Raw genomic sequence first — 140,104 nt, 5'->3', positions numbered from 1 at the left:
GCATTCAATTACCACTGAACTGATTAAGCAGTTGTTGGTTAAATGCAGTTTGTTCTCCTTGGCTGAAAACTTAAGCCAACTTCGCTTGCCAATTATACGTACTTTTAGAGTTGGGTTTTGAGCAGGCGAGAATTAACTTTACTCGGAGCCATTAAATATATATTTCCATATACAACTTAAATAAACATTTTCCAATATATTTTTATTATTATATATATATATTTTTTTTCACCATAAATGCAAACTCAAATAAAATTTGTTGCACACACACACAGATATGAAATCACATCACACTATTTATATTCAATAATTAGATTTCTCTCCTGATATCCCGTAATATATATGTGTAATTCTTTTTTCCGCTTTTCGCATTCATTCGATATTCACACACGGCATGCGAGAGGCTCTATGAGCAGGAGGCAGCATTTAATAATAAACGCTAATCAACAAAAATGACAGCTACACCTGGGTAGCCCGCATCCTGCTGCCGCTTTGGCGGTACGGGGCGGCACGGGACGCGAGCGGTCGTCTGTGGTGCTGCGGTGGTTTCGGTGGTGACGTCTGTCAACTGAATTTAACATGACATTTGCTTAATTTGAATTTAAATACATTCTTGTGCGCAACAGAAATGCAAGGCGACAAAAAAAAAAAAAAAAAAAAAAAAAAAAAAAAAAAAACAGCCGAAACACTGAGGCACAAAGTAGATAAATCTGACACACGAAAATGAGCCAAATAGTGGGCGGGCGGTGGGTGTGGCTGGAGGGAGACTGGCCAGGGCGGGGTCAGCTTATGTAGCTAAGCAAAGTTTATATAAAATAAAAACAGAACTACAACAACAAGGAAAGTCAAGTTGAAAACAAGCTGGACATCGTAGCTCCACATACATACATACGGAAAATACCAATATACATCTGTGTGTGTGTGTGTGTGTGTGCAGGTAGATGTGTCTGATGTCACCTGCTTGCTCTCTCACTAAATAAAAAACTTATTATGAGCTGGCTGAAGCGACGTTGATGCGCCGCAAACAGCAACAGCGCCATGTTGAGCTTCCGCTGCCACACACACACAGACACACACATATACTCACAATGCCAACAGGAACTTCCACACACAGACACACACATTAACACGGCAGGCTGCAGCAGCACACAACCAACAAAAAAAGTTGGCCTGGCCCAAACAAGCGCATAGACACAAAAAGGGAAGTTGACCGCTCGCTGCCTACATTTCTGTCTGTCTCGCTCCTCCTCCCCTTCTCTCTGCCTGCCTCTGCCCCTGCCTCTCTGTGTTTGTGTGTTATTTAATGTATCCGGGATTTATTGTTCTGTTTGCTTGCTGTTGCTGTTGCTGTTTCTGTTGCTGTTGTCATTGTAGCTGCTGTAGCTGCTGCCGCGCATTAAATGTACATAAACTTTGCTTTTGCCAGCCTGTTTCGCTGCCCCTGCCGCACGGCGTGTGGCATGCCGCTTGTCAGAGCTGTGCACGGTTCCGTTTGGTCTTGAAACCTGCAAAAAGGCGCACATGTGTTTATGCAACTCACTCCATATTCTATATGTATATATATGTGTGCGTGTGTGTGTGTGTGCGCCGCTGGCTGAATTTTTGCAATTTACAGCATGAAAAAGACGTCGCCTGTCTGACATTATTATGCTGCAACGGCGCCTTTTGCCCCACGGTCGTCGCATGCATTTCCGGCCACGCCTACCACGCCCCATCACAGTCACCAACTAGCAGCTGCAGCAACGCCACCACTACCTAGTTAGCATGGCAAACCGGTTTGGCCTCCAGCACTCGAAATACCCTGTCCTTTGCACTCGGCTTTACACCTGAATTAATCGAATTACGCCGCTTAAATTATTTCTTTCATTTTTATGCAATTATTTTTAATGAGCATTTAAATGCAAAAAGCATTAAAAACCCAGTAAATTATATTAAATGTTGTTCCACAATTTATTATTACAATATTATAAGAGAATAATAAAACAATGAACAAAAGAAAAAAACACAACTTTTTTATTTATATTTTATTTTTTCCAGCACTTTAAATAGTCCAGCAAGTAATATCAGCATAAACCGATTAAAAATTTAAATAATTTTGTTTTTAATTCTTTTGTTATCCTTATAAGTTATCTCTGTAAATATTCAGCTCACATTTGATTTATTTGATTGCTTTCAAATATGCATTTTGTAGTATATTCATTATTTATTTTGCACTTTGCAGCAACTCTCTCAGTTTACACATTCACCTAGCAAAATATCATAAAACAATCTTCGAGTAATAATATTTGACTTGATGTTTTCGCTGCTGACACGACTTTTTGTTTACCTTTTTGCGGTCTGCCCAAAAATACAAAATACACCACAGAGTCTCTGGAAGACTTTCTGGGCTACTTGATACCCTGTTTATGTTATTTGTATTTTGCTCTCTGTAAGAGTGTGTGTATGTGTGTGTGTGTGTGTTTTATTATTGCTGTCACACTGCCAGCCAAAGTGACACAAAGAGTCTTAAACTTTGTGCCCTGCTTGTGCCGGCCTGGCCCCAAAGTGCATCTGTGTCTGATTGTGTTTTGCAATACGAAACTTTTTTGCCAGCCAAACAATACCAAAGGCAAAATTGTAACATCGAGTGAGTGAGGCAGCTAGCGAAAGAGAGAGAGAGAGAGAGAGAGAGAGAGTTAGAGTGAGAGCGGGAGCGGGAGCGGGAGAGAGAGAGTTACAGTAGCCACACACAGTTAAACATAAACAAATGACAATGGCCATGTCACACGGGGCGTATGATTTCTCTTGTTAGCGCGCACTTGTCTCGTATTTAGGAAGCCATAAACAAAACAACCTGAACTACTGGGGCGGCGGGCGACGGGCGACGGGCGACGGGTGCAAGGGCCAAGGGCGGTTGGGAATGGAAAAAGTGCAAGTCACGAAATCTAATCTCAGTCAAACGATTTTGAGGTTCGAGTTCTTGTTGTCTGTCACAGTCCGTTATGCAGCTCAGGTAACTAGCCCACCTGCAAGCACATGGACAGAGTCGTTAGCAAATGTGGTCGAATCGGGCTTAGTTCCTCGCTCGCTCAGTGTGCCAGCCAACGACGAGATGGAAAATGTTGAGAGTTTTCCTTTCATTAGCTTATGCACAGGTGAAAGCGGCAGGTGATGAAAAGTCACGTCAATTACTAGGAAAACTTCTGAATTTTCCATTGATGTCAGTTGGCTTCAAGTAATGCCAAATATCGTTTTTATTCCATTTTATTCATTTTATTTAAATTTCACTTTACGCCACATTAGTTTTGATATAATGATAACCAAAATCTCAGAGCATTTAACTTTGTGAACTCAATTATCTAAGTTGTAAATTAAATTACATTCCATTTATATATAGTCAGGTATGCACATAATGTAGTTCAAAGAGTTGACAAAAAAAAAAGAGTATATACATATATATTAAACGTATATATGAAACCACAAATACGCCGCATTAGAGCCCACAAAAAAGCAAACCACAAAAGCGTGCTAAGGCCTAAAAATAAAAAAAATAATAAAAAAGTTAAAAAAAAATCAAGAACAACAACAACTATAAAATTAAATAATAATTATGTATAGTAATTATAGATGAAAAAGAAAATGCGAACACGTTGGCAGGGAAAACCAAAAGAGCCGCAGCAAAGGGATCAAAGCCACGGTAAGGACACAGGTGCCATTGACGGCTCTGGTTGAAGGTGAAAGCCGACTTGAAGTGGATGGTGAAAGTCATTTGAAGCTATTACGGCTCAAAGGGGTGCGGGCCGAGTGCAACAAATTGCTGCACGCTGGCCCATGTCGTCAGTGGCAGGCAAGACAAATTCCATTTGGCTCATTGCAAGTATTGACAGTTGGTGAACAGCCGCAGAGAGGGGGGCGGGGGGCGGTGCGGACTTTGCGGACGTGCTATTTGCCAATGGGCAGCTGCTGATCGAGCTACTCGCTGTGGCTCTTTCAGCAAAGAAAACAGAAACTCTGGCAGCAGGCAATGAGAATGGAGAATGAGAATGGTGAGGGGGAGAGGGGCGAGAAGGTGAGGGCAAACAGGAAACTGGATGAGGTGCCGGATGGAGGAGGCTGTGCATCATAATGCAAACAGTTCGAGTGCCGAGCAAGCTATTTCCGGGCAAGCGAAGGCTGCTCTGCACTTGCACTTGGATGCCAGCATGTGTGCGTGAAGGACTGTGGTCTCTGTGTGCCTGCGTGTGTGTGTGTGTGTGTGTGTGTTTGTGAATGCCTTTGTGCACATGCCAGAGCTAGCTGATGCCGCTGCTGCTGCTGCTGCTGCAGCTGACATGCCACGCCCACAGTCCGCCCGATGACTGACTACTTAAAGCGAAAGTAAACTTTGCTCGGCCAAAGCAGCTAAAGCAGCCGAGTATGCCCCAGCTGCCATGGAGCTACCAGCGGGGGCGGTGCAAGGAGGTGCTGGCCTGAGCTGCGACTAAGAGTGGTTGAGGTGGGCGACTGTTTGTGGTCGTAGCCAGGTGTGTTTCTTGTGGTCATTTAGCTTTTCCTCAATGCAGCGTGTAATGTGGTCGCTTACGGGATAAGCTGAGCGGGAGTACATAACTAAGAGAGAGAGAGAGAGAGAGAGAGAGAGAGAGAGAGAGAGAGAGAGAGAGGGAGAGGGAGAGAAAGAGAGAAGAGGGAGACAGACCATTAAGTCGCATTTCAAATTAAATGAGAGAACTGAGTGCCTCTGATTTGTGCATTTGGTGCCTGAGGAACTATTGAAAGCTGCAGATGTATAAATTAAGGCACACTGAAGTGAAAATTAAGTAAGTTGTTTACAAGTTTAGTGCTTTAAAATCATAAGTGAAAGTAGCTTATCCCTTATCAGCTTATCATTTCCCTTTTTGAACAGCACACTCAGCTCAGGCGAGCTTTGGGTTTGCTTGCTTGCACCACTGAAGTAGCTTAACCGACGCTTTTCGTATTATCTAAGCTAAAGGTCACATGGACTATAGTATAGAACAATAAAATGGAAAACTGAAATCAGTTTAGTGCATGCTTAAACTCAAAATATGTTCAAATTAAATTGTAAATTTGCTTAAATTGTTCAAGCTGAATTTGATGGCTTTGCCCCCAATTGAATTCATGACCTCGCTAATTATTTTCGCTTCGTTAACACAGTTTTCCGCTGGCATGCCGCTTTGTCGCATTGTTTTTGCAAATTTCAATGCAAACAGTTTAGTTTATTGTATTAGCATATTGTTTATTTAGCGCATTTACTCAACAAAACATATTCAGAAGTGCGAAAAAATATGGCGATTGTCTAATTAAATATGCAAACATTATTGGATTTGGCTCTCAGCCTGGCTTTAAGGCAAATCGTTCAGTTTGAATCGGCTTAAAATCTCTCCGAATAATATCTTGATTGAAATTTAGTATTCTTTATATAAATGTGTGTTCCACTTGAAAACTCTGTTGATGTTGCATATTGGATGAAACGAATTGAAATACGCTTAGCTCCAGGCGAATGCTTTTTGCTGTCGATTTTTCTTTCTCTTCCAATAGAAAATGCAAAATATTTGCATCGATTTCATCTGTTGATTTTTTGCATGCCGTTTGATGAACAGAAAATATGGATTATATGAAATACATACGTACATATATGCAATCTGCTCTGGAGAGCACACGCCTCGGCCCTCGGAGCCCTTGACATTGATGCGCATATCAAATCCGTGGAAATGTAAACAAAGAGCGCAATACGCGACTTTTCGTCAAATCATTTGCATTTATTACAGCTGGCCGAAACATTGCCAGAAATTGCGGCCAAGACCCACATCGTATGCTGAATTATTCATAAATTTCCGACTTTTTTATGGCTTTTTTTTTTTTGTATTTGCTTTACTTTTTTTTTTTTTTTTTTTTGACAATCGGCAGCAAAGTTTCGCAAAGAGAGAAAAATGTTGCAAATCAGCTTAGCAAATGAAAAATCGAAAGAGAGGCACATAAATAAAATTTCGAATGTCTGTGCGGCAATGCGCAGAGGGGGAAGGCAGAGGGGGCCGAGAAGGGCACCACAGTCAAAAGTTGCACTCATTTGTAACAATTTATTTGATTTCTGGGCAAATTCCGGGCTTTGCCTTTGCAGTTTTTCCTTCTGCCTCAGTTGAATCTTTTGCTTTTTTTTTATTATATTTTTTTTTTTTGCTCTCAATGCAAAAACGCTTTTTATTCAATTTTCAGCTCACGTAATATTGACAAATTATTAGCGGGGATTTCTGATAGCATTCAGGGCGCACCAACACACACACACACACACACACACAGTTCCTGTTGTTGCTGCTGGCTTAATGGCTGCAGCTGACTTTCAATTGGGCTTCGCTTGAGCTTATTTTTTTTTTGAGTTTTCTATAGGCCATATTTAAATTGATTATTGCCTGAGCCAGGCAAACAGATTGCTATGCAAATATTTGCTATTCATTTCTATTGGACAACAACTTTCTGCTGCGGCAGATATTAATAAGCGTGCAGCCTTTGCCGTTGGGCAATCAAATTTTAATACATTAATTGGCATAAATTAGCCGCGTCTTATGCCGCATCGCCGTTTTGCCATTTGCCAAGCAATTTGACAATTTGCCACCTTTTTTACTGCATTATTCAAATGTCTTGGCAGCTCGTAAATTCGACACTCACACACACACACACACACACAGACAATTACAGAGCGAGCGCTCGCTGTTGAGTTAACAGCCGGAGAGAGAGAGAACGTGAGAGCGTCAACTGTTACGCATGCGTTTGCTGCTCTGTTAGGCTGCTGTTAGCAGCTCTCATGGCACGAGCTCGGCGTTCGGCAATTGACGAACGGAAACTGTTATTGGCCAGTTGACACATATTTCCAATTGGAATTGCCGTTTGCATTGCCAGCCAACTGCAGTCAAGCTGATAGGAATAGGAATGTTAATTAGCTCGACTTTAAGCTGGAATTAACAAAAAAAAAAAAAAAAAAAAAAAAAAAAAAAAAAAAAAAAAAAAATGAAATGAAAAGGGATGAATAATTATTTTAAAAGTAAATTCTGCCTGTATTATAATAATGAAATATTGCAGATATATCTCATTATACGTCTATAATATAATTTGCATAGATAATTTAATCTATAGAGCATTGTTATCATTAATTTTATTTTTTTAAATTTGGTTACGCTTCCTGTATTTCCCGCTTGGCCCACCGGATATTTGATCAAAAAGGACGTTTTCAAAAAATGTTGTATCCCAAATATTCAAATCTTACCTAAATGACCTCAAAGTATTTGCCTTATGATGCAATTTCCTATTACTGGTAACCCTTGAGTGCTACGAATCATTTATATTTCCGAATCATTTCGCTTACCCTTTGAGTCAAGTCAAGCATAAATGTTCATAGTCTTAGAATGTGGCCACAAAAATGCGTAATTGAATTTCAAATCTTTTGAATGTGCGCAGGCCGGCAAGGAAATGAGTAAAATTAGCAGGCAAAAATTATTGCCATGAGGTAAAAGTTTTCATGTTCGACTAAAAGGCACAACACATGAAATACCAACGCACATACATACATACATATATGCAAAGTATTCGAGCTATGTTTCAATGCACACAGACAGTAACCAGCATATGTCCACATAAGCACACACACACACACACACACACATACATATATGGTGAGAGAAAGGTTAACTGTGGGGTTTATATCGGGTTAGAGTTCACTCATAAATCTTGAAGCATTACAACAAAAGGGACAGGCCGGCTGGAAAGGTTAACGCCAATATTCTAATTAACTCATGCATAAACGAATAATAACAAACAAAAGTGCTATAAATTTCCACTTGACTTGATTGATGGGCCGCATTATTTACAATATATGTATATATATACATTACATAAATGTATTTATATATAATGTACATTTATATATAAATCGAGTTGCTATATTGTATGGCCAGACACCCAAGCTTGAGTTGCCTTGATTTCCAGCGTTTCACATTTGATCAATTTTCAAGTTTTGAATGTTGTTGTTGGTGTTGGTGGACGTCAGCCAAGTGTGCGACGGAGACGTAGAAATTATGCAAACAAGATTTACTTATCTTGTTTACGCTCTGCGCTCAACAATAGTGTTTTCATTGATGCTCCTGCACTGATTCCATTTCATAATAAATACGTTACTCATTTGCAATTTCTGGGAAAGTAGCTTCACAAGACTAAGCACTGCAAAGGACTCACTAATGGATGCCTTTTTATTATAATGAAATTCATAAAAGTTCTCCCATGCTACTCCTGGCTGCATCAATTTCATTGCTAAAGTGTGTAAAAGGATATTTTGTATGCAGTATCAATTGCACGTAGTTAGAGAATACCTGGGAAACTGTTTGTAGCACATGGTAAAAAGGGAATAATTTTTGTTTAAATTGTATACAGAAAAAGTTTATTTATGTATGTGAAGAACAAGTCTATTAAGTACCGAAAGACGTGTCCATTGCTATAATTAAAGCAATATAGATTTATATTTTATTTATTTTTTTTATTTTTTGCACAGTTCAGTTTTTAGCTCAAGCCATGGACTCGAAATCAAATGAAATTTTACGGCCCAAACTGAATTTGAGGCAGCTGTCAAAGTATTTATTATTATTACTAAAAACAAACGAAAAACGAGATTAGGGGCGAAACAGTTAAGGGAAGCATTCAAGCTAAATGCCAGCTGGTTTTACAGGTGTCCCCAGACTTGGGGCCAGCCCCTAAATCACAATACGTGTCTTGTTCTCACGTAAAGCTCATTAGAGAGACATAAAAAAATTATTACCAAGGTGTATTATTTACGATTATTTGATCAAATGCGCAAACGGCCGAAACAAAGACGGAGAGGCCGAGCGGAAGTCAGATAGAGATAGCAAGCGAGACGACCTTCATAATGGGCGTAAGACAACAAACCAAAGGATCTACACACGCAGCCCCGCCGCGCCCGGCCCCTAATACGGCGTAAAATGCGCTGCGTTAGGTTCATAAAGTTAATGCAGGACAAACACACGGCCAAAAGCAACAAGCCAAACGCCAGAAACTACCTTGGGCGAGAGATGTGAAGCCCAAGGAAAATGTGTGAAAATACATAGAAATATTAATGTATAAATAGCGCACGTTCTCACTTGACCTCAGCACGTAGCCAAGCCTCAAATACGATGACCCACATAGGAAATGGAATTAACGCAAATTAATACAAGTGTGTGACAAAGCTTGAAAGATGTTCAGAACGACAATGAAAGGGAAATATACATATATAGAAAGAAAAGTTAGTTAGAGAATCTATAATCATATAAGGGCAATATTGAATTGTATACAAGTCTGAAGAGTCTTGGAATATAAATAGATTAGTTTAAAACTGTTTTTCATATAAGGCTCGTTTGGCATTTGATTTGGATATTTTCAGAAATCAATTCGTGGACACAATTGTCCTTCAAACACATATACAGACACATATACATTTGGATTAGCACTAGCAGAAGGTCCGATCTATAAAATGTTAAGTAATAATTAGTGTTTAGTCTGAACCTATGATAATTCCGCTCTATATAGAAATATATGAACTAATATTATACAAGGAAAATATTCAATTTCAATTCTTGCTTCTAAAGTTTCCTGCTCAAGAAGTTAAATTGTAGGATCTTTGGCAAAGTCAAATTTTCGGTGCAGTCGGATAAGATCGTAGGCTGCTGGCAGGCAAGATGCACCAGCGAAAAGCCCAGTAGATGCGAACACACGTACGTATAGAAAAGCCGAACTGTGCTTGACTTAGTGTGAGAATGCAATGAACAATGCCAAAATCCATTCCTCGGTAAAATAAATATAGCCGACTCTCTAAAGTAGACACCAATACTAGAGCAAATGTGCAAGGGTAAAGATGCTTGAAGAGGGGAAAGGCTTTGCGGTGGTAAAAGTATGACCAGGATGATCGTTTAAGATCTGAGGCAGTCCACTTTAAGGGAAGGCTTCTTACAGTCGGTAAGCAACAATTCAGTGCGAGACAGTGCTAAAAAAATACAAAGTAAATAAATTAAAATAAATAATGTTGAGGATTGATCTCGAAAAACTCATCATCAAGTGGGCATTTGAGCTAACGGTAAACACAGTCGTCGGCTGATCGCACATTTGTCTCTAGAATAAGAAACCGAATGTTCTGGATTATGAAATAGACGCAAACATAGAAGCATAAGGAGACATCCAGAACATTCGATATGCAGTAGAAGTAGGTATATAAGCGTGCTGTAAGTCGAGCCAAAGTTCATTCAGTAAGTTCATTGTGTAAGATCAATGTCAGTGTGTCGGCTCGGTTAGTTAAGTTCAAATCGTCGCGGTACGTGAAGAAGTGTACTTGTTACTGAATATTGTGTTAAATAAACTTTTTGCGTTGCGCCTACATATACCGTGTTTCATTTAAGAAAAACCTTCAACAAATAAATAAATGGTTCCCAACACGATTTCAACTATGCATAGCACATGCTTTGACGAAAGTTATAGCCTTCTCTATTGGAGAAGCTCAACAGGAGAAAACAGACATAGCATTCAACAAGTGATTTCTCAAGCTCGCCAGAGCTGAGAGTGCAAGCTGAGCTGCTTAAGGGAGTAAATTATATTATCATCAACTTACTCATATGTAAAGTACATTTGGCATACCTGATTTAGTTACGGATGAACTAATAAAATTATTGAATAGGAAAACATAAAATTAGCTTGATTCATAATTTAAAAATCTGCTCACCAAATGTTTTCTAGGCAATTTCAAGATAAGGCCAATTGTCTTGCCAATTGCCAGCGGAATTGCGAGTAAATTGAGTGTAGTATGAATTCAAAATTGATGTGAAAACCACATGAAACATCATTTGCAAGCTGTAGACTGTGTGTGTGTGTGTGTGTGTGTGTGTGTATTTCTGTTTCTATAGTTGTTTGCTTGAACAATAGAAAAGCGACCGTAATTTGTGTCCTCTTTCAATTTGAATCGATGTGGTCGACACTTGTGGTTGAGCCGACATAATTTGCTCGTATCTGAGGCCCGTTCAGACGCTGTGCAGTTACTTGGGGCAAATACATTTTAATTAAAATACTAACACAACAATAATTGCAGTGCGTGGCCCAGGCATCGGGGCAAAGGCTAAAGAGGAGGCGCTGCTGTTCGGCGTCTAAATGAATTTGATTTGGGGGTGTGACCGAGAGGCCTGGACAAATGTTGAGAGCAGGACAGATGCCTGTAAGCTACATGGCTTTGGCTTGCACTCGAGCACAATGCAAACAGGTCAACTCAAGCAGATAGACACACACATATACACAGCAATAACAAGGTATGTGTTGTGCTGGATATGAGCTAGAGATGTGTAAACGAACTGGCTGAAAACCAAATCCTGCGTAGACAACCTCCCAACGGCTGCGGCTAATGAATGATGACAGCCATTTAATGTGCACTTTGCTTCCCTCTCTAGAGCTCACTCTATTGCTGGACATGTTGCCTGCCATCATTAATAACACAGCAGCAGCAGCAGCAGCAGCAGCAGCAGCAGCAGGAGCAGCAGCAGCAGCAGGAGCCGCAGCAGCAGCAGCAGCAACAGCAGCAGCAGTTACAACACCTACTTCAACAAAATCAAATTAAAGTCGAGCAACGCTTTGAGGGGCGCAGCAGAGGGGAATGGGTTTTGGAATTTTGGGGGACTGGGGCTTCGGGTTCGATTAGTTGGCGTCGTTTATAATTGGATGGCCGCCAAAAATAGTTAACCACCCATTGGCCACATTGAAAATTGTCCATAAGCCCCCATCGCCCCCACCGCCCCTATCGCCCCATTGTGCAAGCAATTGTTATGCATGGCCCTGCGATAGGAGCTCATGCATTTTAGAGTATTCAGTGTGTGAGCTCTGGCCGGGCTATCTATGCCCATATAATTACTCTCGACTGGTCTGGATGAGGCGCACCAAGCATGGCCCACAGCAAATTAATGATGCTTAAAAGCAACAGTGTGTTTGTGTGCGTGCGTGTGTGTGTGTGCGTGCGTGTGTGGGTGGATGTATTCGGGTGACTGCATTACTCATACGCAGTGTAGCGCATTTAATGCACTTATATCGAAAAATCGCCCACTTTGATGCGTGAAATATTGAAATCTATTCACGAATGTAATGCGTTCGATTGCCGGCCACAAATATTTAAATATCATTATGCGGCATTGCAATGGAAGGTTACTGGGGAATGCGGGCTATGTTGCTGCCATTTATATATGTACGAGTATATACTATACTCTATATGGCCAATTCCAATTAAATGGCATGCAAATGTGGTTTCAGCTCAAAGATAATACAGCTGCTCATTTGTAAACCAATTCTAAAATATAATTCAATCAAAATATATACATATATAAATATAACAATGTATAGCTCGAGTGCATAGGCAAAACAGTGAAATGAGATTTCTGTCTGTTTTTGAAGCCCTTCCAAAATGCTTTACATAATTTGCTCATTTAAGTTCGCAGCTCAGCATTCGCTTCAGTTTGTGGGCTTCAAATCAAATAAATGCTTGATTTGCCTTGCGTTTGTTGCTCTTAACTTTTTAATTAAATTCATGTTTGCAGTTTTCGTTGGCAAACTGTTTGCCCTCATTACAATGCCCGACAGCACATTTAATTATGCATTGCGAGGCTGCACCGCAAAGGTGCACGAGAGGCGGCTGACTGTACTGAAATTTGCATGTCAATTCAGTTGCCAATGTAAACAACAAGCAAATTGATATAAATGTGCATAAAAAAACGTAGTTTAATTTTAATTTTAATATTTTATAATTTGCCATTTAAATGAATTTTGAAATCGGTTTGCTGACATTGCTGCCGTTTGCGTTATTGCAAATGCGCGCACACCGTCATGACCCAAAAAGAGTATTGAAATCGATGAGTAGTCGCAGTTCGAATACCCTTAGAATATAATAATATATGAATAAATTCATTTAAATGCAAATTAATAAAGAAATATTACTGAGATAATTCATAGTTTAACATATAGGTGTCAAAACTATATTTAATTTCATATCTAAGTGTATTCCCATTGGTATAAATTGAGAAAATCACGATTACGGTAACTCTTAAGTATTAAATGCCCTCGTCTTCTTCTTGCCTAGTGCATAACAGTAGCTTAAGCTCTGCAGCCGCAGCTAAGGTATTTATGTAGAGAATATAGCTGAAGTGCACTCGATGCGTCGCACTAGCAGCGACGTCGACTGCAGCTGTGGTCGAAGCCTGGCTAATTGCGATGCCCTTTAAGCCAAGTGCAAACATGGCCAAAGCTCGCAAACGGCCAATGCCAGGCCAAACAGAATGTGCTCTGTTCTGCCTTTGCAAGCAGTGTCATTGTGTTGCGTGGCGGCAAGGGGCCGGCGAGGGGGCCTCGGCTCGTGGAGGGTACTAAATATAATTGGTAAATGTTTGCGGCAAATTGTTGGCCATTTTCATATTACGGCCATTGTGTTTTTGCTACCAAATTGGTTTTATTGTTGGCATTTTGCAGTTTGCCAACTATCGCACTTGGCTCAATTGTTTGGTGCGCAACATTTTTGAGTATGCACTGGGATACGTTGCGTATACGCAACGTGGATCATGCATCATGCCAGAGAGCTGAGCTGCACGTGATATTTAGCAATTATACGCATTGCAATCACTTCAATTCAATTGCATTCAATTGCGCACTCTTTGCTTAAGCATATTACAAATTCTTGAATTCCTCATTTACAGCTCATCGCAGCGAAACTCGCTTACGCCACATTTAATAGGATTGTGGGCATGCGAAATATTCCATCGCACTCTGCATTTTCCCCTATTCATTTCATGCGAAGCGATGTATACAAATATATGTATACACATACATATGCGGATATGGGCGTATTTGTAGGTATTCGTGCTTTAAGATGCAGCCCGCTGGAAATGCATAAATAAGCGCCATGAAAATGCGCGAGAATGAAAATCCACAGCTCGACTTCGATTTTTTGCTTTTACGACACACTTCATTGGCTTTGACAGCGCATTCGATTTGCGCGCCTTATTGACTTTATTGTAGCAAAATCAGCGCCCAGAGTCTGCAGCATAAAAAACAGCAAAACACGCATTAAATAAACGCGCTGAGAAAATGCCTTTAAATATGTCTCCATTAAAGTGAAAGCGTATATGTATGTGAGTGTGTGTGTGTGTCTGTGGGTACACTTTGATAAAAGACTATTGAATTACAGCAGAGAGAAAAATGTAGACATTTCTCTTCACTTTATGGAAATATGCTTTGTGCGCCGAGATTAAATAACGGAATATACATATTTGTTTACTTATAGTAAGGCTAGACTGGAACTAGAAACAATACTTTTTGGATATGTACCCTAGCCTAACTAACCCTAACTGTGAGCCGTTGCCAATCTATTCTATTTGGGCACTTCTCTATGCACACACTCCGCTCTTTCAATAACTCTGAAGGGCGGCGCACTCAAATCATATTTTTCCTTTGAATAAAGGTCTCGGGTTGGGGTGCGGGTGGAGGGGGAAACTATTGCAGCGCGTAAATCAATCAGATCAATATATTTTCATTTTGATTGATAAAATCATAAAATCATGTCATGCATAAAGTGCACATACACACAGACACACATACGCACATATACAGGGACACACGTGTGTGTGTATTTTGGCAATTTGTTTGGCTGCGCTCGCTCAGACGTGTTCGACCTATGTGAATTTTCTTGTTTGTGCAATGGAAAAACTAAATACGGCCAAACATCTCTGCAGAGTCGCACACTGAGAGTGAGAGAGGCAGAGAGATACAGAGGGAGACAGTTGGAGCAGCAGCCAAAAGTTGCACATAACACTTGGATATGAGATATGCTCCACTGCAGCGATTTTAGGCATTTTCCATACAAAAATCATAAATAACAAATATTTTGACACTAAAGACTTTTCCTTTTGCTATTTTATGCTCTCTGTGCGCTTTACATGAAACATCCAGCTGCCAAATGATATTCGGCAAGCCAAATACGCATTAAGTCGATTCGACTCTTACTCTGAGCTAAATTTGAATATTAAATAAAATAAATAAAAGAATATTAAAAACAAAAGACTTTTCGAATATATTTAAATATGATTTTATTTTTACTTTTATTTATTTTTTTTTAATTTACAGCGTCTGTTCAGCGTTGATAGAAATAAAATGTTTTATAAATTTCGTGTTATTTAGATTCTATTTTGTGTATGTTCTGAGTCCATTTTAAATCACACTATATTGAACAAAGTTATTGTTAAGCCCGATAGAATAAAAATCCAATATATATTATATCTTTCTTATATCTATCCCTCCAATTGAAATATATGATATTAAGCTCCTTGAGTTCATTTCGCCTTAAGAGCTAGTCACAGAGTCATATAAGGTTTTTCTGAGAGTGAAAAGAAAGTATAGCTGTGGCTCATTCTTCTCGTTGCATAGCTCTGCGTAGCTCTGAGCAGGGCTTAGCCTTATCGACATTTGCTCTTCTCAATTTATTGAAGCATGCACAAGATGCACTGCCACCTCCTGTTGCTCTCAAGTAAGCTGTGTGTGTGTGAAAGAGGGAAAGAGAGAGCTGGAGTACTGCTGAATGCATGAGCATTAAGTCTATGACTGTGTGGAAAACACTCCGGCTCCATCTCAAACTAATCTCCGAGGAGGACCATTGCAAGGGATACAGCTTATCACAGTTGATTATCAGCTAATCAGTTGATTATCTCTCAACTAAGCGCAAAACTTGCTCACATGAGTCATACTCATTCACGAAAATGAAATGAGTATATTGGATTTGTGAAAAATTGAAATAAACAGTTCGCTGTATCAAAGACTCTATATTGGTGCAATTTGTATTACATCTCACTTATTGTAATTTATATTTTAGTTTGTTAACGATGAATTTCGTAATTAATATGAGTTTAAATATTTAGACTGAGCAAGTGATATGACACCCAAATTTGCATACATATTCAAATTATGAATCAGCATAGTTCAGTTTTTGTTATTGGACGAGAAGTGTCAGAAAATAAATGTCGTCGCGAAATGGGTATAAATACGAATACAAAGCAGCTCGTGTGGCACGCCTCACCACGCCCCATTCTCCACACGCCACTCCGCGCTTTGACAAAAATGCATTTGTTGTCAGCGATCGTCGTGGCCAGCTGGGCAATGATGGGCGGGCACGGAATATGCAAAGCCACTCGGGCTGCCGTGGGCTGGCGGAGTGATGGGCCGTTGACAGCTAACGGCAATAGTTAGCCATGAGCATTCGTGGCGCGACCTGTGCGCTGCGGGCTGCGGGCTGTGAGGTGTGAGGTGTGGCGTGGGGACATGGGGGCGTGAGGGCGCAAAGCCACAGGGTGGCATAATCAGCGCAGCCAATGCACAAAATTGCTCACAAAATGAAAACTAATCGATGGCAACGTGCGTTGGGGTACGGCCCAGGTCGGAAACCGCTGCGAAAATAACGCAAATGGCGGCACAGCGGGGCCTGGCGAGGCCTGGCGAGGCCTGGCGAGGCCTGGCGAGGCCTGGCGAGGCGCTGGGGCCAACTGCGGGTCGGCGCGATGGCGTTTTAGGTGTTTTACACGCTGGACGTGCATAAAATTGCGCACGGCGCTGCGTACGTGGCGGGGCGACAATCCAAAGGGCATCGGGGCGGCTAAGGGTGGCCTAGCCAAATGGGTTAGCCCACTGCGAGGGGCCTGGAGAGGGTTGAGCTCTGGCAAACGGCGCAACCTTTGGCCCCATGTTGGCTCTGGCTCTGGCTCTGGCTCTGCTGGCAGCATTTTGCATGCGCAGCACGTATCGAAATTTAAATTAACACTTTTTTGTTAACGTGCTGCGGTTTCAATAGAATAGGGGCTTGGCTGTCTGCCCACTCGGCTCGAGCCCTTATTAGTCGCCATTATTGTTATATATATAGAGTATATAAGAGTGTATTTATGCTCATGCAGAAATAAATTTTTAATCGAGCATTTGGTTTTAATTAGCTGCCGGTCGTCGGCTTTGATGCATGCAAAATATGCAAAGCATTCAAAAAATCATTTTACAGCCAAACTGAGACTATTCAAGCCATTCACGCCTCCACTCATCCACTCGGCCACATTCAGTTTATTCATTCCGCTGCCCATTTATCGCACACTGAACACGCAGCTTATTTGCATTTTTATTTCATTCCGGCAGCGAGTCAGCGTGTATTATATTTAATTTCTATTGTTTTTAGTTTCTGTCATTGAATTCCATTGAATTGTGGCCCAAATGAAGCGTTTAGCTGCGGTAATTAGCTTTGCAAATTGTTCACATATTTCAAAATTAGCAAATTCCAATATCTATCGACTGCATGGCATCCGTTCGTTTATCTTTATTTAGTAAAAAATACTTTCAACTAGTCAATAATTGAAAGCTCTCAACTGCGGATGACTGATCACAGTCAGGCTAAATAGAATTTCCTAGGCAAAAATGTTGTGGCATTCTAATTTAATTTCTGTATAGTGGCAAGAATGATTTGACACTTGCAGAGATGAGTCTTTGCCTCAATTCCAGACGCACAGAATCACAGCCAGCTTCGAACTAATTTTATTTGGTTACCATTCATCCTTTGCCCTGTGAGTTTTATTGGCGCTTTTCAAATGGTTATGCGAGCGTCTGTAAAATCTAATAAATATTTCTATTTGTTTGCTTAGCGCCGAGTTCGAGTCAAAGGCATTTCCATAAAATATTCTGGCAATCCTCCTGGCCTTTGTTGCAGCCAAGTTGTGAAGCTAAAGAGACGTGTTTTTTCATTACGCGACGCAAGTGCGCTTTCTAGTGCCTCGTTGAGTGTTCTTGTCTGTCTCGAGCGCACTTCGGCCCTGCTCTGCCTCTTGCATTCCCCCACTTATATATGTATACCATGCCCCATCGTCGCCGTTGCCTTTCTTTGTCTTTCTTGTTGTCTTCCCGGCAAAAATCGCGGGCAGTTTTCATAACGCGCTCGGCGCAAAAGTCGCTGGCAGAGGCGCCGCACTGCTCTTCACAAATGAAGCGCAATTAAAATGTAATTTTTATGCAAATTCCGTGCATAAGTGAACTTTTAATTAATTCAGCGCAAAAGTAAATGAGTGCCACGCCCATAATTATGCACTTTTCAACTGGCAGCTGGAAAAGCCTTCAATTTGTACCTTTATCTGCCCTGACCGCGTCTCCTACAGTGCACTGCAAAGGAGCTCAACTCGTATTATTCGCGAAATATTAATCAGGAACTGATTTAGCCACAAATAGTTCATTTGCGTAAGACGGACAATAATTGTTTTAAGGGTCTTTAAGCATCACCATATCGAATGCTATTTCATGGGAATATTTTCCAATTGACTCAATGACTCAATGAGTCAATGAGCCAAAGAGTTAATGAGTCAATGGGTCAATGAATCAATGAATCAATGAATCAATGAGTTAATGGTTTAATCAATCAATGAGTCAATGAGTCAATGGGTCGCTGAGTCCCAGAGTCCCTGAGTCAATGAGTTAGTGAGTTAATGAGTCAATGAGTCAATGAGTCAATGAATCAATGAATCAATGAATCATTGAGTCAATGAGTCATCGAATCAATGAATCACTGACTTAATTGAGTCAATGATTCATTGAGTTAATTAGTCAATGATTCAATGAGTGAATAAGTCCCTGAGTGAATGAGTCAATGAGTCAATGAATCAATAAATCACTGAGTCAATGAGTCAATGATTGTATCTGGATTTGTTTATATACACGCTTCTCACATTTCAAGTGCCAGCTTATCAGCCTTGACTTGCTGTAAACTGTGAAACAGTTTTAATTCCCCTTAAGCATTCAGGTTAATTATCATTTAAGATTTTAATCTTTTTCAATATTGTTGCTAGCTGCCTCAAGTGGCTAAAGATTAACAAGCTAGCTTAACACACACACAAACACACATACACATGCACACATTCACCATCATAAACATCAGTTAGAAAAGTGCCAACAGCTTGGCATGGCCCAAGTGCATAGTCGGCTCTTGAGAATTGTGTGTGAAATCTAAGCGAAAGCCCATTCAAGGGAAATTCTATGGCGCTTTTTCTATTTCATTCAATTCGATTCAAAGCCATCTGCGCGCTGTGAAATGAGAGAGCGAATGGCCCTTTGAGGGCTAACTGAAAGGCGAAATGGGTGGGCCATAATAAGCTCTATTTCCGCACACACACACACACTCACGCATACACACACGCACGCACACACGCACACTAAATTGCCCACAGTTAAACACCTTGAAAAGGCCAGACAGCCGCAGGTGCGAATAAAACGCTGAATTTGTGTGCATTTTGTAGAACGCGTTGCGCTTGGCGAGTTTCTTGCAAAGAAATTGAAAAACATTTACCACAAACATACGTGAGTCTCGAAAATGCCAGAAAACCTGCTGAATAGAAGCGCCGAGGGGCGAGCAGCCAGGGCGACCTTACAGGGCGCGCTAGCTGAAAAAAAAAAGAAAGAAGAGAAAATAGAAAAACTAGCTCAACCTGCGCGAAAGGTAGCAACAAAAAAAAGCGAACTGCTGCTGGCTAAGCACCTAAGTGCCAAGCATATGTCTTTCCCTCAATAAAAAAAAAAAAAAAAAAAAAAAAATAGAAGAAAATCTAGATAGACACTGACTGCTGCGGTCTTGCAAAAACTTTAAGTGTGTGATGGAGCGGCGCGCCTGCAGTTGGACCACGCCCACATAGAGCTCACATCATTTTCTGTATGGCCTTAGTTCAATTTTAAGCAATGTCCGCAGATGGTGCAATATGGCAGACAGAATCAGAATTCTGCTCCATATTGATAGCTACGAGTGATGTGAGAAAGTTGAGTCTGAATAATGAGTGGAGATACAATCGAGCAAAGATAAGATAAAATATTATAACTCGTAATAATTATAAGAGTTTGTTAAGAGCTCTTAATTGGAGTAGCTGACGTATACTTAATGTATATAAAAAAAACAAAATTTATAAAATATATTTTATAATATAAATAATTATATTAATAATAATATATAACATATTATTTAATATGTATGTAGAGCATATTCTGGCATGTTTAATTTTAAATATAATCATAATTTATTCTCATTTACGCATGGCTCCGTGCTTTAACTAAACTCTTCGGTTAAATAATTTTCATTCCTATATATTATTATACCCCGCAGCCAAGTCAAGGGGTATATGTACTGATATATACTCAAGTGAACAAAATATAAAATAAAATATTTAATTTACATGTATGTTTTTATGTAATATATTCGTTAAACATTTATTGTTTGCTATTTAATAAATTACAATATACAACAATTTATTATTATATTTAATATTTAATAAATTATAATATACAAGAATTTATTCGCTTATAAATACAAGGCGCTTTCCATAAGCTCTCCAGCTCAGCAGTTTTCATTTCTTTATATTATTTACCCCAGCTCCCAAGTCGACATTCCACAGGGCTAACTCTTGATGAAAAAAGTAAGCTTCTTAAGCAACGATTTACTTACTAGTATAAAGACTTCATGACGAGCATCGAGCAGTCATTCGGTTAGTGAAAAGTACATGGCTAAGAGCATTTAAACAAATCTCGGTGGCTTCACCCATTCAAATGGCCAGCTGTAACTGCAGCTATTAAAATATTACTCAAGACCATTATAAGATTACTTTATTCCTTTATAAACTGGGACCTCGGCGCGTTTATCGTTAAGTTATGCAATTTATTATGATATTTCATCATATTTTCGCGAGAGCTGAGTGTGGCTCTGGCTGAAGCAATTTTCTTGGCGAAAGGATCTATGTGGCTGCCAGGATAACGAGCTCAAGCATCATTTGTGGCTGTGGCGACTATGGCCATTTATTACCTGGCCGACTAAGTAAGCCATCATCCTTGTATTTACAGTTGCTTTTTGCCGGGGCGCCATTTTTTACATCACGTGCTGGTGGCGCGGCGCACGTGCGATGTCAGAAGCAAAAAAAAAAAAAGATTGAAAATAAGCTCGGGTCGGTTGGACTGGTGCCACATGAAGCTCAGATTCCTGTCCTGTCGGATTCTTTCAGCATGCAGTGCGCCGCAGACAATATAAACAGCGTTACGGCCAGGTGAAGCGAGGGCGTGCAGCATGGCCGGGGCGGGGCAGTGCGAAAGAGTTGCCCGGGTCGGCAAAGTGTGGCCAGAGTTGAGTTGTTTACGAAAAGTTACATGGCTGGAATGCGCAAAGTTTGAAAAGTTAATTGTTTTAAAAGCCCCAGCACGTACAAGCGAATCAAAAGTGAGCCAATTTACGGAATGCGGATGCCGGATGCCGGCTGCCGGTTGCCGGTTGCCGGGCCCATTATGTCCTTGGCGTTGATTTATTCAATTACGTTGATCTCGGCGCGCTCTTTAATGATATGCAACTTATTATTAAAGCACAAGTATGCGAGCATCGCTTCACATTACGCATACGCCCCGCTGTCACAGCCGCAGTCACAGCCACCCGCTGAGACAATTACATAAACACGCATTTGGCGCTGAGTGGCACAAATTAAATTACAGCTAAGCTGCTTTTATGTTTCTGGCCAGTCAGTCAAGTTCGCTCGGCACTGCCGGCCTGCTCGCTCTGGCAGGCAGTCAGCGCTTGGCCAGGATATTGAACGAATCGTAATTCAAATAAAACAATGTAATTTGCCCGCCGACAGCAGCCGCCCAGCAGCAGCACGAGCTCTGGCCCTCTGAGCAAACGAACTCTTGGCCTGCCACATAAACACACACACACACACGTTTAGAGCACACGTCCCATAGCAAAGCCCACCCGGAAGTGTCCTCACATACATGCCTTCAGCATGAGTGTGTGTGTGTGTGTGTGTATCGGGTATGGCAGCCAGCAACGCAAATAGAACTTAAATTTGGGCATTTTAATTACCATTTTTTTATTGATATTTGAAGACTTTCTGAGTGGATAGATAACACGAGACCTGCAATGAAATGGAAGAGAACTCAAAAAGCTTGGCATTTATTGGAGAAAACTCATCAAATCCGAATGCGAATTCTCAAAACGCACATATGGCCTCACAGAAATTTTGGAGATATCAGCACGTCAAATAGTTGGTTCATTTAGGATAAAAAAAAAATAATATAATAATAATAATAAATAAATAAATAAATAAATAAAAAAAAATCTTTAAGAATTCATTAGATAAGAATAAAAATTATTATATTTATTATTAAATAAATAAAAATTAAAAATAAAAAATAAATAGTAGTAATAATAAATAAAAAATAAATGTCTATATTAAATATAAATAAATAAAATATTAAAAATTAAATAATAAATAAATTTATATTTTTATATTAAGTTTAGTGTATGAAAATATATAGCAAAAAACATAAAATAAATAAATAAATCAGTAAAAATAAAACATTAAAATAAATGAATAAATACTTTAAAATTAATGAATAACTAAATAAATTGAAAATAAATGTAATATAAAGCATATGTATAAAAATTGTAAATAATGTTTAGCTACAATTTCTAAATATAATTGGAGTTAATATAATTGCCATATCACATGTCAATTATCATGAGCATGTAAGCATGTAAGCTCTACTCAGGCATCAAGGTGCACTTAAATCGCAGTCATTGGACGAGAAAGGAAAACAGGTTTAGTATTACGTCGACACAATATATATGGAAATACATATAGGGATAAATAATTATATGTTTGTGTGCATGCCTAATGCGTGTGTACTTGCTAGTCTGTAATTTAGGGAATACGCCCATACAGCATTCACACACACACACACACACACGCACAGACTCGGATAGAATTTATGGTAAAACAGATGTACTTGGTCTTTATTTATTTGGGCGCCGACTCCGCCCCTTTTCTATCTGCTCGCATAGTCTCAAAGGAGGAGAGCGCAGCGTACAGACACACTCACACAGCGAGATGCTCGTACTCCAGCACAGAGGGACAAAAGCCGAAATCATATCAGACAAAACATAAACATACAAATACGCGCAACATAAGCATGAAAAGCAAATCCCTTTGCACATTTTCCGAAAATGAGAAAATGCAAAAGTTTTGCTTCCCATATGGTAGAAGACAATGGAAAAGCAGTAGCAGCCAGTTCCATAGAAAAGCAGCTGCAAATTAAAACAAACCTCAGGTCGCCCGTATTTGGAAATGAGCAAAAGGCGCAGCAGCCAACGCATATCTAGCCCCAACAGCTCCTCATTGTGGAGCAGCAGGGGGCACAGTCTTTCTCCACTTTTTTTTTTCCTTCTTCTTCTGCTCTTTGTGAAAGTTGATGAAATGCTGCAAGCAGGCAGGCGAGGGAGTTTAGTTGGGTTTTCCCTCCTGCTGTGCGTCTGTGTGTGTGTCTGTTTGTGTGTTTGTATGTGTGTTTGGGTGCGTTAATGTGCGTTCATGTTTACGCAGGAGGATTAACTTATTTGTCAGGTACTTGTTAAGCTAATAGGGGCACATTTAATACGATGAAGTGCAAATTGCTGCCTTAGCACAATTTCCCCCACCACACTTCCAACTAGAATTGAAAATGAAAAATAATAAGAGATAAGTGTGTAAACTTAAGTTCTAAATGCCAACTTCAAAGACTTGAGATCTAACGAAATGTTAATTATTGCTTATCCAACTAAACTAAGCTTGACGCAATTTTAATCTTATTGTGGATCAACTCAGCTCAACATAATCCTCAATAAAGTTAACCTTTACCCAACCTTCTTAATTATCAATCAGATTTAAATTAGTTATTAAATAGTATTTTTTAACCCGATCGAAACTCAATTAATTTGACCTGACTTTCTAATTATTCATAATAAATTGTATTGTATTTTCAGTCACTCAAATTTAAGCTTTAGTGATATTTCCCAATATGCTATACGCATTTATATTTAATATACACATATACATATATGAGAGCTATTCAATAACGAGTGATTTAAGCTCTTGGTTCATGTCGAATGGGCAAGCAAAGACTTGTCATAGAGAATGCTTGAATGCAATTGCAGTGCAGTTCAGCAAAATCAAACTCAATAGCTTTATAAAAATCAAATAAATATAGCAGAGCTGCTGCTGGTAGTTGACATCGAAATACCCTGTAGAAAAGTATTTAACATATAAGACAGTAAATATAAGCTAAATTGATAAATGTATAAATGGAAAGAGATTTACTAATCTGAGTAATTGTTATCACTAAAATTATATTTTATATTATATATCATATTTGTATTACATAACTCTTATATACAAGGCAAAAATACAAAATCTTGAAAAAAAAAAAATTATAAAAAAAATAATAATGTAAGTAAAAAAAGTAAAGAGAAATACATTTTTGAAATGGTAAATAAATTGTGCACGCACCAATGCATTCAATACAATAAATTGAGATTTCCAAACGGAACAGAAGCAGCTGCCAAAGCAAAGCAGCAACTTGAGACTTGAGTCGAGTCGAGGAATCCAGATTCATAGGTAAAATGCTGTTGCTGCTTCAGTGAGTCGTGCTTAGTGCTTAGGGTAATTTTAAAACGAATAACTGCATGGGAATCTATGGAGATATAATCGCAAAATGAAGTAAGTTTCGTATTGTGATCCATTGTAATATTTTGCAGTTTGCTTAGAGTCGAGGCACAGCTGGCACGGCGTTTGTCTGTGTAAATTTGCTCAGCACAAAATCAGTTTGACACTTGGGAAAGTGCCACAAATCACAGTTAACATTTGTTGCACGATTCGCCTACAACGCGCCAGACGGAATGTGCCCAGAAAATCAAAATCGAATCAGTGCGGCATGTGTGACACACCCAACGCAAAATGTTAGTCAAGAAGAGACTCTGACTACAGCTTGTTCTGGGAATGGAAATCGACTTCACTTGCTGCAAATTTTCATATGTAACTGTTCATCTAGAGGCATTGAATTTATGGATAATCTTTGAGCTCATTTGATTTATTCAGTATTCGTTAATTATTTATTTTTATTTGTGTAAATTGTTCGCATAAACAGGCGAGCAGCATTCTTGATTGATATTTTTGCTTGAAGATGGAAGACGATGTAGAGAAACCTTATAAAACAGTTAGACCATAGATTAGACTTTAAATGTACAAAATGTTTTGAATTTATGTTTGCTTAGTTTTAATTCATGCAAAAATTCTGTTCAGACTTGCAAAGAGTCAAACAGCCAGCCCAGAGTCAAAAACTCAATGAAATAAATAATTTAATCAGGTGCATAGTTTCTACATAAACAAAAGAACAGCTTGAAATTAAGCAAACAATCATATATGAGAAATTTTTGTGTTCTGTGAAAAATGCATAAACTAAATACGTGAGGTCCTCTTTGGAAGTTTTATCAAAGAGCACATACATCAATGGCTCGAAGAAAGGGCATACTGAGCTCAAATTTTGACATGTGCTCGAATCCACAAACCAAAACCCGAGTCGAGCATATGTGAAGCGTTGAACAAATGGCACACGAGTGGGTGGTTAGAAGTGAAGTGAATGAGCGGAATGCGGACATGTTTCAGCCTTGCCTTGGCAAAGGCTGGGCCGAGGATGAAAATTTGAAATTTCAGCAACAAGAGCTACAACAGCAACAACACCAACAACGGCCACATCGACAAATGTAATTGACATTTCTTAAAGCCTGCCCCAACCTCCTGGCCTGAAACCATAGAGACAGAACTTTTGGCTTGATGTGGACACGAGCTCATGCAATTTTGTAACATGCTGCAAGTATTTGGCTAGGAAATGACAATGGGTGTGTGTGCGAGTGTGTGTGCGTGTGTGTGTGCCGGAAGTGTTGTTGTTTAATGGCCAGTATCATGGTGCAAACAGCATTGATAGCAGCCATTCAGTACAGTGGATATACGCTCTGGACACATACGTATACTTGATATACGCATGTAAGATTATTTCAAGAAATGCGCCGGAAAAGACGTGCGTAAACTCGGTCTCAAGCCATTTTAGAGAATGTTACCAGAAGCAGTCAACGAAGTGCATCAATGAGATATGCCGAGTGCTGCCGTTGAGCGATCCTATAAATTGAAGAGCAAACTTCCTGCACAAGTTCCATGAGCTGCACGGCATATGCATCGCTCAACTGGGACATATTTATGTCTATTGCCTTTAATTAACTGTGGCTTACTTCAAATCCGAGGCAGCGCCTCTCAAAATGGCTTCTCCCAAAACATAAAGAAACACTTTATGACGCCAATTCATGAAGGAAAAGATAGAGCAGGCCGAACGAAAAAATACAAATCGAAAAAGTTTGAGGCTTCATATTAAAAACTTGGCAACTTGTTAAATTTCCGAGTGAAGCATAATTTTCTGTGCTCTGCTCGGCAAACACAAGAAGCGATTCGTAAACTAAATTAAATCCTAAATAAAAAAGACTCTACACAAAATGCAATAAAATAAATTGCAGCAATATATGCTACAAGAAACTTAAAATAAAAGTGTATGTATGTATGTCTGCCAGAGCAGAACTTCGCAGCGGCAACAAAAAACAGTTGATAAAAACAAAAAAAAAAAGAGATTGAAAGAAAAGTTCTTATAAACGATGTAGCTAACCTTTTTGGATTGTTTGGTCTGTTTGTTCGGCTGCTGCCTCTGGCCGAAAATAGCGCATAAAATAAATTTCGTGTTCATTCCGTATACGCCCCTTACTCCGCGCTCCGTGCTCCGTCGAGGTGCGGAATGTTGGCTCGATGCAGCGAATGTTAAAGGTGACAGCCGCAACAGCTCCGCTCACTCCCTGACCTCCCCCCAATCACTCTCTCCATGCTCCTCCCCCCGCCTAGAAACATGTTGAAAAACTAGCGCGAGATTGCGCAAAAAATGGCGAAACAATAGTAGCTGAGAAAATAAGTTGAAAACGAGTGGGGAACTTAAGTGCCCGTTAAATTTCCCAGCGGACTAATGATAAAAGTTACGCGAATTGCCCAGTTACCAGCTAAAACAAAAAGTGGGCGGGGTCTCGCTTGCTTGCAAGATGTGTTTGCACAGCCTCCGTCTGCAACCCTTTCAGCTCGGCTTTGAGCCGCGTTAAATACATTGCGGCATTCGAGCTAATTTACCGCAAGCAGCAGCAAAAGGAATGCAAAAAGTCAAGCGAAAAAGGCAACAAAAAAAAAAAAAAAAAATGGCAACAATCAATAAAGAGCAATTCTGCGGCTCAGCTCGAACGAGATCTTAATTAGTTTATGAACATTTTTAGCCCGGCTTCATCGTGCCAATTACAGCATAAATACGTTGTGATTATATTCAAAATCCACAACTTAACAAATTAACGCTGAAATTTAGTTATTCGCTGAATGTTTTATAACAGCTCCCAGTGGAATATTCAGCTGGTGTGATAGCTTAAATAATTTCAGTTTATATTGAAATATAGAAATGCATAAATTTATTAAATATAAGTACATAAATATGCATGTATATAGATATATAAATACATATATGTGCATGTATTTATTAAATATATTTATATATCTCAATATAAACTGAAATAAGTCTCCCATTGTCTAGCAAAATTTATTTCAGTTCTTTTCTCACTCAATTAAGTATTGCATTTCAAAGAAAATTCTGATCCTTGCATATTTCACTTAAAGGCAGCACAAACTAATCCATTTATTTTTAATTTAAAATCTACATTGATATCTCAATTTTATTTATTTGTAAAAATTTTGGTTTCAAAAGCAACTAACAAATATTTCACCTTTTTGCGGAATTTTCTGCTTTGAGCATTTGTGTTGTGATTGTGTGGACATTTTCCCCTTGCCGCTGCTGGGAATTCGTTTGTTTGCGCTAGTATGTGTCGAGCAGATTTTTGTGTGCTGCATAATTTATCACTGGCTTTAAAAACAATCATGTTGTCAAGTGTCAAAAGCTGTGAATGCGAATGCCGCTCTATGGACGCTCTTTGCCAGCACCCTACTTGCCCCTTGCCCCATGCCCCTTGCCACTAACCCTTGGCACATTCCCATGTGAATGCAAATAAAAATGCGTGAAATATGCAGTAAATTTACCTTTTTATATACGTGTATACACATACAGCATGTGGTCGAAAGGTGTTCATAGGTATGCCATAACGAGTGTAGACATGCGTGTGTGTGCATGTGTGTGTATTTGTTGAAATGTGTTACTTTTTAGCAGCGTGTGAAGTTATATTTTCGTTTGCTACTTTTTTTTTGTTGGTTTTTTCAGACCGCAAACTGTTGGCATGCAGCGTCCATTAACACGCACAAACCAGAGGCCACGCCCACGCAGCAGCAGATCCACAAAGCTGACTGACAGACGGACAGACAGACAGCCAGCCAGTCAGTCAGTCAGTCAGTCAGTCAATCAGTCAGGGCGAGCAGTTCAGACTGATGCGTGTTAATTTGAATAATTTATTAAAGCCCCTGATGAGCGCGACCTTTCAAGCGAGCCCCATCTCCCTGAGTTCCCCTTCTACAGTGCAATTAAGCACGTGCAAAAAATAAAAAAATAAAAAAAATAAGGAAAAAGAAACCAATCAAACCGAAAATAAATTGCAGCTGCAGTTGCAGCTGCAACCAGTGTTGGCAAACGCGGCAAAAATTGCAGCTACAGCACGGGAAAATCGTTCGGCCTACACATTTTTTGTAGCCATTTCAATGGGCTGTGCTTTAAACACCCTGTACGTAATCAAGTGCCATGAGTGGGTATCTTGACTTCAGGTCAACATATCGAATCGCTGCCAGAAGCAGCAGAGATATAGCGCAAAGGGAGGCGTATAGAGATGTCTAAGGAAATGCTTATCCAACAGATAATAAATATGAAAGAAACCACACATTTTGAGATTGAAAATATATACAGTAGAATCCCGTTATAGTGACGCTCAAGGGACCGTAGTTTTATCCGGCAGACGCTGTAAGTACATAAGCTTACTCATATAAGTATAAGTATATATGTATAATTATAATTTTGGGCTTTAAGGGGAGTCGTTATAAACGGACTCTACTGTATATAGATGAACATCATTTCTATATTCCTTTCAGAGCATACAAATAAACTAATAAAAAATATATATGTACATTTAATTACTCATTTACAGTAGCTGCTTTGTTTAGAGGGTATTTAATAAGTCGCCTACTGTATTGCCAGTCCGTTTTTGATAGTTTTCCTTTTTGTGAGCCATTGTGGCTGCCAGGCAAAATTGTTTGCATTTCGTGCTGCTGATGCATGCGAATTGGAAAATATTTGCAATTTAGCAAAATGCGCCCGGAAGCGTGCAAAACCTGCTCTCAGATCGTTCAGTTCGAATCGCATCGGAATGCTATATCGGGATTCAAGTTCTGATTTGTATTTGTGTATGTATTTGCCTGCGGTCCGTGTCGAATGACAGTAATTACTTACACGTGTGTGTTGCTTGTTTTTAATGAAAATTTAAATTTAATACGAATAAATAAAATAAACAAAATAGTTTAAGTTGTTTACCTCAACAGATTCAGTGCCATTCAGTTCCATATTCAGATAATGTGCTTCATTTTTGCATAGCTGCTCTTTGATGACCATTGAGGGAGTGCGGAAATGCACGCTTCCTTCCTTCGGCCTTTTGATTATCCTTTACGCTCTTCACACACGACTCGATTGATTTATCGCATGAAATAATAGGCAGGCAATAGCTTCAGCTGTCTGGCCGGCAGCGGGTCTCCGTTTATATCCGATGCTCGGTCTTAAATGTCAATAATACGTGAAATTGAACTGCCAATTCAATCTCGGAGCGACGGCTGGCAAACTCAGTGTCTCCGACGGATGTGTCTTGTGCCTTGCGCCGTGTGCGTTGTGCCTTGTGCCTTGGGTCTGAGCTTTGAGTGGGGCTTGGAATGATTTCCATTGAAGCATTTTGCATTTGTGCGAATGAATTCTTTATTCCATCCTTTATTTATCCGTTATTTTATTTTGTACGCCCCATCGCGATTGCTTTCCTTGGCCATATTGTATAACTATTTGCGAGAGTATCAAGTCTCAAGTGTGTTGGGATTTAAACGTCGCGATGGCAGCAAATTGTACGCAGATCACATTACCCCAACCATCCGCATCCGCATCCGCATCCGCATCTGCATCTGTATCCTCATACTCAACCTCCTCCTCCTCCTCCTCCTCCTCATCCTCACCCACATTCGCCGTCGCATTCGCGTACGCCCCCAGGACCCCTTCAGAGTGCTGTCTACAGTCGTGACATGTGCAACTCTATTGAAACTGGTTGCAGCATCGAGGAGGCGGCGTGGGATGCATTGCAATCGAGAATTGCTTCACATTTGGCTGCATTTATATCCTTTATTCATTCGAAAAATTGAAAGATTTATTTCTTAGTTCGCAGCGATTACATTTCTACCAGCTAATGTGTTCCGATTGAGCGGCTCCTGCGTCGTGGCAGTTTGTCAAAGTGTCAGACATTGAACGCCGTCTGCCAAATATCCAGTGGATGGAGCTACATTACAATTTGTTGACAACTGCGAGAAAGTAATCAGCTTTAAATAAATAACTAGCTACATGCAGCTGAAAGCGATGTGCAAGGCAAACAAATCATTTATTTTTCAAGTAAATACAAATTTATATTGCCATGATATATATACATTTTACAAATCACAACAGTTATTTAATCATTAAAATTATATATTCCCTAGTGCCTACTCTCTGATAAAGAGACACTTGTTGATATACGAAATTGAGAATGACAGAGACAAAGCCGCCCTAAGTCGACTCACCATAAATCGAGGTTTTTCCGCATACTTAAATACATTCTTTCAGTCCTTAAGTTCTCAATGGGCGCTCGTCGGGCTTCTCGACGAAAGAAAATTAGTGAAAAGAGGCATAGAGAAATGAGAGAACGCAATGCTTGGCCAGTTGAACGTGTCTATTCCAATCGTATAGTTCGACGGCGTAACAAATTAGCAATTCAAGTCAATATAACAAATCAAATACATAATTTAAACTCAACTTTGAAACAAGTAACATTTCATATTTAACAAAATTTTTTACTTAGAAACACATTTCAGCAGCATAAAGCCTCTGATTGAATTCAGATTATGTATTAATTACCTTAAAGCATCCTGAGACTTTGTCTACTTCAGAATAAACTCACATTGATTGTTCTATATAATTTCTATCATAATTTGAAATATATTTCCCAGAATTTTCCACTAGTTTTTCTGCTCATTCAAGCGCTTTTTCACGACGCTCGCCAAAGTGGCGCCAATGCAATAGGAAATCCATTGCAGTCTATCGATCGAGGCTGGGAAAACAGCGTGAATGACGACAAGTTTGTTGTAAGCTCACATGGGCTTTGCAATTTCCCTCTTTCAATTGCAATTTTCCTTTCGGTTGCATCATATTTAAAAGCAGCTTTTGTTCAGGCCACTGACTCTTCCGAAGGCCAAGGCTAAGCGACTTATCTGTTCTCGCTTATACCATCCACCTTGACCTGTTTGTTCGTAATGAAAGTGACAATTTGCTGAAGCCCTCCTTTTCTACCTTGGGCTAAAAGGAGCTTAGAAACAATTGCAAATATTAAGTCGACGGAACATTTTCAGGAAATGAAAGACTTTTAGAACTGTAAAAAAGCAATTAACAACATATCCCACAACCAAGCAAACGTAATGGCAACCCAAGCATCACCAGCAAATATATCTGCACCGCCAGCTGCTGCGGTGGCAACTCCAGCTCTTGAAACAGCTCCAGTAACAGCTCCGGTACCAGCACCGGCAGTAGCACCAGCAGTAACACCGACAGAAGCTCCGGTAGCAACACCAGCAGCAACACCAGCAGCAACACCAGCAGCACCAGCAGCAACACCAGCAGCAGCACCGACAGCAGCTCAAGAAGCGCCTCCAGCAGCAGCACCGGCAGCAGCTCCAGCAGCAGCACCGACAGCAGCTCAAGAAGCGCCTGCTCCAGCAACAGCACCAGCAGCAGCTCCAGCAGCAGCACCGGCAGCAGCTCCAGCAGCAGCACCGGCAGCAGCTCCAGCAGCAGCACCGGCAGCAGCTCCAGCAGCAGCACCGGCAGCACCACCAGCAGCAACACCAGCAGCAGCACCGACAGCAGCTCAAGAAGCGCCTCCAGCAGCAGCACCGGCAGCAGCTCCAGCAGCAGCTCCAGCAGCAGCACCGGCAGTAGCTCCAGCAGCAGCACCGGCAGCAGCAGCACCGGCAGCAGCTCCAGCAGCAGCACCGGCAGCAGCTCCAGCAGCAGAACCGGCAGCAGCTCCAGCAGCAGAACCGGCAGCAGCTCCAGCAGCAGCACCGGCAGCAGCTCCAGCAGCAGCACCGGCAGCAGCTCCTGCAGCAGCACCGGCAGCAGCTCCAACAGCAGCACCGGCAGCAGCAGCACCGGCAGCAGCTCCAGCAGCAGCACCGGCAGTAGCAGCACCGGCAGCAGCTCCAGAAACAGCACCGGAAGCAGCTCCAGTAGCAGCACCAGAAGCAACACCGGAAGCAGCCCCAGCAGCAGCTCCAGCAGCAGCACCGGCAGTAGCAGCACCGGAAGCAGCCCCAGCAGCAGCTCCAGCAGCAGCGCCGTTAGCAGAATCGGCAGCAGCACCGGTAGCAGAACCGGCAGCAGCACCGTCAGCAGCTCCAGCAGCAACTCCGGTAGTAGCTCCAGTAGCAGCTCCAGAAGTACCTTCAGCAGCAGCAACGGCAGCAGCTCCAGAAGCCCCTGCAGCAGTAGCTCCTGAAGCACCTCCAGCAGCAGCACCAGCAGCAGCACCGGCAGCAGGGCCGATAACAGTTTCTGCAGCAGCACCGGCAGCAGCTCCAGCAGCAGCTCCAGCAGCGGCGCCGGTAGCAGAACCGGCAACAGCTCCAGCAGCAGCACCGGCAGAACCTGCACCAGCAGCACCGGTAGTAGATCCAGTAGCAGAACCGGCAGAGCCTCCAGCAGCAACTCTGGTAGTAGATCCAGCGGCAGCTCCAGCAGCAGTTCCAGCAGCAGCTCCGGCAGCAGCTTCAGCAACGGCGCCGGTTGTAGCTCCAGATGAATCTCCAGTCGCAGCGCCAGTAGTAGCTCCGGTAGAAGCTCCGATAGCACCTACGGTATCGGCACCAGAAGCTGTCGTGGACATTCCAGCTGCGGCAGCGACTGCTGCTATCGCAACTATAATTCCAGCTGTGGATACTCCAGCTCCAGTACCGCAAGCTACTGAAACGCCATCAGCAGAGGTTGTGGCCACAGCTGTGGAGACTCCAGTACCCGTAGTAGTACCTGAGGCAGAGCCAGCGGCAGCTCCTGCAGCCGTTGTGGAGACTCCCCTAGCCGAAGTAGCTGAGGCAGCGGCAACTCCTGATACGGTCGTGGAGACTACAGCGCCAGTAGCTGAGCCAGTTGAGAGTCCAGCAGCAGTTGCGGAGCCTATAGCTGAGCCGGTGACAGTTCCAGCAGCTGTCGCAGAGACTCCTGCTCCGGTGGAGTCCCCAGCAGCAGTTGTGGAGACAGCAGTACCCGAACCAGCACCAGTGTCAACTACGGTAACTGAGCCATTGGTAACTCCTGCTGCAGTCGTGGAGACTACAGCGCCGTTAGCAGAGGCAGCATCAGTTCCAGCAGCTGCCGCAGAGACTCCTGCTCCGGCGGCAGCCCCCGCAGCAATTTTAGCAGAGTCCGTTGAAACTCCAGTAATTACCGAAGCTCCGGCAGCAGTCTCGGAGACTTCGGAGGCTGGCGTGGAGAATCAAACTCCGGCAGCAGAGCCGACGGAAACTCAACAAACTGTGGTGGAGGCACCAACTCCGGCAGTTGAGTCGGAGGCAACTCCAGCACCTCCCATTGTGGATTCAGATCCAGTGGAGGTGCCTGCAGCTGTTGTGCAGACTCCAGCACCAGTAGAGGCACCTGTGGCAGCACCATTGCCGGAGCCGGTAGCGGCACCCATCGCTGTCGTGGAGACCGTAGCTCCAGAATCAGAACTTGCGACCACTGCTGCTGTGGAGACTTCAGTCCCAATCGTAGAGACTCCAACAGTGCCAGCAACTGTCGTTGAGACTCCAGTTGTAGCTCCTGTGGCAACACCATCAGCAGAGCCGACATTAGCTCCTGTCACTGTCGTGGACTCTACTGCTCCAGTATCAGTAGAGACCCCTGTTCCAGAATCAGAAACTGCAGCATCTCCAGTGGCTGTCGAGGAAAGTTCAGTAGTTGCAGAGCCGGTGGCAGCTCCAATGGCTGTCGAGCAGACTCCTGCTCCAGAATTAGAGCCTGCAGCATCTCCAGTGGCTGTCGAAGAGAGTTCAGCGCCAACTGCAGCGGCTGTTCAGGAGATTCCTGCTGCGACAGCTGAGCCTGTGGCAAATCAAGGAGCTCCTGTAGAGATTCCAACTCCGGCAGCAGAACCTGCAGCAGCTACTGTTGTGGAGACTTCTGCTCCATTAGAAACTCCAGTAGCAGAAGCAGAGACTCCTGCAGCAGAGCCAGCGGTGACTTCAGAAGCTGGCGTGGAGACTTCGGCGGCTCCATCGAGCATTTCCGTGCCAGAAGCAACCGCAGATGGAGTATCAACAACTGTTTCCGATTCAGGTTGAAAATATATTGCCTTAAGTCAATTATATTCACACAATTATTATCGATCTATTGATACAACCAATTTCAGATGTGGATCCGTCGGCAGTTGTGCCCGTGGCAAAGATACATCCGACGCGCAGGGATCTGAATACCACAGATCTATCGCTGCTGGCCGTTGCGGCTACCCTGGACGCCATAGCCGACAAGCTGAAGGATCAGAGAGCTCGCAACCAGGAGGTGCTGGATCGCATCTGCGAAATAGAGAAGATTTTGGGCGTGGCCCAGAAGTAACTCTGCCATATATCTAACAATTGTTGAATTTCTCAAAACTCATAAATAAAGTATATTCGCGGACTGCCTTACCTTGCGTTTATCTCCTGCTCCTGCTGCGTGTAAAACTCATAAGGGACCAAAACAAATGTGCGACTTGCAGTTTTGGACACTTTTACGCAATGGAAAATAAATTGCAAGGCGTGGCACTACAGACACATTCATAATATATCTTCCCGCCCCCTGCACACAGCACAGAGCACGCAGCCACAGCCCAGACAAGCAAATTGCCAGCTATGCTAAATTTGCAGCTCGCGCTTTGACAGCGAAATCTGAATAAAATTATACGATTGCGGCGGCATTTGCTGTGCAAACAAACTCTTAAATATCACCCCGCACCCCCAGCTGCTCGACGAATTGTGGCGTGGGACATGGTTGAATTTGAAAATTAATTATAACACCGCCTCCTGCCGCAGCTCCACGAAACGAGCGCCAACTGCGAAGAGCGAGTGGAAGGGCGTTGAATAAATTTTCCGTGTTTGGGAAAAACAAAAGACAATATCTTTCAGCTACTTGTGAACAGTTGTTAATTACCAATAATTGAATATAATTAGTAGATCTTTAAAATCGAAATAAAAACTTTTGGCATTTCACAAATTGCGAAAGTTTATTGTATATATGTATGTAATGATATTTTTTTATGTTTGAGTTACTTTGGTCTGTCCAAAATGCCCAAATTGATCCTTTGGAGCGAAATGGACAAGCCATAAAATTCACTTTGCCTGGGAATAGAGAGCTTTCGCTCTTAAGCCCATGCGAGAGTAATAAAAATGTTTAAGCAGTGCCAAAAACTGACAATCGAAGGCTTGCAAATTTTATGAGCCAACGGTGAATACGAATTGGATTTAGTTGGATATCAAAGGGTGCGCATGGAGACGGCTCCAAGGCACCAGCGGCGATTATTCTAATCACTCGGTTTAGAGCGACCCAACTTTAACTAACATGATATGGCCAGGCGTTATCTGTTGCTGTCTCTGCTGGCCTTTCGTTACGGCACAATCCTCAATAACATCTACGACAGCTCAATCTAAATCTATACGCAAATCGCAACGCAAAAAAAAAAAAAAAATACAAAAATTGCTAAAAACAAAATTTCCATTTGACCATTTTGACTGGAAACAATAAAATGACCAGCACACACACATACATACACACACACACACACACACACATACACACAGACATAGCCGACCGACAGCACACAGCATAAATGTTGCAAATGGAGCAAGACAACAGAGTTGTTGTTGTGTGCTCCTTCTTTTAGCCAGGGCTGTCTGGTCTTGCGGCTAAATGTGTACCGAAAAAAAAAAAAAAAAACTAAAAGGGAAAATAGAAGTAAGAGAAAAGCCAAAAATGTTGGCCAGACTTTTTTTTGGCACTTGGAACATGTCTGTTATGCGAAACCCTGACAGAGAGAATTCCCAAACCTAGCACACAAACAGACGCGCACACACACACATGCCCTATACCTATACACAGCCTGGTTTTGGTCCAGTAAGCAGCCTCTGACAGCAGTGGGTTATACAATTTAACCGCATTAATGATATCCAATCGCCCTATGCGGGGTCTCTCTGGCCGAAAGTGTAAATGCGTAATTGTTGCTAAAAGACTTAGAGAGCGAGAGAGAGAGAGGGCGAAAGAGAGAGCGAGAGAGAGAGAGACAGCAGATAATAGACTGGAGTGAATAAGAGGATAAATTTGAAAAACATTTTCACTATCATTGGATTGTGAACTGTGTGTAAGCTACTTATACGGGGCTTACAAGTTTACCAGCGGGCTTACCAGCTGAATGGCATGCGCTGCATCCAATTGGAAATTAAATTGGAGTCTACTAAAAGTCAGCTTTACTGTGAATTGCGAGCGATAAATCTAAATAAAAATCAGGTTAAGTAATTATTTATATGTATATTTTGCATATTGTATTCTTCTCTATATCATATATCTGCATATATTTTTTCGAACTATCCATTTCCATATCGGCCTGTGTTTCAGTCAATATTATCAGCCTGGCTAATCGCCAATTAAATTGTTTGGCAGCACCTCAATTGCTGCTGATTTATGCCGCATGTCGAGTGGCTCGCAGGGGAAAACGGAGTCTGCAATATGCATGCAGCGTTTAGTTGCCCCACTTCAGCTGTGGAGCGTCGTGCTGAGAGCCGGATCAATCAGTCAGCATGCACAAATGACAGATGCCGAGAGCTTAGCTGGCAGCCCAGAGGTAGCCACGGAGCAGGACTCTGGACAGACGGACGAACGGACGGCCAGTCGAGTGTATGAGTGGCTGGCTGGTAGTAATGCTGTCACTCGACTCGATGCCGCTGTCACATTGCACTTGAAGCTAATGCAGTGTGTCTCGCAGCCAGGCCGAGCAACGCCCAATGTGCAACACAGACAACGACAGCTGCAACAACAATCGAGACAATGGCCATGATTATTTGGCCAGCACGCAGCTCGGTTTCATGTCCATTTCAGATTGGGCATCAAATAAATTTTTGACTTAATTGCGCCTATCTCTTGCTGAAATTGTAGCCAAAGCAACGATTAGCCGCATGCCGCATGCCGAATGCCGAATGCCGAATGCCGAATGCCACATGCCATAGGCCTTAGGCTGGCAGTATCAGAGAGGATTTGCTTCACAATTTTGACTCTGCTCAGCCTTTGCCAGTTGTCTTTTATCTGGCTTTTTCTGTAGCTGCTGTGCGAACTGTTGCCGTTTCTGTTTCTGTTTTCAGCTATCAGATTTCAGATTTCAGTTTTCAGTTTTCGATTTTCAATTGCAGAGTTCATCCCGCTCCCCCTTTGGGGCCATCTGTTTGGCTGAGCTAATCATAATCTATGTAGCTGTCCATGTGCGATGCACTGCTGTCGAGCTAGAGCCTGGGCTTTGTGCTCACCGGTTCGCAGTAAGCCACAAGTAATTGACGTAAATAGTTTGCATTTCACCCCAAGGGTCGACGGTGTGCGACGGCTCGTATACGTAATATTCGCATGCTATCTTCTTTCTGCGCTGGAGCTTAACGTAATTAAGGGCCCGCCAATGCTCAACTCAATGACAACTTCATTTGTAGCGTAATTGTTGTCAGTTTTGCTCCACTCTCTTTCGATGCTCGTTTGAGTTTCTTTGTAATCAGAAATGCGTTTGTTCTGCTTTAATCGAATTAAGTCAGCTAAGCCATTTGAGCGCACATTCTTTTATCTCTGCTGCGTATCAGCATGCAATTTTCAATATTTTTTTTTTTTTTTTTTTTTTTCTTTGCCATTCACTCGCCTTTTTAAAGTTTGCCCTCTTTTTGCGCTGCTGTGATTAATGACTTGTGAGAGCGAAAGGTGTGCAGAAGTTGCGAGCCGAGCAAGAGGCGCAAAAAGTCCCGCACTCACACTTAAGAGCTACTTAATTGAGCTCCATTGAGAGAAAGAGCCAACTGCTTCACTCTTGCCCAAGTATTTATTAAAGAGACACACGAATCTTATTAGGCTTTAAATCAAGTAGACTTTACTTTTAGCTACATTTTTGAAGATTTATCGAAAGGCTAGCTGCTGCTAGAAAGCTCTGAAATTATTAATTGAAATAAATATTCATATTGAATAGGCAACAAGTTAGACTTGGGGACACTTTCACTTGGTTCTGCCTGCCACACATGGCGTATGCGTTATTTTTGTGAAACTGCTATGACACTTAAACTGGCTTAAACAGAGCAACGTATAAGCCCCAACCCTCACACACACTCACACTCACACACACACAAACACACACACACAGACACAAACACACATTGCAAACTCACTTAAAACTTTGGACATGCTGTGGCCAAGCATATGACAAACAGAATGCCAGGCATGCCTAGCCACGCCCCTTGCCCCTCTTGGGTCCTATCAGCCGGCTGATTATCATTCATTTGATGCCACATAATGGGCCACTTCAGCTGTGGCTGCGGCAAACGTTTTAGGATCTCTATAATTATCAACTGTGGACCACAAAAAACAAAAAAAACAAAAAAAAAAAAAACTTAAATAATGGTAAACAAAGTGAAAAAGTTTTTAATTTACCAACGTTGTGCGCAATTGTTTTAACTGTTGAAAATGACTATAAAAAAGTGTAGAAATGTGTGTGTGTGTGTGTGTACTTTGTTAATAAATGCATGTGTCTTGTCTGCCGCCAAATGCATGCCATTGTTTTACAAGCCAACAGCAGGCGAACCAGAACCAGTTCCAGTGCTGCTGTCAATGACAGCAATAGCTGGAGCGACGCTGACGCTGACAGCGACTACGACGGCGACTACGACGGCGACAGTGACGGTAACGGCGACGACAACAGAGACAGCGACTGCGACGCCTCGTAAGTAATTTCATGCATATGTTGCATCAGGGCCCGCTGCATGCGACGCAACAGCAGCAGCAGCAGCAGCAACAACAACAGCAACAATAACATCAATCGCGGAGCAAAAAAAAAACGAGTGTGCGAGTGTGTGGGTTGTGAGCTGTGTTATACACTAGCCGACAGGCAAATGTGGGCTTCAGTGTCAGCTGCAGGCGGCGGCAGCGACAGCAGCAGCAGCAGCAGCAGCAGCAGCAGCAGCAGCAGCAGCAGGAGCAGCTTAAGCTCGGCTGAGCGGCATATTCATGGCTGCTGCACACGACAAATTGAATTTTATGCAAAGGCTGCGCCTCGCCCCTGGCCGCTCTAATGCATTGTTCTCAAATCACCATCACTCTCGTCCGCTCACTCTCACTCGCACGCTCGCTCACTCACTCACTCCCTGCAATCTCTGCTCGCTGCCTCCTGCTCTGGCGCGGCGACATCTATGGCCTGTGTATGTCTGCATTATAAATTTCGACTTTTGTTTTCTTTCAGTTGCCTTTTCGTGCGTCTATGTTTGTGTGTGTGCGTGTGTGTGCGTGTTTATGTTGGCATATTAAGCTTATCCTTGTGCTTTGCACTTGCCAGTCGTCCTGCGACGCACGTTTTCAATTGTCGCTGTTGCTGTTGTTGTTGTTGTTGTTGTTGCCTGCGTGTGTCCTAGTTTCAATGCTCCTGCATTTTCCTGCGTTCAGTTATTGTTGCTGCTCCCATTGTCTTTATCCTTTGCCATTGCCTTTGCCATTGCCTTTGCCATTGGCTTTGCCTTTGCCTTTGCCTTTGTTATTTTGGCTTAGGGCTTCTAGGCAGTAGCTCTCCATTTTATTTCACAGCTCTATCGGCTCTATGGCTCCATTGTGTATGCCGCCCAATTTGCCAGTTCTGCCAGACATTAATGAGAAGTAATGTTATCGCACTGTTAAACAGCTGCCTGGTCGTTTGTGTCTCTGCTTTGTTCTCTCTATACGTTTGGGCAAATTGTCATTCAACAGGGGATTAATTGCGCTTATGATTATGATAATTATGATAAGTCCCTTGCAATAGGTTGAGATTACTGAAAGGGCTCAACATACTTTGCTGTTAAAATCTTAATGGGCACTTTCGCTGAAATGTTTAATTCACCCGCATAAATAAATATTTTACGGCTAAAACACTTAAGCACAAAACTGCATTTTGCTTGCGCGGCTTAGCTAACCCGTTAACAGCGAATGAACTCTGTTAACGAGAGAGAGAGAGAGAGACGCTTTCACTCGGCTGTGAATGTTAACTAACAGTGGGCTGCAGTCGCTGTGAGGTTAACACTGACTGAGTTGTGCGTGTTCTGTCAGCCTCTGTTAAAAGAAATACTGCTGCTAGCTAGCTAGCTCTCTCTCTCTCTCTCTCTCTCTTGCACTCTCTGCCTTAACAGCTGCTATGTTGTTTTAGCCGAGCAGCATCTGCCACGACTTCTTCGTTTCGTTTAGTCTACTTTTAGCCGGTGTCGCGTGCGCATCGTTTCGCGAGTCGCAGCTGCAATGTGAATCGGAGTTAAGCAAGTGAATAAATAGTGTGAATACAAGTTTTAATTTGAATCAATGTGTATTTGTCTCATAAACTGTGTGACATTTCAAAATAATAAAGACAATTCAAAGTGGTAATATACAAATTAAAATTCTAAAACTATTTAAAAATTTAATACAAACAGAATTCAAAATTCGTTAAAACTCATGACATTGTGAAGTTTAAAAATTAATTAAATAATAATAATAATAATAAAAGACTATTTAAGTGTTTACATATTTAATAATAAAATATATGTTATAAATTAGTTTTAATCAAATGAACGTGAGAATTTAAAATTAAATAATATATTTTCAATTTTGTTGCATGTTTATTTTCAAAAATTTCAATAATGAAATCCATTTGCCTTTTATACAAAGCAAATATTTTTGGAATAAGCTAACATAAATAAATTAGCATAAGTTTTTAGCTGAAAGCTGAAAGAATTTACAACGGATATCACAAGCCAGTGGAGATTTGATACCAAGATACAAGCCAAGTTGCTGCCAAGTTTCCCTTAAATCCCAATTGAAAAAAATATTACAAATTCTAATAAATTATTCAGTTTTGTGTGTGCTTCAGGAAATGTAATTGAATCATTTATTGAATTTTATTATGTATTAATGAGCCACAGCTTGAAGCGATATATATTTTCAACAACAATTATACATATATTTTATATATTAGCTGTATTTTATTTATATTTATGATGTCTGCAACAAATCAACTAAATTACAAGTAAAAGAATTTTCTGTTTCCGGTTCGGCGGCCAGCAAATTTCATCTTCCGTTCTTAGCTATTTGCTTTACCTCAGCCGTACAGGCAGCAGCAGCCGGAGCATCAATGTAAATGCTAAGCACAGAAAACCGAGGTCAGGAATTGAAAGAAGAAAGAAAGAAGAGCAAGTCCTGGGAGCAGTGGGAAGTTGTGTTAAATCATTTACACTTCCGCTGCTGCTTTGTTTGTGCAATCAATTTAGTATTATTTACGTTATCAACAACAACAGCAATAACAATCACAGTAACAACAACATTGACAGTGGTACATGGCAACATCAAGCTACTCCTTAATGCATACAATTCATTCGGCCAGAGAATAACATTTGTTTAACATTTGCGTTAACGCTTCATTAAACCAGCTGGAAACCGTTTGGCATTACTTACGTATGCCTGGCATTTCTCAGAGCTCTTCCCGCATCGTGGCCTGCTTTGTAGTGTCTTGCAGAAACAAAGGGCATTTAAATCATTATTTTTCCGTACAAGCTGCAAACAAAGTCCGGGTCAAGCGCAGAGCTCCGACTCGAACCTGGATCCTGGCAACGCGCCCAAGTCTAAGCCCAAGCAGAAGGCAGACAAATCCTTTCAATTCCTAAGCGCGTGTCGTGCATCTCTAAGTTCTCTCTCTCTCTCACTCACTCTCTTGCTTCCTCTTTCTTTCTCTGTGGAAGTAAGTGAGCGGGGGCGTGTTTGCCTGGCCATATGTACACCTTTTACGCCCGACTAAACACCCGCATAAATAAATTTCGTTAATGCCAAATAGTCTCGAGCGTAAAAGAAAGATGAGGTAACAGCAGCAGCAGCAGCAGAGCAGCAGAGGCAGCGGCAGTCGGCCAAAAGGAATGCCTCAACAGACATACACACACACACACTCGTACAAACAACCAAGCACCCAAACAAATACAAACACACACACCCACACCCACACCCACACCCACACCCACACACACACACACTCATTGCTACATGTGGGCCTGAAAGCACTTTCGCCAGCAATTCGCAATATTTTTCCTATTTCTCTAGCATACTTTTCAGCGCAGCACTGAGCTGGCGTGCTCTAGTACCGGAATTTCTGGACAAGTTCACATTTTTGCTCAGAGAAGCGCGCTAGCTGAAGAATGCCGAGTGCCTTTTCGCTTGCTGCCTGCTAAGCTATCACAGTATTCAATGCAAAACACGAATTTGACTAGCGAAATTAATTTCAGCTTTTTGTAGCATACTTTTCTGCGCTTCGTAATTTCAAATTTTTATAAAAACGCATCCGGGTATTTCACAATTTAATACGGCTTACAAGTTAATTTCAATAATTTGATGTAGGCACTAGATGCGCGTGTACAGCTATAATAACAGTATTACACGCCTAAGTAGACCACAGTTTCTGAACTCGTGCCGCGTTTTTAAACGCAAACGCTTAAGCGATGCTACTTAATAAATTTGTAGTTAGTTTGTGTGAACCTCACGGCATACTTATCAAAGTATTAAAATGTTGCGGAATCGATTGTAATTACAGTACTAAGCGCCTAACATAAACACAACTTGTAAACTTTGTCAATTTGCCAGCGAAACTTGCAAATAGACTAACAGACTTGGCAATTTCAAGAAACTCTCAACTGTTAAAGAGAAGAGCAACAAATTCTATTATATAGATATTTGTAATCAAAGTATGCACTGCATAGGACGAACATATTAGGCAAGGTATAACTAATTTGAATGCCACTAGATATTAAATTAACAAAAGTAAAGTAAGGGAATTGAAAGTCTAACAATTCATTTGGCTATGATAAATTACATATACATATGCCATTTAAAATAAGATCAAGAGAAGGTAAAACTTAATCGTGCATGAATTACAGTACTGATTGTCTGACAAGGCATTCTTATTCAGCTGCCAGTCGAGCTTTCGTTTTGTGGAATGTCCTGGGCAACTAATGCTGTTGGCCACATAACTTAACCTAAAACTCAAACACACAAACATATCAAGACAGGATTTTGCGCAAAACGTTTGCCATAAAATAGAACAAACAAAGCAAAAACAAAGCATAGTGCGAATATTTAAAACTTGCCACGTGTTGTTGCACAGCTCTTAAGTTTGTGTTTCTGTTGTTGCAGCTGTGGCATCTGGTCGAGCGCAATTGTGAAATATGCCAAGACCCCAATCGTGTGTGAGAACTAGAAGAAGGCAAAGCAACCAATATTAGAGAGCAGCGCACCACTGCACCGCTGCACCACCACACATTAGACTAACCACTGGACGGGCACTGGTTGTGTCTCAGCGCCAACTAACCATAATAAGCAGCCCGAACAGCAACTATATCAATATTCGCTAGGAGAGCGCTGAAGGCATTCCGCATAAGCCGCAGCAGAGGCGCTGCAGCTGGTGAGCAGCTCGTGTGGTGCTGTGCTGCTGCCTACCGGCAGATGTGACCCAGTTAAGCCGATTTGCAGCCAGACGGCGTACGACCAGAGCACGCGGATTATTAATTTGCCTGGCATTCTATTAGAGGGCCACGGCTGAAACATGCGCTCCCAGCACCCAACGCCGATCCTCGCCAGCCTCTCTCTCTGCCTCGTCCTGGCCGTCAGCCTGCAGCCGCAGCTGCTCCACTGTGCCACAGCGGGTAAGTTTGCATAATATCCAATTTGATTTTCATTTCGTTTTATTTTACATCTCTTTCTTTATTTTTTATTTATTTTATTTTTTTTTTTGGCGCTACATTTGGCGCATATCAAATACTTCTCACCTTTCCGCTGCCCGTGTATCTCTTTGTGTACTTGGTAATAATATTAATTTGATGGGCGGCAGGGCGTGGCAGCGCACGCCTTGCCTGAGCTAGCTGACTGTGAGAATTGCTTTGCATATTTTCGCAGACGTATGCTCCGAGGCATAGACAAACTTCAGTCGAGTCGGGGAGCTGACAGCAGAAGGCATGCTTTGGCTGACAGAATTATGTTCGACATGCTTTTGAGATCTGTGACAACGGTAAATGTCATCAGAGACAAGCTATGCTAAGTGTATGAGGAATATGATTTGGTTTTGTACGGCAAAATGTTTTGATTTGTCACGCTAAATTCGTGTCATAAATGCAGCTATTTATGACCGTTTAATGGGGATTAGTTCTAAATTCAAGTTAGCTACCTCAGTTTGATATTTGATTGTGCATTTTTCATTATTGAGTAGTGAAACAAACCTACTTTATAGCAGGGAATTGTATCAAAATAGAAAGTAATATATTTCCAATAAAAAGAAAAACTTTGATTATGATATAGTACATAAATATTACATAGTATATGATTATTGCTAGATCATAAATGTGAGCAATTCCTCTATAATGCATATTAAAAAAAAAATTAAATAAAATAAAATAAATAATAAAATAAAATAAATGTGAGCAGTTCCTCTACAATGCAATATTAAAAAAAAAATCAAGTAAAATAAAATCAAATAAAATAAAATAAATAAATAAATAAATAAATAAAATAAAATAAATAAATATAATAATTTAATTATAAATAAATTAAATTAGCTCTATAAATTTAATATGCAAATATCTTATTAAATTACTATAGTTATAGAGATATAGAAGACAAAAAAAAAAAAAAAACTCAAAGCTGGTTTGATTTATAAGCAAAATTTATAAACAAATACTCGATTTATTAACAATTCATCAACTAAATTTGCGATAAACGTTCTATGCATTTAAGCTTAATAGACTAAAAACAGATTCCAATTATTATAGTTGACTAGTTGAAATTATTCGCTTTGTTGCACTAAAGAATTCCAGCTCATTAAAAACAAACTTCAGACTTTCATTTGGAAAGTATTTTCCCCCTTTTTTTTTGTTTCGCCCGAATGGCAGTCAAAAGTTGCATTCAGAGTGAAAAGTTGCAGCAAAGGACGATTCGATGGCTTCGTCCGAGGCATAAACAATAATAATTATTATCAAAAGTAATTAAAATTGTAAATGCCAAAATTATAAATAAAGGCAAATAAAGGCGAAAATCTCAATGGGAAAAAGTCAAAAATAGAAAGTTGAAAATGTAACAGTTTGGCAAGGGGTGGGGCGGGACGAGACGAATGCGTTGGCCAGCCCAGGCAACAAGCTGGAAAATTCGACTTGTGACCACGCAATAAAATCGGGTATAAGTATTATGTGGGAGACTTTGGCACACAAAGCCAGAGCTGATTCCGTATGAAAAGATATTATTGCAGCTAAGTTGTCTATTGTCGCTGCTCCAGCTACATTTACAGCCAAATTAAGAGGTCGTGTGTGACAGAGTATTTGGGGTGCTTTAAACCAATTTCCAGCTGATGTTGATTGTTGACTTTTCCGATTGTTGGCCATGAAAGTGGCGGACGGAACGCTGGAAGCCACAATTCCGACTACAATTGTACTACCAGCAGCAACAAAAATAACAACAGCCACTCCCGGGACATACACACACACACACACACACACACACACACACACACACATATTTATATATAAGGAACAACAAAGGCGACTGCTACTGCTGTTGCTGTTGCTCGGCAGCTCGAGATGAAAACTTTTACTTTTGTTTAATCAAATTCTGCAGCACGTCGAGCACCATTGAATTCTTGTAACAAAACTGACTGCTCTGGCTGCCCGGCGGGTCCTTTGGGTCCCAGGACGAAAGTGTGGCGCGGCATTCGCGAGTAACTAACTCATTCGCTTGCCCACGGCCGCAGGCATTTCGCCGCCATGCTTCATTGTTGTTTTGCTTGGCTTTTTGGCTGCTGCCAGAGCTTCTGCATCTTTCATTCTCTACCTACCCTCTCTCTCTCTCACACTCTCTCTCTCTCTCTCTCTCTCTCTCTCTCCTCCATTCCACTATCTACCACTTGTCAGACAAGTGCCCCGGCTCCCTGGAGATGCCACTGGTTAGCCGCTCCACTGGCACGCTCGACTTAAACGCTTAGGCACAATTATTACACAAATTACGGACAGAGCGAGCCGGACAACGGACTACGCCGGGTGGGTGTCCGCCATCGTTATTAGCGCCATCTCGACAGCTTTTTGATGGAAGTGTCCGGCTCTGTGGTGTTTAGTTGAGATTACATGACCATGACCAAGCCGGAGCCCCAGCCTTCATCAGCAGCTCAGTTGAGCTCATCTCGACTCAACAACATGCCCATCATAATTAGGAAAAGTGTCGATTTGTTGTCAGCAGCGACTGGCCCTCGACTCGGCCCGGACGGACGCACTGCGATAAAGAGTCGGCATCAGTCGACCCTGCCCCAGGATATCGTATGTTTCACAATATACTGAAGTTGAAATTGGTTCTTGAAATGCTTATGAAAACAGCTGGAGAAAGTTAAGGAAAGTTAGAAAGATAATATATACATACATATGTATATATTGTAAGCCCAATTTGTAATAGGTTCATTCACTCATTGGAACTTTTTTAAAGACTAATTTGGCATTTATTTTAATTGGAAAATTAAAAAAGTTAGCTTTTCCCATGCATATAAATTAATGTACATATATGCATAAATACTTTCTTTTATTGAAATACAGTCAGATTATTCAATTATAGCTAATTTTTTGAACTCATAAATATCTCTTCGAAAAAAAAAAAAAATTGTTTTGCCTAAATAGATAAATAAAAATAACATGTAAATAAATTTTCTATGCGTAAATTTAAAAAATAATTTCCTAGAAAATTTGTTTAAGTCCACTTTGTGGCGTGTCGTAATATAAAATTGATACAAGCGCGCATAATTACCTGAATACCAGGAATTGGCAGGTTTATGCGGAATATTCTGAGAATTTAAAGGTTCTCCAATGGATTCAATTGGGGCCACCCAGCCAAAGTGTTTCAGGAGCGCGAAGGCCAGACGGGACTCGTTGTCAATTGCAGGCGAAAAGATTATTGCCTGTGGATGTGTGTGTGTGTGTGTGTGTGTGTGCGTGTGTGTGTGTGTGTGTGTGAGTCGTGTCTGTTAGATGATTTTATTGCTAGACTTGATGCCGACTTAAGTGCCCACGAGGCTTAGCCGGTTAATTTTAGTGCGGGAAATCCTGCTACTCACTCTCTCTCTCTCTCTCTCTCTCTCTCTCGCCTCCTCTCTCTCTCACGCAGATGAGTTGCTGCATGCTGTGACTGAAACTCATTGGCTGCTTTAATCTCAGACTTTGTCTAGAGGCCCCACTCAAGACTCAAGACTCAGGACTCAGCACTTAAACTCAATCTGCATCGCAGTCCCCGTCTAGCTGCGAGTCATCGAGTCGCCTTTGCCGCTTGGTCGAGCCTCATTACGCAAGTTTGTCCCGCCAATTGGGGCGGGGCAGACATTTTATCTTTTTATATCTTGCTCTGCACACGGCTCGCCTGTTTCTGTGGATGCATGTGTGTGCTGGCGTGTGTGTGTGTGTGTGAGAGAGTTTTTATAACTTTTTAGTTTGTTGTTCGGGCGCGGAGATTAAGCAAATTTTTGTTGCATACTTTAAGGCTGCGGCGGCGGCTGTTGCCCGCCTAAAGTGATATTTTTCCTAATTTTCCCTCTTTATTATTCTGTTTTTCTTTTCGCTCGGCGCGTCTCTTACGCGTATTTCACTTGTTTTATTGCAGTTTCGCTTTGCTCGCCCTCCCCACCCCACACTGTCTTTGTATTTTTACGCTGTTTTGATTTGCTCTTGCCTCATTTCTGCTGCGTCTCTCGCAGCACTTGGAGCCAGGGGAGGCAGGCACATTCATGTTTCGCTTTTATATGCCTTGAACTCGTGCAACTCGACAGCTGTTTGGTCCTTAACTTGTTTGCGGTTAATGAGTTGCCGGCACCAAGGCACCGTGGGCCACATTCCCGGAATCAAGCGAAAAGAATTTATCCCCCTTAAACGCTGAGATTAGAAGGAATTTATGCATAAATGAATAAATGGCATATTTCGCATAACTTAATTCCACATTGTTTCTGATAATCCAAATTTAAGCTTCTGCTTTTAAATTTTAGATTTACATGTAAATAGAACAATATTTGACGAATATGTTCACTCGATTGGGTTCTAAAATCATATTTCCCAGAAAATAAATTCATAATGAAATGTGTGAAATTCTTAAAACTGTGATTCGTAAATTTATAAACTAAAAAAAAGTTACCTAGTCGAATTTGATCTATTTGCAGTCAAGTTTTCTATTTCATTTAAAACTTCGCTCTTGTTGAGTTTGCTATAAATTTCAGAATGAATATGAGTGAATTCTCAACTTTCGATTTAATTATTTTTTGGTACGTGAAGCAACTTTTCGGCCACTTGTACAATCGGAGCGGGCAACTTGATTATTATAATAATAATAATTATAACGATCAAGTTGTTGCAGTGCATCATTAGTGCAGGCAATTAAAAAGTTTTTATATGAAATCGTTTTATCTTTATTGCACGTACACGCCGCATAAACATAAAACATGATAACATGCTCTCACACACACACACACACACACACACACACACACAGAGACTCGCTCACCCATTTGGTTTATGGCCGTCAGCGAATTTTGCATTCGCTCGCAGCACTTGTACTGCTCTCTGCGCCTTGCTTAGATAGTCGTGGAGCTCTTGACTCTGGCTTTTAGATGCTCAATAGCTGGCAATCTCTTAGGCAGTTGCTCTTCGTTTCGCTGCGCAGCGCTTTACTTAATTAACGATAAATAACTTTTGCCTGCCAATGGGCCAGCGGCCCTGCCTCACAGCCCCGCTCAAGTGCAGCGGGCACAAAAGTTTCCACAGAGCTCTGCGAACTTTCGAGTGTGTAATTTTGGAATATTTTACTTGGCGGCAAATTAAAAAACAAAAATAAAAAAAAAATCAAATTAAAAGAAAAGAAAATGGAAAAACCAAATTGCACTCAGTATTAATTAAATTGAAGAAATCTCAGCGCTTGCATGTGGCATGCAGCATGTGGCACTCGTCTTTATATCTGTGGCATGACACACTTTTGTCTCGCTTTAACTCCTTTTCTCGCCGTACTGCTGTTCGGGCCAGAAAGTTTCGTTACCGAAATTTATGGCGTCGATTTGGCAAATTTACGCGCAACTGCAGCTACAGCCACGCCCACCCTTTTTTCGGGCAGGTGTGCAGGAAGTGTCATAGGTGCATAAATTATGACCAAATTTCTTATATTTTATTGCAATTCTTGTTGCTTAATAGCTGGCGAAAGCGGAGAGCGAAAGAGAGAGAGAGAGAGAGAGAGAGCGATGAGCATATATTAATGTGCATGTGTATATCGAAGATTTAATGCCTGAAATATTTCAATACATTTTGGACTTTATTACGGATTAAAAATAATTTATATATTTTTAATTCCTAGAGTTGAATAATTAATAAATTTCTTAATATCCTTTTGATTTCTCTTGGTAAAGTTTTTATAATAAATATTTAAATAACCTAATCGAATACATTAGTAAAGTTACTCAGATTATCGATTCATTTAATGTTGATAGAAATTTAAGGAAACACCGCAGAAACAAATATATAACTATATTTCTTTATACAGTTCAAATTAATTACTCAAATAATTAAAATTATCCTTCTGTGAAAATGCTTTTAATTATACCAACAACTCTCAATTTAGAGCGTGTAGAATGAAGTAATTGAGAGGAATTATATTAATAAAACCCAGACCAAGAGCAATTCAGTTCTGTGGGACCCTTAGCTTCTATGATTCTACTTAACGCTCGGCCCTCGTCCTTTGACTGTTTGAAATAAACTTTTGAACAAGTTTTTCTTCCGGTTCGGGCTCGATTGAGATTGGCCTTTGGCCTGCTTCCTGCATATATCATGACTGTCTGTCTGTCGCCTTTGCCTGCCTAAATTATGCAAATCAATACAAAAGTCCAACAGCCAGTGGCTGGCCGTCCTTGAAGGTAATTAGCTAATTAATTTGAAATTGCTATAATGCGTCGGAAGTGGGCAGGCGAGCGAATTGACAACGGCTGGGTAGCTGAGTGGATGAGTGGTTGAGTGGCTGAGTGGTTCAGTGGTGCAGCCTGTTCAAGTTTCGTGCGCTGATTAATTTATTGAACTCGTTTTAATTGTTGGCGGGCATATTAGATAAATGGGATCAGGGCAGTTGAAATATGTAAGCGGCTTAAGCGCCAAGCTCGAAACAAAACACAAATTCATTAATTTATGGCCTACAATGCGTCTTGCTTTACAATTTCCCATCTCTCTATCTATCTCTGACTCTCTCTCTCACTCTCTCTCTCCCTCTCGATCTCTTCTAGGCGGCCTGAAGGCGGCAATATTAAGGAGCGACAGAATAAATGACGGCACATTGCATAGAAGTCAATCAAAGAGAGCGGCGACATTGGCAAAATCGCTGCCATTTATTACAGCGCCAACGCGAATTGTGAAAGCAAATGATGGGGAAACAGTGTCACCAACAGCAGCAGCAGCAGCAGCAGCAGAAGCAGCAGCAGAAGCAGCAGCAGCAGCTATGCAGACAAATGCGGAGCCATCCGTTGCTGTTGCAGTTGCAGTTACAACGGCAATTGTGGAAACTGCATTGTCCAGCCGCAGCAGCATTAATAACATTAGCAACAATGACGATCGACAGCGACTGCCAGGACAGGGGCAGGGGCAGGTGCTGGGGCAGGGGCAGCGGCAGGAGGCAGCAGCAGCCGTGTTGCAAGCAAATCTTATTATGAGCAACAGGAGTGTGGAGCAGCAGGACCCATATGTGCACAAGTACAGAATTACGCAGAACAATGCATTGTTCTCCCACAGCAATGGGTCGACAGCCACAGCAATCAATGGAGCTGCCATGGCTAAGGCAACAATGGAGCAATCGACAGCATCTACTACAACAACCGCAGCCACACCAACTACAACAACAGCAGCGGCAACAACAACGACAACGACACGCCGGCCGGCGCCAAGGACAACGCTAAAGCCACCGCCAACAATAGATGATTACCAGACAATAATTAGCCAAGCGGGCACACACGCCTATCTGCCCTGCAACGTAAGTAGAGCCCAAAACTCCAACTCCAACTCCAACTCCAACTCAAACTGAAGCCGAGTTCCACCCCGGAAATTTCCTTTAATTAACAGTCCATAATGCGTGCCAAATGAGCCGCTCACTTGGTGGGGGTCTCAAGAGTTGTAGGCTTATAAGATTACCAGCCCGGCCGCACAAAGGCGTGGCTGCGGCACAAAAGAATGAAGTGATTGCTTCCCACATGGAGCACAGGCAGAGCACAGCAGCACATCTCACTCGGATCAACACACACGCGACATCAATTAATGGCCTAATAATGGGATATGCGCCCGTGAAGGGCCCACACATCCGATAGATCGGAATGTAAGCAGTAATTAGTCGATTTGTCATTGCTTAGTTTCTGCAACGGGAAGTTAATGAGCTTCTCGAGACATGCCACAGATGTCTGACAAAATACTTGATAGGCTAACTGCAAATATTTCCGAGACTCTGATCAGAATTTATAATGTCGTAGCACTTCCAGAAACTGTATGCGTCGGTGGAAGAAATGGAACTATCCAATCCCACTGGTTGACGAATCTATAACTGTCTCTATTTTCTTCTAGTCAACAGTAGAACTTGCAGTCGTAGACGTAATGAATGAGTGCATAATATTTTGAGCAAATATAATACAGCTCCACTGTGCTTACTCAAGCCTTGCTTAATGCATAAAAGCAGGGCCGGCTTTGCCCTCAACGGGGCCTTAGGCAAACATCAATTTGGGGGCCCCTTTTTATTAAAGCACGTTCCCTTCTCTTTCCTTCCAATCTTTCTTGCTCTTTCATCTGTCGGGATCCCAGGCAGCTGCCATTTAGTCACCTTGTTACACCAGCTCTGTATAAAAACATGGCATACATAGAGTCATTTACTTATAGCTCAGAAGGTATTTGTATTGGGTTGTGCTTCTAAATCATTTCAATTTGCAGAGAACATTGCGCAGTTTTCTTATAAGCCAAATACACTCAGTTAACAGAGAGAGACAGAATGCTATTTCCAACTCTCTGCTAAACTATTGCCAACATTTTAAAATGAGAGAAAGAAGAAGAAGAAGAAAGAAGCTTATCTATATTTCCATGGGCCGTTCCAAAAACAAATCAGCTTCACGTTCGCTTTCCACTCTCGGTACGGCTTTCGCTCGAACCAACTTTTGGGCCTCTCTTAATGCAGTGATAAACCTTTTCAGTTAACTTACAAAATTGAGCGCTCTACAACAAGTCGAGAGCTTATACAAAATATTATATTCATTTTATTTTTGTGTATTATGTCCTCCATCTCTTTTTTTTTTTTTTTTTTTTTATTTATTTATTTTTTTTTTTTTTTTGTTGGTTTTATCAATGACTTGCATGAGGAGAGTGCCTATGCCAAATAATGCCAGAATACTTGTACAATATTAAGTTGTTGACCAAACTGAGCAGCTGAAGGAGGCCAACTGAAAAGTTGATTGATTTTTGCTGAAATCCAATCAAGCGCTCGCTTCGCTGTTTACTTTCAGCGGGGGATTTTAATTTTTTCCGTTCTTTGTGGAGAATAACCAAAATATTGACAAAGCATTTTCCTTTTCTCTTATTAATAATCATTGATAATTTATAATAAGCAACTGATTATGCAGAATTTTCCTCTTTTTTGCTCAATCGGATCGTAAGGACCGGATGGCCAGGGTGGCCGGGGTGGCCAGAGGGGATGGTTCACAGTAGATGGTTGGGGGGTGGGGTTGGGGGGTTGGTTAAGTTAAGCTTTGCTGCGCTTTGAACTAATTTACGCTTGGCGCTGTCGGAACTGAAAGAAAACAAACCGGAAATTGCTATTGCCACGCCCCAAGCCCCCTACATGTGCCCTCCGACCGCGCCTCCCACCACTTCTTCGGCCAATTTATAGCCAAAGGCAACGCCATTTTCGTAGATGACCCAAATTTTCCAAGCCCCAGCCCCGCGCACACACACGCACAGTTTTCGGGCGTGGCAGCTAAGTGTCTGTGTGTCTCTGCATGAGTGTGAGTGTGTGTGTGCGTGTGTGTGTGTAGCATCCAAAGTCTGTCCGCTAATAATTTAGTTACTCTCTGCCTCGCTGCCTTGGCGCAGTGCCTGCAACGCGCGCACACAGCATCCACATCATGATGATAATCATGCTAATGATCATTATAATTACAAGCATAAGCATAATCATTATGGCCTTTATAATTGGCGCAGTCGTCGCTGCTTCTGTTTATAGAGTAAATTATTTGGATCTCTCTCTCTCACTCCCTTTCTCTCTCTCTCTCTCTCTCTCTCTCTCTCTCTCTCTCTGACTCTCTATAAAAAAATTAAATGAAATGAAACTAAAGAGATACAAAAGTATCTCAACTGTCTGCAGCTGTTGGAAAGACAAACAAATACTTTTCTCTTACAGTTTCTTTCTCCCCACTTCAATGTTTATTCAAATCAACTCGTCTGCAACAACACCAATAGCAACTTTTTACTCGTATAACTTAAGTACAACAAAGGCAGAGAAACAAAGAGAAGAAAAAGAAATACGTGTAAATATTAATCATTTAAAGGATGATACCTTTACAAATCAAATACTTGCCATAATGGATCCTCATTTACTTGATTCTCTTTGCACATTCACCTTTATGATTTGATTGATATCAAAACTGATTTGATTAATATATGTATATATATTTCTTTTTTTTTTATTTTCATTAAACAAATATTTATCAGATTGCAAAGGATTTTTACAATAAATGTTTAATTATGGTACTTAAATTATTTATTTTATTTTTATTTTATTTTAAATTATTTGCCACATTTTTCAAAGTCTCTCTCTTTCTCTCATTAAATTAAATATTTATATTTATTTGTATTTAATTATTATTTTTAATTACCATAGATATATAATAATAACTTCAGTCCAATGAATTCATTTGATTTTCCCCGTAGAAAATAATCAATATAGGTGCATACATATTGGCTGATACTGATTATCCGATTAGAGATAATATGTGTTGTATGCCCTTTTGGCGCACGTAGCTGCTGGCAGGCATAACTTGGCCAAATGTAAGATAATCAGCTTAAACCAAATCAATTAATAATAAATTATAGACCGTAGGCGTTACGTACAGCTTACATCGCACTTCATGGGAGGCCACAGGAAAGAAGAAGCCAAACAAAGCTTTGCCCACGAGCAGTTGATATATATACATATACATATACAAATATATTTTTTTCTTTCGAAATTTTCGCAGAAGCGATTTTTGCTCTCCTACCCCTGCTTTGGGTTATTTTGCCAAGTCTGCGAAAAGTTGTTGTTTTTTTTTTTTCAAATATGGAATGGAGAGAGGAAAAGAAATGCCTCCCACGGACGTGGCTCTCTTTGAGGTGTATTGTTGTGTGAAAAAATTGGCAAAATAAAAGAAAGAAATTATTTACAAACAAGTTTAGACAGCATTCGCAAATGTTATGGCCAAACTTTGCTGTCTGCGTGCCTTTGGTTTCGCCTCCTCAAAATATAAAGAAAAGAAACGAAACGAGAAAAAAAGAAAAGACAAGAAATCGCTGCTGACGACAGCAAACGTAAAGCAGGGAAAACTTGACTACAACCAAGGCTCCCAGGCTCTATCTATGGCTATAGTATAATATGATATGGGTGCAGTCGGCCCGTCAACTTTTACAAACTATAAGTGCCACTTGCTGGCTTTATTGCCCATTTCCAGGCGCTTGACTTTAATGCAATGCTAACATTTGCCCACAGACATCAAGATACCGAACGAGAGAGACAGATAGAGGGCGAGAGGGAGTGGGTGGGGGACGACCTATACAGAATGCAGCTACATCTAATTAACAATATTTAAATTGCAAAACAGCTCCGAGTTTTGGGCATCTTGATAAATTCGATGGCGAAATACGGTCATTAATTTTTTGGCAAATTAAGCGCAATCTACACGAACCCAGCCGCATAATGCGCCATCCATAAGCGGGGAATTTAAATTAGCGAACGGGCCCAACCTGTGCCAACCCAGCCAGCCCACGAATATTTGTCAGGCAGTCAAGCGGCGCAGCAGCAACCACAAGCATCCACAGGCATCCACTCTATCCATATACAAATACATACATACATACATACAAACATACATACTTACATACTTACACTTGCCACGTACTCCAAGCACTGGCTGAAGGAGTTCCCTGGCAGTTACTCCAGTTACAGTCCCGACCTCCCACTTTCCCCCGCGGGCGCTGTGCGCGTGCCGGGGAGCTGCCTGGCTGGCTGCCCAACTGTCTCCCGGCGCGGGCAACTGGATAAGCATCTTCACTTAATACACTGAGTATAACGTCGATGCTCGGCCTGATAATAATGTCCTTTGTGCGATACTCACGATTTCAATGCTTTCCGCAAAATTTAATAAACTCACGGCCCGGCCCATATTGGTTTATTTATAGCTGCATAATTTACAGTTTCTACAGAATTTAAAAACACAAGACATGGAGGTTCTTCCATAAAGAAATCAGTGAGCGGAAAACTTGAAGATAAATTGCAAATTTATTTAGAAAGATTTCATTTTAGGAGGGGCTTTCTATATTCACGCGACGTCTTATTTGTCATAGAGATCTGGGATGGATCTGTCTGAAGCTTTATTTATTCATACTTGTCGAGCTTCCGATGTCTGTTTTTGTTTACTTAACATTTACTGGATGTACTTCAAAATAAAATAATACTCGTGAAAACAATGTAAAAGCATTAGCAGATATTTAAACACGTAGGTCTCCGAGTCAAATTAGGGACTTACGCAGATTAATCCCTGATGCTGTATACTAAATAAACCGTATGGCGTTTACATTGCATTAATATGTGACTGTTGTCGGTGTGTGTGTGGGTGCCTGCATGTGTGTGTGTGTCGTTATTAGTGATACGGCATATTCATATAGTTTTGACAGCACGTACAGCTAAACAAAAACAACAACAACAACAGCAACGAGAAGAGGGAGACGAGCTAGCAATTATGGCCAAGTCAGACAGACAGGCAGGCAGCTCAGTCGCCGTGTGGCGGCGGGGGCTAAAGAGGTGGGCGGCTGCCGGTGGGCGCAGGAGTCTGTGGCTGGTGGGTGGGGCACTGCGTGCGTGCCTCAGACACTTTTAGCTCCATGGCGAATGGGCGAGTAGGAAAGGGCAGCCACAGCCACAATGAAAAACAACAAGCACATAAAACACAAATGATTATAGTATCTAATCATGACGTCGTTCAACAGCGCCCACCCCAGCCCCGTCCCCCGTCCTCATGGAATGCCTTCGAGCGATAGCTACTTCACGTCGCCAGCGCCGTGGCCCAAGCGGACAGTGTAGTTGATGACAGCAGTTCAAAGACTGTCATTTGCCACTGCCACTGCCACAGCCACAGCCACAGTCAGTCGGAGTTTCAGCTAGTGCCACGCTTTGCCAACGCCATTATAATCAGCTGTGCTCCCTGGCAGCCCTAACCCCTCGCCTGCCACCCAATAGGCTATATGTGTGCGGGGCCACACTGCGCGCAATCTGTGTGCTTGGCATTTTAAGTGAATCACAGTTTAGAGTGGATTAGTTGATCATTAGAATATATAATGCTTAAAAAATGTTAAATAGTGAAATTATGAAATGAAGATTTGAATGTACTATAAAATTTGTAGCTGTCGCTCGCAGAGCTATCTATAAAATAAATAAAAAAATATAAAATCTCGTTCTATTGGAGATTCATTTTTTATTTATATAATTTTTTTGTTATTTATTTATTTATTTTTTTTATTTGCAATCTGTCTTGTATAAAACAATAAGCAAATCTTTAAACTATAACTATAAATAACTGGATGTTTTTTTTTTTTTTTATTATTTTATTATTTAAGCTACTAACTAACTACTAACTAATTGGGAGCTTAGCAAGTTGAACATTATTAATTATTAAGTAACAAATATTTTGTTTTATTTGTAAATTTTATTAAGTTAGAGCTCTTTATCAGTGAACTAAATTTAACATATATTATATTATTATTATTATTATCGATATTATATTAATATTTTTACGATTGTTATTTATGTCTGTATTAATTAAAAAAGAAAAGCAAAATAGAAATATTATTCCAATCATTTGCCTCAAATATTCAACATTCATTTGTGACACTTTAAATACTTTTGCATTCATTGAAAACAATCTCAATATTCTGATTGAAGTAAATGGTATTATTACACATTATTAAATGAATTCAACAGACTGAATGCCCAACTGTCAAAGGCATAATCGAGAAGAACATGTTCACAAATAAGAGACTTCTTCGCTGGCAGCAAATAAATCACAAATTGTGTCGAGTGTAATTACGATGAGCTCCTTCGTACAATATCATTCACATGCCGTACAAGTGGTACACCAAGCGACATAAATAAAATGTGCTCACACACGTGCACACACATGCAGAGTTGTACATCCACACACAGGCACACACATACTAATATACACATTCAATAAAAGGTCTTTCAGTTTCCGTCTCGAGTTCAATGTATATTATTTTCTTTACGTGCGACTGGCTAGCTGTACGGGCTGAAAAGAGAGAGAGAGAGAGATAGAGAGCGAGAGAGAGAGAGATAGAAAGAGACTGGGACGGGGCAGAGCAAGGAGGCTGCCTTGTAAAATTGCTTATAAATTATTATTGTCATTATTGACAGAAATGAATCGTCATTTTGTTGACGTTATTGTTTACCGTTACATTGTCCTCCTATATATCATTCAATGGCTGTTGTAGTAGGCGCCGAAGTTTTGTGTGCCAAAGTTAAGCTGACATCATTCAGTTAGTCAGCTGGGATTCGCTCCGGGCTTCCCCTGCGGCCACGTCTCAATTGTATTGTATTTTAAAATATGAACACCAATATTGACAGATTGTTTTCAATTATTGCCTAATTTGATATTGATTCGTTCAATGGGACTGTCTGTCCTCTTTCATCCATTCGCACAGGTCAAGCAATTGGTAAAGAAGCCCATCTCCTGGCTTCGCATGCGAGATGGCCACATACTCACCGTGGATCAGACCACCTTCATAGCGGATCAGCGCTTTCAGTCGGTCTTTTCGCCCAACCCCGAGCGCTGGTCCCTGCAAATCAAATACGTGCAGCTCAAGGATGAGGGCACCTACGAGTGTCAAGTCTCCACGGAGCCCAAGGCGAGCGCAATTGTGCACTTGCGCATTGTGGGTGAGTAAAGGTTATAAGTGTTTAGCAAGTGGGTGACAATAGTGCAAGTCTCTCTGGAAATCTAATCTAATTGAAATTAAATTTGATTTATTTTATTTATTTATTATGTTTATTTTTATTTATTTATTATATTTTATTTTATTTATTTATTTTTTTTTTTTTGCGAAAATCATTATTATTTTATAAAAATATATTTTTAAAAATTTCAATCAATTGCTTTAAAATTCGACTCTGTTACTAAATAATTTGAATTTTGTAATGTATTGATATTATTATTTCTATTTTATTTTTTTTACATTTTCATATTTTCATTTACATTTTTCCTACATATTTATTTAATTTTTTTTATTATTCGCAACGTTTTATTTTTGCCAGCTGTGATAATCTTGATTGCAAGTTTTTCCCCGAATTGCCCATTCGATGCCTGTTATTACGGACCCAATCAATGAAAACCATAGCGTAGTGCAACGCATGCCACACCCCAAAAGCCAAAATTCAAGCCGAAACATAAATCACAGAGCAGGCCAATAAATCAGTGGCTGCTGCACTGATTTGGCCCAGATTGTAAGCGACTCTCTAAATGTGTGTCTCGCCCTGTCTCTATCCGTGTTTCCGCAGAACCTAAAACCGAATTAATTGGCGAGTCTACGCGCCACGTGAAGGCCGGAAGTCAAGTGAAACTGCGCTGCATAATTAGCCAAGCGCTGGAGCCGCCACTTTTCATTAATTGGTTTTACAATCAGAAGCAAATCTATTTGCATAATCGTCGCGGCTGGCGAACGGAAATTGAGCGCATCGATCTGCCAACGGAAGTGCCAACGACGCCGACAGCAGCAACGTCGACAGCAGCAGCAACAGCAACAGCAGCGACAGCAACAGCAACAGCAACAGCAACAGCAGCAACAGCAGCAGCAGATTCCCTTAATGATATAACGGCCATCACACGTTCGTATATTCTAGATGCGATAACGGTGAGCGATGAGGAGGCGAGTGCCGGATATGGATACGTGCTGCCAGCAACGGCAACGCCCACAGCAGCCACAATGTCAACTACAGCAGCCACTGCTGCAGTTGCACTCGCAGCAGCGGCGACAGCAGCAGCAGCAGCAGGCGTTGCCTCAGGCCAAGGCGTTGCAGCAAATGATATGCTGACAACGGCAGCAGCTGCTGGAGACAAACAGTCGACTATGACGACAGCAGCAGCAGCAGTAGCAGCAGGTGATGCGACAACAACAATTCCAACAACAACAACGACAACCGAGCCAATCACCACGCCAGCAACAACAACAACAATGCTGCCGAGCAGCAGTTTCATTAAGCAGATAACGGTAAGTGGCATACCACACATGTGGGCGTGTCTCTCATCATTATCATATAGAGCGCACATCAACCATCATCCTCACTCTCTCTATATCTCGCTCTCTCTCTCTGTCTCTTGCACACTCAGAGAAATGTATACGTATTTTGATAACAAAAACATAGTGACCAATTGTTGAAACATATAGAGAAAATTTAATTGCATATAAATAGGAAATATGAGTATGAAATTGATTATTTAAACACATTCCATGGTGTAGCGTCAAGGCCATCTTTAGTATATATTATGGAAAAATAAATAAATAAATAAAATAAAATAAAAATTGTATTGAAAGCTTTGACAAGTTGAAACAAAGGAGAAATAAACTGGAAAGCCTCATTGGAAATTTTCAAAATTGAATTTCTTAAATTCTCAATTTGTTGCTGAAATTTAATTAGCAAAAATAGTATGAATCTTGTGTTGTCGACTATTTGAAGATTTGCTATATTTATATATATTATATTATTATTATTATTATTATTATTATTATTATTATTATTATTATTATTATTATTATTATTATTATTATTATTATTATTATTATTATTATTATTATTATTATTATTATTATTATTATTATTATTATTATTATTATTATTATTATTATTATTATTATTATTTTTATTTTTTATTTTTTTTGTTTTTAATACAGACATTATTACAATTTCATAAATCAATTATTGCAATCACAATTTTACGAGAAGAGAGAGAGAAGAAGCTGAGATTTTTGGCAAGTGCATTTGACTAAATGGATTTTCACCACGCGAATTACCCCCACAAAGCGTGCGATGGCAGTTTTATTCAATTTTCCAACGTTGTCGAGAATTGTCAGCGTCGTCATATTATAATTTTAATATATGATATGATGGCGTGCATATTTTGTATTTAAATGCTTTCACTTAACCGCCATTCCAATTGCCCGCCGTGGCATTTCGTCGCGCATACGCCCCGAGTGCCGCCGCGGCGTCTGTCAGCTGTCTGGGCAGCTCAAGTAGCGTAGCGCATTGCCCCAGCCATATATGTATATGCTATATATTTCAGATATGTTCTGTTTTATTTTCAACTTTCAGGCTGCCTCGCTAATCATTCCCGCCGTTGTGAAGCTCGACTCGGGCAACTATACATGCAGCCCCTCGAACAGCGCTCCGCGCACCATTGTTCTGCACGTGCTAAATGGTAAGTCCGCATGACGTCGGAAGAGTGAAGAAGGGGGCAGGGCATCGTCCGCTCGGCTTGGTTGCTGGCCAAGCTGTGTGGCTGGTGCCAAATGTTTTTGTATTGCATGCCAATAGAATTAAGTTTTCATTTAGCCTAATTGAATTTTACTTCGCTGACTTTCGACTCGCGAGCGCAGGCACAGTGGTCTCGAACCGCAAGTTTCGCTGTCAAATTTACTGAAATTAAATTGAATGCTGCATGCATGCTTATAAAGAAATAGTATGCGCATGTATAAGAGTCATTTACATGTACATACATCTTGTTCCATTTTATATGTTTCTATATATCTTGTGAAATTTTACCTGCTGCAAAGTTGACTAGCATTACTTTTCGTTATTACTCATATATTTATTTCTATTGATAACATATTATATTTTCTTCTTCTTATACAGATAGTTAAATTGCTTTTTGCCTTAGTTTCACCTTTCAGTTTCCATCGTTCAACCATTTAGCTTTTATTTGTTTACACAACTCTGCACCTTTGCTGATGGTCACTCAGACAGAAACAGTAACATTTCACAGCAACAACAACAACAGCAACAATATAAACAAGTAAGAAAGCTCCAGTCGAGACTGCTCGACTAGGAGATACCCTGAACCCTCCAAGCTGATATTCTAATCATTCTGCACTTCTTTTATGCACACATACATACACATGCATCCACACGCACGCATAAGCCTGCGCTCTGCTAACTGCGCAGTAAGCAGCGACTGCGCTTGGGCTGCGCTGCAGTGTGGGCAATATTATGAGAATTTATTTGTTAAATAATTTCTTTTGTAGACATACGATCTTAATGAAACTTTTAGAGCGTAATCATATGGTGAATATGTGTGTATATTCCAAAGCCCAAGTCTCTAGTATTTGAAATACGCTTTTTACAAAAGTGAGGGTGAGGGGGTGAATTTAAGGGTGGGGGGTAAATTTTAACAAAAACCGAAATTGTATAAATTGCATATAAGCATACATTAAAAATTTGGAGACTCTAGCAATAAGGGTGTAGAAGATATAATTTTATAACTGGTTTTCGATAAGGTTTTTTATCGATAAAAAAAGATCGGGATGAGTTATCGATTTTTAATGATAAACTTGATATGCGCGCTGTAATTACGGACATTTTAAAAAAAAATTTGAAGTCTCTAGCTCTTATATCTTCTGAAATCGACGCGTTCATACATACGGACGGACGGACGGACGGACGGACGGACGGACGGACGGACAGACAGACGGACAGGGCCAAATCAACTCAGCTCGTCGCCCTGATCAAGAATATATATACTTTGTGGGGTCTGCCACGCCTCCTTCTGCCTGTTACATACTTTTAACAAAACCATTATACCCTGATTTCCCATTTTCAATGGGTTCAGGGTATAACAAAAACAACTGCTGCAGTTTTATTGTTATCTCCAAATGTCCCACAATTGCGTTATTTGCTTCGTGTCCAGCAAAAGACGACAGCGAGAATGAGAGGCACGTAGCTTCTGCTGCTGCTGCTGCTGATGATGATAATGATGATGATGATGATAATGATAATGATGACCTATAAACACTGTAATACACACATAGCCAGCATAGCTGCCACGACTGTTTGTCCAGCGCAGAGATACATTTGTATCTGTGCTCCTCGTATATCTGGCGTATCGGCTGTATTTATGTATCTTTATATCCTTGTATCGCTCAAGCGCTGCGAGATGTTTGTTTATCGATACGCAATTGCTGTTTGTATTTAAATCGTTTGACTTGCAATATTTGTACTGATGTTGTTGTTGTTCTTTGAGCTGTGCTTGTATGTCAACTTTGACATGTGTTCCGCTTGAAGCTTGCTGCTTTAATTCGCCCCTGGAACGCATGTGGGTGGAGCGGCAAACGGGGCGTTGGTGGTTAGTGGCTGCCTGCTAAGTGTGGATGACACCTGATGTGCTGCTGGTTGGCTTGGCTGGCTGGCTTGAGGGACAGGTGTGCGCTTTGCGTTTGTCGTTTACACGTTGTCAGTCAACAACAACGACAACAACAACAACAGCACGTTTATTGGGGCCAATGGTATTTTAAATAATGGCCATAAAAATGGCATTGGATTTGACGGTAAATTGTGGTTCGTGTGGATTCTATGCGACTGTCAAGTGCTCCACATGTTTGAATTGTAAATGCCAAAGCGTCGAAAAAGGGACAAAACAATGATTCAAGGGCGTGCCTGTCAACCTGTCATGCAAGCCACACCCCGCCCCGTCCCGCCCAACCCGCTGTGGTTGCCACTGAACAGTTGTTTCCTGCCATTTCAAATCAAACAAGGCATAAATTGTGAACATGTTGGAATTATTCATGACACATGGCTCTAACGATAAACAAAAGAGAAACCAAACATTTTTTAATTTTTACATCAAATTTTATAAAATATATTCATTTTCAAACAAATTTATTAAACCAAATTTCAAGTACCGACTGTTATAGATTAAAGATACAGACTAGTACAGCTTCACATATGACAAGTAGAAATTAAAATAATCAATGATCTTGAAAATCATTTCATTGAAGCAGAAACACTTTCATTTTATTTTAATAATAATACATTTTTATACAAGCTCCCAAGCAGAAGCTGTGAATTTTCCCAAATAGCTTCACAGTTATGTTTGACTAAATACTTTTAAATAGTCTCCCTAATGAAGTGCACAGAAATGGTTGATAATCGTGAAAAATAAAACACACACGCGGAAATTTCGAAGCGCATGTTCATCCATTTTAATTGATTGCATCTCCACATTATCACAGAGCTTCAAGCCAAAGAGCGAAAAGCTGAAATGAAAAATGGGAAAAACAAGTGAAATATACTGTGTAAAATTTATGTATTTTTAATATTCGACTAATTGGCGCAGATAACATGCGTCCTCCAGCACTCTTAATCCGCCCAAATGAGTAAAACATATTAAAGCGGGATACTGATAAAAATCACTAGGCAACAGGGGCATGACAGCAGCGGGGGTGCACCACGAGTGGGGGAGTGGGAGGGTTTCAGACATTTGTTATGTATTTTAACAGTGGATTGGACAGCAGTGGAATAAAAAAATGAAATGAAAGCATCCAGGTTGTTCGACTATTGTTGAAAATTCGAAAAAGCATAAAACTGTTGTGGATGAATTTTTACATAAGTGCGCTGCAGGGTTAATAAACTTAATATAATTCTGTGGCCGTTGCAGAGCCGGGAACATAAAAACAACAATTACAATCGTGACAAATTATTATTAATAGCTCAATGATATTATCATTTATATGTGCTCTGCTCTTACTCAGGCACACACACACACACACACACGCAAGCATCCGCTATTTTATTTCATGACATAATTTATATTATTTTATAATGTAATAATATGAATGTAAAATACATAATGTATATACATAACATATATGTATTTTATGCCAAGTCGAAATGGTATGTGATATGGCAGAATATTCAGCCGAGCAAGAAGAGGTAATACGAGTTGATAAGTTGAGTAAATGAGTTGATAGGGGAGTTGCATTACTACTTCATTACGAATGGGTTCTATAACGACATGAAGCTCTTTATTATATACATGCCAAACTGGGTCAAATACTTAGCTATGTTTAATTATTTTGAATTAATAATAAATGATTTATTCTCGCAATTAATTTGAATCTAAAATTCAATGCCAAGCTCAATTCGCTGCGCATATATATTTTAATTTTTGTTGGTTTGCAAACATTTTGGAATCGCGATATTTTTTATACGTAGTGCAATATTTATGATAATTGAATATATACATATGGCGCTAGCCTTTGACCTTGTTTAAATAATGCATTTGTTGATAAATATGCCAAATGGAAATAAATATTTGAGCTGATGAAATTACAGGCATTTATTTATATTATTTAAATTAAAATATTCCTTTAGTCTCTGTTGAGCTTTAAGTATTTGTAAATAATTTCATTCAAACATTTACAATTAAAATATATATGAGAGCCATTAAAATTGCTGCAACTATATTATTTCAGTTTATCAGTTTTTGTTTAATTGCTTTTGAAGATTTGAAATTGATTCTATTTACAGATATATATTTACTAACATAAAATGTTCAATTTGCCAACATTTCATTATTTTTAGTAAATTGAAATTAACATTAGAAGCTACCTAAGTTATTAAACTTTTGAAAATAATTTTCTTGATGCGATGTGATTTTTAGCTTCTGCTCTTTCCAGAATTTAATTTAGTCAGCATTTATTCTAGTGCACTCTGTTTGCTGAACCAGTTTATTTTGGCATTGTTGTTGTTGATATTAAATTCCAATATTTGTTTTGTGCATATTTCACGCCTCTGCCTTGGGCTGAGCCTGGCCCGCCCATAAAACGATGCTCAAATGTCTCTTAATTTATGCGCCCTTTTATTTGCTCTTCTCGGCTTTAGTGTTTGCTGTTCAATTTCACCATAGAAATATTTAATTACAATATGCCTATATTTATTCAATCGACTAGTAACACACACACACACACACACACACATGTCCATCCGCATGTATCAGTTTATAAACACACGCATTTTATGCAAAATTATAGCTGAACTGGTTTGTAATTGAATATGTATTTATATGCGTAGTTGGAAGTCCAGTCCTAAGCAGAAGCCAACACATTTGATTTTGTTTTTGTTTTTCTGTAACCATCCAGGTGAATACTCCGCATCGGCTATTAAATCGGGCAGCGTCAGCTGGAATGCACTAATTGGTTGTCCTGGCTATTCGCCGTGGCGGAATATTTCAACAATTTTGACACTGTTGTGGATTATTAAATTTGTGTCCACCAGCCATCGAGGCCGAAACAAAGTCAACAGGCGCACAGCGGCAGCAGCGCTTCAGGAGCCAGCCAGCACAAAAAACAGGACAACGTCTGGCGCAAGTGTCAGCCGCAGGCTCTGCTCCCAGATGCAGACGACAACCCGCAGGCAGGGATTCGATGACGGCGCCTGCGGTGGCAGCTGTGGCCACGTCAGCAGCTCAATTAGTGGCACGAAAGTGGCTGAGGACAAAACTTGAGCACTGAGTGCAGCGGCAGCGGCAACAGGAATACCAGCAGGACGAAATAAAGATGCTGAGATTCAGTTTAGACTACGCGTAGAACTTTAAGTGCCAACAATGAGAGATACATTTCTAGCCACGACTTTGTCAAATAGATACATTACAAATGCATTCACGCTCTCATCTGTTGCAGACAAAAATACAAATAAATAAAATCAAAAACATATTTCTAGTACTTGCTTGTGGATTCTTGATATGTGTATGAGTGTTTGCATATTTTAAAACTTGCCAGAAAAATTAGTTTTCATTAAAATTCTGAGTTCATAGAAATATTTCGATCTCTTCTCCTTTGGGTAATCAAATCAAGGATATTGAAAACTCCAGAGAGTTATGTAAATACGCATGAAAGGAATCTTTAGTTCGAAATCTCTAAGATGCGGTTTGAGTTATGGTTGTATTTACATTATAACACTATAGGTAAGGCAATTCGGAAATAAAAATCATCTGCAAAAGCAGACCACTTATTGAGAAGCTAAGAATAATAAAAACGCCCAACTGGAAGCCAAAACTTACCAACATAAAATTAATAATTATAAGTGTACAATAAAATGGAAAATTCATATTTAAATGTATTGATAATCCTAATAGTTAAACTCTCTATGTCTGCAAAAAATCCAGATATTTATGAAAACAAAACGTATTCAAGATAAATAAACTCATGATTCATGAATGTATCTCCGAAGCAAAAATCAGCATTTGCGTAGATCCATTTCACATTGGCTCCGCCTAAATTGTAAATATTTTACTTTATGTTTAACGAAAAAAAAAAAAAAAACAACCAAAAAAAAAAAAAAAAAAAAAAAAAGAGTAGAATTTTGAATGTGTGTAAACAATGATTCTAAAGAACAAATATCTATAAAAATGCAACTTCAATTGTAAATATGAATGTGTGTGTATTGGACACGTAAACTACAGCGTTCCTTCAACAATAAATATTCCACAAAACAGAGAAAATACAAAAATACTATAAAAGAAAATTTCAAACAAAACAAGCAGATAAACGAAAATACCATAAATAAACATTAGTTAGCATTAACGACTTGCAAGAATTTCAAGTGCAACTTCTCCAAAGATTTCGTTGGTTTGTGTTTTTTATTGCAGCTTGAATAAAAAAAAAAATAAGTAAAGAAAATAAAGTAAAAAAATTATAAAGAGGCAAATCAATTATTTGCTATAAGTATTAAGCGATTATCATAAGTGATGACAAGTAAATAAATACATTTTCCCTAAATGAAAATTTGAATGTTGAAAATTGCTGAGTATTTTCTAAGTGTGAAAATCATAGATAGTGGAACAGTGTCTATATATGAATTAACTAACTAATATATATGAATTAACTATTTAGTAGCACAATCTGAGCTGATTGCAAAGCTAAATATTTCTGTTGAATTTCAGTTTGAAATAACTCCATTTATTGATATCTCAATTGAGGCTGCCTTCCACATATGATGTCAACAATGTTTGAAATGCAAGTAGAGACAGCAGCATGCTGTGGGTACAGTAACAGAAGGTGCTGCCAGGACAACAAGGGCTCGTGAATGTGTGTGGGAAGTCGACGTGTCAACTGAAATATTCATGCAGTGCTCATAAATTGTGCACAAATTTGGTAAATATTCATTCATTTGTCGGACCACAAGTGTTTTGGGTGGCTGGCAAATGCCAAACGCAAATATTTGACAAATCTTCCTCTTACAGCACACAAACTTTTTTCGCCTTTCTTTTTCCAGCAAATAAAAAATATGATGTGTTGAGCAATTCCAAATATCGTGTTTTATTCTCTATATATTTTCTTTGTGAATATAATAAAGAGTAAAGAGTGATAAAAATTATGCTCTGTTGCTCCGTTATCTTATTCATTTTCCTCTTCTAAAGACTGAAACTTTTTCCGAGCTTAATATCTGATATATGAATATCAAACTGAGAAGAGACATATTCCATAACGTACTCAACTAGTATTATTATTATTATTATTATTGGTAATATTCTAATGTCGAACCGTCAATTAGGGTAATGTGTATCTCGTTTCTGACAAGGTGTTTCCGTAATGTTCGTGTAAGGGATGTGTTGCCGTCAAGTGGTTGAGCAATGCTTGACGTAGCTGTGGTTGGTGATAAGTGAATCGTTGGTCGCTATATAAACGCTGCAGCAGCTCTAGTCAAACGACAGTGGAGAAGTGATTACTCCAAACGGTAAAAGCAAAGAGCAGGACTATTTCTAACAATGAGAGTTTGTAAGTTCTTGAGTGGACGTGATGTTTTGAGTATTTTTTGTACATGCGGCATTGCGTTTTATAGACAACTTGCTGCTGCTCACTTTTGTGACTGCCCTGGCTTCTCTGGCTGCAAGCGGCGAGGCACACATTCCTGACTGCACGGATCATATTAATGGACTCTCGTTCGCGGATCCCATTAGCTGCTCCAGCTTCTATGTTTGCCTACGCGGCCGTGCACTGAGAAGAGAGTGCGGACATGGCCTGTACTTTGATCCCAGGACTCAGATCTGCAACCTACCGCGCCTTGTCGAGTGCCACAATGGCGATCGCAGTGGTTCGATAGTCACTGGAGATGCTCACGACGATCATCTGGCGGCCCCAGGTGGTAAAGCTCCTTGCGAAACAACTCCGAAGCCACCGTGCACTAAGACAGCCCCTACAGCTCCCCCACCCTGCACGAAAACAAGTACCCCAAGCGCAGAATCACCAAGTGAAACAACTACACCTTGTGAGACAACTAGACGGACGACAACACCAGCGGAGAAATCCACAAAGACAACAACTATAAAGACAACAACAGCCTCCGAAAAGACAACAACACCGAAAGTAACAACACCGAAAGCAACAACTCCTCTGGTATCAACTGCTGGTCCAGTAACCGAAAAGACAACAACACCGAAAGCAACAACACCTAAGGCAGAAAAGTCGACAACATCCACAACTACAACTCAAAGTACAACAACAACGTCGACGCCTTGTACAACAACGACGACATCAACAACAACGACATCAACAACGACGACATCAACAACAACGACATCAACAACGACGACATCAACAACGACGACAACAACAACTACAACAACAACAACCACAACAACTACTACAACAACAACTACAACAACAACCACTACAACAACATCAACGCCTTGTACGACAACGACAACAACCACGACAACGACAACAACTACTACGACAACAACAACAACAACCACGACAACAACTACTACGACAACAACAACAACAACCACGACAACAACAACCACTACAACAACAACCACTACAACAACATCAACACCTTGTACGACAACGACAACAACTACTACGACAACAACAACAACAACCACGACAACAACAACAACAACCACGACAACAACAACCACTACAACAACATCAACACCTTGTACGACAACGACAACAACCACGACAACGACAACGACTACTACGACGACAACAACAACAACAACTACAACAACGTCGACACCTTGTACGACAACAACAACAACAACGACCACGACAACGACAACGACAACGACAACGACAACGACAACGACAACAACAACGACAACGACAACAACAACGACAACAACAACAACGACAACAACCACGACAACTGAAGAGCCATGCGAGACCACTAAGCCCCCCTGCACAGCAACTGAAGCAACAACGACAACTAAGACAACGACAACTAAGACAACGACAACTAAGACAACAACTACTAAAACAACAACAACGAAGACAACAACAACGAAGACAACAACAACGAAGACAACAACAACGAAGACAACAACAACCACGACAACTGAAGAGCCATGCGAGACCACTAAGCCCCCTTGCACAGCAACTGAAGCAACAACGACAACTAAAACAACGACAACTAAGACAACAACTACTAAAACAACAACAACGAAGACAACAACAACGAAGACAACAACGACCACGACAACTGAAGAGCCATGCGAGACCACTAAGCCCCCTTGCACAGCTACTGAAGCAACAACGACAACTAAAACAACAACAACTAAAACCACTACAACTAAAACAACAACTACTAAAACAACTACAACTAAAACAACAACAACTTCGACGACATCCCAACCACCATGCACTACAACCGAACCGCCCTGCACAACAACCGAACCACCCTGCACAACAACCGAACCACCCTGCACAACAACCAAACCTCCCTGCACAACAACCGAACCACCCTGTACTACAACCGAGCCACCCTGTACCACAACCGAGCCACCCTGCACAACGATTGCCCCTGATGCAGGAAGGCAAAATGTAATCGTAATCGATCCAGCTGAGGAACTGGTCTCACTGCGCGACTGCCAGGGCCAAGAGGATGGAACTCTGTTCACGAATGCCAGACACTGCCGCCGCTTCTATGTGTGCCGGAACAACAGAGCCAGACACCAGACCTGCCCCTTCGGCCAATGGTTCGACCGTGAGCTGAAGATCTGCCGCAGCCGCCTTGAGGTTACCAACTGTGCAGCTGGACGCAACTAAACGACGATAATTTGGATGCTTGGACCCCATACTGCGACTGTACCCGGACCTATTCCATATGACTAAACGACAACTCTCTTCGCTCTCTCTCTTCACTCCACTCTACTCTCTAATCTGTATGTGAATCACTTCTGAAATCAATTTGATGTCTTCCTCTTCCAGCAAAGAAATGTAATAAAGCAGCATTTACAAAAACGTAATTTAGAAATTATTCCACATTTATTTATTTATAATACAATAATATATATTTAATATTATTAACATAACAATTTCGCGAACTGAATAGTTTGTTGCATAACGCAAGCTCCGCTCTTCTGTCTAAGTCTGTTGCACAATCGACATTAATCAGTCTAATGCACTCATTGATCTATATTTAGCAAGAAATTTTCGCTTTGTCCTTCGTTCTGTAGAAATTTGTAGTTAGCAGAGAAATCAGCGAAGGATTTTATGGTTGACCTGCCTGACTAATTAGTCGGCATTTGAAAATAATTGCCTTCGTTTTGGCACAGTTTTTCACTGCCAATAGGCGCACAGCGATGCCAAATTGAAAGCGTATGTGAAACATGATGCAACAACAATTCACTAGTGTGTGCGAGTGTGTGAGTGTGTGAGGGAGCATGTGTCGCTAAAGTAAAGAGAATGTCATCCCAACAACTGCCTGCAAATACGGTATAAATCATAGAGCACTTTGCTGGCGTTGGCACCCGCTGCTACTCCTGCTGACAGCGACAAGGACAGCCTCTCTTCAGCCGCCACTCGGCTGCTGCCGTTATCCAACACTTTAAGCGCCCCTTGCCCCTTCTGCACGTATCTCTCGACAGCCAATCATAGTTTTCACACTCTAGTTAACATCATTGTCACCGAGTTTCAGTCAATGTAGAGTTAAAAAAAAAAGAGAGAGAGAGAAAGAGACAGAGCTAGAGATGAAATTTGCTTGACGTTTGCAGTTTGTCTGACTATTTTTTTTCACTCTCTCTCTCTCTCTCTCTCTCTCTCTCTCTCACTCTCTCTCTCTCTGTTCACCAAATACTCTGCCCCATTTAGCCGTTGCCTCGCTTGCTTCATTTTGCTGCACAATTTTTCAGTCATTTGAATGCTGGTTTGGAATTCCTCTTTTTGACATTTCGTTAGCTCTGAATTCTGCGTTTGTAGTCAAACAAAAAACAAAAAAGAAATGAAATTTTGTTTCAACGTTGACATTTAAGTTAATTTGCATACAACCGCAAAATTTCCAGGGGACATTAAAGTAGAGAGAGGGCTAGTCATATATGCATAGGTAGCGTGTCAAGCTTTTGCTTAACTCGACGTCTGCGTTTGAAAACTAAATGCTCTGCAATAACTGAAAATTAACATACATTAAACTTTGCATATACAATGTTTAGGTTAGTGTAATATGAAATAATACACTCAGAAATATGTATAATTAGCAATATGAGAATACCTATGCAAAGGGTTGCTCAGCATGCCTGGGACGCTTCTCTGTTGACTCTTGATTCTTTAATGCAAGACTTAAATTATAGATTATTATTTGAATATATTTATCCCATATGAATTTAAATATATATGTTGTATATGAAAAAAAAAGAGAAATAATAAATACCAGCAAAATTAATTTTTTATTTTTCTTTTTTTTTTATGCTTTATTTGTTATATGGGTTAACATAAACAATAAGTCAATTGACAAACCATATAAAATGGCAATAATTAACTGAATGGTTGGATTTGCAGTGAACTCAATCCACACTCTACTCATATACTATTTCGCAGGCCCGGATGGAGCCATTGAGTGATAATGTCCAGGTTTGAGAGAGAAGATAACGTGCACTGACTTTTGTGTGTTCGCCTTCAATAAGACAAAGCTCTGCTTGCTGCAGGTTGGATGAGCGCTCGACTGCAGTGTCACCAGCATATGTTGCTATTGTGTATAAAATGGGGTTGTAGAAGGCATGTCGGCCGTAAAAGCAGTGTGCTGAAGCGAACCCAATATACTAGTCAAAAGGTCTCCAGCGACATCAGTATAAAGGACTGGACGATTCGTCCTTGAACGTAAAGTATTTTGTTTTCCAGATACGATTTTATAGTCATGAAGAATATTGTGTACAGGCTCCTGTTTTTTTTTACCAAAGGCCGGTTATATCTAGGGATTATTTGGTTATTCTTGAAAACGCTTGCATAATAACAATTGTATGAATGATGCGATGGCATGCTCAAGCGTAGTTTTCCGTTTCCGTACTAAAACTGGTGCTCGAATATGATGTTCAAACTTTTCTTAAAACTATTCGTTCAAAAACTTTAAAGAACGCCGTCATGTGGAACCTTCCGAATTGTTGAGCTTAGCAATTATGATTATTGTTTTGGAAAGTATTCTAGTATAAGCATAAATTTATATATACATATGTCGGAGATGATAGTATTAATCGAATAGAATATCGTATCGATATATCGGTTCATGCATAGTATTGGGTCTCCCAATTTGGGTGATATTGATTGAGTGAAATGTGTGTTAATCGAGTGCTCGAATAGAAATATCAGTCAGTTGATTGGAAAGAAGAAGAAGGGCAACAGTGTTGGGACACGCTGCACGCCTCAAAATTATCCAATCTGCATAAATTTCCGTCATATACATATGTACATATGTTATCAATCATATATATATCATCATACATACTATGTCATCAATCGGATGATTTCTAATTGCCTCTGCACAAATTTTCTCGTATGCTATGGACTTATTCATGATCTCCACCAGGGTTGTTTGGCATTATTGTCGGCCCCAGCTGAATGAATGTCTAGCAAGCAGAAAAACTTGATTTCTCTGAAGCCCACAGTATGTATGTATATGGGAATTGAAGACAAAAGCTTAATTCAATTGAGTCATCCACGTATTTAAGTCGATTTTAATAGCCCACACATTAATTGGCAAATCCAGCTAAAGAATCTTTTCAAGAGCCCTCAAAGGTAGGGGTTTTTCTGTCCCATTGGTCAACCTTAAGCCGAGGTTGGCTAATACGTACTCCAGCAGCTGTGAGCCTCGCGTGGCTCAGCTCCTCACCCCACTTAAGCACTGCATATTAATGAATGCTCAAGCTGAGTGGAGAGCGCTCTGTGGGCTAAGAGCTCTAATTCTGCACCGAAATTCACAATGCCATCAAATATGCGCGCATAAACCAAGCAACAGCAGCCCGTATCCACAGTCCGCATATGCATCTAACATCAAGCACCCAGCACATCTCACAGCTCACAGCTCACAGCCCTCAATCCGCATTCCGCAACCCGCAGCCCGCATCCACATCCGCAAGGATCACACTTGTCTATTCGCGTTTAGCACACTGGCTGCAACCTGACGAGCTGAGTCTCTGCTACTACTGCTGCTGCCAACTGGAGGCAAATGCTAGCTGCCTCCTGCTCCTCCTGCTTCCACTTTCCGCAGCACCCAATTTCCGGTGCTTGCGTAAATACATTATGCAGCTTACAACTACTTAGCGGGCTGCAGCTGCCAGCTACCATGGGCAATTTATGCATTGTATGGGTCAAAATTATTGCGCGCTTTAAATTTAACAGATTTTTCGTCAAAATGCTTCAGAGAACTTTAAAAGCCAAGGTCTTTTGTTACTTATATTCATTATATAATCATATTTTCATTATATATTGATTATTTATCCATTATATATTCACTTTGAGTGATATTAAACTGCCTTTACTCATTGGTAATACTTTTCAATGCTGTTTAGCTTTGATTTCTCAGCTTAGAATTTCTGCACTTGAGCCACCGTGCAGCGGCAGGCAGGTGAGCTGGTGAGCTGGTTGGGTTTTCGGATTTGGTGCTAGCTACGTGGCATAAAGTGGCAAATTCAAGGCACAACTTTTGTCGATACAAGCGGCAAGTGTTGCGGGGAAGTCGCCTTGCAAGCATGCAATAAAAGTGCATGGCAAAGCTGTGAAAAAGGTGAAGATTACGCACTGAATGCGAATGCCAGTCTTTGGCTCAGACGACAAGCGCCTCGCCCGTCGCCCGTCGCCCGCCACTGCAGGTGACAATTTTTTACGTTTTCTCGTCTTTTTATACCCTGAGCCCACTGAAAATGGGAAATCAGGGTATAATGGTTTGCAGCAAATTCGTATAACAGGCAGCAGGGGGCGTGGCAGATCTCATAAAGTAGATATATGCTTGATCAGTGCGATGAGCTGAGTCGAAATAATAGATATAGCACAGATATGGCACAAAAGCTATAGGCTTAAAATATTTCTGAACTTCTTAAACGTGTTAATCGGTAGGTAGTAGGATCATAATTTATATATATATGTATATGTTTTGTTTTTTTCTTAATTTACATTGTAGATCCGTATAATGAATATGAAGATTTTGTAATCTTTATGCCTAAATCTGTTCTCAAGTTATTTGTGATAAATGCATAAGAGAGCGCCGAGTGGAATATCAGCTCGTCGAGTTGAGAGAGTCGAGTATGACTCGTAGTCGAGCAGTCTCGACTAGATGCACTCCTTCTTCTTCTATGTAAAGTTGGTGGGAGAATTCGCACATTTGTGTCAGCTGAACCGCAGCCACTGCAGCACAGCGAAACTCACGCGCTGCACTCCGCTCACCCCGCTCGGCAAACATGTGTGATACGCCACTTGCACCTGAAGTCGTAGTCTATTTGCAGGCGGGCACCGCACCTCAGACTCCGCTGCTTATAAAAGTTAAGGACTTGCATAACTTCTGGCATTTATGAGCGCTTTTCACCAGTTCTCAGCAGCTTCGCCTGGCGCTTTTCACATGCTTCATTACGCAAATGCCGTGTTTTCAAATTATTTTACATGCAGCTCCCTCTACTCTCTACCTCTTTCCCTCTCTCTTTCTCTCTCTCTTTCAGTCTCTGGCTCTATCCCTGCCTCATGCCGCTTGTTAGTGGCTTTTTTTGCACGTTTTGTTGCATATTTTATGGCCCAGTGACAAGCTCGCTGCCTTGGTGGCATTACTAGTGGCTGCGTGGGTGTTGTCTCGCTGATTAGCGTCGCATTTGTGTCAAAGTTGCATTTTATAAGCCCTCCGCAGTGCCGCATAAACACGTTTAGCTGCCGCTCAAATTGGCGCTGCGACAGTTTTGTGTCAACTGCTCAGCATGTACAGCCATATACATAAAATGCATTTGGAAAAGTCTAGTTCATATTCCCAGAGGCGCAAAGCTATCAATATGCATTAACCATGCTGATAAAGCAACCTGTTAGCTACAAAGTAATTTAATACTTAGATATCAGACATGGATCAGGCAAAGGGGGGAAATGTATATTCATATATCATATAAAATATTAAATATTATCATATATATAACAAGTATAACACAAATATTTTTTATCATGCACATAGTCCTATCTCAAATCATTCTCTCTACTCTCCTCTCCTCGAATTGCAACGCATTCCAACTCAAATGTAAGTGAATTACCTCAATGCATTAGACTCAGCCAAGACTTGTTAATTTAGGGTTTATAATGCTTGTAAACACTAAAAGGTATTGCCAGCAATCTGTGGCATAATAAATAATTATACTTTTGCCTTAAACTGCATTGGGAGGAGAATTAATGAATGCGAAAACCACATCTTTGGCCAAAAAGGTGGCCTGGCGGCAGCCAGTTGGCTTTTACATAATTATTTCATTAAGTGTCTGCCGAACGCTCAGCACAGGGTCGTCCTCAGCTGAGTTGCTAAGAGTGTGAAGAGGGGGTGGATGGGGAGGAGAGGGCGGAACTGAGTCCAGTTGGGCTTTCTCGCTTTTACAGTTGGTAATGCTTGCATTTAGCGGGCCAGACGCAGAAGTAATTCAACTTGAGGCGCCGCCTTGACCTCAGCCAACGCTTGGCAGTTAGTCAAAGAGAGCTTACAGAGTCAGTGCGAGCCAGGTCAGGTGGCGCTGCTGGTGACTGGGTGGCTGGGTGGCTCATTAACAAACATTAGTTACAAATGTTGTGAATTACTTAAGGAATTAATATTTCATGCTTCACACAGCGAGCTGTAGCAGTATCAAGGCTGCGCACATATTAGGCATCCTCCTTCCCACAGCCCCGCCCACTCCACGGTCCCTGCAAATGAGCAGCAGTCACAAGTCTGGAGCATATTTCTTAAATCATGCTTGCTTAGCTTTTGCGTACACTGCGGCGTATACTTAATGCCAACTAATTCATTTATACACACACACACACACACACCCACGCGCGCGCGCAGTTCATCAGCTGGCATGTATTGCCCTGCTCTGCCCGCCCTCCGCTCATATGTCCCATCCGCATCATAATCTGCTTCATCGTTGATTAGAACGTTGATAATGGCATCGCTTATTTGTCTGGGACTTGGCCATTGACTGCTCCCCAGTTGCTGATAATACTAGTTGGTACCCCGTGGCATTCTATGGGATTAATGAAGTTTTTATCAGCGGCTAGAGTCGCTCGGGCTGTTGACGTTGAAGCTGCAAAGCCTGAGCTTATTATTACCCCTTAGCAAAGGGAAAGGAATAAATATATTATTTTACTGCTCTGTCCGTATTGCTATTCATCACTCTGAAAAATTTGTTAGCCACTGTTTAATCCAGAGAAATCTAAACTATATGCTTCTATGGAGCAGAACTATCCCGCATGATTCACTAATTAGACCCATTATTCAAAATTTTTATTTTATTTCTCACAGACTAAGCTCGCGTATATTCAGCATTTTTATATGCTAAGCCCCAACTCTTAATAATATACATTTTACTATAAATATATATATCTATACTATATCTATATATATTATATCATTCCGATGATTCTCAAACATATGCTTTCATATTAAATAAAGACTAACTAATACATAGTAAGCGAACTGTCATCGAATGCCCTCTGCCCCTCAAATGTCAAAGCCATAAATTGTGCAATGTCGAGAAAGAGGCAGCTGGAACCAATCAGATTTTCTGCAGTTGCTAATGCGAGCGAATAAATTAAGGTTTCCAATTATCATAAAAGGCAATGATTCTCTCTGGTGGCAACAGTCGGAGTCGGAGCTCCAACTGGTACATCTAGTTTGCTATGAATACTTTCACTTTGGCAGTCGTGTTGATCTTAGCCTCCACAGCAGCGGGCTCATACGCAGCGCTCCTCGTCGAGCTGCCAAATGGGGAGCTACGTGGTCGCGACAACGGTCTTTACTACAGCTACGAGTCGATACCCTACGCACAACCGCCCATCAACGACTTGCGCCTGGAGAATCCAGTTCCATATACCGAGCGATGGGAGCAGACCTTTGATGCCAGCAAGCCGCCTACCGAATGTCTGCAATGGAGCCAGTCTATTAGATTGCCCGATAAACTGACGGGCAGCGAAGACTGCCTGACCGTCAATGTCTACAAGCCCAAGAAACCCAGTCGCATCGCTCTTCCGGTCGTGGCGAATATATTTGGGGGAGCGTGGACCTTCGGCAGTTCGCTCGATGACGGAGTTGAGCACTTCATGTCTAGAGGCAATGTAATTGTGGTGAAGATCAACTATAGAGTGGGTCCGCTTGGCTTTCTGAGCACCGGCGACAACGTACTTCCTGGAAACTACGGCCTCAAGGATCAGCGTCTCGCGATACAATGGATCAAGCAGAATATCGATCGATTCGGCGGGGATCCAGAGAAAATAGTTCTTCTTGGTTTCGGCACAGGCGGCTCGTCAGTCCATCTGCATCTAATGCACAAGGATATGGAGAAGTTAGTCAAGGGCGGCATCTCCATTAGTGGAACTGCCACTTCTCCCTTTGCTGTGCAGTCCAGTGGGCATGAGCTGGCATTCCAATATGCCAAAAAGTTGGGCTGTGACAAGCTCAAAACGTCAATTAAACTGAAGGAGTGCCTGAAGAAAATGCCAGCCGACAATTTAGTTAGTGGTATAAAATATCTGCAAGTCTTTGAATATGGAAATTTCGGCGCATTTAGTCCAGTCATCGAGTCCCCCGATTCGGAAAAGCCTTTCCTCACCGAATTTCCAATCGAGACCATCAGGAGTGGAAGATCTGCCCAGGTGCCGTGGTTGGCCAGCTACACCACGGAGAATGGCATATACAACGCCGCCCTCTTGCTGAAAAGGAGTTCCAATGGTAGAGCGAAAATAGAGGAGCTCAAATCTCGCTGGAATGAACTGGCCCCCTACTTCTTTTCATATCCTTACTTTTGGAAGCGATCTGAGAGGGATAATCATTCCCGGAAGCTAAAGCAGCAGTACCTCGGCTACAGGAACTTCAGTGTGGAGAACTATTTCGACGTGCAGCGCATGTTCACAAATGAGCTATATAAGAATGGCGTTGAGGCGGCATTAGACGCACATCGAAAGTATGGCGACAGTCCCGTCTATGCTTATGTGTACGACAACCCTGCTCAAAAATCCTTTGCACAGTTACTGTCGAGGCAGAAAAATCTATTCTTGGGTAAGTCTCGTACACAATGTCTAAAGCAAATAACCCATAATTTCCATCAACAGGCACGGGCATGGGCGACGATTACTATTTAATGTTCAGCAATCCATTGCGCAATCCTCTGAGAGTTGACGAGAAAATTTCCTCAGTTAGGCTAGTCAAGATGGTGGAGCAGTTTGCCCAAGCCGGCAACTTTTCCTATGAGAACTGCGTGTTTCCAGACAACCGAGGCAAAAGGAACTTCCAGCTGTTGGCCATCAAGCGCACCTACTGCAAAGTTATGGAAGCAAAGTATTTACCTGATATAGTCTCCAAAAACCTACCGCGATCCCCTTTAATCTCGTATTAAGCACTTCTGCAATTCCAGAACTGTTTCTATTATTTATCGCCATGAAAATATTTAATATATGTTTAAGGAAAAACTTAATCACAAATCATTTACCACTTCACAGTTATGGGTGACTATTAAGAGAAGGAAGAATAATGTTTTCTTTGTTACATATCTAATTTATAAGATCTTTGCTTGCATTTAAAAATGATAAACATATTAGACCTACGTTGGGTTAGATAATGGTTTGGCTTGATAAAATTGAGCTATAGGTGGCTTGGGTTAAGTGTTATAACTCTAGTTGCTGAAAGCAATTTATAGGGTTACATATCCAGTATATTTACGAATCCGGGTTCAAGTAACTAAAGCTGTAACTAAAGCTGTTCTTTGCCCTGAAACGAGAATTGACTTAGTTTCTAGCTAGCTTCATGCACTGATAATCAAAAGCTATTAATTTCTTTTCGAGCATTTAAAAGTCGCATCTTAAGAAATGCGATTTGACAGCAGCGTATAAGGCAGCCGCTCGTAAACGAAGTGCCAGGGCATTTGCCCTAGATTGGGCCAGAGAACAGGTGTCAGAAATATTTGTCATTTATTCGCTTTGCGCTTTTTACTCCCATTAAGTCATTGGAACGAATCCGACTTCGAGCTGCTACCCATGTGCTAATAAATAGGCATAGATACACTTTTGCTAAAACAGTTGAGCCTGGAGCACACCATGAACACATTCACCCTGGCAGTCGTCTTGCTCTCGGCATGCTCACTATCTGCCTCAAGTGATCCGCTCCTCATCGAGCTGATGAATGGAGAGCTACGTGGACACGACAACGGTCTTTACTACAGCTACGAGTCGATACCCTACGCACAGCCGCCCATCAACGACTTGCGCCTGGAGGATCCACTCCCATTTACTGAAAGATGGACGGAAACCTTTGATGCCACCACGCCGGCAACTGAGTGTCTGCAATGGAGCCAATGGATACAGCAGCCAGACAAATTGACAGGCAGCGAGGACTGTCTGACTGTCAGCATTTTCAAGCCCAAGAACGCTACTCGACAGAGTTTTCCGGTCGTCGCAAGTATTTTCGGGGGAGCGTGGACCTTCGGCAGTTCGCTCGATGACGGAGTTGAGCACTTCATGGACAGCGGCAATGTAATTGTGGTGAAGATCAACTATAGAGTGGGTCCGCTTGGCTTTCTGAGCACCGGCGACAACGTACTTCCTGGAAACTACGGCCTCAAGGATCAGCGTCTCGCGATACAATGGATCAAGCAGAATATCGATCGATTCGGCGGGGATCCAGAGAACATAATTCTTCTTGGCTACGGTGCAGGAGGCGCTGCAGTGCATCTACAGCTAATGCACAAGGATATGGAGACGTTTGTAAAGGGTGCCATATCCATTAGTGGAGCAGCCACATCTCCGTTTGCTCTGCAAAGTAGTGGACGTGAGGACGCTTTTCGGTTTGGTAAAGTTCTGGGCTGTAAAAAAATCAAGTCTTCGTTTGCACTGAAGGAATGCTTCAAGAAAACAATGGGCCACGAAATCGTTAGTTCCGTTAAGAAATTGCAAGTCTTTGACTTTATACCATCTGCAGTCTTTAGACCAGTTATCGAGTCCCCCGACTTGGAATATCCATTCCTCACCGAATCCCCCATTGAGACCATCAAGAGTGGAAGATCGGCCCAGGTGCCATGGTTGGCCAGCTACACCACGCAGAATGGGATCTACAACACTGCGATGCTGCTACAGAAGGATATGAGTGGAAAGGAACTAATTTATGAGCTCAACACTCGCTGGAATGAGCTAGCTCCGCACTTTTTGTACTACCCCAAGGAAATGAATAATTCGCAGAAAAACAGTCACTCTCGCAAGCTAAAGCGGCAGTACCTCGGCTACAGGAACTTCAGCGTCGAAAACTATTTCGATGTGCAGCGCATGTTCACAAATGAACTCTTCAAGAATGGCATCGAGGAGGCTTTGGATGCGCATCGAAAGCATGGAAGCAGTCCTGTATATGCCTATGTCTACGATAACCCAGCTGACAAATCAGTCGGGCATTTACTTGCGAAGAGAATGGACATCTTTATGGGTTGAGTATTTATTAATGACTCCGAATATAAGCGTAAGTTAATATCTATAAGTCTATCCACAGGCACAGGCTTGGGCGACGATTACTATATCTTGATGTACAAACCGATGCGTGGAGCGCTGCGAGCTGATGAGAAACTGGTCTCCTGGAAGCTCGTTAAGATGGTCGAGGAGTTCGCCCAGAGCAGAAAGCTGGCCTATGATGACTGCGTATTCCCAGACAACCGGGGCCAAAAGCAGTTCCAGTTGGTGGTCATCAAGCGCACTCATTGCGAGGTTCAGGAAGCGAGACACTTGCCTGAGACCGTGTCTGACCACTTGCCACCATCTCCGGTAGTAATATTCTAACTCGATGTTTATAAGCCCGTGAATCAATCTGTCAATAAATCAATCAATCAATGAGTCGCTGAGTTCAAAGTCGAGTTGGTATTGTTGTTGGTAAATAAACTATAAAGCAAACTCCAAACAAACTTTTGCTCTTTCCTATAACGATATTTAATGCCGATTAAAAGCCACGTGCTGAGTATTTAACTATCGTATGTATAAGTACAATCGTCAGTCCGATGGGCTTATAGCCAAATATTCAATCTGATATCTTAGCAAAACGAATTCGATAATATAGAACGATACGATATATATAACTATTTAACGGTATGAAAGAAAGTATGATTTAAATTTCTCAAGATCTTATGATGTGAAGGGAGCATCGAAAACTCTTAACTCTAGCAGAAGAGAAACGCTTTTAGTTATTTTGCTAAGTTCTTGAAATTTGGGTATGTATATACTCACATTGACAACACAAGGCCAAAAGTGTATATTAAATATATCTGTGCCCAAAGGGGGGCAAATCAGATAGAGCTGAACGATCAAGAGTATATTCTATTCGGGTCGACACTATATACTGTGAAATATATAGAAATATATAGCAAATCAGAAAAAGTTTTTGGTCAATTTGTTTTGCGTATAAATTATTTATTTTAATTGACATCGATTTGCTATAGATTTTATGGCTGGTCAAAAGTCTTTCGTAGAGTACTCTGGAATTACATTGCCCCTAAAGGAGAAAAGTCATCGTTTTATGGGCATTTTTATCGGTTTTTTGTCAGCTGAATGCAATTGGACCCATCGAAAGTGTTTAAAAGGCCGCAATGTTTGAAGATTCCCAACAAACGCTTTCAGTCAACCAGACTTGCGGTTTGTTTAACTTGTGGTCCAGTGTTGAGTAAACCATGAAATATACACTATTTGTGATCGCCTGCCTGTGCATAGCGGCCGCACTTGGTGATGACCTTTTGGTGCAGTTGCCGTTCGGGACACTGCGTGGACGCGACCGCGGAACCTATTACACCTACGAGTCGATCCCGTTCGCCATGCCACCAGTTGGCCCGCTGCGCTTCGAGCCGCCTCAGCCCTTTGTGGGCGAATGGCGTGAGACCTTCGATGCTTCAAAGCCGGCGGTGGAGTGCCTGCAGTGGAGTCATTTCGTGACGACGCCCGATCAGCTGACGGGCAGCGAGGACTGTCTGACCATCAGCATTTACAAGCCGAAGAATGCTTCGCGCCTCAGCTTCCCGGTAATCGCAAACATATTTGGCGGCGCCTGGTCGTTCGGCGGGCCGGTTCAAACCGGAGCCAGAGAGTTCATGGCGAGCGGAAATGTGATCGTTGCGAAGATTAACCATCGAGTGGGCATTCTGGGCTTTGCGAGCACCGGCGATGCTGGCTGGTCGGGCAACTATGCGCTTAAGGATCAGCGTTTGGCCCTCCAGTGGATCAAGAAATACATTTCCTTTTTCGGCGGAGATCCCACAAACATTCTGCTCCTTGGATTTTCGTCGGGAGCTTCCTCAGTTCATTATCAAATGTTGCACGAGGATATGTCCGACATAAAAGGAGTCTATTCCATGAGTGGCAACTCATTGGCGCCGTGGGCACTGCAGCCGAGTCCCCGTGAACAGACATATGAGCTGGGGCGTCTCTTTGGCTGCGGCACTCCCCGCAATACAGCAGTTCTGAAAGACTGTTTGAAGGCGGTGAATGCGATTGATTTAGTAAGAGCCTTTCAGCACTTCCTCATCTTCAACTATGTCCCCTTTGCTCCGTTCTCACCCGCCCTGGAGCCCGAAGATGCGGTTGATCCCTTCATCACCAAGCAGCCCATCGACATCATCAAGAGCGGCAAATTCGCTCAAGTTCCCTGGCTAGCTGGCTATTGCCAAGACGAGGGCATCTACAATGCTGCATCACTGCTGGCCAAGCTGCCGGAAACGGGCAAGGAGAGGCTCTATGAGCTGAACTCGCGCTGGTACGAGCTGGCGCCGTACTTCTTCTCGTACCGCAACACCCTGAACAAACGGGAGAGGGACGCACGCTCCCGAAGGCTTAAGCTGCAGTATCTGGGCACCCGCAACTTCACCTTGGAAAGCTATTACGATATGCAGCGCATGTTCAGCAACGAAATGTTCAAGAATAGCGTCGAGCTGGCAGTAGATGTTCAGCGAACGTATGGAAAGAGTCCAGTCTACACGTACATCTACGACAATCCGGCTACTCAATCGATTGGTCAACTCATAGCAGGGCGCACTGATTTAGTCCTAGGTACGTTATTTTATTTTTGACTATAGCACCTATATAGCACCTAATGTCAATCTATCAATCTGCAGGCACGGCTCACGGTGATGATTATTTCCTGATGATGGATAGTACAATACGCGAACCGCTCCGCCCCGACGAGAAGCTTATCTCCTGGAAGCTAGTTAAGATGGTGGAAGGATTTTTCGAAACGGGTCAGTTCGTCTATGACAACTGCGCCTTCCAGGACAACGTGGGCAAGAAGAAGTTCGATCTGGTAGTTATTCAGCGCACCGCATGCAAGAACATCCAAGCAAACAGCTTGCCCGACGCTGTCTCCGACCATAAGCCCAAAATTCCAGTTATACCTACATAATTACAAATTGTAGAGCATTTCATGTATAAATTGGGGATATGCCACAGAAAACAGAAAACTGGCTAGGCTAATAAATGAAAGCAAGCAAAAAAAAAAAAAAAAAGAATTTTTACTTTTATTTAAAATAGTGTCAATTAGAAATATCAAGAATTAAGTGGAAATATTATAGTAAGCATTCAAAATCCAAAATGCGTTTTAGGCAGAGCATCGAATGGAATGGCATCATGATTGCCCATTGAAAATAAAATATTGATTGTGATTGATTGTGATTTAAACTGAGAGAGTACTTCGAATAAATGCACTGCTAAAGTGACCAACAAAATAATAGTAATAAAATCAATAAATAATACAAACTAAGTGAAAAAGTAAATAAACAATAAATAAATAAATATGTTTATAAAAAATAATAAATAATAAAAAATAAAAAATAAATCAATAATAAAATAAATAAATAAATAAAATCACTTCAGATTCAGCAAACTATTTATGAAACTGAAGTGGTCATACTTTATTTATTTATTTATTTTATTTTGATTTCATATTCGTCTGATTGCATGACAAAGCTAACATTAGATTATTTCGAATTTATGAATTGCTTAAACACGAGCTAGAATATATTATAAAATAGTTCATATAATAACTAGTATATGTATATACGCAGCAATTCGTTTTAATAATACATATATTTATCTCGAACTATGTTCAATTAGTTGGTGAGTGTGTAAATAGACTGAGCAAACATTACCCTCGATACGTCAATCACAGCCAGAGCAATCTTGTTATTCAGTAATGCAATCAACTCTCGCATCGATTCGCCACTCACAGAGCGAGTCTCATGTTTCATATTCATATAGTTTCGTTTGTGGCATGCGAGAGAATCAATCGAGAACTAATCTGATTTGCATGCATATAAAGCTCAGCTTGCCCAAGGCGAGACTAGTGTGAATCAAGACTCGGTTCGGTAAGAATCATAATGTCGCGCATATGCTCGATCGCTTTGATTTGTCTAGCAGCGGCAGCGACTGCCACAGCTGTAGCTGCTGCCGATCCACTGATAGTCGAGCTGCCAAATGGAAAAGTTCGGGGTCGCGATAACGAAGGCTACTACAGCTACGAGTCGATACCCTATGCGGAGCCACCTGTGGGCGAGCTGCGCTTTGAGGCACCGCAGCCCTATGCTCAGCAGTGGAGCGAAGTGTTTGACGCGACCACGCCTCCCGCCTACTGCATGCAGTGGAATCAGTTTGCCGAAGGCGCAGATAAGTTGGTCGGCATCGAGGACTGTCTAACCGTAAGCGTTTACAAGCCAAAGAACGCCAGCCGCAGCTCTTTCCCGGTGCTCGTCAACATTCACGGCGGCGCCTTCATGTTTGGTGCACCCGTGGAACATGGCCATGAGCCGATTATGGCCAGCGGAAATCTGATTGTAGCTAAGATCACCTATCGACTGGGTCCGATTGGTTTTCTGAGCACAGGCGACGCTACATTGTCGGGAAACTTTGGGCTTAAGGATCAGCGCCTGGCTCTGCGCTGGATCAAGCAAAACATTGCTCGCTTTGGTGGAGAGCCACAGAATATTCTAGTGCTTGGTCACTCAGCTGGCGGGGCTTCGGTACACCTACAGATGCTGCAGGAGGACTTCAGCCAGTTGGCAAAGGTGGCTGTGTCACTCAGTGGCAATGCCCTTGATCCCTGGGTGGTGCAACAAGGAGCAGGTCGACGCGCCTTCGAAATGGGTCGCATTGTGGGATGCGGTTTGTTAAGCGACTCTGTGGAGCTTAAAAAGTGTCTACAGTCCAAGAATGCCTCGGAGATAGTCAGAGCTGTGCGTCAGTTCCTCGTCTTTGACTATGTGCCGTTTGCTCCATTTGCACCGGTGGTGGAGAGCGAAGATGCAGCCGAGCCCTTCATTACTCAGCATCCCATTGATATACTCAAGAGTGGAAAGTTCGCCCAAGTGCCCTGGCTGACCACCTACACCCAGGAAGATGGCACCTACAACGCTGCTCTCTTAATGGCCAAGCAACTCAACGGCGCAGAGTTCATTGAGGAGCTCAACAGTCGCTGGTACGAGTTGGCGCCCCACTTCCTGTTCTATCGTGACTCTATGAAGACCATTGGCGACATGGACGACTACTCCCGCGATCTGAGACAGCAGTACCTGGGCAACCGCAACTTCAGCGTGGAGAGCTACCTGGACGTGCAGCGTATTTTCACAGATATACTGTTCCGGAACGACACCCTACGATCCATAGATCTGCATCGCAAGCATGGCAAGAGCCCCGTTTATGGCTACGTCTACGATAATCCGACATCTCGGGGCAGTGCTCAAGTTTTGGCCCAACGGGATGACACTAATTTTGGTATAACCCACTTTATTGATTACTTACAGAGCTTGTCTTTAATGATATCATTTGTATGCTTATAGGCACAGGACATGGCGATGATTATGCTCTGATATTTGAGAAGGCAGTCACTCAACCCCGCGCTGACGAGAAGATCATCTCCAAGAACTTTATACGCCTGCTAGAAGACTTCGCTCAAAGCGACAGCGGCTCCTTGACATATGATGATTGTGTATTTCCCAATAATATTGAGCAGGAGCAGCTGCAATTCATTTTAATTAAGAGCAACAGCTGTGAAATTTTAAAGCTAGATCCAATTAGTTAATGAAGCAAAATTGTTTAAAGAAATTTATTACTGCTGTTTATTTGATATGATATACATATTTAAATTTTGCTTGAGATTTAACTAAAGCAAAGAGATTTTTGTGCAATTATATAGAAAGTAAAATAATTATTATAATTCAAATTTCCCCTCATATACGCTCTTTGATTGATACTCAGAATGAATAAACTTTTTGTCGAGCTTTATTAAAGATTTTCAATAAATTAAAATTTGAACAGCAAACATCAGACGATTTCAAATGCGGATCACTGGCCTTGATCACCTCTGTTGATAAACAATTATATAGATAATAGCCGAGAATTGTGAATGAGAATGAGTTGCGCACGACTGCAATGAACTTACTAATTTACTGACTGTATGCCTTATATAATGACTGTCGTTCAGTTGAGTGTGTGACTAATTTGACCACAAATTTGTCGTAGGTCATGTGGAAATGCAGTCTATAAAAGAAGGCGCATTTCCCGACCAACTAATAGTTCGCTTCGATATTTGGTTTAGTGCAAGTCATGAACGTTATAGAATACCTCCTCGTTTCACTGCTGATCGGCTCAGCTGCCACAGTCGCTACAGATCCGTTGCTGGTAGAGCTGCCCAATGGAATACTACGTGGACGCGACAACGAGGGATATTACAGCTACGAGTCGATACCGTATGCGGAGCCACCTCTTCGGGAGCTACGATTTGAGCCACCTCAGCCCTACGCTCGCCGATGGGACAGCATATTTAATGCAACCACGCCCCCCGCCTTCTGCATGCAGTGGAATCAGTTTGCCGAGGACGCGGATAAGCTGATAGGCATCGAGGACTGTCTAACTGTAAGCGTGTACAAGCCAAAGAACTCGAATCGTAGCTCATTTCCGGTTGTAGCGAATATTCATGGCGGCATCTTCATGTTTGGTGCACCCGTGGAGCAGCGTCATGAGCCGATTATGGCCAGAGGCAATATGATTGTGGTGACGATTGCATATCGACTGGGTCCGATTGGTTTTCTGAGCACAGGCGACGCTACATTGTCGGGAAACTTTGGGCTTAAGGATCAGCGCTTAGCTCTGCGCTGGATCAAGCAAAACATTGCTCGCTTTGGTGGAGAGCCACAGAATATTCTAGTGCTTGGTCACTCAGCTGGCGGTGCTTCGGTACACCTACAGATGCTGCAGGAGGACTTCAGCCAGTTGGCAAAGGTGGCTGTGTCACTCAGTGGCAATGCCCTTGATCCCTGGGTGGTGCAACAAGGAGCACGTCGACGCGCCTTCGAAATGGGTCGCAATGTGGGATGCGGCTTGCTCAGCGACTCTGTGGAGTTGAAAAAGTGTCTACAGTCCAAGGATGCGTCGGAGATAGTCAGAGCTGTGCGTCAGTTCCTCGTCGTCGACTATATACCGATTAATCCATTTGGGCCGGTAGTAGAGCCAGTCGATGCTCCAGACCCTTTTCTCACTCAGTATCCCAGTGACATCATAAAGAGTGGAAGCTTTTCACAAGTTCCGTGGCTCGTTTCGCATACAACGGAGGATGGTGGATACAACGCAGCTGCTCTCCTGGTTAAGCAGCCCGATGGAAGGGAGTTGATCTACCACCTCAATAATCGCTGGTACGAATTAGCGCCCCACCTCCTCTTCTATCGCAACTCTGCAAAAACAGTTGACGAAATGGACGACTACTCCCGCGATCTGAGACAGCAGTACCTGGGCAATCGGAAATTCAGCGAGGAGAACTATCTGCATATACAGCGATTATTCTCAGATTTGTTCTACATAAACGAAACTCTGCGAACCATAGATCTGCAGCGGGAACATGGAGGAAGTCCCATTTACTACTACGTCTACGATAATCCATCTGAAAAGGGCATTGGACAAGAATTGTCCAACCGGGATGACATTTATTTTGGTAAGACTCCAATGGATTTCGATGTATATGTATTAGCTATGCCGTGACTAATGTACAACTATTTACGTATAGGCACAGTACATAGGGATGATTACGCTCTGATGTTCGACAAGAAAACTAGTGAAGACCGACCTGACGAGAAGATCATTTCCACTAAGTTCCTAAGCATGCTGGAGGGCTTTGTCTACAGTGATACTGGTGCTTTGACTTATGACAATTGCGTGTTTCCCAACAATATTGGCCAGAAGCAGCTGCACTATATTCTAATAAGGAGCAACGGCTGCGAGGCTCTAGAAATAGCTCCGATATAGGCAATTATATAATTGCAATTAATTATAAAAAACTATTTCTTATAAGATTTCTATCTAAAATTCCATGTTCTACTGCTGCGAGCTACAATTATTTCTATTTATTAATTATTAGTTTATTTCATTTGTTCATATGAATACGAAAGTGATGAATGCTACATCTAACACACATTTCTTTGCTTATCCCGAGGATTATATTCCGTCACTAAGCTGATCTCGATCTGAGCAAAATCTAATCGCAACTTATTTAATAAAGATGTTTGAGCGCATTGTTCAAAGTGATTAAGCAGCGCTGACCTATGATAATCGAAAGCTCTGACATAATGTGGGTAGAGATAGAGAGATTCAGCTGCTTCATATGCCCCTAAAAATAAATAATATATAACAAATAAAAATAAATTACAAGTAAATAATTTAGATTATACATATCCTATACAATATATATATAAATTAAAAAATAATAAAAATTAGCAATTTAAACTCTATATATACATATATATATTCTGTTTATATTCTGTGTTTGTTGTTTGTCGGTGAGATGCTGTTTAAGAGGAAACCAGTTCTGTTTAATATTTAAAATGATATTTATTATCAGCACTTAAAATGTTAACAGTCCACATAATTAGGGGCTATCAACGGAGCAATAATATCTGCGAGAATCAAAATAAAACAAACGCTGCTGCTCTACGCTTGGCACAGTGCACATTCAGTGTTGACAGAGTAAAGGTCATGAAAGATAACGGCATACGAGTTTTGTTGGTCTGGCTCTGTGTAGCAGCGGCAGCCGTTGCCGATCCACTTTTAGTCGAGCTGCCCAATGGGCAGCTACGTGGACGCGATAACAAAGGATATTACAGCTACGAGTCGATACCCTATGCGGAGCCACCTGTCGGGGAGCTTCGCTTCGAGGCACCGCAGCGCTACGCCCAGCAATGGAAGGATACGTTCGATGCCACTCAGCCCCCTGTCGAGTGCATGCAGTGGAACCAGTACACCGACCAGGAGAACAAACTGACGGGCGTCGAGGACTGTCTAACTGTAAGCGTTTACAAGCCAAAGAACAGCAGTCGCAGCTCATTTCCTGTTGTCGTCAACATTCACGGCGGCGCCTTCATGTTCGGCGGTGCAGCTGGGAACGGCCACGAGGCATTCATGGCCAGCGGAAACGTGATTGTGGTGAAGATCACCTATCGTTTGGGCCCACTGGGCTTCATCAGCAGCGGCGACAGCGCTCTGCCAGGCAACTTTGGCTTGAAGGACCAGCGGCTGGCATTGCAGTGGATCAGGGACAACATTGCGCGCTTCGGTGGGGAGCCGGAAAATATTCTCGTAGTCGGCTTCTCTGCTGGAGCAGCCTCGGTGCATCTGCACCTGCTGCAGAAGGACTTTCAGCAGCTCGCAAAGGCGGCCGCCCTAATAAGCGGAACCGCCGTAATGCCATCTACGGTGCAGCAAGGCGGGCGTAGACGGGCCTTTGAAATGGGTCGCATCGTGGGCTGCGGCTTGCTTGAAGACTCGGCGGTGCTTAAAAAGTGCCTGAAGTCGAAGCATGCCTCGGAAATTGTGACGGCCGTACGGGACTTTTTGGTATTTGACTACGTGCCCTTCGCTCCATTTGGCCCCGTGGTGGAGCCAGTCGATGCGCTCGAGCCTTTTCTGACTCAACATCCCGTTGACATCATTAAGAGTGGAGAGTTTTCGCAAGTTCCCTGGCTCGTCTCACATACCCAAGAGGATGGCGCCTACAATGCAGCCATTTTCCTAGCAAAGCAGCCCAACGGAGAGGAGTTCATCGGGGAGCTCAACAAGCGCTGGTACGAGCTGGCGCCCCACTTATTCTTTTATCGAGACTCTAGCAAGACAATCGAGCAAATGGACGACTACTCCCGCGATCTGCGACAGCAGTACCTGGGCAATCGGAGCTTCAGCGTGGAGAACTACCTGGACATGCAGCGAATATTCACCGATGCCCTGTTCAGGAATGATTCGATACGATCCATAGATCTGCACCGCAAGCACAGCAAGAGTCCCATCTACTACTATGTCTACGACAATCCCGCGACTCGTGGCAGAGCGAATCTTCTGGCCAGGCGAGACGATATTGTAGTCGGTAAGCAAACAGTTTGAACTCACTATAGTTGCTCCTTCCTCCTATATACACTTCCTTCTTGTAGGCACTGGGCATGGGGATGATTACTTTTTGTTCTTTGACAGCCCCTCGCGACAGCCTCTGCGTGCGGACGAGGAAATTATTTCCAAAAATTTAATTAAAATGTTCGAGGACTTTGTGCAAGGTGACAAAGGGCCTTTGACCTATGACACTTGCGTCTTTCCAAACAATATTGCCCAGGAGCATGTGGAATTCATTCTAATCAAGCGTAATGGCTGTGAGATTTCAAAAGCTGATTGGATTGCTTGAATTTTAAATTGATGTATTATAAAGCTAAATTCGATTCTGAAATTTGACAACTTAAATCAAACAAATTAAAGTATTTTAAAGCCATTAATTTAATTGATGCGTAATATGATTGCTCTCAAATCAAACATATCAATCTACAAATTATTATTTATGACTTTCTATATAAATTGAACAGAAATACGTAAAGTTCAACTGAACTCAGGCTTATTAAAATTTATTTAATTATTCATTAAAGTGTAATTAGTGGCAAATAAAGCCTGATAAACAAAATAAGAAGAAGCAATTAGCTGAATGTTGCTGAGCACCAACAACAGGTTTTTCTCGAAACTACTTGAGAGAAAGATTATAACAACACTCATTCATGAGCGGGCAGTTGCTGTGTTTGCTTAGGCAGTGCCAGAGCTCAGCTGCCTATGGTAATCCGTGGAAGCACCTGAGTGCTGCTTAGTGCTCCTCTTTTCCGTAGAGTTCATCTGGCTTTCCCTCCAGCACGAATGCCACTTTATGGCCCGCACGCATTTCGCTTTAAGCGGCTTTGCAATTTCTGGCTTGTGGTGCGTAATGCTTCACTATGCGACTTCAGGTTTTCTCATTTTGCCATTTTGTCTGCTTGCACCTCGAGCCCATTGAAAATGGGAAATCGGGGTATATATAAATGTATGGCAGGAGGAGGCGTGACAGACCCAAAGTATATACATATGTATGTATGTATGTCTATTCTTAATCAGAGCGAGGAGAGTTCGGTCGATATAGTCGTGTCCGTCTGTCTGTCCTTATGAACATCGATTTTTCGATAACTCATTCCATTTCGTTTTTATCGATAATAGTCGATAATTCGTTTTTTCAGCGATATTTGAAAACTTTTAAAGCTGGAGATTTCAGAGTTACTGTAGAGATTCATATAATGAATACCAAGATGCTGTGACTTATATATTTTGGATACGGGCAAGGTATTCATCAGAAATATGGAGAAAAAATATATATCAAGTATTAGATTGAATGTTTTTTCACTAATATATATTTTATAAAAATGCTCATCAAACTCTATAAAACGTCTCAAACATATGAGTATAACAACAAAAAAGAAAAGAAAAATTAGAATACATAAAAGCGATGGAGGATTTCCAAAAACTTTGAAAACTGCAAACAAATGGCAAATACTTTCGAACAGAAATGCGCTAGAGAGGACTGTGGCACAAGTTGGAATCTGAAGCGCGTGCCTTGCATATTTTATGATAGTTAATTATGTGCCTGTTGTTGTGTATTTTGCAATTTTGAGATTTATTTAGGGAAATTAGCCAAAAAGCGCAGCTAAGGGGCGCAGCAATGCAGCAGCTCGGCGTGCGGGGGGAGGGAAGGCTGCTTTGCTGGGAAATATGAAAAATAACTTATGCCTTTTATGTGAGAAATATTGAAATATTAGGCAGGCAGGATGAAAGGCGGACGGAGCTGCGGAGACAGCCAAGGGAGCGAACCGGACCCAAAGGATTCATCAGCGGTAACAGCTGTTGACGGCGCACTCGGCACTCGGCACTCGGCACTCGGCGCTGCCAAAAATTTTAGCATTTTGCGATGATGTATCGTTGGCATCATTATAACAGCTGCCGTTCCGGATCCTAACTGGCAGTCCCCAGTCTAACCCGCTGCCCCGGGCCTCACAGTAGTTGGGCTGAATGAAATTTGGATGCGTTTCGCCCGGTCTGGCCTGGCTGGGGCCATTGGACAACGGCTTGTGCGTGCCTTGGGTACTTGTTGTTATATTTATCACAGAAGCGTACTTTATCTTCCCAGCACAGCCGCGCCCTAGACCCGCCCACAAATGGCGTCAGTCAGCAGCTGCTCAAATCACCAAGCCAACAATTTTACATTTTCCAGACTAAATATTCGCATCTTTTATATAACGCACACCCACACACACAAACACATGCACACGCATATTAGTACACACACCTACATACACATATTATATATACAAAATATTGTTTCGTTATTTATTGAGCCCTTTTTTGCGTGTCGATCTGGAAATTAAACTTGCATTATGCCACTCAGTTGAGGACTCGGTTGTATCATCAGGGAAACTTTCTTTATATTCCAAAATTCTTATGTAGAGGCACAATAAAAGCTTAACAGATGTTTCGGCCTTACAAATTTGATGTTTATGAGGCCAACGAATGAGTTTTGCTTGCATTTTTAATGATTTCCCCCTACCCAGCCCTTTTTTTTTTATTTTTCGTCTTCTTTTGATAAATAGTAATAAAAACGATTCGAGCATGTGTAGAAAACGAATCCATTTCCTACCATCAGCTGCCAGCAGACATTTAATGGCAGTTGCCAAACGAACTTTTCGTAGAACTGAACCTTCCGGGCTCGCATCACAAGCTGGCTTCATCACACACAGCTTGCAGGCCTTTAATAAAGTTATATAAGAGCCAACTCTGTTAACAGAGGTGAGGATAGAGGCGAGCCGCTCAAGGATATTGATTGAAATGCAATTTACATGAGCGATAATGAGCTTTCTATGTGGTGTCAGCCTGAATCGACCCGTCGAGCTGTGCCAACTGTCCCAATGTCAACGAGATATAAATACGGTGCCAAATGCTCAAAACTCTACTCTGTGCATAATTTGATGAAGTGTATGTATGTGTGTGTGTGTGTGTGTGTGTGTGTATGGCAATGGCAAGCCCTTCGAATTCCCCAATGTGCCTATAATTAATTAACGTGCACAAATGGATTAGCATGCGAATGTAGAGCAAATCGATTGCCTAGCGGTTAAATGTATCTATCCAACATAATGAGTCACCGATTAACTAAATATGATTATGCATATATGTACATATGTATGACGACTACATTGCTGCCTATACAGCTATTTATATTGTCAAGTAGAGCATTCAAAATTTGTTATTTAAGTTAAATTATAAATTATAATAAATTATATCTGCTTATATCCTTAACCTCAACTTCATCAGTAATTGTATTATACATCAAATTTTCAAGTTTCTGTGCATATACATGCATAGATATACATGTATATTTATATATAGTCACTCTGATATTCATAAACTAAGCCATGGCATTTATATTTACTGGCAAACTTTTACTTTCGCCCGGATTTCCTGTCTACTTTATTTGTAGAGAGCAGCAATAAAGAAAGTATTCACAAGAATGCTGCATTTTGTCAAGGACAACGAAAGGAAGAATATGAATTAATATAAAGTCGAGTGAGTCGCTGTCCCGCCTCAGCCCCACCTCTGCCCCACTGACAGCAGACATCGTGATTGTCGAGTGGTTCTGCGTTGATAAACTGACAAAGCGGAAGGGCTCGCTTAGCCCGAGCTTGGCATCCACTGTGTTTGGCGTCCTTGGCGGTCCTTGGCGGTGCTCGGTGTAGCCATCTTTATCCTTTATACAAAATCGAATAAAGTAAATAAAAAATATGTATACAGCGAGCAACGACGACCAAAAATGAAAACACACAAAATCAACAAAGAGGCTTCGCCGCGTCCTGTGTTCTAGTCTGGCAGGATGCGCAATAAAAGAATGCTTACGATTTATTGATTTCATATTACCAAACACACACACACACACACACACACACGAGTACACACCAGCAGACATATATCTGTATAGATCAAGGCCTGTGCATAAATTTTATGCCTGAAAGTATGCAATAATCTCTCCGATTTGCAGATGTAGACGGGTGTGTGCGTGTGTGTGTGTGTGACGTTGAGGTTAATGTCACGATTTCAATTTGTCAGCAACGATTCCCCGCCTCCCACCCCCCACACACAGAACAACCACGCAGACAGAAAAAACCAAACGAAATCTGGGTCACTTTTTCGGTTTCACCCAGACCCAGACCCAGAGCGGGTGAGCGGGTGAGCGAGCATCGCTGGGCGGCCAGGGGGGACTTGGAGCCGAAACAACATCTATTCGTGCTAATGCGCCGGGCAAACACACACAGAGAATTTTTAAATGTCCGCTAATTGATACACAATCGAAACGCTTAACTAGTTCAGTTTCATTTTCCTTATAGATGCGAAACGTTTCAACTAGTTTCGTTTGTTTAGAAGAGCCAAGCTTGAGGATTAGTTGAAGACGTGAATCGACAAAGGTATTACCAATAAGCTTTGTTGTAAATGACTCAAGCGATAGTTGTATGGAAAATATTTTAATTGGAATATTTGTTTTGATTCGATTTGAATGAAGAACACATAGGAATAATATAAATTCCATGGCACACATTTGTGTAACAAACGGAGCTCATAATTTACGTAATTAAATCATAATTCATCATTGGGGCGACGGCAATTGAATGACTACAAACCATAATTCTGGCATGGATGCCAAAGTCAATAAGCACAGCAAATGATAAGCTACGAATTTGTGCGCCAATGTTTAGACAGTTGTTGGCAACGGGTTTTCCGACACACACACCCACACACAGCACACATACATGGGAATAATTACGCTAATGTGCAGAGCAAACGCACATACAAAAGATAAATAACAACAGCTTTGCACATATCCCTGCATTAGGCTCTGCTAGGGTAGTCATAGTCACAGTGGCATTTGCTGTTGTTGTTGTTGTTGCTGTTGTTGCTGTTGCTGTTGCTGTCGCTGTCACTGCAACAGTCACTATTTAGATAACGAATGTTGAGCAATTATGCCCGGATTAGGCACAACTGGGTGCAAATATATGAATGGAAGCTGCAAAGGTACAGGTCAGCTGGGCAGCTGGGCAGCTGGACAGTTGGTCACCTGGGCAGCTGCTGTAGTTGGGATTTGCATAAATCCAGGCACATTTATTCAATAAGCAAAGCCCGTGCACAAGCAGCGCGTCACTTGACCAATCGGCTTTAAGGCCACTTAATAACCAACATGGAAGGCGTTTAAGCGCCGACCCCGCCCACCTGCTCGCCCAGCAGATGCTGATGGCTGCTGGCTGATGGCCCGCAGAGCTGCCATTGATTTGGGTTGCCAGCCAGGTCAGCTCTGACCCCTTTCTCAAAGTTGCTTTAATTCTGCTATGCAAATCGAATACAACTAAATGTAAACACACACACACACACATATGCAACTTGCTGTCGAACGTGTGTGTCTATATGAATTCGCCCTCTCTCTCACAGTTTCTCTCTCTCTCTCTTTCTCCCTCTTTCTCTCTTTCTGTTTTGCCTAGCACTTTCCAGATTTGCGTTCGATGGGGTTTCTCTAATACTTTGTCCGTTCGTCTGACTGTTGGAAAACTTTTGCTCGAACGGCTTAACTTTTTGCACGTGTGCGACTGTTGGGGGCAACAACACGAGCAAGAAGAAGCTGAGACAGACACAAATGTGTAAGAAGCAAGGCAGACGAAAAAAGCAGGCGAATGGCCAGATTGAGTCCATGGCTTACAACATTTGTATGCAAGCACCGGCATCGCTCGGTAAATACACCCAACCACACACAGACACACACACACGTACTCACACATACGCATAGATGTGCAGTAACCCGCTGCGTTTGGCCTGTTTTGCTATTGGCCAAATTCTTTCTTAGCTCACAAAATCCTTTATATTGTTCTCGCATTTCATTCACTTGAATTGCTTCTGCACATTCATCGCATTTCTGGCATGCTCTCGTGTAACATTGTTTTTAATACATTTTTAAGACAGAGTATGCTAGTTTTAACAGTGAAGAGTTTTCATTTGAATATGAAATACAATCTACTCTGAATGTTGTTTGTTCACCTACATAAATTGATTATCTTTTATCTGCAGAGATATTTCATAGAGAAGATTTACATATGCGAACATATTGCAACAATTTATTTGCCTTCTTCTTTTACAGAAATTCGTCTGTGTTTAACCCATGAATCAGCACAATCCGTCATCAGTGTCACAGTCAACATTGTAAAAGTTATCCTAGTCAAGGTTAGTTTCGGTCTGCCGCCAACAAAAGGCGGATGAGTAATTGAGTACGCGCTCGTTAAGCTGGAACAAAGAGACTCGGAAGCTGCTCAGAAACACAGCTTAAAGTGAACTGGCAGCGGCTAATGAAAACGAAACCTTGGCCGAGACGAGCTGGGCAGGTAAACAGCTGAACAGTAAATCACCCACACACAGGTACACAGGTCGCAAAAGGGGCGGCCATAAACAACCGCCCAGAAGAGGACAGCTAATTGCACGCGCTCGAGCCCAGCGCAGACCACGCATCTGCGCAGACGCAACATGTTTGCAGCTGAACATGTTGCGTTTCGCACAGAGTTGGCTGCCGCGCAGCCGCAGCCGCAGTCGCAGCCGCAGCCGATGTTGGCTGCGCGGCCGGTTCGCTGCATTTCTTCGGCTGGGCTGGGGAAAATGGGTCAGGCTATAAAAAGGCAAGTTCAAGGCGATCGCCGTTTCAGACGTCAACAGCAGCCGTAGCAGCAGCAACAAGCAAACGCGTAGTGAAATCTCAAAGTAAACGAAAGTTTTGACGAGCAACGAAAAGAAAAGAAAAGAAAGAAGAAAAGAGATAGAGAAAGAAATAACATTACACTCAAACTCTATTACCGTGGTGCTCAATTGCAGTGCTGCAGGTGAATTGTGCCTCTTCGAACATCGCGTGAGCAATTCAAATCGTGCGTCCCGAAATTTCGAGAGATTGAACGAAGCTGCGTGATCCTTGTGAATACCGTTGTTTTAACTAGCCTCTGCAACTCGTACAGCGTCTAATTAACTGTACGCTAGCTAAAGAGATAAACAGAAACGCAGGTGAGCAGCAAAGCGCAAATTGCTACAGTTAACAATCTACATACATATAGGAAAAAGTGTATATGCATCGAAATTAGAATAATAATTTTTTCCTAGATTTTTAAAAATATTTAAAATGTTTATTTAAGTTGTCTTTAGTCAACTTTTTCTGAGACACTTGTGAAACTAAAATCAATTTGCTGAACAACCATTTACCTCTGCGCACATTCTCAGCAAATAGACGAAGTCTTTATCAGCTTCAGAAATAATTAATTCTTAATTCAAATTGCAGCTTTATGCATACTTAATCAGATCTAATGTTCAGCATTATTTTAATCTGATTAATTTAGGCGGCCTTGATAGAAACTCAACACTTGTAGAAGTGCTCGCAAGCAAAGGAAAAGCCTCGACTGCTTAGATTATGATTTTCCAATTTATATTGAATTGCAGTCCAATTTAATTTCATGTGCGATTGGCACAAACTCACAGCATTTGGCCACTCGCAGCTCGTTCGCATTAATTGATTAAGATTGAATGCAAATAATCAGCTTTGGCTTGGCTTGATGGGACGGCTGTATATGGAACTGGAAGAAATAACAGCAACTGCTAGACGAATATTTGGGTCAACAAAATAACAGAACCTGAAGCATAAAATTCTTAAAAGTGGCCAGCATGAAGAAGTTTTATTTTGTTAAGCGAGTTAACAACTTTGCATGAAAAAGCCAAGACAAACAAAGCGCACGCAACGGGCTTGAAGAAACCGACAGGTAGACGAAGCGAGTAGCACCTGGTCGTGCCAACGGCAGCCATTGGAGCTGGTCACAGGGCGGGGCGGGCAGGGGGATCCGATTGTAACTGGCGCACGCATTGACAGCCATATGGAAATGTGCAGTGGGGCTAGAGCCAAGCATCGAGCTGCAGTGGCAGCCACTTTTTGGGCCACCCACTGACCCAAATGTGTGGCCAAAGAATTTCAAAGGCCGCACCTTAGCAGCAGCACTGTCTGTGTGTGCGTGTGTGTGTGTGTATATGTGAACTCATTTTTGTGGCTCTTTTGGCATGCCAATTAACGCCTTGCCTGGGGCTTCGTATTCGATTTGACTTCGATGCTGGATTCAATGTTTGTTTTATTCATTATTAATTGCCCACAAAAGGCAAAAAGTGTCTCTCTCTCTCTCTCTCTCTTGCGCGCGCGCTCTCTTTCACTAACCAAACATTTCTTGTTGTCGCATGCCTTAACCGATTTTCTAACCACATTGCTTTGCTCAATTTGTCTTACAAATTCCATGACTTTGACTTCCATATATATACGTATATCTATCTATATTTATTTATTTGATTTTTTTTTTCTTCAGCGTAGCCTAAAGCAAGTCTTTCTGTAACTTTCATTCATGGCAGACATTTGTTTGTGGCTTTTGTTGTTGTTATTGTTGTTCGTTTCTTTGGCATTTTGCGGCTTCTACTTTGTCAACATGGGCTGTTGTTGCTGTTGTTGTTGTTACTGTTTTGTGTTGTTGTTGCCCAGTTGGAGGTGAAAGTTTTTCTTTACGTTGCTCGGAGCGTGTTCAATCGATTTGTTAGTTTAATGCTACGGCAAGTGTTGTTGCCCTTAAATATCATATTCTTTATAAATATGGAAAAATTATTTTCAATAAGCTTTTAAAAAAAGCATGTTAGAAAAAAAAACGTATTTGCCGGAAAAAATAAATAAATTGAATGAAATTTAAAATAAATATATAAATACAAAAAATAAAAATAAATAAATAAATAAATGAATAAAATGAATGAAATTTAAAATAAATAAAATAAATATATAAATACAAAAATACAAAAATTAAATAAATTTTAAGTGAACAATATGAAAAAACAAATAAAATATATACATTTAAAATATAGAACAAAAAAAAAATATTTAATTATTTATCTTAAACCATACAATATTAATAATAATTATTTAGTTTTTTTTTTTTTTTTTTTGTACCTAATACATAACATCTATTAAAATTCTTTGAGATATAAACTTATAAACTTTTTAATGTTAACTAAAAATTGATTGATAGCAAGAAATGAATGTTTTGAATATCAATAGAAAATGCATAAAGCTGAGGGGTCTAACTCACAAACCTCTTTACTATTTATATTGTCATTAAGAATATGTATGTATATAAATATGTATGTAAATAAAAATAGAATTTATTTTAATTATTGCTTTTATACCATTTCTCCAACATTTAAATTTCAAAGCAAGAACTTCATTTATACATACTTACAAATTCATTTATACATACTTACAAATGTTCCGTTTCAAGTGTTTATTCATATTCAATCATCTCTAGCTATTCAATTTTCATGACATTTTCTATTTTCCATTTAAAGTTTAAAAAGTTCCATCTCTGCCAACTGTCTGGTAAATCGTGACAGTTGCAATTTGGGCATCAAGTGCAATATTATTACAATAACAATAGTAGCGCGAGTTGCAATTGGTTCTGCTTTCATGACGCTTAAGTGTTACGTGCCCATTGAGGTCAGGTAAAAGTAAACTTGCTGCAACTGCAGCTGCAGCTGTTGCATGACACATGCAACTTTCCTTTAAACTTGACAAGGCCTAATCTATATGAATATAGTGTTTATATTTATATAGTATATATAGTGTATATATTTATATATGAAAAATAGATGGCGATGCAAATTAAAACGGCTCTTCGATTATGCCCAGCGGGTTGCGTCATTTGTGTGTTGGAAACCCGTTGGCACCTGTTACAAAATAGCTCATCAGAAATGTGAGCAGAAGTGTCACATTTTCCAAATCGCATTGAAATGCGACACAGTGTGCCGTTAGGCCGCGCACGTCGCACCGCGCCATTTGGTCATTTAGCGAAACGAAAGACTTAAGACACGAACTTGCTGGAAAGTTCAGAAAATGATTTAACTACGAACGGGATTTGCGCCTTCGGCTGACTAACTTTTAGTTTTACGGCTTTAATCGTATTTCTGTTGTGGTCAATAAACCTGAAGGTACTCGAATTCTTGGCCAAAAAGAAAGTGAAACGCCACAAAGCACACGCGAGCGTTTGTATATACACAAACTCACATTCGAGTTTCTCTTGGCGCAAAACCAGTCGATGACAGCGCTGTGCTGTTGTTAACCGAAAATGAGCAGCGGCAACAACAAGCGAGAGATAATCTGGCTCTCACAGAATGAATCAGCGTCTAACCGCACACACACATACCTATATAAAATATATATGTATATATAGGCGCAAGTCGAGTCGCAAATCACGAAGAGACTTTCTCAGCTTTGCCTTTGGACCGCATTGAAAATGAAACGCATATCGAACAGACCGCAGATATTGCAGACAGATCAAATGTTAATTGACCATAGAACCAACAGCTAATGCCTGAATCAACTCAGCCAAGTTAACTCCTGCTATTTGGCATTTAACGCGTGCTTCGTTTGCTGCGGCTTTTTTTACACTTTCTAATTTTGTGTGTCCAAGTCCATTCGGCATTGTATTTAAAAAGTATAAAAAATCATTTTAATTGCGGTTATTCGACGCAAATGTGTAAATTATTGCTATTACTGGCTGCACTTGTGTTTGCCGACTTAAATAGAGTAAATGCTTCTTCCATAGCTGCTGTTGTCGCTGGCCGTGAAAGTAAGAGTTGCGTGCCTAACTGTAAAGAGAGTAAAAACTATGAACCATAAACATAGTTAACCACAAAACTCCAATCAAAATTCAATTCAATTTCTCATATGTATAATGATATATCACGTAAAGCTCGCCGATGCGTGTAAAATGTTCATTACTAAAGCAAAATAATCTGTCTTATATGATATGGGAATGTTATATCATGACGGGAGGCATAGAAGACTTAATTGAGAATTGAATGAAATTAGCTAGGAATAATACAATTCTTATATAATTATATTTAATTTATTTATTAACTGTTGTTAGTCGCCCACAGATATTTATGCGGCTTAGTAAAAGCCTTTTACGTCACATAAAACTCTCAGCAAATTCATGAGTTGCGATCCACACTGATCGATGGCTCACGTTCCGGCAGATAGAGCACAAGAAAGACACGTTCCCATGGAACCCGTTGGCCGCTGCAAAGTGCTGTTGCACGTTCCTAACAGCTTTCTAAATTTACATAGGCGCCATAATTATAAAAGCGATCCACAATGAGTCGAACTGTGTCGCAAGTTGATTAATGATCGCCGGGCAAAACAATTTACATTTCTATGGCAAATCTGATAGCCGTTAGCAGCTGAAGGCACTAACAGAAGCAGAAGAAGAAGAACCGGCCGCTGCTGACCCATTACGTTGGCCTGTTTCTGTTTGTTTGTGAGTGGAACAGGTTGTTGGCCAATTAAATGGAAATCAATGCAATCGCAATCGCATGGCGATTGGCATTCTTGGCGGCTCCAGCTGCGCTCGCCGGCTGCACTCTCATTATGATATTTTAACGGTAATATGCTGCATGACATCTCGTCGTGTGTAAGAACCGCTAGAGCTGAACTGGTTCTACTGGCAGCGCAGAGAAAGAAATTCATACACACAGATAATTGAGACTGAAAGATTGCACAGCCTCGCCTCACACAGCTCAGAAGTCGCAGCTAATTTGCCATTTGAATATTGAGATATGTATATGTGTACGAGCACATGTGTATGTGTGTGTATGCGTGTGTGTTAACTGGAGTTTCAGGAAGTCTAGCTCTATGACTCTAATTGCATTTTGCCACCTCGCACGGCGGCTTTCTGGCTTTGATATACATACATAAGTATACATATGTATGTGTATACATATATTCAGAGTATATATTTTCTAGTGCACTTGACATCAGCTTTATGTTTTGGCTTTGGTGCTTCGACTTGGTCTTGTCTCGCGCTGCGCAGTCTTGGCCAATTTGGTGTGTTTTGGCCGCTTTCTTAGCGGCTCTCTAATATGGCCTCTGCCACGGGGGAACAGGTTCGGTTTGACCGAGACACTGGCATTTTAATAGCGCGCAGTTAGACTTGTTTTGTCTTTTGGCTCGGAAGTGGCTCGCTCTGAGCTTAATTACGCTCCACAACAACTTTCATATTTTCTACTTCCATTGAAGCTCGGATTCGGCGTGTGAAGTCATCGTCGGATCTCAGCCTAACAATGGATTCTGTATATAGTTATTATCTAGAACCCCAAATTTGGGCATTTCAATTGTCTGCCTTGGCACACGCCTCCCACATTAGCTCTTTTATGTTATATCACCTGGCTAGGGGGCGAATGAGAACACGCATGCAGTCGGCGCATGATTTGGGCCAACTATTTCATGTAACTGCACGTGCACAGCGGCCACTATTTGGTGGATCGATTGTGGCTCGATTGCGTTTTGTGGACTCATTTGCATGCCCGAATCGTGCGCGGGTTCAAGCAACCCGCAATGTGAAAGTGTTATGTGGACTTTGCGATTGGGGTCTCGCACAAATTTGAAATGCGCAAAACGAAAGACTGAAGACACAAACTTGATGCGACCGTTTCCTTTTCTATTTCGCACACAGAGCGCCATGTTGAATCAACGCAAACTACAGGCCTACTTGCTGCTCTGCATAGTGGCTAGCAACTGCCTGCTGCTCACCTTCGCCTTTCCCCAGCAGGAGCTCTACCAGCGACAGCTGGCCCAGTCCCAGTCCCAGTCCCAATCGAGGTCGCCAGTCTATCGGCCCGAGAGCAGCGGACGCAAGTATGCCGTGAAGCCGAACGCCTCCAAGAAGGTGGCGCTGGATGACATCGAGGATGATATCGAGGGCAATCAGATACAGGAAACCGTGAGCGGACCCGGTGGCTTCACCTGGTCCAACATGCTGTCCACCGTGATGACCATGTTCTTCAATGGAGCCGCCAATTCGCCGACCAAGTCCGACGATGTAGACAACTCAGTTGGCTTGGGCGGCAGCCCCTGGGCCAATGTCATCTCCATGGGTATGTTTCGCACGCTACACATAAGAGTTGCTTGGCTTCATTGATTGCTTCTTCTCTTTCAGGTCTGCGCATCATTAACACGCTCTTGGGCGGCGGCGCGCCCAGCGACGGCATCGACAAGGTCGATAACGGCGGTTCTCCCATGCAGGTAATTGGCCTATTCGTCATACACTTTAAGCCGTTCTCTTTTGCCATTGTGCCACTATTTTGGATATGTGTTTTGGCCGCTTTCAGTTTGCTTTATACTTATATTTATACTCATCTGGTGATTGGTCTCTTTCTCTTCTTTCTTATGATTTTTATTTTGTTTTGCATTTTATACTTATTTCCTACTATTCCTCAACCTAAAAACCAATTCGCACAGGGCATCTTGGCGGCTGTGCTGTCGTCCGTGTTGGGCACCAGAGATCCAGATCAAGTCAACTCGATGGCCAAGCAAGCTGGCGAGGTAAACCATTATTGCTTACACACCGAACGCACACGAAAAGCAAGCACTATGCAACAAAACAAAGGCGCACAGATAAATTCAACTATTGCTTGTGGACTTGACTCAGCTGCAAGCAGTTCAAAACATGACCCGACTGCAAGCAGTTCACTCTATTTGCCACAGCCATTCAAGAAATCAAACAGCTTTTGTCAGCTTATGACTTGCCGTGGAGTTGAAAATTGAAAAAACTTTATTTCTTAATACATTAACATTAGCTTTGCTTTGTTGCATAGTGTTGCCAATGTAATTATAGTACACACATTACACTATACGACATACACACACACACACATTTACACTGCTATTCATAGATATACATAGTTATTGGCACAAAACTAATTAACTAATGCTTCCCTATTACCTCGCCTCTTACACACACACACAAACATCCACACCTTACCAACACTTTCTACCAACTCTCGACGCTCCCATTCACAGTTCATACAGATCGTTATGAATCTGCTGGACGCACTGAAGACCTCTTTCTCGCACCGCTCGCTCACCGCCCGCTCCCTGGGCAAACGTGACTCGGTGAGCGATGCAGCCGTCGCTGGCATTGCGCTCCTCAAGGGCTACGTTCGCACCTACCGCAACGCGGACGACAAGTGCATGCAGCGCTACATGTGCGATGCCAATACGGACTGCGTGCGTGAAATCGGAGGCAGCAGCATCTTCTGCCAACTGGGATCGTAAGTAGACCTCTTCTCCGTATGCTTAACCTGTAACTATATATATCTGTCAATAATTTACTCTACAGCTATGCCACCAGCTACATGCTTGGTCGCAGCAGCAACACCAGCTTCGAGCACCTGTATGATGCTGGACGCAGAGGGCGTTCCGGCTTCGATTGTCGCCAGCTGTATCTGGAGTGCAATGAGGTCTAAGGCGTGGCGAGTGCTGCGAATTGATGGCACAGTGACTGGACGACTTAAAGTAAATTAAACTTATTAAATTAAATTAATTTATGTGCTTACTTGAAACTAGGTCTTAGCTATTTATATTATTTATTTAAATTCTGTATTTATTTAAAATGCTTATGCAATTGCAAAAACAATTTGCGTTTCTCAAAACGCGCCATTTCTCTGTAATTTATTGCGAAACAAAAAATTAAACAACAAAAAGAAACCTTACATAAAGTGAAAGTTAAATGTGTATTAATTCGAATTTATTATAATTATTATATTCTTTAAGCGATTTAAGTGGTAACGTTTATTATACATACCTATTGAAAGCTGCCGGCGTTGCACTGCTTAGTCATATCAAATAGCTATTTTCCGACGACGTGCATTGCTCAATGGTCAAGCAGTGTACTTTCCCTCGTTACTCTACACTGCAAGCAGGTGAACATCAAGCAGTGTACAAATTTAAACTTCAGCGGCAGTTACTCCATAAATCCAGAGTAAAATAAAGTCTCTATAAAATACGTAATTTAAATTATTTTATTTTATTTCAAGTTTGTTAATTAGACTTCAGGCGCTGGTTAAACTCTAAATCACATACACTTTTCAGTTATTTACTATGAATGTAAGCCAATTTCAGCACTAGTTAACGGCTTACTCGACTCAAAGTGGAATAGAACGACGCTCTTGGGTGCATGCGGGCAAGCTATGAAAAATTTTAAACTAACTATGGAAACCGTCAAAGGACTATTTTGGCTAGCACTGTGTGACTGTAGCTGCAACTCGAAACTTTCGCCGTTTTGATAAACGTTGACGCACTAAAATTTATTAGGCAGACTGACGACGACGAACCTGAAATAAAATGAAGCTACCCAAATAATGATATGCATATCTACACCTCGATGTTGCACTACGAAAAGCCCAACACATTTTTAATGGCCTAATTATCAGCATTCTAGAATAGAGAGCGCAGCGACACGAGGGTCGCTAGGCGTGCGCTACGCGTATGGCATTCCAATTCGGCAGCCACAGCAGCAGCAGCAGTAGCAGCAGCAGCAGCCTCCAAAGTTATGATTAATTTGTGCTAGCCAAGTTTTGCCGTTTACCAAAAAGTTGGCCGTCATTTAAGCTGCTGCTGATGCCGTTGCCGTTGCCGTTGCTGTTGCTGTTGCCGTTGCTATTGTAGCTTGTCGCTATGAAGTTGCCAACAACTGCATATCGTGTGGGCCACCATCAGCAGCAGCAGCAGCAGCAGCGGCAGCAGCAGTGGCAACTGGGTAGTAATTAAAAGACGCTGCTGCCGAACGCTTAAAATTCCATTTAATTACGCTGAGTGTTGAATATCTTGAGAGCGCTAATTAGAACTGGAACTGGCTTGCAAAACTTTTCGGACAGCAACTGCAGACAGCATCGAGAAGTTGTCGCACAGTCGACGCCCCAATTTATTATTTCAGTCATATCCTATTATGCTGTCCGCCTCGCCAGTGAAACAATCGAATTTAAATAATCATCTAATTTGTGCTGCAGCAAATGGAGCGGCGCAACGCTAAACATTTAATTATTTTCACATTTTTATTTTATTGTTGACAAACTTTAATTGCCTTACGTGCTTTGCGTAAATGTTCTAAATGTTGTGCAGTGAAACTAATTTATGTAATGGCATTATTTGTGTTTGCTAATTTTAATTGATTAAGTGAATAAACAGAGAGAGAGAGTGACAGAGAGAGAGTGACAGAGAGAGAGAGAGACAGAGAGAGAGAGAGAGAGAGAGAGCGAGAGAGAGAGAGATAGAGTGACAGAGAGAGAGAGAGAGAGAGAGAGAGAGAGAGAAATAAAGAAATAAATGCCGATTGGCATTTTTTTATATATGACATTCCAGCTAAAGTAATTAAATGTCATTCAACTATATGTCGGGGCGCTGCTTTTCTCATTCTTGTTTTCCATCTTAGCTGCGCATACCAACGAATTCCCGGTGTCGCTAAACTCCTTTCAAAATGCTCTTTCTTGTTCAATAGTCTTTTACCGAGTCGGATTTCTCTTCTACTGTCAAAACTTCTAATTCTGGTCGCATATCTCGTTCATCAAAAGCATAGAGACAGAACTAGTCGTCTCTCTCTCTCTCACCCAGCGACACCCGGGACCACGTTCAGCAACAGCTATTGTTGTCTCTCTCTTAATTGCACTAAAATACTAAATCAATCGATTAACACGAATTGCCAGTCTTTCTCAACACTACTGCATCAAGAAATCAAATTGCAACTTCAACAAAAGTCTAATATCGCACTGATACGGCATATATATGTATATAGAATTTCAATAGGGTTACTGGGCTGTTTGTTTGACTATGTTTAAGTTAGTATTTAACAAGATCTGTCAGTGTAGTCATGCTACCAAATTCACTTAATGTTAGCGTTCGACCTACTAATGCCACAGCACTCAATTTATGGTGACTATATATATTCAGCTCTGAGAAACAGATCTATTCAGAATGGAATTGAAGCACAAGTCTGACTGTGCGATGAGGCGAAGGTTCATTATTGCAATGGTAAACGAGCAGAAATGATGGAGCACACAGAAATGATCTCGAGGTAAGGCCAAAGCTAGCTATAATATCCTATGGCCAGGCACATGAACAAGAAATAGTTACCCTGCCATTCTGCACCTTAGTTAATAAGCCAAAATTTATATGAAATTATCTTCTGAACTTAGCTTCAGTTAATTATTGAATACATATATCTTCTGCTTATGTCATTTAAGCCAAAAACTTACAGCTGGAGTGCAACATTTTGCATTAAATAAATTTTCGCCTTTTATAATTGAAGTCAATTACTACGAGATTTCAAATTTATTTGTGACAATTGAATTTATTTGCAAAGCAGCGCTGGGAGCTGTTTGCCTGGTTTGCTAAACAAAAAAGTACAATTGTTTACATATATATGCACACATACATACATATAGAAAAAAATGTAAACTAAAGCAATGCGACAATTGCCGCGTAAACAAAATCAAAATTTTTTTCACTAATCCGCGCAGCTTTGCTGCAATTGTTGAGCGTAGTTGTCAAGCCGGGGCTTTGGAAATATTTGTTGCGCTGCCTTTTTTGATTGTTGGCATGGATAAACTGCTCAAATGGCTGCCACAAGCAACAGCAGCAACAACACTGACAACAACAACAATAGCCAGCGCACAAAAGAAGTCCCATTAAAAATGTAATGTTTGCATACAACAATTTCCTGCGGGCAGCAACAAGAGAGGACTCGGTGCATGCAGCCCGAGCCGAGAACAGCAAAACAAACAGGAACCCAAATAAACCACAGCGGAACGACGAGCCGTGAGGCTCAGAGCAGCGGGTCGCCATGCAGGCCGTTAAATCGATACACTAGAAAGCGACACAAAACCAATAACGTGTGACACTGTGCCAAATTTGCTCTCGGCTTTTTAGAAGGGGTGTTGGTGGGGGGGAGGCATCACAGAGTGTGTAGAGGTGGTTATAGTGAGACAAGCAACGCTGAGCCGATGGGTCGCATCCTAGTGGGTCTGCACTATGCCACGAAACCATTATCCAAAAGCCGCCCGGGCGGCATGTACGCTTGCTCATGTGTATTCCCCTTTGTCTGTGTGTGTGTATGTATGTGTGGGTGTGTGGGTGTGTGGCTGTGGAGCATGTCAGTGGTTGTCACCATCAGCGTCGGCAGCGAAAAATGCGCCGTTATTGGCTTTTTGGGTGACACAATAAAAAGAAAACGGAAAAAACGAAGTGGAAGAGGCCAAATCAAAAGGCAGCGGAGCCGCAGCATCCGCGCCCATCCGCATCGCATCCGCATCGCATCCGCATCCGCATCCACTTTTGATACATCCATGTGTGAAAGGCGCAACAAACTCGGATTTGTCGTGCTTTTATTACCTTGTTTTGTTTTGTTCCCTCCTTATATATATGTATGTATATTTTTACAGATTATGTTGTATTTGTCTGGCAGGCAAAAGGCTGAAATTGAATACGATTTAAACATTGTTTGATGTGATTTCTCACTAAAACATCCTTAAGGGTTACTGATTTGACAAGCGATTAGGCAAATTCAACCAGGAGTTGAGGCTCTGCCGACTTTTATGTACTTCATTCTTATTCTTATTCTTATTCATATTCTTATGGAAACGCAGTTTAGCTAAGCGCCAAAAATTCTTTGCATCTTCGACTTTGGACTTTTGCAGTTGAAGCTGACGTGGAATACCTAAGTCGTATTCCTTCAGATGAGCCGCAAAGCTGCTTAAAAATGTTAAAAGTAAATATGTGAATTCCTGCTAAATTATTTGGTATAAATCGAAAAATGAGAAGAAATTATTCATATAAATATTAAGGTAATAATAATATTATAATCAATAGCTATAGCAATTCTTTAAAAATAATTCCCAACTGGGTCGATTTCACACAGTTTTCACTATAGTTGTTACCACTGTTAGCTATGCTGCATTTTCCATAATACATTTCATAGTCCATGCAGAATTCCGGCAACTTTGCAGCTTTGGCAATTTGGAAATTTTCAACTTTCCGAGCGCTACTCGAAATTCATATGAAAATTTTCTGTGTTTGGGTCACGTAAAGTAAATTATGGAGCATTCTTTGGTATATGAAATGTGCGGATTTGCGTATTGAATTATTCAGAAAGGGGCTTCGGCTCTAAATATTTAATTGAAATGTGAATCCGAAAGCAACCCAGAGCGCGCCATTTGGCAGCCCTCGACACGTGTGCAGCCTGCCTAATGCCTTCGCCATGGACCATGCTTAATCTGCGGCTCCATTTTGCATTTGACATAATGTTCTTTCTATATTGGAAAGCGAGGCGGGCCACACATACTCCACGTAGTGTGGCCGGCCAAATAACCAAAAGCCATTTGGCCGCTAACTACTTTTCGTGTTGGCCCCAAAGGCCGAGCCGACTTTTGCCACTTGTGGGTGGCCTCGCGGAGGCAATGCGAGCGGGCCTTATCGGCTGAGGAATGCGCCCGCATAGGCTCATTTTGCTTCGTTTGCTGGGCTATTGGAGGCCCGTTGCCGCAGTGCCCACTTCCCGAGATGTGGATGTAAACAAGCTGTCAGAGCGACAGCGACTAACATCCATTTGATTTGCTAACGACGATGGCTCTACTCTGCAGCCGTTGAGCGACTCCTCCAATGGCACGCAGCTTGACCGAGAGAAAAAAGCATTAATTAAGCGGCCCGAAGAACATCTTGTTAACTGACTTTGATTAATGGCTACACGAGAATCGATTAATTAATAGATAGCCTTTGCTTCTCAACTATGCAAAGAAATTTTGAAAATATTTCTTTTTTCTCTCTACTTGAATAGAATTGTTGCGTAAGTCAACATTCCTTCTCTATAATTGTTGCTTCATTTTATTTGTTGATCTCCTTGCCAATTTTCAATATGTGTGCGTAATAAATTGCTTTGTCTTTGGGGCTTCCCTTGAAATTCTATTCAGTTTCATTTGCTCAACCTTTCGAAATTCCCTTGAAATTCCAATTCAATTTCGAATTATATATTAAATTTTCTAGATAATTAAGTTTTGCAATTTAATTGTTTCTCACTCTCTTCTGACTATAGTTTAGTCGTTTCTCTTTCCTTCGATTATTTTCAGTTTATTCCTCTACATTTTGTTTTTCTTTACCGCATCGATTGCCCTATTGATGGCTTCTTATGATTACGTCGCGTTCATTTAATCGGCGACTTTTTACGGCATAATCGTAATGCTGATTTGATGACCCCACTGTAAGCGCATACAATGTTCCACTCTTGCGGCTGGACTCGCGATTTGGCAGATGAAATTTAACTGCCCGGCCCCGACATGCCCCGCCCCCTATGAACTGTTCCGCCGCCGCCCACTACAAGTTGTATTTATAGCGCCTGTTTCAGCCAGTTTCATGTCGAACTTATCGACGCCATCTCCAACTGTCCATCGGTTGCCATTGCAATGGGCGGATGTAGTGCTATCTCTTTTTTCTCTTCTCTCTCTCTTTCTATTTTTTTTTTTTGGCGACTCTTAGTTGTTGTTGTTGTTGTATGTGTTGTGCCTGGGTGGACGGCACAAATTGCTTAAATTGGAAAATTGCTGGCGCTGCGTTTGTGCGTCCATTCGCCGTTCGTGTTTTTTTTTTTTTTTTTTTTGTAGCATGTGAGTGAACGAAAAAAAAACTCATCCAGCTGGCAGCTATGCGCACGACTCGCCTTGGTTTTGCCTAACGGAAAAATGTATATATATTGCATTTATCTTTTATTGGTCTCCTTCTCGGCGTATCTTGCTCAGTGCTTGTTGCCATCAAATCAATATTCGATTGATGCCAATACTATTATCATTTTATTATGGCCATTTATTTGTCAGACGGGGCAGCAGCAGCAGCAGCAACCACTCAATACATTCTCCTTTTTTTCCTGTTGCCTGCTGTGCCTTTAGCCAAATTCAATTGTCTGAGCAAATTAGCAGACAAAATTGATTAATTGACTTGATCTGATTGGGTTCACGGACCACGTTGCTCATCAATAAAATGTGCCTGCTAATAGATTTCCAGCTGTCTAGCATTGCATTGAGCATTGTCTCCCTCACTCCCAACGCTTTAAGGCTTAGCCATAGCACTGGAAGTCTTTAAGTTCATAAAGCACTTGATTGACTTGAGTCGGAACCCTTTCTCGCTTTTTATCTCATCGATAAACCCGGACTTGCAGCTAGGCCTATAAACTTTCCACTTGCCTCAGCAGTTGGCCAAAATTCTGGCTTGGGATTTCTTTTGAGAATGTCATAAAATTGTAACAGCGAGGTCAATAACAGGAGTCAGGCATGGCTGGTAAAGGCTCGACTATAAGATGCCCTAGATGGGCGTCTGACTGACGTATGCACCCACCTTATAGGGGCTGGCTATAGAATAGGACTCTGAGAAAGTTCTAAGACTTGTAAATTCCCTAGTTTTAGAGCTGATTAAGAACTATTTCCTTTTTCCTTTCACAGCCCATCGAGGGGAGTCGACAATGAAAAGGAGATCACTCGAATTGCATATACCCTAGTCTAGCAACTCGAATAGGGTATCTCAATAGTACACTTCACATAGTTTATTTCCCAACTCCCAACTCAACAATTTTTACGACTATAGGGTACAAAAAAAAATGTTGAACAATTTCGGCCGATGGCTGACATCTTGGCCCGGCTAAGGCATCGTCGCTTGATGCTGAGACATAAATAAGGCGCGGCCATAAAAAAGTTGGCGTGGCTCACCTTATTAGCTTTTTAATTGCACTTGTCGAATCATTTTTTTATTGGCCTTTAAATGTTGGCCTGGCCGGAATTAAAGCAATTGTCGGCTGCTTACCAATAAATATCCGAATCTGGGGCATAAACAGGCGCCCGCAAATGTTGCAGGCTTTTTATTATTGTTGTTTTGCATGTTTTCGCTGCTGGCTAATTAAAATTTGTTCGCCAATTGGTTTAATTAGAGCTGCGCCAGCCGTCAAGCGATCAAATAAAAACAAGACTAAGCACACACAAACACAGAAAATACAGAAAAACTCACAAAACAGACTCGCTTTGCATTTGTATTTTACGCAGACAGACAACATAAATTGTTCTACACATAAAACTCAAATGTGCTGAGCCTTAAAATGTTATTGTCTTGGCCAGGTTAATTACGCTTCTTTTAGAATTTCAATTGTTACTCTGTAAACTTGTTGTTGTCGCACAGGGCGCCAGAAAAATCTTTAAACAGTTGAACAAATATTTTGAGTGGAAATCATAATGGCATCCAGATAAGAGCAACTCCTTTCTCTTCGGCTGGCGCTTGACAAATATGTTGCAGGCGTAGGCATTGTTGTTCGGCTGCTCCGACTTGATTTGTGGCGTGGAAAGTTTGCTATCTGCGGCCAAGCATCGTCGTCAGCATCATCATAATTTTTGCTGCTCGCTTATCGAACGCCAAAAAGTTCGAGCATAATGTATAAAGCGCTTCAGTGTTGGCCCATAGTTTTTACCGAACTTTGGCCACGAATTCGGATACGAATGAAGATGATGCTGCTGCTGCTGCTGCTGCTGATGATGATGATGTTGATGATGCTGTTGTCAAGCCGGCTGTTGTTTTTTGCCGTTGTTTGCTTGGCTTGTCAGTTTACATAAGAGTCTGTGTGTATGTTGAGCATACGCCACGTGCGCTTCGTTTATACAGCATAAGTTATTCATGCAAAAGTAAATGCTGCCATCACTTAGCCATTTAGCCTGTTTGCGCTGCAGCCGTGGCCACAAATTGGATTTCCCGTTAAGTGCTCCCAGGCACAGTCCAGCTGCAGGCGGGCAAGTGCAGCTGCCAATTTCAAATATGTATTTATAACGGGCCTCTGCGCCTATCAGCACTAATAGCCCCACTAATAACGGCAATACAATGCCCAGCCTGGTCGCACACCCTATGCTCGCAGCGCGCCAAAGCACCGCAGATAGCGCCGATAGGCCGTAGGGGCCGCGGCTGATACTCTGTGGCGGCGACAGCATCCAGGCCGCATTCCCAATGCAAATGCTCTTGATAATGCTTTGCATTCGCAGACCGAGCCAGACCGGGCAATTTGCACCGCACACGCACAGCACCCAGCTCGCATAGGTAGCTGAGAGCCACCTGGCAGCCTTGGCTGCCTTTTATCCAGTTGCCTAGGCTGATGAGGCTAATGCCAATCGAATTGGATTCGCCGCATGTCATTTATCTTCGTCAACTCTGAGCGCTTCGCATGCAATTCGATAAAGCATAGCAATGTGTAAAGCAAACGCGTTGCTTCCTAATAATCCTCTCAAGCATTAAGTTTTCAATAGCTTTCACAGCTTATTTGAAACTCAAGCTATTGTCAATTCTCATGGCATACTCTTGCATGCAAGCCTTAAAGCGTTTCGACTGCTTGCTTTAAGCCCGGTCGATGAAACAAAAGGCCCCAAAATTTTGCAGCCAGCAGTTTGCTGAAGAGTTTTCAAAATGCATTGCATACTTTTCAGCTGAGAATAAAATCAGTGGCAAGATAATTAATTAAAAATATTAATAGTTTTTTAATTTTTAATTTTTATTAATAATAGTAATTTTCTTAAAAATGACAATCATTTGTTTTAATAATCGAACTGGGAAAAGTGAAAAGGAGGCTCAACACAAGGCAGCCAAGGGATTTAATCCTCCGATCTCCCCATAGGACGGTCAACAGAAGTTGACCTATTACCAATTACTATTATTATTGTATTGTGTTGTAAATATGTATTTGTAAATATTTGTTAATATTGTGACATAACATAAGTTAGCCCAAATAGGCAGAATTAATAGCTAAAAAGCTCACAAAGGGGTTACTAGTTACCCCTTATGGTTTTAATAAAAATAAAATTATAAATATAAAAAAAATAAAAAAAAATAAAAAGTAAATAAAAAGGCAATCTAAATTTCAGCCATAGGAATTCTTTCAAGAATATATATCTAATTGTAAGTCAATGCTCTTATTAAAAGGAGTGAAGGTGAAGACTTAGTAGGCTCTCTTATAATTGAGTTAATTTACCTTAAAGTTAGTAAATTGCTTAGCTTACACATTGAATCCTATCTAAGATTTTATCCCATATTTTCAGATTGCAGATTGATTGCAATTAGCCAAGATACAACTGAAGGCGCAACATTTAAGTGAATATCGAAGACAAATGTTATTTAATTAAAATATGTTTATTTAAGTAAAAATAATTGAACTATAATTGATTTAGTATCGCATTGCATAGCTAATTTGGCAGTTCCAGTTAAAGAAAATATATAAAAGCTATTTGTAAAGAGAAATTAAAAATAGTCTTACCATACGATATTACATTTGCATCGTATAATTAAACGCTTAATGTAAGAAAAAGTCTTGAATATGGCGGAAATAAATTAGGCGCCACGAAGCTTTGATGAGTAAAAATAGACAGCTGATAAAATTCGCAATTTGCCATTGATGCTAAGGCCACAAAAAGCTAAAGGTGAAGAGCAAACAAAAACCTCCAGATATGCAAATAATTCTCTTAGCAGAACTCGACCTTTGAAATCGAATTGAAACGGAAGTCGTGTATATTTAGAACAAAAAGAGAAGAAGACAAACGGCAAAGCCAAAATGAATTTCTCTACTTCCAGTAATGTCAATTGAAAGAAAAAAAATACAATTTATTTAATGCGACATTTATTTGAACTAATTGAAATTTATTTGGCTTGTTTTGCTTAGTTTTCTTATTCAATTAGTCAAAGTTTTGTATTTTTAGCCGTTACTGAATTTAAGGCCAGAGTCAACATCAACAGCATTGGGTGAGAGTCGAACTGCCTCTTATTTATTTACTCTAGACGTTTAGGACTTTTGGCTTGTACACGCTTATTTACTGTTTGCCGAAATGCGAAACCGCAAACACAACTAAGGCCCAGAGTCGACGGAAAACACTCCAAAGGCAGCACCGCACCCCGCCTCAACCCACCAACCTCCTCCTGCCAGAACAGCAGCCGAACAAAACATGCGAAACTGTGGAGTGGCTGCTGGAGTGACGCTTGCAAGCGGCAAAGTTAAACCAGAAATACTTTACCCAACTTAAATGCCTTTCAGGCAGACCACACAGCAGCGGACTGAGAAATACTGGACGTCAAACAGCGGAAGGCGTAAAGCAGAGAAAAGGCCGTCTCTTAGACGAGCAGCCAAAAAATATGTAAAAAGCCGCTCGTTTACAGCAAAAAGCTAAAGAGAGTTGGGCGAGGCAGCGAGGACCTTGCGGGGTGGTACGGCAGACTGCCCACACAGAGACAGAGGCAAAGGCAGAGGCAGAGGCAGAGGCAGACATTGAAAACATTTCCACTCCCAGCCCATTCAGAGACAGAAGCTGAATCTGCTGCTGGGCAGTGCGAAGTTGGCCTCGATGCTAACACAATTAAAGGGGAGGCAGCTGGAAGTGGTGCTCGATGACCGACAAGTCAGTGCAGGATGTCATTTTGTGCACTTGCCTTCGCTTCCTATGTGTTTTGAAGTCATTATTTTTCATCATCTTTCAGCTTTTTGCTCGGCCAGCAAAAAGGGACAAGTCACGCTGGGCACTTGCCCAGCTCTCCTTATCCAAATATTGAGAAAAAACTGTTTCTCCAGAGCATTGCACGAAAATAAAAACGAGCAGCAACACAACAACAGCAAAAAGAGAAGATAGATACCCAAACTGTATCATATTTTATAAAATTCTTTGGAAGTCACTTAAAGTGTCCTTGCGATGTATCTGGCGTTGTCCTCTGCTAAATTTATTCGTGTAATTTGATTGCGACACAAAGGCCAACAACAAATTGTGTTTCACATCTAATGTAAACGAAACTCACACAAATAATTACTCTACAATGGAGCAACTCCGTTCTATTAGAGTGAAATTTCACATTTTGCAGGAACCAAGCTGCAATTTTTTGCTGTCTCCTTTGTCCTGTGCGTTGCGACTCCTTCGTCAAATATGAACAGCAAACGCAGCGCAGTTGCAATATAAATACTGGAGAATGCGCCGTAATTGAATGTTGCATCAAATATTTATAGCTAAAGTTATAAGCCTATTAGCTGGCATTAAAAGTGATTAAAAAACTGCTGCCATTTCGTGTGTCCGACTTTTTGCTCGGCTTGCAAGCTAATTACGGCAAATTGAAGTAAGCTTTTCGCCTGCGAGAGGCGTGGCCCACGCAGCCAGCCGGGGATGTACTTAATATGCACTTTGGGATGTTGCTTTCGTGCTCTCTGCTTAAAACTACAAAGCGTCAGCCGGTTTCATCTAGGTTGGCTTTTAGGGCCATAATGCTTGGCTTTCTCCGCACTCTCCAGTTACCCAAACACTTGCTCCTGTCCGGCCGTCAGTCGGCGCTGTCCTTGCTGTCAGTCACTCCGTCGTCAGCTTCGGGTAGAACGTAAAATATATTTACAGCCCCGAGATGTTTCTTTTTCTTCTATTTTCTCATCATCTTTTTTTTTCCTTTGCTTCGCTCTGGAAATTACGCTTATTCGCTGTTCTTTGCTGAACAAATTTTACGTGCTGTTTTGGCCATTTCCCCTCACCCTCTCTCTCTCTCTCTCTCTCTCTACTTCTCTCTTTCCCTCTTTTACTGTCTGTGTACCCTTGCTTTGTGGCTAACTGAGATGTGATTTCCGCTGCAATAAAATAAAGCGTCTACCTTAAAGGCTTTATGGCCCCGCTTTGTCGCCGACTGGAATTCGTCATTTTATGGGCATGTGATTCCTTTTTTGCCTCTTTCTGTCGGTGATTTTTTCTTTATTTTTTATGGACTCGCTTTGCACTTTTTAGTCGGGTTGGGTTTCAAAGACCCAAAAAAATAAAATATTATAATAAATTATTAAATTATTTATGCGCATCCTTTGGGCAAAGCAAAGCCAAACTGCTCCATGCCTGTTGTGAATGGAGCACATTTCCGCCCTCCATTGTGATAAGTATCCATTTATCATATACAGCTCGAATGGCTGGTGAGGTATCAATGCAATAATAGGGAAACCCAAAAGCTTACCGTTAAGCCTAACAAGGAGAGGCACATAATCGTTTTGAAGATTTATTTTCCAGACTGGGGGAAATTCACATTAGTTTAGCAGATGAATTTCTATGAAAGTTTCGCAAATTCTGTCATGCATTCAATTATTTATAATCAAAGAGATTTAGAAAAAAAAAGAAATTAAAAGTATAAAAAGCTTTTGCTTGGTTTCACATGAATTCAATTTTATTTGTATTTTTTACTTTTTATTATTATTATAATTAGATTTAAGTTTAGCTGCTTTGACAATAATCTAATTATTGATCTCCTTCACAACTGTAAATGGCAAACAACATTCGCTCTCTCTTTCTCTCTTGGTTACTTTTATTCAGAGCTGCATTTGATTTGTTTTTTAGGTCTAGAATTAATTACTTTAATCGTATATTTTTAATTTGATTTATACAACACACAGAGAAAGGCGCACACACACACATACGCATTGGCATAGCCGAACGCGCTGCAGGTGTGAGCTAACGTTTAACTTAATTATAGAAAGTTGTACCGTCTCCTCCAACCCTCCTGCCCCCTTTGCCCTCTGTACCCTCTGTGCCCCCTCTTGCCGTTCCTATTTACAGTGACATCTTTAATTAATCTCTAACCTAAATTACATAACTGCACAGTGTGCAAAAGCTTACAAATAATTGAAGTCCGGCCTGGCTGTTCAATAAGCGAGTCACGTCACAAGTCACGTCCCCTGACGTGCTCCCAGTCCGGCAAGGACCTCCAGCGCCTCCGCCAGCAGCGCCAGCAGCAGCGGCGACGCCAACAGCAATTGAAACGTGCTGCGCTGTTTACGCTCAGCAGCGCCGGACATGATAGCCGAAGCCGAGTATTCACCTGTTGGCAAAAGAGAGATGTGCGTGTGTGAGTGAGTGAGTGTGTGTGTGTGAGTGTGAGTGTGACAGTTGCAATTAATATGAATCATTTAACTTGCTGACAAAATAATTCACACGCACTCGCAATCGCTCACGTCACAAGAGCCACTACATATACATATATACATATACATGTATGTGTATATACACTCTTCACTATCAATATGTTGAGGAAAGAATATTGAGGGAGGACTCACCGCTGAGCACGTGCAGGTCAACGGAGACGGACTCGCTGTTCGATGGCTGGCACGTATAGTTGCCGGAGTCCTCTTTGCGCACAAACGGTATAATTAATGAGCCGATCTGTAATTAATGCAGGATTATTATTTCAGCACTGCTACAAGCAGTCCATAGTCAAGTTGCAGCATCAAAAGAAATTGTCAATCAATTTGAGATTCCTTTGCCTACCCCGCCTACCGTATTCTGATTATCGCCGACCGTGCCGAATATGTTACGATCAATCTGGGTGTACCAGCCGGTGCGCTCGTCGCTCTCGCTGATCTTCTTCTGTCCACGGAACCAGATGATGTACTTGGGCGGATCCAGAGTGCCGCGCACGATGCAGTGCAGGGCCACCTTGCTGCCCGCCTTGACGAAGCGGCTCTGGTCGCCAATTAGCTCGGTCTTCGGCGCTGCAAGCCAGAGCAATTTGTATTTTCAGATGTGAAATAGATTTGCGCTGCTTACTGATCACTTCCAGGTAGACCTTGGCGCTCAGCTTGGGCTCGGTGGCCATTTGACACTCGTACCAGCCGGCATCGCTGGGAGAGACGTACTTGATCTGCAGCGACCAGGTGTAGTCGTTGTCCTCCTGATATATCGACTGGAAGCGCTCGTCCGCTATGAACGTGGTCTCGTCCACGCTGATTATGTGACCATCCACTAGGCGCACCCATGAGACGGGCTTCTCGGATAGGCGATGGATCTGAACAGAAGATCAATGATGAATGTAAGTAGAGATTATAATATATAGAGGAAAGGGGAAATCGGAGAGATCAATTTCAGAGCGTAAGAAAATGTAATTTCATTTAACTAGTATCTAAAATCGATAATTATCGATTATGATATTATTATTATTTTTAAATGATCTGATATTTCTCTAGTTTTCATAATATCTAAAATCGATAATTATCGATTATGGTATTATTTTTTTTTTATGATCTGATATTTCTCTAGTTTTCATAATCTTTGTTTAATCAATTTATACAGCAAGACAGCCGAATGAAAAAGCAGGCGAAACTACTGAGAGATGCCGATCGTATATACCTTGGGTAATTAAATAGATCTTCTATTGAATAGATGCTTGCTTGCCATTTAATAAAGAGAGAGAAAGAGAGAGAGAGAGAGAGTGAGGGAGAGAGAGAGAGAGATTTCGCTTTAACTGGACCTCGGGAACAATGAAATACTATTTGCATATTGTTAACAAAAGCAGAAAGCGAAGGAAAGCAATGGAGCCCTTGCTTATTTGCATACATATATTCGAATTGTACAATATACCAAAACCCAAACAACGTCAACAAAAACATGAGGAAGAAAAAGAAACTATTATAAGAGGCCTCAAATTTACATTTACATGGAGTGGAGCAGAGATGCCTGTGTGTGAGGTCCTTTAAAGAGGAGCCAAGAATGGAGGTGGCCGTAGAAATGGTAAATGCTAGAGACGTATACGTGTACGTATACGTATACGGCGGATAGTTGTCGCAGAGAGGTTGTTTGCCCTGTTTGCGTCATAAAAATGAACGTAAACAAAATAAATTTGTTGATATGTAAATGAAATTATGCTGATCTCTGCGCAAAGTTTTTGCCCGCCAGACACCAGAGAGCAAAAAGCAGACACCACAGGCAAAAGGCAAAAGGTAGCTCGAGCTGCGTACTGTCCTCGGAATGTGGAAACGGCGAAACGGCGAAACGGAAACCAAAACGGATAGCAAAATAGAAAAGCAGCTAGATATTATCAGAAGAGGACTGAAAAGGATATTATTATATCTTCAGCTGGACACTGAGCATATCATTAATTTGGTTCGCTTGCCCAAATGCCGTTCGGGCGACAAACTGCCAAATGGAGAGGGAGAGGGAAATATTTCGAAGGCGAAAGCGAAGTCTGTCTGCTTGGCAAATATGGAATTCATGGGCGTGAAAGGGTAATGGATGACATATTGGAGTGAAATTGAATTAGGCTTTAAGCTTCCTCGAATAAACTTCAGCCATAACAAAATTAAGGCAAAATGGTGAATTCCCAACAGTTACCAAGAAATGATTCACGATTTATGTGAAGTTAAACTCCTTTGCTCCTTCTACCTACTCATCTTAAGCCTAACTTGTTTTTCAACACGCAATAGGAGACTTTTAATTTGTCAAATATTAATGCCACCCTCAGAGGGAATTTTACATAGGCAAAAAGAAAATGACAGAGAGAAAACAACAAACAGATTAATTTGGATAATTGAGGACTGAGCTTGGCTTCCATTTACTTATTTTAATGAAAAGTAAGTTCATTTCGGATTTGAGCACACAATAAAAGACTTTAACTGTTCTAAACCAAAAAGGTATTAAACAAAGGCAAAACAAACATAACGGAAATTAAATCTTTTCGTGCAACAATAAATGCAACAAACAGATTAATTTGGATAATTAGGGGCTAATGCTTGGATTATATTTAATTTTAATGAATACTGGGCTTAATTTGCCTTTTCTTAAACATAATAAAAGACTTTAAATATTTAAATATTAATGCTTAGGATGTCAACATATAAAAAACTAAAGTTAAATCTAAATTTAATACCAATAATATAGAAAATAAAATATTAGGATAATCGAAAAATAATGAAGAAGTTTGTTTGGCATCGACTCTCGCCTACGCTTACGTTTCACCCACTCAAGATATTGCTTTCAGCTCCACACATATGCAAAATGAAACTTGACACACACTCACACACGCACACCCACACGAATACCCACACACACACTCCCACATTTCTTGGCCGTTGGCAATGAATGTTCGTACTGCTCGGGCCTTGGTATTAGGGCCGCACCTGGTGGGCTTTGCCAGCGCTGTCGACTGCACTCACCTGACATGGCATGTAGGCGTGATTTCCCATTTGAGCCGTGATGTTTAGCACGGGCATTGTCAGATTTCGGCGCGGCTGCTGGCCCGGCAGCAGTTGCCCGTTGTGGGAGGCCAGATACGAGTGCTGCTCATTAAACATTTGTTGCCGCTGCTGCGCCGGTGACAGTGTCACAGTCTCTGCTGCAGGAGTGGATGTCGCTGCTGCGGCCGCTGCGGCGGCTTCTGCTTCAGCTGCAGCAGCAGCAGCGGCAGCAGCGCGGTAAGCTGGCAAATCTGCGGCCGCGAACACGGGAAACGGCGGCAAAAATGTGGGTATGGAGAAACCTTTAGTCAGTGAATCAGCGTTGGCCGGATGAGGATGCTGCAACACCGCATTTTCCTCCACCTCCGCCTCCGCCTCCGCCTCAGCCTTCGCAGCCACCGCCTCAGCCGCCTCCTCTACCTCCTGCTCCGGTGGCCGTGACGTTGCTGTTTCAATGGAGTTGCTGGCTTCCGCTTCTGTCAGGGCTGGCGGCGCAGCCATTGCGCGCTCTGTTGTTGATGTCGGATAAATTGTTGATATGAACAGCGCCATCGCCGTCGACATTGTCGTTGTCATCGTCGTTGTTGTTGTTGTTCTTGTTGCTGTTGCTGTTGTCGAATCGGTTGTTGTTTGTATTTCGGCCGCTGTTGCGGGCTGCGTAGTTAGGCCAATTTGTGCGGACTTAGCAGCTACATCTACAGCTCCTCTTGCCAACCTCCCAGTGGCATTCCTTGTTATCGTTGGAGCTGCTGATGACATTCCCAGGGTCGTGCTCCAGTAGCCAGTTGTACTTGCTGTTGTTGTTGTTGCCGTTGTTGTTGCTGTTGTTGTTGGTTTCTGTGCTGTCAGTAATGCTGTTGAGTTTGGGTCTGTCGTAATTAGATCGTTTTGTGTTGTCATTGGGCTATCTGGTAAAGTGGATCTCGGGTATGCCGTTAGCTGCGGCACTGTGCCAATCCTCCGCTGCTCGTAGGCTGAGCTGCAGGTGACAAAGTCTGTGGATAAAGAAAAAAAAATACACACGCATATAAGGGTGTACTTTATTTATGTAAATTGCTGCAGCTGTGATAAAGACTATATATATAAAGGATATATATACATATATAAAAAAAAAGAGAAAATTCATGTATATATATTTAAAGCTTGAACAAAACTTAAATTAAAGCTGTAATTGAAGCTGAAAAAAAAATAATAATAAAAACAAGTAAGAAAGCTCCAGTCGAGACTGCTCGACTAGGAGATACCCTGAACCCTCCAAGCTGATATTCTAATCATTCTGCACTTCTTTTATGCACACATACATACATATGCATCCACACGCACGTATAAGCCTGCGCTCTGCTAACTGCGCAGTAAGCAGCGACTGCGCTTGGGCTGCGCTGCAGTGTGGGCAATATTATGAGAATTTATTTGTTAAATAATTTCTTTTGCAGACATACGATCTTAATGAAACTTTTAGAGCGTAATCATATGGTGAATATGTGTGTATATTCCAAAGCCCAAGTCTCTAGTATTTGAAATACGCTTTTTACAAAAGTGAGGGTGAGGGGGTGAATTTAAGGGTGGGGGGTAAATTTTAACAAAAACCGAAATTGTATAAATTGCATATAAGCATACATTAAAAATTTGGAGACTCTAGCAATCAAGGTGTAGAAGATATAATTTTATAACTGGTTTTCGATAAGGTTTTTTATCGATAAAAAAAGATCGGGATGAGTTATCGATTTTTAATGATAAACTTGATATGCGCGCTGTAATTACGGACATTTTAAAAAAAAATTTGAAGTCTCTAGCTCTTATATCTTCTGAAATCGACGCGTTCATACATACGGACGGACGGACGGACGGACGGACGGACGGACAGACAGACGGACAGGGCCAAATCAACTCAGCTCGTCGCCCTGATCAAGAATATATATACTTTGTGGGGTCTGCCACGCCTCCTTCTGCCTGTTACATACTTTTAACAAAACCATTATACCCTGATTTCCCATTTTCAATGGGTTCAGGGTATAAAAATACTGTGCAGAATTTATATACCCTCAACCGAGTTAAATTTTAATTTATTTAAAATTCATTTAAAATTGTGATGCATATTAAAGCCAAAGAGCTAAAAGAAACTTAACTGAAGGCATGCATACATTTATTCATTGAAATTAAATATCTTTATTTAAATAAAATACGAAATAATGCATATTCTTAGCCATATGAAGGCATCTCACTCAACTCAGCTCTGGGCTCATCTTTCACAATATTTTTCGCAGAAATTATAGTAAATTGCATTCAATGTTTTCTCAAAGGCCTGAATAAATATTTGCCTAATTAAAAGCAGATATTTGGCTGCAACTATTGACAACGAATTCAATCGATTTTTGTAAACCGAATCAGATATAAATATGCCCCAAATCCTAAACAAATAGCTACAAAATTTCATATGAAATTTTAATATCTGCGAGGCGTATTAAAAATTGAATAAAGAAGCTGTTGCAAGCAGAGCTGAAATAATTAGCAAGTATTCAGGGATGCCGATTAATATGCGTTGTGTGCGCACAGCTTTATAGTCAGTGTAGAGCCATCTGAAGCCTTCCCATTCGCTTGTTATGTATACGTGTATAAATTTCATTTCAGTTAATTTTCAATTACGCTTTTATGCTAATTAAAATCGTAAAAAAAATGTTGCAGCCTTTCAGTTGGTTTTCGCTTTCCCGACGAGGTGGTGGAGCGCAGGGGAGGGGCTCTGCTGGGCCGTTGAAAACTTTTTGCCTGGCACGGGCTACGGTCTCTTAAAAGAGCACACAGTGCGTATGCTTGAAAAATTAAGGGAAATAAAACAAAGAGAAGCGAATTCACGTGCTGGGGCAAAAGTTGCGATTCGTTTATGAATATTGCAAATGCTTGCTCGGTTTGCAACAATAGCTAAAAGCAGCTATTAAAATGTATCAATTATTTATGTATATGTATATATACGTATGCTTGAAATTGCATTTATGATTGTGCTTTTCATTCTGTTGTTTCATTATGTATGAGTTTTTAATAATTGAATAAAATACTTGACTATTTAGAGAAATCAATCGCAAGCAAAAGTTTGCAAAAACTATATTAAGAGATTAAAGGCTAATCACTGAGGCCAGCAGATTTTCCCAACTGCATGTGTGGGTGCGTGTGTGTTTGTGTGTAACAGTTTTGCCAGTGATTAGGTTGCCATACATCTTAACTTTTCGCTGGCAAAAGTTGCTGTCACGACCTTCTAAAGGACTTGTCGCCTCCGGGTCAATAGGCAACAGTAGAAGCAGCAGCAGAGAAAGAGAGAGAGAGAGAGAGAGAGAAAGAGAGAGAGAGAGGGAGAAAAAAATGATGAGAAAATGATGAGGGCGTGAACTCTGTTAGCAGAACTCAGAGCTCAACGGCATTCATGCGGAAAGTTTAGCCGCCGCCACCCACACGAATCGAACTGCGACGATGAATCCGAAAGCAGTTTGAAACAAGTTACAAGCGATTTTGCTCTTCACTCATGCCATTTCTTCATTCTGCGCCAGTTTTTGTTCGGGCTCTGTTTGAGTTTTGTTTTACAAAGCGATTAATTTGAATGAGTCTTAAGTTGGGATTCGATTTGTCACTGCGTTTGCCACTTGATGGAGTTGTCTAATTGAGTTCATGTGCCCCCGGTACATTTCTTGAAATTCTCTCCCAGAATCTTGGCCAACACGCAGCATATGGCCCCAAAGGGTCCAGCCGAACCGCAAATAGGTCGGCCAGCCCGCAACTGGGCCAAAAATCAGACGTCTAGCCTCGGGTTTTAGGCTGATTGCAGGCCTTTGCTTTTGCTTCAACGGGCCGGCAGCCAGCAAAAAAAATTTGCATTTTTAAATTATTTCATTTCACGTTCTTGTCAGGCCCTGATAAAGGTACAATTTCTATCCCATTTTTTCGCTCTCGTTTTTTTCAAGTTTTCAGTTTTTCGAAAAGCGCAAAAAAACCCATAAATTTCGCCACGAATTGGACGAATGCGAATGTGAGCGCGAGTGTGAGTGTGAGTGTGACTGGGTATGCGTGAGATTTGGGCGTGCCGATAAGGTCTCCGGTTAAAATGTAAAAAGGTAAATGGCCGCCTGGACCCGCAAGAAAAAAAAAACTATGGAAAAAATGAGAATGTCGAGCTTCAAATGTGAAACGCCGTAAAAATGCAAATTGAAAACGAAACGAAAGAGTAAATGTGGGAGCTACCACAGCCCCAAGCACCCCGCCCTGCTTTCCGACCATTACTCAGCCCCTGGCCAATTGGAATGCAGTTTGCTGCATGGCTATGTTTTGTGGAAATGTATCCTAAAGGAAACCTTTGCTTAAGCTTTCAATTAAATCGGCCTAGGCACAATAAGCCGATGCTAGATGCTTTACGCAATCTACTCAATACAAAGTCCATTCGAATCGAAAAAATCCTTTCAATCTTGACAGAACTGAGTTTCTCTCTCTCTCTCTCTCTCTCACTCCCTTTGTTTATTTTGGCTTCTAAGCCGATTAATTTACAGGCCACAACAACGCATAGACTATGTGTGTCTATGTGTGTGTGTGGGCGTGTGTGTGTGTGTATTTTGTTGCGAAAGGACCTCGTAAGTTGTGTGATCTCAACAGTTATTGCACTCGGCGACAAAATGGCGACAGCAGCCAGCCCACACCCCTCGTCCCACGCCCCCTGCCACGCCCTGCAGCCACAATTGCTTGGCTAACATAAACAAATGCGAAGGAGCTGCCAGCAGGCAGCAGGACACGGACACTGCATGGCCCAGGACATGTAAGCGAAACGTGCAATAACACTTGAATTGTTTTTGTTGTGTTTGCGGCCAGCTACTTGGGGGCAATCCCATTGGCATGGGGAGTGGCACCGCCCCTAGCCCCTCACCACTCAGTTATGTGAAAGTCCTGGCAGTTGGCACCGCATTCACCGAAGCTCATAATTCAAGTGTGTTACCAAAATGAGCAAACGCTTAGCCTCCACTCACCTCGACTCGGCGCCGTCAGATCCGTACGCAAACTGAATAGTAATGCGTTCAAATGAGACCTCGAATTACTCAAATTAGGTCTGTTGCGTTCGAGCCTACAGCTAGGCGAAAAACCTGAAGCGCCTACAAACACACCAGCACACACACACACACATAGTTACACGAATTGTGTGTGTATATGCAAATTCAAATTTCAGCACAGACAACATAATGGCTGGCTCATCAGCCACATCATCAGCAACAGTGGGCGCGGCTTTTGAGCAGAGCAAAGATCATCAGGCAGACAATTCCCTCAGCTATTGCTGCTCAATATGTATATTAAAAACACATTTCTTATGCCTGTTTGCCACACTGTGCATCAAGAGCAGGCAGACGCTTCCATATGCTGTTATTTAACCTTTTAGTCGGGCAATGATGAACCTTGGACGGCCTCAAGCTCTTTGAGTAGAGATTGAATATAAGTAATGAGCAAACATAATTCTAAATAATCCGCATGTTTAGCTTATATATATACATATATATAATTATCATAATGTTACCAAGAAATAGATACATTAAAAACCAAAACAGTTTAATTTAAATAATAAATGTGACATGTGCAGATAAATTTCATAAAATGAAATAAATTTGAGGCTTGATAATGATATCGTAATCCCGCTCTTAACGGCCTTTAATTACGTGAAACTAGCAGCAGCGCACATGTGCAGCATTCGCGCGACCACGCCCACTGCCCGCCCAGCGGCGTGTTAAAGGTCAATGGATTAATTATGATTTCATGCTCAACGGCATTTTGTTGGCCATTTGATGCGTATACACGTACATCATTAGCGGAGTATCAAAATGGCCAACAACTTTTGGCCAAACGGCAGTCGCAACTTTTTGATGGGCTTCTGCCACTGCCACTGCCGCTGCTGCTGCTGCTGCTGCGCGTTGTAATTATAAAAAATATGCGTCTGTAATTTGGAAGCGCCCAGGGCCAAAAGTAATTACATATCCAATAAAAAGTCATGGCAGCAGGATGCGTAGCTGGCAGGGCTCATAATTAAAAACCCAACAACTAAACACTCTACAATCTCGCTCCGCACTCCACTCACTCCGCGTCTTGCTGATGTCTCTGCAAAGAGCCACGCGCTGCGGCTTAAGCAAGCCAACCGGCCAGCCATGACTATGGCTTAGATGTAGATGGACCAGGCAGGCTGTTGCATTAAGCACAAACACACACACCACATTAAAGCAAAACTTTCCATTGGGGAGTGCTTTGGGTTATGGGCACCTCGAGTGCGCATAAAACACGCGCCAGCAGATTGCTGAAGGCGCTTGGATTAGCAGCCAGAACCGCAGCCCCTAACCCCGAGCCAGGCCCATCGAGTTGAGATAGTTGGCTAAGCGTCTATTTGTTGACAATTCTCTTAACGTGTTCTTTTTGTTTCTGCGACTGCGACTGCGATTGCCGCTGCTGTGCGGAGCCATGCTTAATGGATGTCCTTGGGGTCCTCTTGCGAAGCAATTGTAAAATTGACTAAAACTTTAAATTAAACAAATCTTCCTTAAAGGGGATGCTTTTATATGGTTAAAAAACCTGCCTCAAGAAAGTTCCAGACAGCTGTGCAGATCTTGGCCCACTGCTGAAAAAAGTCTTCACCCATCCTAACTTGGAATTAGTTATATAAAACTCAGACACATTTGTTTGTACATAACTTTACCTGCTCGGCGTACTTTAGTGCAATTAAACTTCTTACCCTAACGAACTTTTGACCAAACATCGAAAGTTTAGAGCAAACTTTGCAAGCCAACCGAATTTTAGAACGGCATATTAACCTTTCCCAACTGCAAATTAGTTAGACAAACCCAAATTGACTTATTTGTCTCTCTCTCTCTCTCTCTCTTTCTGTCTCTCTATCTCTCTTTTTCTGTCTCTCTCTCTCTTTCTGTCTCTCTCTTTCTGTCTCTCTCTCTCCTTCTTTCTTTCTCACTTTCTTTCTCTCTCTCCCGTCCTGTCTCTTCCTCTCTATCTCTCTCTTTCTCTCTCTCTCTCCTTTCTCTTTCTCATTCTCTCTCTCTCTCTTCCTCTCTCTCTCTCCCCCTCTCTCTTCCTCTCTCTCTCTCTTTCTCTATCTCCTTCTCTCTCTCTCTCTCTCTCTCTCTCTCTCTCTCTCTCTCTCCTCCCTCTCTCTCTCTCTGTCGAAAATATTCGCGGAATGCGATGATTAGAGACTGAGGACAACATCAAACACCCATTCGGGATAATTGTTTATTCATGTGTTTAGCACAACTCTTTATAGGCAAATATTAAGCAAACAGCGTGTCAAATCAATTTGCACTTGGCGTCAAGATGTTGGCAAGTGTTTAACCTCTTGCTCTTTATGATTTACAGCGCATTTATTGCGGATGAATTGTAATGACACTTGGCATCCGCAGGAATTTCGCATAAATATTCAAGAATTTTAACTTGAGAGCGTGCATAAAATCAATCAATAAGCAATTACGCCCTTCGTTTTTCCGCCTGCAAATAAATAAATAAATAATAAATAAACATATTTGGCTGCGTGGGCGAAGGGGGAGGGCACAGCCGTAACATTAAATAGGAAATTGTACGTCGTACATATTGCTGAGCAAATACGAAATTCAGTCTACGCATGAAACACGCATTTGCATGCGTGTGGGCAGGGTGGGCGTTTGCTTGATGTGGGTGGGCCATCGGGTGGCTGGCTGAGAGGAGCGCTCCAACGGCTGCGGAATGTTGTGTTTAGTGAAAATTGCTTCAACAATTTTCTTGTAGTCATTCAAAGTGAAACATATGTTGGGTGTCACAGTTAAAATATGTATATACGATACGCCAGCACACAAATAGAGGCAACAGCCGCGCGCTGGGCTGAGCTGGATTGGGTTGAGTAGGGCTGGGTTGGGCTGCGTTGGTTTGCTTCGAAATTCAATAGGAGGCAAACAACTCGAACGAGTCAGTCTACTCGACGCCTACTTCGGCTCTGCTGAGCCCCCCCCCCCCCCCCCCCCCCCCCCTACACATGTCTGCCTGTCGTTCTCTTTTGCGCTCTTTGTTTTTATGCAGCACTCTTGCTTTTTGGTTTGGGACTGGCTCAATTTATTTTTATGGCATCATGTTTGGTCGCTACGTGTGGCAAAGCGGGACTCTTCCATTTTTCGCCTTTGGCTTCTGTTTCAGCTGCGTAAATTGAAACTGGAGCGTTGCTCGGCGTCCCATTACGTATACGCACCGTGCTCTTGCTCGTGCGCGTACTCCACCACGCGCCTATTAATGCCTCTAACAGCAGCCGCATTGCCCGAGACAGTCGCATCTTCGCATCATTCCTACATCAAAGGTTCAACATGATATACATTACATCAAAGCGCTGAGCAGAAGCATTGACGTCAGCCCATAGCAGGCCAAACAGACAAACAACAAATATGAATATCTCGTGCTCTGCAGATACAATTACTTAAACAGTCGAAACACGAGAAGATCCGAGGTAATCAACAATACCTGGCGATACAGTATCAGTGGGCTACAGCTCATCTGGGGTGTATCTCGCAAATATCTCTCAGATTGCATTTCACATGCTTCTGAATCGTCTTTCATGACGTGAAATCACGGCGAATTAAATACGGAAATCAATGCACAGGTCACGTCGCACGATTGAAAATCAAAACAGAGTTGAGAGCAAGCTCTGTAAGCCAAATTATTATGAACGATATTTGCATTTTGGCTCTGATTATGCGCCAGGTGGAGCAATAAACAGCAAACATTTCAATGTTGTTGATTTTGCTTTGTTATTGCAGAGGCTTGGGTGAATCAGAGCGAATTCTTTCGGCTTGCCCTCTGGGGACAACTCCCGAGTGCTTGCGTATAAATCAAGTAAAATAATTATGCGAATCTGCAGGACATTCCATTATCTGTGTTTTGGGCTCTTCCGCAGTGCCTTTTATCGCGCCGCTCGCCTTTATTGCCGGTTGCCAAACGCCGCTCAACCAGCCCACCGATCCACCCACCCACCGTCGGTCGAGCTTAGCACTCAGACCGGTACCCGCAGCCGCACCCACCGCCGGTGGCGTGTATGCCCTGTCCAGCAAATGCTGCCACCGCCGTCGGCACAGCTCATAAATAAGTTCCAACGTCGCCAAAACAAAACATTTTTCATCTGGCTCTCGGCCGAACAGGCCTGTCGGTCGGTCTGTCGGTGGGTTGATGGGGCGGTGGGTCGGTGGGTCGGTCGGTCGGTCCTCATCCGTCGTCGTCTGTCGGCATGTGCTCTGGGAATATTTCATAAATTTCGACGCTAGCCCCGTAACTGAACCTCTGAACCTCTCGCACTGCCCCTGCCACTGCCCCCGCCTCTGCCCCTACTCCTGCCGCTGCCTATCCATATAGACCGATATATAGAGAGCATTGCTCCAGCATTTTTTGCTATTTATTTTTGGGGCCATTTTCACACTTGGACGGGAGTCCGGAGCCGGACGGACCCAGGCCCATATCCTCTCCCAAGACTCGTTGACGCTTGGTCGACTGCACTTTGTCATCTGGTGGGCACTTTTCCTATTTTTCAACAATTACACGCCCCAGCCACTAATGCCACACACTTGTTGTTGTTGTTATTGTTCTTGTTACTCTGTTCACTTTTGCTGTCATTGTTATTTTGGCATTGTTTCACACAGCTTTCCGTTCATGTCTTGTGCTTGGCGCTTTTGATTGGTCGCCAGCGCCAAACCCTCTGAATAATTTAAAGTCAACCTGCTTCCCTCTCAATTTTTCCAGGCCAAAAGAGCAGCGTCGACCCCTCAAACAAAATTGTTAGTTTAGGGCGTGCGACTAAATGAACAGTGGCAACAAGTGCTGCGAAATAGAGTCGAATTTTCAATAATAATGTTCATATTGAAGGAGAAATAGAATATAAATAAGATAAAATAGATGGGATGTGATAGATTTGGAAACCTTTTTGAACCATGATTATAGAACACTAATAATAATGAGAAAATATAATAATAATAATAATAATAAAAATAATAATAATAATAATAATAATAATAATAATAATAATAATAATAATAATAATAATAATAATAATAATAATAATAATAATAATAATAATAATAATAATAATGATAATAATATTTATTAATTAAGAATATATTTCTATTTCAGTTGAAAGTTTCTTGAATATTTTATATTATATTTTATTAATATATATAGATATATTAAATAGAAAAACTATATATTCCTATGATTTTTGGCCTCTAAAGAAATGAATAAATTTTTTTTTAAATTTAAAATACACTGAAACAAAAGTACATAGTGTAGAGAAGATGTGAGATGTCCTCGCTGCTAACCACAGTGCGTCATAAAGCTAAGTATTTGATACTCGGATGCAGACAGGATGTAGCAGGAGCTCCGCTCCGCTCACGGCTTCCCGCTGGCATTCCGGCATGCTACGGTTCGGTTCGGTTGGGTTGGGCTGGGCTGGGCTCAGTTCGTTTTTCAGCATGTTGTAGCCGGAGCTAGGTGTTTCCAGGGCAACACTTCGGGCACAGGCTGGCGACAGCAACAGCAACAGCAACAGCAACGGCAACAGCTAAAGTATCGTCAGCAGCGACAGAGGTCAACCGACATGTGCCCATGTGCGTGGCCCAGAACATGTGGGTTGCCATCCTTGTTGTGCAGATTCATAATTTATGAGGGTAAACAAACACTTTTGGCCGGAATAACCCAATTGGTTCCTGCGTTGCCTCGACATGCTACTCTGGACCGGGCATTAAAGGATTTGCCATTTAAGGGGGCGTGGCTGAGCTAAACATTTTGAAACTGCCTGGCCAGAATAGCACCGGCTTGTCCAGCTGCAAACTTTGCTACATTCCCCAAATTAGCCAAGTGCACAAAGTGCACGGAGCGCACGAGTACCAAAAAATTGTTCTAATATTACAAAATTTATACGAAAAGCAGCGGCAGCAGGAGCAGCAAGAGCAGCAGGAGCAGCAGGAGCAGCAGGAGCAGCAGCAGCAGACAAACTTCATTTATTTGGCATAACGAGCTGCACTCAAACTTTTATGAAAGCGCATTGGGATTGCTGCCGAAAATGGCCCACATCCCTTGCACTGCAGGTCCTTGAAATTGGATGAGCATTTGTCTGGCTGGCGGCATCCAGCAAGTGTTGCCACTGCGAATATGTTTATTAAACATTTTCTGGCAAGTATTCAATTTCGTTAATGTTTTCAGCGCATTTTTCAAAGCTCTGCCCAGCCGCGCCCTGCTCGAGCCACAAATTTATTGTTTTATTTTGTTCTTTTCACATTTCTGTTCGCCTGCATATTGGTCAGCGAGCATTTACCCAGCCAGCCAGCCCTTCGTTGGCTACCAATTGCAGCTGTAAGTGGTTTCTCGCATTTAACCGTACAACGGTGCTCCAGAGGGCAGCCAGAGGGTTAAGGAACTCTCAGCTGCGGCTCATGAATTATGGCCAAGTGGATTGCCAATGGGGCGGAACTCTGGCCAGAGCGCTTCAAACTTTTGTATTGAATTGTGCGCACATCTGTTAATAATTTAAATTGCATGGGAAAAGTGATCCGCAAAAGCGCCTGCTGAAAGCCATAATAATAACCCCTACAAAATAGCATAAAGCGAACCATTGCAATGGAGTAGTTCTCAATATGTCAACAATTTACAGCTGCAGCAGTTCACATCGAGAATATACAGCTGGAATGCAGCTGTTCAGTATTCATAAGATAAATAAAGTAAAACAAATAAAGAGATTCAATACGAATATAAACCACAAATATTAAGCTTTTGAGCTATGCATATCGATTGTTTTCGTCTGTCTTCTGTTAAGTACCTATCGACTAGGTCTGTTAAGCAACTTTTTACATAAAGAAACTATCGATTATGTTCCAGATCAAGAGAGATGGTATTTTAATATTAAAAGAATGCAGTAGGCCTGACGACCTATAATCAAGCAAATGCATAAGCAAGAACCAGTGCTTTGAATAAAATTTTACATTAATAGAATATTACAAATTAACATAGATTTAAAATTGAAATTAAATAAAAATTATAATTATTATTATATATTAATTAAAACAATATAAATAATAATAATAATAGTGCAAACTTTCAAATGTTTCGTATTGTCATAAGTAATTGACGTATCAGAAGCAATGGACAGACACATTCTCAGCCAACTTGGCAACTCTGGTTGACTTATAACACGATTGAGTGGGTCTTTTAACAGTGGACTTTTAAGGCTATTTATGACCATTTGAGATATGCAGAGTAACAGAGAAATGGTTTCAATATAGTGAAAGTGTATCCACGGTATGGAGAACTATGAGATAAAGACCATGATTGGCGAAGGCACCTACGGTGTTGTCTACAAGGCGCTGAATCGCTCGACCGGCAAGTTCGTGGCCTTGAAGAGCGTGAAACGCATTCCTGGGGTGGAGGGCTTGCCGTCGACTACCATCAGGGAGATATCGCTGCTGCGGGAGCTGAAGCATCCCAACATAGTCACGCTGCTGGACGTCGTGATCGTGGACAGCAGCATATGCCTGATACTCGAGTACCATTCCATGAGCCTGCGGCAGTACCTCGAATCGCTGCCAGCCAGCCAACTGATGGACCTTAAGCTGGTCGGCAGCTTCCTCTTCCAGATGACCAGCGCCATCCTTTACTGCCATCGGCGGCGCGTGATGCATCGGGACCTGACGCCGCAGAATATGCTGATCGATGGAGTGGGCCGCATCAAGCTGGCCGACTTTGGCCTGGGCTGCTGTTTCCAGCTGCCCGTGCGCGCGCTCACCCACGAGGTGGTCACGCTCTGGTACCGGGCGCCCGAGATCCTCATGGGCTGCCCGAGGTACGCCTGCCCCGTGGACATCTGGTCCATTGGCTGCATCTTCTTTGAGATGATCACGAAGCGGCCCCTCTTTCGCGGCGACTCGGAGATAGATCAACTATTCTGCATATTCCGCTTGCTGGGCACCCCCAACGAGCAGTCCTGGCCGGGCGTATCCACACTGCCCGACTATAAGAGCACCTTTCCCAAGTGGAAAAGCAATCAGTTGAGCCAGCTGATGGCAGACCTGGACATCTACAATTCCGCTGTCGACCTGTTGGCCAAGATAATCGTCTATCAGCCAGCGAAGCGCTTGTCCGCTGAGCAGATCCTAGAGCATGAGTACTTCAAGGAGACGCCAGCGCCTTACACTCCCTGACTGTCAATAAAAGTTTTTAATGTATTCGTGTGAGATGCATCTTTTTGTTAAAGCGCACGTGCTAATCGGCTTTATTAACGGATCTTTGTGCACGCGTGTAAAATTAATTGAATTATTTTACGCTACGCTTGAAGCTCATCACATCACATCACATCGCATCACAAAAGCGAGTCGAAGTTAACAGGCGAGACTTTTGCTCGAGTGCCCGAAGGGTCACAGAACCTTCGAGTCTGTGATCCGTGCACAGTGGGTCGAGATCCTGCTTGGACAGGCAATTAATCTCTTCTCTTCATTAAATATTATTTTTTAATTTTCCTTAAGGTATTTACCGCTCTTGGCCTACGCTTCTTTTTTTTCACTGAGTGATTGGCAGTCGGGCGTTAAGAAAAACAAACAAACAAAGCGAATTCATGGAATGGGAATTATAATTGCCCTGAAGCCATGTAGCACAGTGTATAGAGTGTGAGATAAAGACTGAAAAATACCGTAAATAAAAAATTGATCGCCAGAAATTAATTTTTTTCTTTTTTTAATGTTTTTAAATCATTTTAAATAATTAGCATATATAATATTGTGTTAATTAATATGTTAAAATTAAAAAAAAAAAATAAAAAAATAAAAAAATTATTTATATATTTATTAAATATTATAAAGTTATTTCAAACTTGAATTATATATAAATAGTTTTAAGGAACGTATGTATATATGTTTATGTATATATTTAAATTTAAAAATAAATTAAACATGTCAAATATTTTAAAATGATTTAAAATGTAAATTACATATGAATTGCCCTAAGATATACACATAAACACATTTATATGTATATAATGTGCAATTAAATATTTTAAAAATTAAAATATGTATATATAGGTTAAAATTATTTCTGTTAAATAGTTTGACATGATTTCAAATTTAAATTACAAAAGCCCTAGGATATATACATGCATGCATTTATATGTGTGTAATCTGTAATTAAATATTTTAAAATTAAAAAATATGTATATATTGAATAAAATTATTTCTGTTATATATTTGAAAGTTATTTAAGTTTTAAATTACATATAAACAGCCCTAAGCCATATGCCCCAGTTGAGCACGAATTAAAGAGCTTGCATATTCATAAATTGACAGATGATTTCATATATAGTTTTAGCTTCAAAATATTGCCTGTAACGAAACCAATTACTGTGGACAAATCATGCTACGAGGAGAGTGAGAGAGCTTCGGCATGCGACATATTCAATTATAATTTTGCATGCATATGACACGCAAAGTTCAAGGACGAACGAATCGAAATCAAGTCGTAGGTCCGGTCCGTGGGGGATTTAAATTAAATAAAACAGATTTAGCTAGACATCGAAACACACACACACACACACAGACAGACACCGTCACACCCATAGTCTTAGCCTTAGCCACATTTGGCCCCGAGCTTTACTTACGTGTCCCCGAGTCGAGGGCAGTCAGGAGCAGAGGGAGCCAAGCTGTCAGCCAGATGCGTTGCCAACTCAACGTCTTGGCCGTGCGTACAAATTGGCGCCGTTGTCCGGCACATTCGTCCGAGTCGGAGACTGTCATCTTTGCCGTTGGTGGCTTCCTTGCGCTGGTCCTGTGCGTCCGTCCGCTCGCCCTGGCCGTTCTGGCACTGGCACAGTTGCTTGCAGCAATGACACTTAGAGCTGCTTTTGTGCGCTCACTGCCAGGCGAATGCCGCCATTGGGGACTCGTTTGCGGAACCATTGGCGGCGGAGCATTGTCTCCAAGTGTTCGGCACGGCGCTGGCCTCTGATTCTGATTGCAGTGCGCCCCGTTGGCTGTCAAAGTTGTTCGCATTTTATGCGAAATGTGCGCGTCTATCCCCAGACGCCGCTGCCGCCCTGCAGCCGCCCGTCCCAGATAAATAGGTTTATTGAATTAATTCGCTGGAGTCGGGAAACGCTCTCGTTGCCTTCCTTCCGTTGCTTTTCAGTGGATTGCAACTTGCTTTATATATATAGATGTATATATGTATTTATTTTTTGTTTATTTATTTATTTTTTTTACTTATGTCTCTTGCGTCGTTCTTTGATTTTGTTGCCACGCGCTTTCATTGCTTTTCCTATTGCTTTACCTTGTGCCAGTTACAGTTGCAATTTTTATTCTATTTCTCGAAACAAACTGCGCAAATTCAAGGCATATATACAAATAGATAAATATATATATATAACTTGATAAAGCATTCACCTAATCAATCAATACAAATGCGATTTGAAATTTCGGTTAGCTTCTAAATAGTTTTTCTTTTTCTTTTCTTGTCTCTTTGATTAGCATAATTTGAAACTTTTGAACTTTTCCTTAGATCTGCTCGCTATTAATCATGCAAATTTTTCAAATTACCATCCAATTGAGAAAAGTTAAAGAAGAGCTCGTTCGATATATATTCACCTACCATATGCCAAACTAGCGTGAGCATTACTTTTCCCGTGAGTTATGTGGAAAGTTGTTCACAAAGAGATTGGGAAACTTGCGGCACACTGACACTGTTTAACAAGTTTTCAGCTTTACACACACACACTCATTGCACGCACAGCTTGATAAACGATATTTTTAATGTTTCATTTCTTCGCCGGACTTAGCACGTGAGGCAACTTATTCACAGTTGAGTTGCACTTTATGGCTTGAGCCGCCGCCTCGAAAATAATATTCAAGTTTTTATTCTGTGCCGGCGTATAATACACAATAATCCCTTTTTACGACATTGCGGCCGCAGCTCCTTACTTCGTTGTTGTTTTTTTTTGTTTTTTTTTTCTGGGTTGCTTTGCACATTTAGTTCCCCATTCTAATATCCATTTTAATACAAGAGAAACAAACAAATTTGGAAAGTGATTTCGGCACTTGCTTAGCCAACACGCTGACTCAGCCAAGACGCAAGGGACACTCACACACACACACACCAGCACACACACAGTGACAGCTCTACACAATCTTCAGTTCGTTCCTTAAAATAGCTTCGCAACTGCCAATTCCTTACGCCTTGCACCTATTTGGGGCCCACTTGGCCGCCTCAGCTCGCATCTAAACACAAGCGCTTGGCCAGACATTGGCGGCTCGCACGACTTGCCACGAACGAGTTTCGAGACCGCGACAATTTGACATCCGTTCTGGTCCTGGCGCCCGCTGCGAGTCACGTCCGCTCGCAAAGGATGCAAATTTTCAACTGAGTCGCGTGCAGCCAGCGACAGGAAACTCGTGCTGCCCCGCTGCGCCTGCTATCTGTTGGCCAGATGGCTGTTCCACTTGCCAGCATCCCCAGCAACACGCTTGCCTTTGCCCCTTGTTTCATTCCGTTTGCCACACGTTCCGCCGTCTGTTTCGACGCTTCTCCTCAGCACTTGTGCCGGCTCCTCGCACTGCGCATGTCCTTCGCGCCTTAGCACTGGCCAAATGGCGCTTACAATAGACTTCAAATTTATTTGCTTTCTGCTTAGCAGTTCTTTGTGAGCTTACAGAAAATTAAACAAGCCTTTCCTACTTAATATAACTATATTTGGCCAGACCGAGTTGAGCAAGGAGTTGAGCTAAAATTATTTGTATTTGAAATTAACTGAGCGTAGGAGCGAACTTCTTATGTAATTTAGTTCAAACTTGGAAGTTTATAATGAAAATTATTTAGTAAAATTATTTATAATTTACATTTAAATAAAGAATATATGAAATCTTGAGATCTTATTACAAATATTGTAATAAATATTATATAACATATATATATACCAACCCTGTGGCCACCAATTCAGTAACTTTGCTCCTGCTGCATTTACAGCTGTATTTTCGGGTCTGAGCTAGGTTGGTCTTAAATCAAGTTCAAGCTCAACAGATTAGATTTGGCCACCGGCTATGGCTGTTCGCTGCGAGTCCTATCGATGCTCAATATTCTTTTTGGGGCTTTTGCCATTGGCTTGTACAAATTGTGGCACTCTAAATCAAAGCCCAGACCAGTTTAGAGTGGCGCCTTAAATTAACTTAGCATTTCGGGCCGCTGAATTCTTTGTCTGCCCGTTTAATTTACTGCGTGTCCTGCCACAAGGAGGCAGCTTTGCCCCTGCCTCTATCTGTGTGTGTGACAATGAAACTACGCAACGCCATTAAATCTGACCCAATATGCGAAAGGCGTGATATATAGGGCTTTGGTCTTAATCTTGTGTGCTTTTGTCAAAGAGCAAGTAACAAATAAATAAATATTATTGAACTTTTCAAGTCCCCAGAGGATGCGAGGGCGATTCCCCCGCATAGCTGGCTGCCAAGGTATGGCGGCACCCATGGAGAGGCCAGTCGCTGGAGCTCCGCTGCTGGAATTTGTGTG

The 140,104-nt window shown here is 41.6% G+C and overlaps 11 protein-coding genes and 1 pseudogene across 21 annotated transcripts; 11 read left to right on the top strand and 1 right to left on the bottom strand.

Annotated features, from left to right (window-relative positions):
- The first annotated feature begins 30,864 nt into the window (after positions 1-30,864).
- Positions 30,865-34,913, top strand: Cpn (Calphotin). Of its 4 annotated transcripts, none has more exons than XM_089468770.1 (3): positions 30,865-31,004; positions 31,587-34,566; positions 34,640-34,913. In XM_089468770.1, the coding sequence occupies exons 2-3, from the start codon at positions 31,653-31,655 to the stop codon at positions 34,840-34,842; spliced, it is 3,117 nt and encodes a 1,038-aa protein (XP_089324896.1). In that variant the 5' UTR covers positions 30,865-31,004; positions 31,587-31,652; the 3' UTR covers positions 34,843-34,913. The 4 variants fall into 4 exon arrangements, with proteins under 4 accessions (XP_089324896.1, XP_089324905.1, XP_089324899.1 ...); XM_089468779.1 differs by having other exon boundaries at positions 30,878-31,004; positions 31,645-34,566; XM_089468773.1 differs by having other exon boundaries at positions 30,893-31,004; positions 31,541-34,566.
- A 5,790-nt stretch (positions 34,914-40,703) lies between these two features.
- Positions 40,704-66,560, top strand: dpr15 (defective proboscis extension response 15). Of its 4 annotated transcripts, none has more exons than XM_089464635.1 (7): positions 40,704-40,871; positions 43,663-44,171; positions 50,792-51,531; positions 58,497-58,731; positions 59,350-60,059; positions 61,159-61,264; positions 65,979-66,560. In XM_089464635.1, exons 2-7 carry the CDS (start codon positions 44,072-44,074, stop codon positions 66,341-66,343), a joined length of 2,256 nt encoding a protein of 751 aa, XP_089320761.1. In that variant the 5' UTR covers positions 40,704-40,871; positions 43,663-44,071; the 3' UTR covers positions 66,344-66,560. The 4 variants fall into 4 exon arrangements, with proteins under 4 accessions (XP_089320761.1, XP_089320766.1, XP_089320762.1 ...); XM_089464640.1 differs by having other exon boundaries at positions 40,727-40,773; XM_089464636.1 differs by lacking the exon at positions 40,704-40,871 and adding an exon at positions 40,907-41,062.
- A 1,960-nt stretch (positions 66,561-68,520) lies between these two features.
- LOC108609198 (uncharacterized) lies at positions 68,521-71,089 on the top strand. The gene is made up of 2 exons (XM_089464653.1): positions 68,521-68,615; positions 68,680-71,089. Exons 1-2 carry the CDS (start codon positions 68,606-68,608, stop codon positions 70,887-70,889), a joined length of 2,220 nt encoding a protein of 739 aa, XP_089320779.1. The 5' UTR covers positions 68,521-68,605; the 3' UTR covers positions 70,890-71,089.
- Positions 71,090-77,902: 6,813 nt separating this feature from the next.
- On the top strand, positions 77,903-79,736 carry LOC108620998 (esterase S-like). Its single transcript, XM_018018068.2, has 2 exons — positions 77,903-79,314; positions 79,368-79,736. Exons 1-2 carry the CDS (start codon positions 77,940-77,942, stop codon positions 79,649-79,651), a joined length of 1,659 nt encoding a protein of 552 aa, XP_017873557.2. The 5' UTR covers positions 77,903-77,939; the 3' UTR covers positions 79,652-79,736.
- A 132-nt stretch (positions 79,737-79,868) lies between these two features.
- Positions 79,869-82,192, top strand: LOC108609352 (esterase S-like). Its single transcript, XM_018001129.2, has 2 exons — positions 79,869-81,723; positions 81,787-82,192. The coding sequence occupies exons 1-2, from the start codon at positions 80,349-80,351 to the stop codon at positions 82,068-82,070; spliced, it is 1,659 nt and encodes a 552-aa protein (XP_017856618.1). The 5' UTR covers positions 79,869-80,348; the 3' UTR covers positions 82,071-82,192.
- Positions 82,193-82,870: 678 nt separating this feature from the next.
- LOC108608989 (esterase S-like) lies at positions 82,871-84,775 on the top strand. Its single transcript, XM_018000652.2, has 2 exons — positions 82,871-84,320; positions 84,386-84,775. Exons 1-2 carry the CDS (start codon positions 82,952-82,954, stop codon positions 84,667-84,669), a joined length of 1,653 nt encoding a protein of 550 aa, XP_017856141.1. The 5' UTR covers positions 82,871-82,951; the 3' UTR covers positions 84,670-84,775.
- An 811-nt stretch (positions 84,776-85,586) lies between these two features.
- On the top strand, positions 85,587-87,579 carry LOC108620990 (esterase-5B-like). The gene is made up of 2 exons (XM_018018056.2): positions 85,587-87,032; positions 87,098-87,579. The coding sequence occupies exons 1-2, from the start codon at positions 85,643-85,645 to the stop codon at positions 87,337-87,339; spliced, it is 1,632 nt and encodes a 543-aa protein (XP_017873545.2). The 5' UTR covers positions 85,587-85,642; the 3' UTR covers positions 87,340-87,579.
- Positions 87,580-87,838: 259 nt separating this feature from the next.
- LOC108620982 (esterase-5B-like) lies at positions 87,839-89,969 on the top strand. Its single transcript, XM_018018042.2, has 2 exons — positions 87,839-89,244; positions 89,317-89,969. Exons 1-2 carry the CDS (start codon positions 87,864-87,866, stop codon positions 89,553-89,555), a joined length of 1,620 nt encoding a protein of 539 aa, XP_017873531.2. The 5' UTR covers positions 87,839-87,863; the 3' UTR covers positions 89,556-89,969.
- A 244-nt stretch (positions 89,970-90,213) lies between these two features.
- On the top strand, positions 90,214-92,064 carry LOC108608990 (esterase-5B-like). Its single transcript, XM_018000653.2, has 2 exons — positions 90,214-91,662; positions 91,727-92,064. The coding sequence occupies exons 1-2, from the start codon at positions 90,282-90,284 to the stop codon at positions 91,969-91,971; spliced, it is 1,626 nt and encodes a 541-aa protein (XP_017856142.1). The 5' UTR covers positions 90,214-90,281; the 3' UTR covers positions 91,972-92,064.
- Positions 92,065-98,332: 6,268 nt separating this feature from the next.
- On the top strand, positions 98,333-106,274 carry LOC108609775 (uncharacterized). Of its 2 annotated transcripts, XM_018001532.2 has the most exons (6): positions 98,333-98,705; positions 104,225-104,645; positions 104,708-104,793; positions 105,010-105,093; positions 105,571-105,821; positions 105,890-106,274. In XM_018001532.2, exons 2-6 carry the CDS (start codon positions 104,231-104,233, stop codon positions 106,014-106,016), a joined length of 963 nt encoding a protein of 320 aa, XP_017857021.1. In that variant the 5' UTR covers positions 98,333-98,705; positions 104,225-104,230; the 3' UTR covers positions 106,017-106,274. The 2 variants fall into 2 exon arrangements, with proteins under 2 accessions (XP_017857021.1, XP_089329936.1); XM_089473810.1 differs by lacking the exon at positions 105,010-105,093.
- An 8,793-nt stretch (positions 106,275-115,067) lies between these two features.
- dpr17 (defective proboscis extension response 17) lies at positions 115,068-138,986 on the bottom strand. 4 transcript variants are annotated; one of them, XM_089467200.1, is made up of 7 exons: positions 138,194-138,986; positions 137,208-137,922; positions 122,531-123,546; positions 120,150-120,387; positions 119,880-120,094; positions 119,660-119,765; positions 115,068-119,424 (listed from the first exon to the last, which is right to left on the bottom strand). In XM_089467200.1, exons 2-7 carry the CDS (start codon positions 137,596-137,598, stop codon positions 119,273-119,275), a joined length of 2,118 nt encoding a protein of 705 aa, XP_089323326.1. In that variant the 5' UTR covers positions 137,599-137,922; positions 138,194-138,986; the 3' UTR covers positions 115,068-119,272. The 4 variants fall into 4 exon arrangements, with proteins under 4 accessions (XP_089323326.1, XP_089323340.1, XP_089323331.1 ...); XM_089467214.1 differs by having other exon boundaries at positions 137,208-137,748; XM_089467205.1 differs by having other exon boundaries at positions 138,776-138,986.
- LOC108609454 (cyclin-dependent kinase 1 pseudogene) lies at positions 134,498-135,786 on the top strand (annotated as a pseudogene).
- Positions 138,987-140,104: the final 1,118 nt, after the last annotated feature.

Source organism: Drosophila arizonae, chromosome 2 (assembly GCF_054131065.1).
Source record: "Drosophila arizonae isolate 15081-1271.41 chromosome 2, UAZ_ARI_1.0, whole genome shotgun sequence".
In the NCBI taxonomy this organism is placed as follows: Eukaryota; Metazoa; Arthropoda; class Insecta; order Diptera; family Drosophilidae; genus Drosophila; species Drosophila arizonae.
The sequence above is the reverse complement of the archived record's forward strand: the minus strand, read 5'-3'. Positions and strand labels throughout refer to the sequence as shown.

Excerpts from the sequence above, each read along its gene's own strand:
- Cpn (XM_089468770.1), top strand. The coding sequence starts at position 31,653 with ATGGCAACCCAAGCATCACCAGCAAATATATCTGCACCGCCAGCTGCT. Across the intron at positions 34,567-34,639 it reads AACAACTGTTTCCGATTCAG|ATGTGGATCCGTCGGCAGTT; the intron begins GTTGAAAATATA and ends AACCAATTTCAG.
- dpr15 (XM_089464635.1), top strand. The coding sequence starts at position 44,072 with ATGCGCTCCCAGCACCCAACGCCGATCCTCGCCAGCCTCTCTCTCTGC. Across the intron at positions 44,172-50,791 it reads GCTCCACTGTGCCACAGCGG|GCGGCCTGAAGGCGGCAATA; the intron begins GTAAGTTTGCAT and ends GATCTCTTCTAG. Across the intron at positions 60,060-61,158 it reads GTTTCATTAAGCAGATAACG|GCTGCCTCGCTAATCATTCC; the intron begins GTAAGTGGCATA and ends TTCAACTTTCAG.
- LOC108620998 (XM_018018068.2), top strand. The coding sequence starts at position 77,940 with ATGAATACTTTCACTTTGGCAGTCGTGTTGATCTTAGCCTCCACAGCA. Across the intron at positions 79,315-79,367 it reads GCAGAAAAATCTATTCTTGG|GCACGGGCATGGGCGACGAT; the intron begins GTAAGTCTCGTA and ends TTCCATCAACAG.
- LOC108609352 (XM_018001129.2), top strand. The coding sequence starts at position 80,349 with ATGAACACATTCACCCTGGCAGTCGTCTTGCTCTCGGCATGCTCACTA. Across the intron at positions 81,724-81,786 it reads GAGAATGGACATCTTTATGG|GCACAGGCTTGGGCGACGAT; the intron begins GTTGAGTATTTA and ends GTCTATCCACAG.
- LOC108608989 (XM_018000652.2), top strand. The coding sequence starts at position 82,952 with ATGAAATATACACTATTTGTGATCGCCTGCCTGTGCATAGCGGCCGCA. Across the intron at positions 84,321-84,385 it reads GCGCACTGATTTAGTCCTAG|GCACGGCTCACGGTGATGAT; the intron begins GTACGTTATTTT and ends ATCAATCTGCAG.
- LOC108620990 (XM_018018056.2), top strand. The coding sequence starts at position 85,643 with ATGTCGCGCATATGCTCGATCGCTTTGATTTGTCTAGCAGCGGCAGCG. Across the intron at positions 87,033-87,097 it reads ACGGGATGACACTAATTTTG|GCACAGGACATGGCGATGAT; the intron begins GTATAACCCACT and ends GTATGCTTATAG.
- LOC108620982 (XM_018018042.2), top strand. The coding sequence starts at position 87,864 with ATGAACGTTATAGAATACCTCCTCGTTTCACTGCTGATCGGCTCAGCT. Across the intron at positions 89,245-89,316 it reads CCGGGATGACATTTATTTTG|GCACAGTACATAGGGATGAT; the intron begins GTAAGACTCCAA and ends ATTTACGTATAG.
- LOC108608990 (XM_018000653.2), top strand. The coding sequence starts at position 90,282 with ATGAAAGATAACGGCATACGAGTTTTGTTGGTCTGGCTCTGTGTAGCA. Across the intron at positions 91,663-91,726 it reads GCGAGACGATATTGTAGTCG|GCACTGGGCATGGGGATGAT; the intron begins GTAAGCAAACAG and ends TCCTTCTTGTAG.
- LOC108609775 (XM_018001532.2), top strand. The coding sequence starts at position 104,231 with ATGTTGAATCAACGCAAACTACAGGCCTACTTGCTGCTCTGCATAGTG. Across the intron at positions 104,646-104,707 it reads GGCCAATGTCATCTCCATGG|GTCTGCGCATCATTAACACG; the intron begins GTATGTTTCGCA and ends CTTCTCTTTCAG. Across the intron at positions 105,822-105,889 it reads ATCTTCTGCCAACTGGGATC|CTATGCCACCAGCTACATGC; the intron begins GTAAGTAGACCT and ends TTTACTCTACAG.
- dpr17 (XM_089467200.1), bottom strand. The coding sequence starts at position 137,598 with ATGCGAACAACTTTGACAGCCAACGGGGCGCACTGCAATCAGAATCAG. Across the intron at positions 120,388-122,530 it reads ACGCCTACATGCCATGTCAG|ATCCATCGCCTATCCGAGAA; the intron begins GTGAGTGCAGTC and ends TCTTCTGTTCAG. Across the intron at positions 119,766-119,879 it reads TCGGCGATAATCAGAATACG|ATCGGCTCATTAATTATACC; the intron begins GTAGGCGGGGTA and ends CATTAATTACAG.